Genomic DNA, 144,179 nt, shown 5'->3' with positions numbered 1-144,179 from the left:
AAGTGCAGCTAGTTTGCAGTCTTTCCAGCTTCCGTTTAAAGTGATTGTGTTAGCTGTGTTCTGGGCTAGCTCCTCTGAACAACCGTGTCCTGACGAGTGAGCACACTTTCTATGCCGGGCGAAATTGCGCCCCATTAGCTCATTGTTATGGATGTATCCAAATAAATGTCACTAGAAAACAGCTTAAACAAATGCAAATGCAGCTACTTTTCTGGTATTTGACGTGACTGTAAGTTAGCTAGCTAGGAAGCAAGGGATAAGAATGTTGCCAGCCAGTACGGCAATGCAACATTTAGAATGAACGACTGGGTCGCGTCCATAGATACAGAACAAAAAGACTGAACGACCGGGTCGAGTCTCTGACGACAGAACGAATGACCAGCCGGCTTGCGTAGCAACCCTAGATTTGTGTCGAGACTTTATCTTGTGGAAGGATGAAATAGTATGAATAAATTCATTAAAAAAAGTTTTTAAAGAAAAGATGTCAATCATTCTTTGAATATGTTGGCAACACCGTTGTATAAAAGTGATAATGCTCTCTAAGCCGGCGCTTGGAGGATATATTGGCACGGTGCCAATATATCATCCAATCACCGGTTTCTTTGGCATTATCACTTAAATAATATATGTCCACAATCTGGCCACTGATCTGATAGATATTCCTTATATGATAGAATCACAATTTACCATGGGCTTTTAAGAGAACGTGAACAGTACATTCTCACTCCAAAGAAACAGGAGTAAAATGTAATTGCTATGTTGACTGGGGTTCATTTCAATACTTCAGCATAACGTGTCCTACAGGTTTCCTCATGGTTCTGATTAAAGTTATGTTCTTAAATTGTTCAGAGAACGTTAATAAACAACATTCTTCAGTAGGAATTTCAGTACTTCAGCATAACATTTCCTACAGGATTCCTCATGGTTCTATTTAATGTCATGTTCTCAAATTGTTCGTAGAATGTCAAGAAAACTTTCCATAAAAACCACAAGAAAACTTTAATAACATTCAGAGAACGTTCCGTTCTCAGTATCAACAAAACTTTCTCTATCCTCTTATCTTGTTAAAGTGTGTTCTTAATTAGTGCTTGTTTCTTTAGAAATTAGGTCTGTTTGAATAGACTAGAATTAACCATTTTGCATGCGTAAAAAAACATGGCAAGCTGGCTCCAAGTTGGTGGTACAGTGGACTAATTCCATGGATAAAGAACAGACGATTATAGGTTTGAATCACTGATGCCCTTTCACAAGAAAAAATACATGTGTTTGCAATGCATGACTAATACCTAAGAAAATGAATTTCCATGTGTCCTATTTGTGCTTGGAGTTACATAAAAGGTAACTCAAAATAAGATAGCAGTGTTATTAAAAGTAATTTTTAAACATTCAGTGAAAGTTTTAAATAAATTATTCTAAAACTTCCAAATAACCTATCATTTTTTGTTCTCAGAGCGTTAATAAAACCTCTCGGGAAAACTTTCAAGGAATCAGAGTCAAATGTTCTCAGAATCTCCCTGCAACCTAAAAATAAACATTCCCTGAATGTTAAACATTGTTTTACCGGTCAGGAAATGTATGGCTTCATTCCTACCAACAATGTGAAACCATAAACATACCCACAACTTACAAGGAACAAAATGTGCTAGCTGGGACTGGACTCCTGTAGGTTATATTCCTGTCAACTGAGTTACATAATCCCATTCACATCTTTGTATGTTAAACCATCCTCTCAGCTGGCCAAGAGAGCTGAAACACAAAGCAAAGGTGTGATGAAGTGGCACAACCTTCAGCTACAGGCTGCTCTTAGCTGGGTTACATAAAACACAGATGTGCCCAGGAGTTTCAGGGTACAATACTTGTGTAAAAGATTAGAAAACATATAGGCTCTCCAGCTGTAAAGATTGTTTAAACATTCTGAAGAACAAAATAAGTTCTAAAGAAGTTTTGAGAGAGAAATATATCAGGACATAACAATCATTGCATCATTTCTACGTATCTAAAGGAGAGGCCATTGAAATGGGTTTGGCTTCAGTTTAATGAAGGTTTGAAGCTTGAGAGACGAAAGTGAGCCAACAGAGATTTCTCTTGACATAATTTAATTTGTTGAATAGGCAAGTACAAGTACATCTGAGTGAAAGCATGTAGTGTTCAACTGGAGGTTCTGGTGAATGGATAATTCCATATAATTAAAAAATAAAATAATGGGCAATGTGACCTGGAGGATTATGTTTAAACACTTATACATTGTCTCAAAATATCCATTGTTAGCACACTGTGACACATTTTCAACGTGATGTTTTTTTGTGTTATTCTAATGTTGCTGTGAGCAGGGTGGTCTTCATCGGAGGGCATAAGGAATGGAGGGTGCCATCTCATGTCAAGCCAGGCTGCTATTACTGTCACCTCTTTCTGTTAGCCTGTACTTTTTTTAACCGACTAGGCAAGTCAGGCTAAACCCAGACGGCGATGGGCCAATTGTGTGCCGCCCTATGGGACTCCCAATCACGTCCCGTTGTGATACAGCCTGGATTCAAACCAGGGTGTCTGTAGTGACACCTGCTGCTCCATGCAGGAGCCCCTGTATTGATTAGTGGGAGAAGATGGCTTCAATCCAGGATGTAGTGTGATAAGAAAATACATTCGATGTTAAGATAATTCTTGATGTACTGAGAAAATAACATGCAAAGCTTTTGACTTAAAAACTTAAAAATAAAAAAATATATCAGGGGTCTGCTTTTTTTCCCAGTGTGAATTTTCAGATGATTGAAAAAGGACTTAAAAAGATGTTTAGTGGTACTTGTATCCTTTACACATAGTGTAGGCCTACCTGACTGGATATGTGAGGATGATATCTTTCACGTTAGAGGTAGGTGTGAAAGTTGGGATTTCTGAATATTCCAGCTGACCAAACCCGATGAGGTCAGATGATTATCAAAGCTGCTGAATCAGAGAGTTGCTACATTGGCGTTTGAAAGGGAAGACACTGACAGTCCAAGGCCTCCGCTTCTGCAAGAAAAGTAGGGTGGACGCTATAGAAATGCAGCTGTAAGCACTGGAATTATTAACATTTAGGTGTGCTTACAAGACAGTATTAAATCAAAGTAAGCAAAAAATGAAAAAGGCTGCAGTACTGTAGATGAAAGAAGCCCACACCCTCACTTTTATTCTCTCATGTATTATTCATGTCATAACCCGCCCTCCCTGACCCAATCCCCCTTTTTGTACAGAGACACACAAAAAAAGGCTCCAGGCCATCACTGACCTCTACATGCATCTACATATGTGGTTCATAAGGGGGTTCAACTTTGAGTTTTCAATAATTTGAACTTTCATATGAGTTTATGGCATTTTAGTGGTCATGGTCTTTCAAAACATGTCAAAACCAATATCTTAGTCAATAACGATAATGTGGGAAAATATTAAATCTATAATGCCTTATTTGGTGTGATGTTGGGAAATCCCCTAATGTTTTCATGCTTCCTTTTGTTTTGGAAAAATGTGATATGTGGTTGTCTCCCCTAGATACTTTAAGATGGATGTATTAACTGTGAGTCACTGGTTAAGAGCGCCTGCTAAAATGAATCAAATGTTCATGTGATTTAAGTGATTTCAAAATCACTAGCAATGCTTATCATGTTTGATAATGTTTACATTCATATGATGCTTAATTATTTACAACCTCTTTTGAAGGCTGGCAAGCATAGCATCTTAATATTCAGTAAACCCACATTTTTGAAGGTCTTTTAGTTTGTCTATCAATAAAACAATATGGAAAGCTTAAATCTAACACACCAGTTGCATTCTATTGACTGCAGCTTCCCTCTGGCTCCTAGACCTGTCTTGTCCCTACAGGTAACGTTTACTCCCAACATGATATCATAGGAAACGTTCTCAATACATTGCAGTCAATGGGAAAGGATGAGTGTCACGGGGTTGATGTTTTCTCTACATTGCAGTCAATGGGAAAAGATTAGTGTCACGGGGGTGATGTTTTCTGTCTCTCTCTACCTCCTTCACCCCTCAATCTCTTATCTCTCCCTCGCCATTCTTGCACCCCTTCCACCCTCAAGTCAATAACAAAAAGAACAATATCCTCTTCAGAATTCATTCAAGAATTCATAACAAGTCTCTTAGTTTATAGAACTGCAAGACCATTGTGTCAAATGGAGGTAAAAAATGCTTTTGGGTCGATTTACTTCAAATGTTATATACTGGTTTCCCCGCTAACAAATAGGTCAAATTTGGGAATATAAAATCTTTTTAACCATTCGAAAAGTAATGTACGGCCTCCTGAGGTGCCCTTTAACGATGCTCTGAGTTTCAAGTCTTTACGTTAAGAATTGACCATTCTACAGATGATGGAAGACAGTGTTTTGGTGTTACTGCAGGGAGAGAACGAAGGACCGTGTTGAGGATGAATTAAGATTTTCTTTTGCCACAGGAAGCTGAACCTCAACACAGGGCATCCCTATAAGGGCATGATTGGTTGTGTGCAAGGAGGTTTAGCCAGATCGAACACAGTCAACGGGGGCGTCATGGTTATGTGAGGGCTGTAGGTAATGAAAGAAAGACCTTGTTCTCTGTGGGACCAAGTTTTCACTGTGAAGAGTGAATTTCACATGGTCAGATGTACAGTAGGCTTGTGTTCATCAGGAGCATCAATCCCATGCATGAATTTTGTTTCTAGCCTCAACCATCCGGTCGATGTCACTCAAAGCACATTAAAGGGATACTTCGCGATTTTGGCAAGGAGGTCCTTCATCTACTTCCCCTAACTTTAACCCTCACTTCATCTCCACCTCCTGGTTGAACCGTTCTGCTGATGTCACTCAAAAGCACTTTAACTCTAGGTCAGTCTTCAAGTGAGGCCTGCCTTTCTGCCATGTATTGGGGGCAGGGGCCAATTATGTAGTGGGGGCAATTGTTAATTGTATTAAGGTTAGGGTTATGTCTAGCTAAAGTGTGGAGGGCTAGGGTTGAGCAGGGATGTGGACATGAAGCTAGGGTTAGGTTTAGGGGTTGAGTTTAAAGGTTGTCTGCCTGCCTGCCTGTCTGCCTCTCTGTCTGTGAGTGGATGTCTGTTTGTCTGTCTGAGTCTTTCACCAATTCACCCATTGCAGTTTTATCACCAACAGTTTTGCCTTGAATGCGATGTATTGACTTGAGCGCCAATACCCTTAATGCATAGTTATGCTTCAACATCTCATCTGTGGAGGTGGGAAAGTGGAGAGAGAGGTGGAGGTGGGAGAGAGAGAAGAGGGAGAGAAATACGATTAGATTGAGGGGAGGAGGGAGAGAGAGAGAGAGCTAGAGAGAGAGAAAGGGCGAGAGGGAGAGAGAGAGTGAAGGAGAGAGGGGGGAAATATATAAATAGAAAGAGAGAGAGAGAGGATTGTGTCATGTTTGTGATGCATCCATATTGTGATGTTAACCTTTTTTTTGGTCATAACTTACTATGCCCATGTTGAGTCTTTAATGTGGATGTAAAGAGAAGCAGTGGATTTTGAAGAACAAAGTACGTACATGCACCACCTGACACTTGATCTGCTTTAGTTACTCTGATAGACCTATAGTATCACTGGTTTACAGTACAAACAGTTGTACCTTTATTTGGGGAAACACTAGCCTATTGTTGGTCCACCTATGACAGGCAATGTTAAACTCATTTGACATTTTGACATACTGTACTGACATGTAACTCATGCAGGAGATATTAACATACTAGATGAGAAACTGAGTAGACATTTTTGATTATTCCATTGAGAGCAGTAAGAGTCTCATTAACCAAGGAGAAAGTGGTTGAAAATAGATAAACACTCCTTAATGGGGTTCCATAAAATTATAAGAGCAGGATATGACAGTCAATGTGACCCAATGACCTTAATGAATTCGTTAAATCTGCTGATGAAAACACTTTTAGTAGATAGAGCGGTGAGTTTCAAGACTCTCAAAAGCTCTGTCTGAGAGGGAGAGAGAGAAGACGTGGAGAGAATTCTAACTCCCCCATGTCTAACCCCGCAGGAGATGTTTTAAAACTTTCAGGACATATTAGAGATTCATTATATAATGATGGTGAATGAAGATATTTGCTCATCAATTAGCTCTGCATTGACATTGTCCTGGGGCAAAACTAACTGTCCAGAAAAAAAGTTTAGAATTTGAATGCTGTGAAATTGTGCTCTCAAACTCAACATTGTTTGGGTAGGTACTGGTAAGAATTACAATGAAAAAAAGTAGTTAAAAACCACTATTTAACTGATATAAGCTATCACAACTTTGAGAACTTGTTAAATATAGTCAACAATGCATGTTACAATTAATCTAATATTCAGCATTTTTCATGGTTGTATGACAGTTTATTAACATGTCATTAACATGTTATTAATGTTATCATCAACATGAGCATTGTATTATCTGTTATACCTATCAATCTACCTACCCTATATTACAAAGATAACCTATTAGGAACATATGACATTGATGGTGATATTATATTGCTGCATTCATCATTTTTAATTGAGGATAATAGCCGACACACTCCTACAGTGTAAGATACCTAGATATGGAAGCCATAGAAGGAGACATTAGTGGGGACAGATTGTGGAAGGCAAGAACAGGTACAGTATCACAGCAAGGAGAGAACCAGGAGCCCCGTACATTTCCAGCTATGAAATATGCAAGCGCTGCACATGATTATGAAATAAGACCTGAAATGTAGCCCTTCAACTTTTGCTACACGCACAGTCAGCACTAGGGGATGCCTGGTAGATTAACATGGAGAACCCCTCTGCTTATTGCGTTAGAGCAGCTCCAACGGGCTATTTTAATAATGCATATTCACTCATGCATATATTCTCAGCACTGTGTCAAGTACAGGGGATTAAAAAAGTTGATCATTTCAAAACTGACATAGCAGGCTTTTTTTATTAGCATCCAATAAATGTTGATTCCTTTTTTGCCTTTCATAGAGCACCTAATGACAGTGTTGAAAAAACACATTTACCAGCCATCAGGGAGATGCTGTATTTCATGCCAATACTAATATTCTCAGATCTCAAAAAAGGATTCAGAAGTTAGTGTCTATTAAAATAAAAATGATAATGTATGAGTTGTAAAATGGTTTATATCAGTGAGGTTTTATTTCATGTCCACTGTTGGACTTTTTTAAAGAACTTGTTGTATTTCAGTTGCTGGGAACTGTAAAGGCAGAGTCTTTGCTCAATGGTGTCTCAATGCTTTTCTTCACCATGTTTGGAGGTCTGTTTGCCATGACTCCATCTCCCATGCAGCCCCAAACTTTCCAAATATCCCCCGGCTAAACACAGACAGCGAGTCTCTGGTGCTAGAGTCGATACAGAACCTACTTGAGGTATTGATGGGATGGATATCTGGAGGATAGGCTTGAGATCTTGCCAAACCCATGGCCTCTAATCCCTGGGTGAGAAACACATAAAGAGAGAAAGAAAAGAGAAGAATAGAGAATGTGAAGTACAGTACCATTGTTAAACCACCTAAATCATCTGCCATAAGTGGGCCGGAGCAGTCCGCGAACAGACTCTGAAATGTCTTCTTTCATTTTTAATACTCCCGGAGCTCCTGAACAGTCTAGGATTGTGTTGCTGTAATCCCACTGCTAGATGTTTCCTATGCTCAATATGTTAATATCTTCCACCACATGGATCATTTGTCAGCGACTTGGCAGATGGGGTTTGCATCCGTTTGCATCCAAGACAGATGTACCAACATGTTTGTTCCCCTTCTCTGTGTGCATTTCAATGGTTGACTCACCATGCTTTTCCTATGGAAACAATACCTGCCTTTGGTCAATGATAAAAAGTGAATAGGTAAATCCAATGAACATACAGGGGAAAGAGATCAACAGACCTGAGGGTTAGCAGCCTGTAACTAAGTAGAGTGTGTAGAGGCAGATGGTGAAATGTGCATTGTTATTACTCAATAGACCAAATATGGGAAAAGGCATGCGTTCCACATCATCTCTAGCTGAATCAATTCTACAATTATCTTTCAAGCCCCCTTCAAAAAACGACTCTGACCAAAATCAAATACCTACTTTTTATGGCTTTATTTGGTTTATTTATGCACTGAGAGTTTCTCAATTTACCCAGTGCTTGATCTCCACATTAAGTACGAAAAGCTCTTTGATGGTAGAGTTTGTATCTTAATAATCATCGTAACGCTGTACTGCCCTTAATGGTTAGTGCTAGCACATATGTTTCCGTAATCATAAACTGTTTGAAGTGCATCACATTAATCTGTTGAATTTAAATTCAGTCAAGGCAACACTTTGCTGTTGTTGACTACTGTATAACGAAGCATCATCAACAACACAATCATGGAACCAACCTAATTTCAAGGGGAAGGTGGAGTCAAGCATTGAGAAAAATTACACAAAACAACTCCATCCGGTTATCTAGCAGCACTATTGAAAGGGACCGAAAAAATCCACTTCATCGGATGCTGTCATGCCGACATATAACACTGTAAATATTTTCAAAGTTATGCAATACTGTACTACTTATACATTTGCCCTTCCTACTCTCAGGCAATACGACTCGTTGGTGCTGCCATCCATGCATCCAAACAAACAAACAAACGGACCAGAACCCATTTCAGCATGCAAGCTATGTTATTAACATCATTGTTTTCCATTCTTGTTTAGGAATGTATACTGTACATTTTTAGATGGTACTGAGACTCATGAATGTAATGAGGCATTACTTTCCACGCCATCCATTGAAGGTGGAGATGTTGTTGTTGTTGTTGTTGTTGCTGATGTGTACAGTAGGGGAACAATTTCAATTATATATGCTTGGGCTTGTAACTATACCACAGGCAATGGAGACAACTTCCTCAACACTCTTTGAAAGTTGGCTACCGCTTGAAGTGCATGACCATCAAAGTTCCGTTGCCCAATTCGTTTTATTCCAAGTCTCATCTGATTGATGACGTTGGAGATGAAGTATTGTTTACACCACAGCCGCCCGTCATTATACAGCGTATGCTGCTTACAGTAGAAACCTGCAGTGAGGAGAATACATTTGAATGCATTTCCATGAGATTAAAACATTTTAAGTGTATGTGCTGACCCGAGGACTTTCAGATGGGCCCTGCCCTATTTTTCCCTTAAATGTTTCCAGGATAAAAATGAATGCTGTTGTGAATGTTGCAGTCGGCTGGCGAGGGGGTCTCGGCAAACAGTCTTTCATGTGCTCAGCCTGACAGGCTTTTGAAGTAAGTGGTAGCCTGAGATTAGGCTGGGAGGGTATCAGGTCAGGTCAGGTTTTATAGAGAAACAATCGTTGATGAGGATAGGCATCCTCCAACTTTAAGACATCTTCAGAGACAATATCCTGTTTTAGATCTACTGTATACCTGAGTTAACAAATAAAATGGAAAAAAAGCTTCACTCCAGCATCAATTAACATGTTAGATGTTGCATAAATACAGTATATGCTGATGTAAAACACTGTTCACTCAGAGTGGCTTCTGGGCATCATTAGTATCCTGAACAGGTTTCCCCTTTAGTGTTTTAGTTTCTTTAATATGGGGGGAGTATTTATATTTCTGCTTCGAGTTGGGTTTGATGTTTTGATGTTTTGCCAAAAGGTAGGAGGAGAGCTAGAGCTTAGACACCTCAAAAGATTCACTCCAGGGACAAAGACACTCTAGTGGGTCAAACTAAACATGTCTCTACTTCTCTTCATGTGCATCCAGGCAAAGACCACATTAAAGTGTCACTACACATCTTCATCAATATTTCCAGTCGAAAGATTTTAAAATTCCATAGCACCCACAAAGTGGCTAACGGTAGATACCTAGAACATTCTGATAAGGATTGCAGGATTGAAGTATCATTAGTAACATAATAAATACAGAAATTCTGACATACTTGTACAGACTTTAAGTATTGCCCTTAACTTTCGAACACAGTTTACTCATAAATTACCAGTGAGCAAGTCCCACAACCACAGACAGAATATCTCTCCAGATTAATTTAAATCTCAGCACTGAAGAGATTAAATACATTGCAAGTACATTAGAATATAGAACAGTATAGAACCCCTGACATTAGATTTGTAGAGTATTGGGCTGATTGAGAAATTGATTGAATTATGCCTGCACTCTGCCACAAACATATACAGTGCATTCGGAAAGTATTCAGACCCCTTTACTTTTTCCACATTTTGTTACGCTACAGCCTTATTCTAAAATTGAGTAATAATAAAAAAAAAAAGTGGTCTTAAAACCTGTTTTCGCTTTGTCATTATGGGGTATTGTGTGTAGATTGATGAGGAAAACATTTGTTTTAATCAATTTTAATAATAACCAGTGTCGACCCGTCATTCAGGGCAGGTGGGGCAGAGCTAAGGATTGGGAGGAGGGGTTGCCATGGTTATTGTTAAGCCGCCAGGGAGGTTTCACAGGAGGGCACAAGTTTCAGTCCAAATGACCTAGTGTTCGGACATAGTGTGCGTGGGCTTCTAGCAGTGCTCCAAGATGACTGGAAGTCTCCTAAGCCACCTCAGTCCTTGTTATTCTATGTGTGTGATTTCGCGCGATGCCTGTACGCCGCTGGTGATCTTCACAGGGGAGGATGAAAGGAATATTTCATCGGTGACCTGAGCCTCGTCACTTTAGTCCAGGTGACCAGGTTCTTGCTCTGCTGCCAATTGTTAATTCTCCTTTTCAAGCCATGTTTCAAAGTCCATTTATGGCAAAACTATCTAGTTGCCACTTCAAGTAACAGACACATCTCGACATCAACTGTTCAGAGGAGACTGCATGAATCTGTCCTTTGTTCTGAAGCATGGAGGAAGAGGTGTGATGGTGTAGGAGTGCTTTGCTGGTGACACTGTCAGTGATTTATTTAGAATTCAAGGCACACTTAACAAGCATGGCTACCACAGTATTCTGCAGCGATACGCCATCCCATATGGTTTGCCCTTAGTAAGACTATCATTTGTTTTTCAACAGGACAATGACCCAACACACTTCCAGGCTGGGTAAGGGCTATTTTAACAAGAAAGAGAGCAACGGAGTACTGCATCAGATGACCTGGCCTCCACAAACACCTGACCTCAACCCAATTGAGATGGTTTGGATGAGTTGGACTGCAGAGTGAAGGAAAAGCAGCCAACAAGTGCCCAGCATATGTGGAAACTCCTTCAAGACTGTTGGAAAAGCATTCCTGGTGAAGCTGGTTGAGAGAATGCCAAGAGTGTACACAGTTGTCATCAAGGCAAAGGGTGGTTACTACAGGTTAAACAGTGTGTTTTTATGTTTTGCTGGTCGCATTATGTTATGCTGTGTGTCGCATGTTTTGTCAATGCCTGTTCTGTCTCTGTGGTTTTCGGCAGCCCAAAGCGCAGCTAATGCCTGTTTGATTCAGTCATAATGTCATCAAAAAGCATTGCTCCTCCTTCACTAGAAGTAGAATGGTTCGACTACAGAATATATAATTTTGGGCACATTGGTGCTGCTATTTTGATACAATGATTTTTGGTATCTCTGAAGGCTTAGGTCCTATAGTCACGGTTCACCACTGCTGTGATCATAACCCATCCATCTTTCAAGGGGAAAATCCAAATTTCAAATCTTCCTTTTCGTTGCCTTAGCATCTTAATTAGCGACAGGAGCATGCGACTGAGAGCAGGCGGCTGGGCTGAGTCTCTGGAAGGAAGGCTCCTCTCCAGCTTAGGGACACACATATGGTCCTGTCATGTTCCTCCCTAATGAGGATTAATGGCAGCCATGACAGTCTCTTCTTCCAGAGCTAGAGACAACCACACTTAAAGCCCACTTAACTTTGAACTCCATCTGAACTAGATGCCAAGGTTTCTTTTTCGCAATGTGAAAGTTCCGAGGCCTCCTTTTAGACCCATGCTTTTGCTGTTCACTTTCAGGTACTGTATGTCACAAAGTTGTCTTATCTCTGGTGTATTTTTCAGTTTTCACATGTGACTCCGCAGGAATTGAGCAAAGGGTTTGTGTTTGACGTCAGTAAAGCAGCTGGTGTGTTAGAGTTTCTAGTGAGTAAGGTCCTGTCATTTCAATATGGATGAGTGTGCGTTGCTGAGATGATCGTCTACACTACGTCTATGTTCTCTGAATGATGTATCAGAAGGCCAAAGTTGGGTCTTAACACAAGTACTGAAAGAAACCAAATGAAAAGGCGACTCATTAGTCCTCCTACCAATGTATTTATAAGTATTTATAAAACGTTTTACTGTTTCTGAAAATGTCATTTGTTTTCTACCATCTCATGGTGAACACCTAGGATATTCAATATAGCTGTCACATATCTTAACGACAAGGCCATAATGTATTACACTCAGCACAATGAAACTAGTGCAGTCATTCTAACACTGTAGCCTCTCCCCATTCAAAGCTGACTGCAATGCCCTTTTCAACTTCCGCTAAAATGCTCAATGAAGGGAAATACGTACTCACAGCTTTTCAGGCTATTGCAAGGTCCCGTTATTCTGCAGACACATGCAACTGCTTTGTGTTCTACAGTTCACACAAGGGACAGACAGGTGAGTGAGTCTCAGTGGAAAAGCACAGTAGTGAAAAGGAGTAAAAGTCTAAAAGTATTTGAGTAAATTAGTAAATGAGTAAAAGTCTAAAAGTATTTGGTTTTAAATATACATGAGGATCGAAAGTTAATGTAATTTCTAAAATATACATATAAAAAATACAAGAATATATCATTTCATGCTTTATCTTGGCCAGGTCGCAGTTGTAAATGAGATCTTGTTCTCAACTGGCCTACCTGGTTAAATAAAGGTGAAATTAAAATTACAGTAAATTAAAATGAATGTCAAATGTCTTATATTAAGAAAACCATATAGCACCATTTTCTTGTTTTTTTTTTAAATTTACCGATAGCCAGGGGCACACTCCAACACCCGGCCATCATTTACACCACTGGGAAAGTGTTGATTACCTACTCACACTATGTGGGAAAACACTGTAAATGTAATGGTCAACATACTGTATAGTGGCTTACATTGCTGGAATGAAATGTTTCTGGCCAGCATACTGGCAGAAATGGTGCCGGGAGAAATGGCAGCAGTTTTACGGGCGCCAAACCAATTGTGCTATTATGTGGGGGGGGGGGGGGGGGGGGGGGGGGGGGGGCTGGTGCACGAAATGTAAGGAAGTCTCTAGATTTTGCTCGCCTGAAGTAGAGTATCTCACGATAAGCTGTTGACCACACTATTTGCCAAGAAAGTTTTCATCTATATTTTTTCATGGCTGTTTGTTTACCACCACAGATGGATGTTGGCACTACGACCACACTCAGTCGGCTGTGTAAGGAAATTAGCAAATGGGAAACCGCTCACCCAGAAGCGGCGATGCAATTGGCCGGGGTCTTTAATGTAGGGAAACAAATCAGTTTTACCTAATTTCTATCAGCATGTTAAATGTGCAACCCCAGGAAAAGAAATTCTAGATCACCTGTACTCCACACACAGAGACGCATACAAAGCTCTCCCTCACTCTCCATTCGGAAAATCGGATCACAATGCTGTCCTTCTGATTCCTGCTTACAAGCTAAAATGAAAGCAAGAAGCACCAGTGACTCGGTCTTTAAAAAAGTGGTCAGATGAAGCAGATGCTAAGCTACAGGACTGTTTTGCTTCATCAATAAGTGAATCGATGACATCACCCCCACAGTGACCGCAGTCTACATACCCAAAGCAGAAGCCATGGATTACAGGCAACATTCACACTGAGCTTGTAATGGGGTGCGTAACTGGTGGCAGTGAAGTCAGACGCAGGAGAGCAGAACTAGGTAATAGCCGGAGCAGTTTAATTTCAAAACCAACGGCATTAAGAAAATACCAACATGGGTACAAAACCCGACGCACACCAGTAACCATGTGCACAAGCACTTACAACAAACAAATCCACACAAAGACATGGAGGGAACAGAGGGTTAAATACACAACACTTAATGAGGGAAATGAGAACCAGGTGTGTAGGAAAACAAGAGAAAACAAATGGAAAATGAAAAGTAGATCGACGATGGCTAGAAGACCGATGACGCCGACCGCCAAACGCCGCCCGAACAAGGAGAGGAACCGAATTCGGTGGAAGTCGTGACAGAGCTAAAGGGTAGAGCCGCCACCTTCAAGGTGCAGGACTCTAACCCGGAAGCTTATAAGAAATCCTGCTATGCCCTCCGACAAACCATCAAACAGGCAAATAGCCAATACAATACAGGACTAAGATTGAATCATATTACACCGGCTCCAATGCCCGTCTTATGTGGCAGGGCCTGCAAACTATTACAGACTACAAAGGGAAACACAGCTGCGAGCTGCACAATGACATGAGCCTACCAGATGAGCTAAATCACTTCTATGCTCGCTTTGAGGCAAGCAACACTGAGGCATGCATGAAGTGATTTGAAAGGCTGGTAATGGCTCACATCCCAGAAACCCTAGACCCACTGCAATTTGCGTACTGCCCAAACAGATCCACAGATGAAGCAAACTCTATTGCACTCCACACTGCCCTTTCCCACCTGGACAAAAGGAACACCTACATGATAATTCTATTCATTGACTACAGCTCAGCGTTCAACACCAGGATCCTGGGACTAAACACCTCCCTTTGCAACTGGATCCTGGACTTCCTGATGGCCGCCCACAGGTGGTGAGGGTAGGTAGCAAAACTGTCACGCCCTGATCTGTTTCACCTGTCCTTGTGATTGTCTCCACCCTCTCTAGGTGTAGCTTGTTTTCCCCAATGTATTTATCCCGTCTTACCAGTGTGTTTTTCCCATGCTCCTGCCTTCTCTATTTTCTTTTTGCTTGTCCTCCCTGTTTTGACCCTTGCCTGTTTCTGGACTCTGTACCCGCCTGCCTGACCATTCTGCCTGCCTGCCTTTACCTCGAACCTGCCTTGACCTTTTGCCTTTCCACAACCATTCTCTTGACTACCCCTTTTTGGATCAATAAACATCTAAGACTCCAACCATCTGCCTCGTGTGTCTGCATCTGGGTCTCGCCTTGTGCCCTAATAGTACGAACTGGCCATGACAGACCCTGCAGACTTGGATCAACTCCGCCACGCTGTCTCCCTGCAGGGAGCCATTATTGGGAGGCATAAGGAGCTTCCACAGGACCTGTTGGAAGGGCTTCGTTCCCTGACGGAATGCCACGACCAAGGGTTTAAGGCTACCATGGAGCTAATTAAGGAGTTAACTCATAGGCTGTCTGCCATCCCTGAGAAACCCCAATCTCCCAGTACTTTTCTTCCTTTTAGTGGTGAGTTGGTACAGCCTACACTGGTTCCCCGAGAACCCCACTTACCTCCTCTGGAGAGATATTCTGGGAATCCTGGTACCTGTTGGGATATTCTTTCTCAGTGCTCTCTTATTTTTGAGCTACAGCCATCTTCATTCCCTTCGGACCGATTGGAGATAGCGTATATTATTATGCTGATGTCGGGAAGGCAGAGGTGAGGAAGGTATTTAATTATCCGGTATCCGAAAGAGAGGTGGCCAGTAAACTTCTTGAATTACGTCAAAACTCCCTTAGGGTGGCGGACTACGCAATTGCTTTTGGCCGCCGAGAGTGCGTTGGCCGCCGAGAGTGCATTGGCCACCGAGAGTAAGTTGGCCGCCGAGAGTGCGTTGGCCGCCGAGAGTGCCTGGAACTCTGAGTCTCTTTTCGATACCTTTCTTCATGGACTATCTGAGGTGGTTAGAGATGAGATAACTGCTCAGGAATTACCGGTGGACCTCGACTCCCTCATCGCTCTCATGACATTATATAGCTAACTGCCCTATTAGGAAACCCCAGTCTCTGGTCGATACTAGTGCTCTGTTTAGCAGACTGGGAATTCCTGAATTCCCATCAACCTCACACCTTTGTTTGTGTTTTTGCTGTGGGGAGACCAGTCTAAGTCTCTCTGAGTGCTCATTGACTGGGCCTGATGAAAGTTTTATGGATGCTACCATGGTTTCTGCATTGGGTATTCACACTCAACCTCTCTCTGTCCCCATGGATGCAAGGGCACTGGATGGCCATTCTATTGGAAGAGTCACCCATAGCACTGTGCCCGTTCATATACGGTATCAGGAAACCATAGTGAGACTATAAAGCTCCACCTCATCGATTCACCCCTTGTTCCTGTGGTTTTCTTGGCTCCAGAAACAAAATCGTGTTATTGACTGGACCACGGGCTCCATCCAGGGTTGGAGTCCGTTTTGTCATTATCATTGCCTTAAAACGGCACAGCCGTCCTTGATACGTTCCCCTCAGGGCGGGAGCTAAGCCACGAATGTCTCTGCCGTCCCCACTGAGTACCATGACCTCCTGGAGGTTTTCAGTAAGGCACGGGCTACTTCTCTTCCTCCGCACCGTCCTCATGATTGTGCCATTGATCTCCTCCCAGGCACCACACCACCTTGTGGTCATTTATATTCTCTATCCTGCCCGGAGACCAAGGCCGTGGAAGAGTATGTTGAGGAATCTCTGGCAACTGGAGACATCCGTCCATCTGCATCTCCTGCTGGCGTGGGGTGTTTATTCATGGAAAAGAAGGACAAGACCGTGCATCTGTGCATTGACTACCGGGGTATAACTATCAAGAATCGTTATCCATTACCACTCCTCTCCTCGGCCTTCGAACCTCTCCAGGGAGCCACCATTTTTTCCAAACTGGCCCTTCGGAATGCCTACCACCTGGTTCGGATACGCAAAGGAGATCAGTAGAAGACAGCCTTTAATACAGCCAGTGGACATTATGAGTACCAGGTCATGCCATTTGGACTCACCAATGCCCCCGCTGTTTTTCAGGCTCTGGTAAACAATGTGCTCCGGGACATGCTAAATCCTTTACCTGGACGACATCTTGTTTTTTTCCTGGTCTGCCCAATAACAGCGTCTCCTGGAGAACCAATTGTTTGTGAAGGCTGAAAAATGTGTGTTTCACCGCTCAACAGTCTCCTTTCTGGTATATGTCATTGCTGATGGAAATGTCCAAATGGATCAGGATAAAGTGAAAGCGGTGGTGGAGTGGCATTAGCCTACGTCCAGGGTGCAGTTGCAACGTTTCCGGGGGTTCGCTACAGCACTCTGGCGGCCCCCCTCTCAGCAATCACCTCTCCCAAAGTACTTTTCACATGGTCTCCAGCGGTTGACAAAGCCTTCGTGGACCTGAAACATCAGTTCACCATAGAACCCATCCTCGTCCATCTGGATTCATCCCATCAATTTGTGGTATAGGTTGATGCTTCTGGTGTTGTAGTGGGGGCCATCCTGTCCCAGCAATCTGCACAGGACCAGACGCTCCATCCTTGTGCCTTTCTGTCTCATTGTCTCAGTCCGGCAGAGAGGAACTATGACGTTGGCAACAGAGAACTCCTGGCTGTGAAGTTGGCGCTGGAGGAGTGGAGGTATTGGCTGGAAGGAGCAGAACATCCCTTTGTGGTCTGGAGTGACCATAAAAATTTAGAATATCTCCGTACAGCCAAGTGCCTTAACTCCAGGCAGGCCTGGTGGGATTTATTGTTCACCAGATTCAACTTCACCATTTTCTACCGTCCAGTGTCCAAAAATGTGAACCCGGAAGCCCTCTCCCGCATATACAGTTCCTCTGCCACACCCTCAGTCTCCGAAACCATTCTCCCTACCTCATGCCTTGCTGCTTCAGTGGATTGGGGTATTGAAACACTGGTTCGCAAGGTGCAACGTTCCCAGCATGATCCTGAAGGGGTTATTAACCAGTGATTTGTTCCAAACTCAGTCCGGTCCCAGGCCAAGGAATGGGCTCATTCCTCAAAGCTGACCTGTCATCCAGATTCCCGTCGCACCCTATCCTTCATCCGATAACGTTTCTGGTGGCCCACAATGGTTCCTGACGTCTCTGCCTTTGTCACCGCGTGCACAGTGTGTGCTCAGAACAAGACTCCGTGGAAAGCTCCTTCTGGCCTCCTTCAGCCACTACCTGTCCCTCATCGTTCCTGGTCCCATATCTATCTTTGTCACTGGGCTCCCTCCGTCTGATGGCTACACCGTCATTCTGACAGTAGTGGACCGATTCTCCAAGGCTGCCCATTTCATCCCTTTCCCCAAACTACCCTCTGCCAAGGCGACAGCCCAGTTTATGGTACAGTACTTCTTCTGGATCCATGGACTCCCGGTGGACATGGTCTCCGACTGGGGTCCTCAGTTTTCGACTGGCCGTTGGGGATGAAATCCGGAGGACAGGCTGTCTGACGACCCAATAATGGTGTAGAACGCGTTCCAGAACTGAGGGGCTCTGTGTTTGGGCACCACAGCACTTCTTTCCTCTGATTTTGTCTGGAACAGTATGGTATGGTGTGAGACTGAGTGTTTGGATACCAGGACTCAACACACACTTGTAACAACTGCAGACAGACAGTCACCATTGTCCTCAATACCTCAAACCTCATCTCCTTGACAAAAACATGACACTGGAGCTGAGATAGGTTCCCTATCATACTGTCTTCCTCATTTATAAAATGTCTGAGAAACATGAATGCAGAAGTGTATAGAGTCTGTAAAAGTGAGTTTGTAGGGTCACACTACTCTTTCCCTCTCTCCAAGAGAGCTTGAATAAGTTATGTAAATGTCAGACAATATGCTGCAGTTAGCATCCTCCACGAGGCCTCAGTGCTTTGTTTTCAGACAGAGTGTGTAACTGTTGCCCAGAGTGAGCCACAAACAGGCTCAGGTCTGCTTGACTGGATACAAGGGCACTTAGCAACATGATACTAATTGGGGGCGGCGTTGGGCTATAAAATATACAAACGCATTTAACACAGGAAGCATCACAGACCTAATAGGGCAAAGCAGTAACTCCTCACTTACCCATTTAAACTCGCTGCTGAAGAGTAGATTCTAGGGCTATGATTCCAGATGACAGTTTCTTTACATTCAGTTGCAGTAAATCAGTGGTTCTCAGTCCTCTCCTCCACCCTTTCATCCGATATGCTGAAAGATAGAAATAGAAGCAGAGGAAGATATACCATTTGGTAACTATTACAGCCACTATATGTCATCCGTTTTTTCTAAATGTATAAAAAGAAAGACAGGCAAGGTAATACATCACTTTAATTAGCCTTGTCTTTTTTCCTTCCTCCAAAAAAAACAGTTATTGTCCCAAGGGTGTGAGGGTCCTCTTATGTGTAATTTTTGGGGGTCTCATTCGCCATTTTTACCAATGTCAATCAATCCTGAGCAGGTTGTACTTAAATACCCCTTTTCATTTTATTTTGATGCTCAGGCAGATGGTGTGCCATGCTCCAGAACAATGCTGACTTTATTGAAAATTGCTTTATAAAAAGCTGTGTGGAACTCACTAGCTTAATATCCCCGTGGCAAACATGTGAAAGGGAAACAGCTTTGATGTTTAGGGAGAAAAGAGACAGGTGCTTATTATGAAGTCAGCATTTAATAGCATACCCGCTTAAAGCTAAAATCCTTAATTGAAACAATATCAAAGTGTATAGGCCGTCTTTGTTTTGGTAAAAAGCTGAGGGATGGGCCTGGAGAAATGTAACCACTCTCAACAGATTGAGAGGCAATCAAATCACCACATGGCTCCACCTAGTGTCCTAAAGGTCTCTACTCTATGAGTCGTGCTGTCTTGCCATCAGCATCGACTCAATTTGACGTTCTGCCTGCTATACAGAGCGTGTTGTTTTGAGAGCGGGCAGTAGCAGCAGGGAAGAGGTCTTTATTCTATTTCCCGCTGCTGTACTGTACCATATTCATTGATTATTTGTAAGTACAACAGGCTTTGGTCCAGATTTTCAAGAGTACTCATTAAATTGTTGCTAGTGGATGTACTAAATTATCCTCTAATTACACAAGTCACTTTTGTTTACATTGTGAACATAGTCCATAGTACATACTGTAGCTTCTTGACTTCATAAATCACCTTTGGTGCACAGTCGAGACCAAATGCAACCAAAATCAAATGTATTTCTCATTGGTTTAATTTGCAAGATAGAATGAACGTACTCATTAGCCATCGAAAATTGAACCTCTTGAGCTTGAACATGACGCAACGCAGGCGCAACATCACTATTGCTGCTCGCATTGATTTCAAAGGAAACATTCCCTCAATGGCTGATGGCAATGCTGGATGCCCGATGGCTGTAGCGTAGCAGGGCCTTAACTATACTGAAACAGTTCACCCGTAAGTAACTTTTCCTTTCCTTATGTCTTTGTTTTAATGTTCAATTGATTCATGCAACTGGTCTCAGCTCAGACTGTGTAGAGAAGTTTCATTATGTATGATGAAACAAACGCCAGTTCCCTGGTGTGTTCCAGAGTGGTCCTCGGATTCAGGAAGAGAGAGGCGATATTACACTATTTCAATTAGGGACCCAAATCCTCAGTGGCCCACTTATTCCAGACCTCTAGGAGCAGAAATAATGACAAAGAAATTAAACTTTTGTCTAAGACTATAAACTGAGAATATGTAAACAAGATGTTGTTATTGCGTGACGAACATAGCCGTTCCCCATGGCAGCGAGCGGCAGTCCTTGAATATTTATTAGTTCTCTGACACTCACAGGCAGACATGGCTGCAAAAGGCCCAGATATTTTATTTATCAGGAATGATCATCTTGGTAACTAAGATGAATACTAGTTAACTACTACTATAAGCTACTTATAAACAACTCTTGATAGTTTTGGCATGGGTGAAAGAAGGTAACTGTCATATGGACATCCTCAGCTGGGCTACCTCACTCCATATTCCATACCATGTGTGTCCATCCATATGTCCCATGTACTGTGGGCCAATGAGAGTGAAAGTTAGACCCGAACTCCAAGGTCAGACCAAGGCCAGCTCAGCCCAGGGAATCACTGTGGACCTCATCTGGTCCATGCTCTGGATGTAAGGAGGAACCCAGCTGAACCAGCAGGGTGCCAACATCACAATAACAGTTGCATAAGCTCCATACTACAGGAATGCCCTATACCAACTCCTGTTAATAAGAAGGAAGTGTTATGGGGAAAGAGACTATGTGTGCGTACTGTGCATGGACAAAGACCGCCAAGCAGATCAGTACATCTGGTCCCACTGGCACAGTCTTAGTGTCTTAGCGGCTGTTTAAGTTTACAGCATACTGTAAAAGAGAAACTGTTCGCAAATGATTCACGAATGGATCACTTATCTGCGTCCTCTCATTCTGGAGGTTGTATGTATGATGACTCAAGTGTTCCCGAAAGAGGTGTGAATCCTATTAAGTTTTTAGGGAACCATTCCTTACGCTAATGCTTGTGTAATACTGCAGGCTTCAGCCCGCTATATGACAGCCTGTAATTAGGCTGACACAGGCCACCAGTAACGCCCCGCTACAGGGATTCACTGTGACAGTACACTGAGGAATGTAGGCATAAATATTTAACTTATTTAGCCGAATTCTAATGAGGAGTAATGGTCCCTTTTGACAGGTAAAACGTGTGCTTCATCTTTAGAACTACTAAAAAGTTAAGTAAACGTTGGAAGAACATGTATCTCTACGATGACTTTCATTACAGTCTGTCATCTACTTTGATAAACTGTTTAGTGCAATATTACAGCATTTTCGTAGGATCAACAGTTCCAAATTAAAAGGTAGACCTACTTAGTTTCTTCAAAACAAGTTAAAATGATGGCTATCAGATCACAAGCTTTGTTACGGGTGTGTACCGGCGGCAAAGTCAGGTGCAGGAGAGCAGAGTGTAGTTAACAGGCCCACTTTTTATTCCGGTCCAAACGAAAGCACATAAGTCCATAAACGTGCCCAAAACAAGGAACATAACATAACATAAAACAATTTCACACAAAGACATGGAGGGGAACAGAGGACTAAATACATTCAGTGTGATTAGGGAATGAAAACCAGGTGTGTATGGAACAAGACAAAACAAATGGAAATAGGAAAAATGGAGCGGCGATGGCTAGAAAGCCGGTGACGTCGATCGTCAAACGCCGCCCGAACAAGGAGAGGAGCCGACTTCGGCGGAAGTCATGACAAGCTTGTGTCTTTTTCTGAGTAGATTGTTAAATATTAGAGAACTTCATAAGAAGGAGGAAAAAGTAAGTAGGTAAAGTAAGTCAAACTTTTCTTTCACCTGCTCTGAAGATGAAAGCACCTGTCTTTTTGTTCGATGCAAGGAAGAGACTGACAGACAGTATTTTTTTGTTGTATTGATAACTACAGGCAAGATATAAAAGATTAATGAGAGGTCCCTGTCGAGAATGAAATCAGTCAAGTCAAGTTATAGCAAGGAGTAGATACTCTTGCTCTTTCTCCTCTCTCTCTTTCTCTCTATCATTATTACATGTTTATGTGCAGTGTGAGGCACCGACAGAGATGGCCGCCTTGCTTCGCGTTCCTAGGAAACTATGCAGTATTTTGTTTTTTTTGTTATTTCTTACATTGGTACCCCAGGTAATCTTAGGTTTCAATACATACAGTCGGGAGGAACTACTAAATATAAGAGCAACGTCAACTCACCATCATTACGACCAGGAATACGACTTTCCAGAAACGGATCCTGTGTTTTGCCCACCACCCAGGACAATGGATCGGATCCCAGCCGGCGAACCTAAACAACATCGCCTTAAAAGGGGCAGACGAAGCGGTCTTCTGGTCAGGCTCCGGAGACGGGCACTTCGCGCACCACTCCCTAGCATACTATTTGTCAAAGTCCAGTATCTTGACAACAAGGTTAATGAAATCCGAGCAAGGGTAGCATTCCAGAGAGACATCAGATACAGTAACGTTCTTTGCTTCACGGAAACATGGCTCACACGAGACATGCTATAGGAGTCGGTACAGCCAGCTGCTTTCTACACGCATCGCGCTGACAGAAACAAGCATCTTTCTGGTAAGAAAGAGCATATCGATTGTGCAACCAGGGCTGGTAAAACCCTGGATCATTGTTATTCTAACTTCCGCAACGCATATAAAGCCCTCCCCCGCCCTCCTTTCGGAAAAGCTGACCACGACTCCATTTTGTTGCTCCCAGCCTATAGACAGAGACTAAAACAGGAAGCTCCCGCGCTCAGGTCTGTTCAACGCTGGTCCGACCAATCTGATTCCACGCTTCAAGACTGCTTCGATCATGTGGATTGGGATATGTTCAGCATTGCGTCCAACAACAACATTGACAAATACGCTGATTCGGTGAGCGAGTTCATTAGAAAGTGCATCGGCGATGTCGTACCCACTGCAACTATTAAAACATTCCCAAACCAGAAACCGTGGATTGATGGCAGCATTCAAGCGAAACTGAAAGTGCCGAACCACTGCTTTTAACAAGGGCAAGGTGACTGGAAACATGACCGAATACAAACAGTGTAGCTATTCCCTCCGCAAGACAATCAAACAAGCTAAGAGTCAGTATAGAGACAAAGTAGAGTCGCAATTCAACGGCTAAGACACAAGTGGTATGTGGCAGGGTCTACAGTCAATCACGGATTACAAAAAGAAAACCAGCGCCGTCGGGGACCAGGATGTCTTGCTCCCAGATAGACCAAATAACTTATTTGCTCGCTTTGAGGACAATACAGTAACACTAACATGGCCCGCTACCAAAACCTGCGGACTCTCCTTCAGTGCAGCCGACGTAACTAAAACATTTAAACGTATTAACCCTCGCAACGCTGCAGGCCCAGACGGCATCCCCAGCCGTGTCCTCAGAGCATGCGCAGACCAGCTGGCTGGTGTGTTTACGGACATATTCAATAAATCCTTATCCCAGTCTGCTGTCCCCAGATGCTTCAAGAGGGCCACCATTGTTCCTGTTCCCAAGAAAGCTAAGGTAACTGAGCTAAACGACTACCGCCCCGTAGCACTCACCTCCGTCATCATGAAGTGCTTTGAGAGACTAGTCAAGGACCATATCACCTCCACCCTACCTGACACCCTAAACCCACTCCAATTTGCTTACCGCCCCAATAGGTCCACAGACGATGCAATCGCAACCACACTGCACACTGCCTTAACCCATCTGTACAAGAGGAATACAGCTCAGCATTTAACTACAGCTCAGCATTTAACACCATAGTACCCTCCAAACTCGTCATTAAGCTTGAGACCCTGGGTCTCGACCCCGCCCTGTGCAACTGGGTACTGGACTTCCTTACGGGCCCCCAGGTGGTGAGGGTAGATAACAACATCTCCACCCCACTGGTCCTCAACACTGGGGCCCCACAAGGTTGCATTCTGAGCCCTCTCCTGTACTCCCTGTTCACCCACGACTGCGTGGCCATGCACGCTTCCAACTCAATCATCAAGTTTTCAGATGACACAACAGTGGTAGGCTTGATTACCAACAACGACGAGACGGTCTACAGGGAAGAGGTGAGGGCCCTCGGAGTGTGGTGTCAGGAAAATAACCTCACACTCAACGTCAACAAAACAAAGGAGATGATCGTGGACTTCAGGAAACAGCAAAGGGAGCACCCCCCTATCCACATCGACGGGACAGTAGTGGAGAGGGTAGTATGTTTTAAGTTCCTCATCACCAAAAGCACTCACAAACTTTTACAGATGCACAATCGAGAGCATCCTGTCGGGCTGTATCACCGCCTGGTACGGCAACTGCTCTGCCCACAACCGTAAGTCTCTCCAGAGGGTAGTGAGGTCTGCACAACGCATCACCGGGGGCAAACTACCTGCCCTCCAGGACACCTACACCAACCGATATCACAGGAAGGCCATTAAGATCATCAAGGACAACAACCACCCGAGCCACTGCCTGTTCACCCCGCTATCATCCAGAAGGCGAGGTCAGTACAGGTGCATCCAAGCAGGGACCGAGAGACTGAAAAACAGCTTCTATCTCAAGGCCATCAGACTGTTAAACAGCCACCACTAACATTGAGTGGCTGCTGCCAACATACTGACTCAACTCCAGCCACTTTAATAATGTAAAAATTGATGTAAAAATGTATCACTAGCCCCTTCAAACAATGCCACTTAATATAGTGTTTACATACCCTACATTACTCATCTCATATGTATATCATGTACTCTATACCATCTACTGCATCTTGCCATCTTTATGTAATACATGCATCACTAGCCACTTTAAACAATGCCACTTTTATGTTTACATACCTTACATTACTCATCTCATATGTATATGCTGTACTCGATACCATCTACTGCCTCTTGCCAATGCCGTTCTGTACCATCACTCATTCATATATTTTTTTGTCCATATTCTTCATCCCTTTACACTTGTGTGTATAAGGTAGTTGTTTTGAAAGTGTTAGGTTAGATTACTCGTTGGTTATTACTGCATTGTTGGAACTAGAAGCACAAGCCTTTCGCTACACTCGCATTAACATCTGCTAACCATGTGTATGTGACAAATACAATTTGATTTGATTTGATTTGATCGAGACAGAAAACTAGACATGGTCAATGGCAGACAAAGTTAGTTAAATAAATAATACCTAATTATGGCGAAAATTAGATTATGCAATCTAACATGCAATCAATTCTCAATTCTTCATAAAATGTGTGTTGGCCCATGAAGCGGTAGACATCGAAAGGTCAACCACAATAACCTGAGTAGCATTCCACTCAAGGCTGTCGTGACCTTAAGAGAGCGCCATTCTGGGAAAGGGGGGCCATTATGACATAACTTAATTGAAATGTAGCCTTTTGACCATTGTGATAACATGTTTTAATTGTTACTTCATGAAAAGGAAAAGGTCAGTGGATGATGACCTGCGGTTCATTCATAATTATCTGTGATTTATGTGGAATACTACCGCCTTTGTTTATGGTGATCCTGTTGTGGACCGAGAATCTCTGTTTCAGCACCATCTACAAAGCACAGCGCAGTGAGATATTATACTCCCTGGACTGACTCCTTTCCCTGCTCCCCTGAGTCTCGGAGTGCTCTCGACTTCTGGAGCCACCGCAATCTGTATCTCCCATTCCGAACTAGATTCTACGCAAGCCCTGGAAAAGAGGAAGTCGTGGCGGGGTAAGAGCTAGGCTAAGGAGGCGTCCACACAGACCACCTCTAACCTCAATAATCTTCTTAAATATGTAATCACTGTGGAATGAGACGGATGAACTTTAAGCAAAAGGACTGTATTCAGGGAAGCCTGTGTTATCGCTCTCTGTGAAACCTGGCTGGATGAGCAGTTCTCCAACCAGGCCATACACCTTGATGGCTTCAATGTGTTTCAAGCAGACAGAACTAAGGAGTCAGGAAAAGAGAGAATAGGTGGTGTATGTATGTACATTAATACCCGGTGGTGTAATAACATTACATTGCATGAGCCCAACATTGAGCTGCTCACTCTGTGCACCCATTCTATCTCCTACGCGAGTTTCCAGCTATCGTGTTCATGTGTAAAAGTCCCACCTAGGAGCAATGACAATACAGCTGCAGAGACCGTAGCCAATATAACCCACTCCACGATTCCCCTGCTCCAATCTTCAGGAGGTGTATGGGATCAATATCATTCCAGATGTATTGTGAACACACAGCATGCATTTTGGTAACGTGTATCATGATCTGTACAAATAAGTACCAATCCACAAATGTAAATCACATTCCACAAATGTGACCCTATTCAGGAAACTAGGCGTATGTCGCAAGTCATGATTTAATAGTAGAGCCGTTTGAACATAAAAAATATTTTCTTATCAAAATGTATGCCTAATATCAAACTTGTATGCCATCTGTAAATACAAATAACATTTTTAAATTACGAGCCTAGTTGGTTTAGCACAGAAAAAGTGAGCAACCTTCCCGCTGGCCATGATTGGCTGAGATAATGAATGGGCTGGACATGCCAAGAGACGAGTTTGGAATGGTCTGCCATATAGCACGCGTCTGTCTATTGGAGCTGGTCAGTATGTCTAGGTAATCGTGTCGCGGCTTTAAAACAAATGAACGCGGCTTGAACGCGAACGCGGCTTTAAAACAAATGTATTGCGTAGTAAAACTGCAGAAACCTAATGTCAAGTTAAAGTGTATTGGTAACTAGCTAACGTTAGCTGGTTGGCTCGCTAGCTAACATTATGTGTATGCACTCCACTTTCCGGTGGACCGAGTTTTGAAATCAGTGGAATTCGTGTACAATAGCTAAGTAGATGGAGAAAACACCAGTCAGGATTACATCTTCATAAAGGCAACCATGCATGGCATCAGACAGGAGACGCGTCCAACCATGATGTATACGGATGGGTAAGATAGTCTAGCTAGCTACATTTTCAGATATTACACACTTCTAATTTGACATAAATCTGTTTCATTTTAAGAGTAATGTTAGCTATTTAACGTTAGCTACCTGGGTCGCTAGCTAACGTTATATGATATAATTCTTTGTATCTCAGACACATTTGCTTGACTAGTTACAGCCATAGAACATGGTTGGTTAGCTACCTGCAGATTAATGCAGGGTAGTAACGTCATGAGTTGTGATTATGGTCCATTGTTTAGCTAGCTAGCTACATGTCTAACAAAAGACTCCACTATTCATTTCAATAGAAGGTCACTGCAACTGTTGATAGACGAACTCGCTGGTAAATTTGCTCTGGCTATATACTACGATTTCAGACCACAGGTAAGATAGCTAGTTACATTTTCAGATATTACTTATTTCTCATTTTGACAATGTATTTTCATTTCAAGTTAAAGTGTACTGTTATCTAGCTAGCTAACGTTAACTGTCTGACTTTGTTAACTAATGTTACATAATGCATTGGGATTAATTGTTTACCTAGCTAGCTATCTAGCTACATTTATTAACAACAGACTCTCATTTTAGTGTAACAGAACGCAGAATAACTGATACATTTTTGAACACTCAACATCCGTTGGGTATGTCCGGTGTCAGTAAACGTTGGCAACAAAGCATAATTCAATTGTTGCCAGCAGCACAGTTAGTCTCCAACACTCTGGATAACATGAAAACAGCCTAACCATCTCTGCTAGGGTGAGTAAAATGGTCAGAGTGGGGTGTTCTCTCATTATGTGTCTGGAAGTAGCTAGCCAATGTTAGCCAGTTAGCTTGGGTGCTTGACTGCCTTTGAGAGGTCAGAGCTTTCAGATCAACCCTACTTATTGGCCAGAGCATTCAGTGTGCGCTCTGAACGTGAAACGCTCTAAATTTACAAACGGACAATCTTACAGCACAGTTGCAGTCACCAACGCTATGGATAACATAACAGCCTAACCTGTTCTGCTAGGGCGGGTAATGTTCAATGATCTGTTCTCTCTCTTAGATGTCTGGAAGTAGTTGGCAAGTTAGTACAGAATGCTCGGATCAACCCTTAAAGAGATGGGTAGGGCTAAGGCTTAAGAGGGTGTGAACAATGCTAAATGGGTGTAGACAAAGAATGGCTCTCCAATAGTAGTACCAAAACATTGAAAGACGGTTTTCTCAAAAGTGAGTTTACAAGTTGATCAACTTGCAAGGCAGAATTACTTCCCCATTGTTTCCTCAAATGCAGTGCATGATATACCATTTTGTAGCTCTGAGTGTCAACTTTTATCCAGTGTAAAAATACAGAAATTTAAAGTTTGCTGAAACCAGGTTGTGAGTCACAAATGTAAATCACTTTCCACATATGTAAATCACTATCCACAAACAAAACCTTTTGATTTGTATCTGTAAATCGATATATTGTGTTAGAATTTTTTTTATAACTGCAGATATGCAGGTCATTTCCATGGGCCTTAAGTAAAATGACTGCCATAAAGATTCTCACATAAGGAGAGATATGCGCAAACATGACAGATATGGCAAACCTGCAACTCCATATTTGGAACGTTTAGGTCACCTGACTTTTGGCAGGGATTTTGACAAAAAAAATACAAAAAGTTCTCATACGCAGAAAGTGATTTGTATTCATAGAAAAAAAGGTTTGTACCCGTAGAAAGTGATTTCTTTAAATCGCTGGCGGCCTCTCGTTCGGCCATGTTGATGCCTGCCTTTCAAGGCTGCAGTATAGAGTATTCTAATATAGAGTAATCTTGGGCTACGGTTTTGATTGGACATACTATGGTTAAACGTATGGCATGTATGCCATTAGTATGGCCTCTTGGACCTAGACTTGGGGCTCTGGTACCACTTGCCGTGTGGTAGCAGAGAGAACAGTCTATGACTACGGAGTCTTTGACAATTTTTAGGGCCTTCCTCTGACACCACCTGGTATAGAGTTCCTGGATGGCTGGAAGCTTGGCCCCAGTGATGTACTGGGCCGCACGCACAACCCTCTATAGTGCATTGCGGTCAGAGGCAGAGCAGTTGCAATACCAGGCAGTGATGCAACCAGTGAAAATGCTCTTGCTCCACTACAGCCCCATTGATGAGAGTGGGGGCATGCTCGGTCCTCCTTTTCCTGTAGTCCACAATCACCTCCTGAGGTCAGGGTCACATACAATTTTTATTGTTTTCTGGCCACTAAACCCTATAGGGGTCACTTACTTGGAACAGACACCGTCACAAGATTGATCTCATTCTTTTTGTGTTGTTCATTATTGTAGTAAAAAATATTAGCGGATCACCCTGACAATCTTAACTAATCATATAGTCCTAAATATGGGGCCAGTTTACTGGACCAAGAATAAGCCTCCTGCTGGACTAAAAAGCACGCTCAATTGAGAATCTAGGCATAATCAGGGTCCTGGAAACTGGCCCATGATGTTTATAATGGGATTCAAATGGTATATAAAGGCCCTCATCGTAAACAATGTGTCTCCATGTAATCCTTGCCATGTACAAATCAAAGGCTGTTTCTGTGGAGGAATAAAACGACAGCGAGGGGAGGCCTGCTCTATTGCCGCTGACACCCAGGGTAATTGCATTACCCCACAGCTGAAATGTCACGCATCCTTTTATCCCAGGTGGGTCATCCCATCAGCTAATAAATGTTATTCCCCAGTCTCCCCCTCTCTCTCAGCTCCAAACACTATTAGGTTATACAACAGCAAAAATAAAACTCTTAACTACTGTGTAAGATAATAAAATGTGAGGGGATCAACTGTAGGCTAAACATGGAAGGCTGTTTATATGTTCATTAGCTCTTGTAATAAAACCATATTTTATGTTATGTAAGGACTGACAAGACCATTAACTTCAACCTTTAGGAGCACATCTATATCATTATATCACTGTTGCAAAACTGTGGCGGGATCTCCTACAATTTTACGCCGGTCTCCTTCATTTTCATCCTGTTACAAACCACTCGCCCCTTTATATTCCCCAGTATTTTCAGATTTTTTTCCCCCAGGTAATTTTCCCAGTACTTTCCCCAGATGTTTTATTTTTTCATAAGAAAGCAATAGCCATTATCCCAACATATGGCAGTTTTTTTACTCTGGGGTTGAGAATGATAGCGGCATATCCAGATTCCCAAAAGGTAAACAGATACATTTCCTAGGAGGGGGGAATTGCATTGAATCAATTTAGTAATTAGATTACTGACTTGATTTATCGCCCGCAAGGGCGAGGTGCTGCTAGTAACTTTATATGTCCATGATGTACATATATTTCAGTAGGGCATTTGTAATAAAGATACTGTACAGTATTATAACAATATGGCAACTAATGCCAGTTTTAAAACACCTCATGTGGCCTATAGTATAGGCAAGTTGTTTATTATATGTGTGTATTCTATTTCATTAGTAGCTCCTTGTCAAGCTGGAAAGCTTAATTTAACAATCCTCAGGGATCTAAAACCTGCTAAACACAAGGGCACAAAGGAATCTTATCCGAGAACATTCAAGACACCGGCGTCTCTTTCCTGAGGGACAACTTTCTCCAATGCATGGCTATTTGGCTTTAATTTGCACCAGCAATTACAGAAGCCCTTATCTCATTTATATGGTAATAATGCCACTGATATCAGCTCAACTGGTGCAGATCGCAAGCTAATCAGGGTTGGCCTTTTGTCGCAAGGGCTTGCTCATTCTCTTGCCTGAACTCCCCTGACTATGAGGCAGTCAACCTCTGTTTAGTTTAACAGATGAGGGGATATCACTGTCTGTCAATGGCTTGAGATACAATGAAGAGCTGAGGTAAAGTTAAAAACAAGAATTAACACAACAAAGGTTAGCTAGCTGACAAACCAATTAGCACAGGTAATATACATTTTAGTAATTTAGAAGACGCTTTTATCCAGAGCGACTTACAGTTAGTGCCTCCATCTTAAGGTAGCTTGGTAAGAAGACCACATATCACAGTTATGGTACGTACAACTTTTCTACAATAAAGCAGCTATCAACAAAGTCAGTGTTAGTAAAATTGAAGACAAGTGCAAATGTTAGTGCAAGAAAGGCAAGAGTTAATTTAAAACTATTTTTTTTATTATATACAATGTTCCATGACCTCAGTCAGATTGGGTTATGTGACCTTACAGAATTCAACAGACAACAACTAAATTGCTCTGAGAAACAAGCAATTGAAAACACATGGTAAAGGTAAGTATGAACAGTCCTCAAGACATCAAAGCAAACTGATACTCTGGGTAACAATTACATACCTTACTGTGATTGTTTTCAATCAAAATGGTCAAAAATAAACCAAAATAGCTACATAGCAAGAGCAATTTCTCAAGCAAGAATTTTGCTAGTAATGTCTGGGAGTGGTCTGCGTGGGGAGGGGAAAACTGAAAACTAGCTGTTATTGGTTTGGAACTCTTATTATTCACCGGAAGAAAAAAATAAATATATATATACAGTTGAAGTCTAAAATGTACATACACCTTAGCCAAATACATTTAAACTTTCTGACATTTAATCCTAGTAAAAAAGTATCTGTCTTAGGTCAGTTAAGATCACCACTTTATTTTAAGAATGTGAAATGTCAGAATAATAGTAGAGAGAATGATTTATTCAGCTTTTATTTCTTTCATCACATTCCCAGTGAGTCAGAAGTTTACATACACTCAATTAGTATTTGGTAGCAGAGCCTTTAAATTGTTTAACTTGGGTCAAACAATTCAGGGAGCCTTCCACAAGCTTCCCACAATAAATTGGGTGAATTTTGGCCCATTCCTCCTGACAGAGCTGGTGTAACTGAGTCAGGTTTGTAGACCTCCTTGCTCGCACACACTTTTTCAGTTCCGCCCACACATTTTTTATAGGATTTAGGTCAGGGCTTTGTGATGACCACTCCAATACCTTGACTTTGTTGTCCTTGAGCCATTTTGCCACAACTTTGGAAGTATGCTTGGGTTCATTATCCGTTTGGAAGACCAATTTGCGACTGATGTCTTGAGATGTTGCTTCAATATATCCACATACGTTTCCTCCCTCATGATGCCATCTATTTTGTGAAGTGCACCAGTCCCTCCTGCAGCAAAGCACCCCCACAACATGATGCTGCCACCCCGTGCTTCATGGTTGGGATGGTGTTCTTCGGCTTGCAAGCCTCCCCCTTTTTCCTCCAAACATAATAATGGTCATTATGGCCAAACAGTTCTATTTTTGATTCATCAGACCAGAGGACAATTCTCCAAAAAGTACGATCTTTGTCCACATGTGCAGTTGAAAACCCTAGTCTGTCTTTTCTTCTGGCAGTTTTGGAGCAGTGGCTTCTTCCTTGCTGAGCGGCCTTTCAGGTTATGTCGACATAGGACTAGTTTTACTGTGGATATGGATACTTTTGTACCTGTTTCCTCCAGCATCTTCACATGGTCCTTTGCTGTTGTTCTGGGATTGATTTGCACATTTTGCACCTAAGTACGTTCATCTCTAGGAGAAAGAACGCGTCCCCTTCCTGAGCAGTATGACAGCTGCGTGGTCCCATGGTGTTTATAGTTGCGTACTATTGTTTGTACACATGAACGTGGTACCTTCAGGCATTTGGAAATTGCTCCCAAGGATGAACCAGACTTGTGGAGGTCTACAATTTTTTCCTGAGGTCTTGGCTGATTTATTTGGAATTTCCCGTGATGTCAAGCAAAGAGGCACTGAGTTTGAAGGTAGGCCTTGAAATACATTCACAGCTACACCTCCAATTGACTCAAATTATGTCAATTAGCTTATCAAAAGCTTCTAAAGCCATTATATCATTTTCTGGAATTTTCTAAGCTGTTTACAAGCACAGTCAACTTAGTGTATGTAAACTTCTGACCCACTGGAATTGTGATACAGGGAATTATAAGTGAAATAATCTGTCTGTAAACATTGTTGGAAAAATTATTTGTGTCATGCACAAAGTAGATGTCCTAACTGACTTGCCAAAACTATAGTTTGTTAACAAGAAATTTGTGGAGTGTTTGAAAAACTAGTTTTAATGACTCCAACCTAAGTGTATGTAAATATCTGACTTCAACTGTATATAAAACCACAGGAAAAATCTGGTTTTTGACTGCACTGGTCCAAATATCTTTGTTGCATAATGTGTTCTTTTTATCACTCAAATCAATTTATAGAGAGACTTGCAAAGGTATACATCGCAAAGCTGAGACGTGATCTGAATTTTGACCCAAACTGCAAAGACCTCTTTGGGCTAGATGTGCCCTGAAATGACCCACCTCGACAACATCCGGTGAAATTGCAGAGCGCCAAATTCAAATGACAGAAATCGTAATATTAAACATTCACTAAATACAAGTGTCATACATGATTTAAAAGCCAAAACAAGCAAATGCAGTTACACACACCACACACACACACACACACACACAACCTGGACTAACCCTCCAAGATCCCCCCCACAGTTCCCCAATAGCTGTCCCTCAACCATCCGAGACCCCTCCCACAGTCCCCCCCCCCCCCGGAAGAAAAAAATAAAAGATCTAATTAATTCCATTCCCCACCACCAAGAACCCCCCAGTACACCAACAACCAAGAGAATGAACTAAAGAGAAAAAATGAAAATACAGAAGAAAACAGCAAACAACAATGCAATTAAAAAAAAAAATTATAATACATTTAAAACAAAGGACATCAACTGAAATCATAACAGCAATGCCTACTTTATATGTTTTTGTGTGCATGTCTGGCACTATTACATTAATGTGTGAGTTCTTGTATTTCTTGTATTTTAATGAGAGTGTGTGTATATGCATGTGTACAAACACCTTCACGGCTTCAGCCTCAGGCAAACCGGCATTAGTTGTAAAAACACTGCCACTTAGTGTCATTCAAATGTACTTTTATTATGTTTTATTTAGACTTTTTTCCCTTTATCTTTTGACCATCATTCTCTCACTCACACAGCAACTCCACTCTCACTTGTCTCCAATTCCACATGCCAACCCTCAGCTTCCCTCAGCCCATCCCATCTATCTCTGCTGGCCACCCACTTCGTTTTTCACATATATTTAACACATATATTTCAACTATGCTATTATGTTTAACATACAATTTCAATCTATCTAATCGAATAGAATCTACGTGTTGAAGACAAAGACTTTTACTAAGGGTATTCGTATATTAGTAATTGACTGACCCGGTCTCTCCAGATCTCCTAACAGTACTATTTCTAGGGTCAATTTTAGATCAATACTATGCATTTTCAGCTATTCCTGAACCTGACACCAGAAACAGGCTACCGGTTCGTTCCAGTCATTGGCAGCAGAGAACTGGAAAGAGAGGCGGCCAAAGAAAGAATTGGTTTTGGGGGTGACTAGAGCGATATACCTGCTGGAGCGTGTGCTACAGGTGGGAGATGCTATGGTGACCAGCGAGCTGAGATAAGGGGGGACTTTACCTAGCAGGGTCTTGTAGATGACATGGAGCCAGTGGGTTTGGCGACGAGTATGAAGCGAGGGCCAGCCAACGAGAGCGTACAGGTCGCAATGGTGGGTAGTATATGGGGCTTTGGTGACAAAACGGATTGCACTGTGATAGACTGCATCCAATTTGTTGAGTAGGGTATTGGAGGCTATTTTGTAAATTACATCGCCAAAGTCGAGGACTGGTAGGATGGTCAGTTTTACAAGGGTATGTTTGGCAGCATGAGTGAAGGATGCTTTGTTGCGAAATAGGAAGCCAATTCTAGATTTAACTTTGGATTGGAGATGTTTGATATGGGTCTGGAAGGAGAGTTTGCAGTCTAACCAGACACCTAAGTATTTGTAGTTGTCCACGTATTCTAAGTCAGAGCCGTCCAGAGTAGTGATGTTGGACAGGCGGGTAGGTGCAGGTAGCGATCGGTTGAAGAGCATGCATTTAGTTTTACTTGTATTTAAGAGCAATTGGAGGCCACGGAAGGAGAGTTGTATGGCATTGAAGCTTGCCTGGAGGGTTGTTAACACAGTGTCCAAAGAAGGGCCGGAAGTATACAGAATGGTGTCGTCTGCGTAGAGGTGGATCAGAGACTCACCAGCAGCAAGAGCGACCTCATTGATGTATACAGAGAAGAGAGTCGGTCCAAGAATTGAACCCTGTGGCACCCCCATAGAGACTGCCAGAGGTCCGGACAACAGACCCTCCGATTTGACACACTGAACTCTATCAGAGAAGTAGTTGGTGAACCAGGCGAGGCAATCATTTGAGAAACCAAGGCTGTTGAGTCTGCCGATGAGGATGTGGTGATTGACAGAGTCGAAAGCCTTGGCCAGATCAATGAATACGGCTGCACAGTAATGTTTCTTATCGATGGCGGTTAAGATATCGTTTAGGACCTTGAGCGTGGCTGAGGTGCACCCATGAACAGCTCTGAAACCAGATTGCATAGCAGAGAAGGTATGGTGAGATTCGAAATGGTCGGTAATCTGTTTGTTGACTTGGCTTTCGAAGACCTTAGAAAGGCATGGTAGGATAGATATAAGTCTGTAGCAGTTTGGGTCAAGAGTGTCCCCCCCTTTGAAGAGGGGGATGACCGCAGCTGCTTTCCAATCTTTGGGAATCTCAGACGACACGAAAGAGAGGTTGAACAGGCTAGTAATAGGGGTGGCAACAATTTCGGCAGATAATTTTAGAAAGAAAGGGTCCAGATTGTCTAGCCCGGCTGATTTGTAGGGGTCCAGATTTTGCAGCTCTTTCAGAACATCAGCTGAATGGATTTGGGAGAAGGAGAAATGGGGAAGGCTTGGTCGAGTTGCTGTTGGGGGTGCAGTGCTGTTGACAGGGGTAGGAGTAGCCAGGTGGAAAGCATGGCCAGCAGTAGAAAAATGCTTATTGAAATTTTCAATTATGGTGGATTTATCAGTGGTGACAGTGTTTCCTATCTTCAGTGCAGTGGGCAGCTGGGAGGAGGTGTTCTTATTCTCCATGGACTTTACAGTGTCCCAGAACTTTTTTGAGTTAGTGTTGCAAGAAGCAAATTTCTGCTTGAAAAAGCTAGCCTTGGCTTTTCTAACTGCCTGTGTATAATGGTTTCTAGCTTCCCTGAACAGCTGCATATCACGGGGGCTGTTCGATGCTAATGCAGAACGCCATAGGATGTTTTTGTGTTGGTTAAGGGCAGTCAGGTCTGGGGAGAACCAAGGGCTATATCTGTTCCTGGTTCTAAATTTCTTGAATGGGGCATGTTTATTTAAGATGGTTAGGAAGGCATTTTTAAAAAATATCCAGGCATCCTCTACTGACGGGATGAGGTCAATATCCTTCCAGGATACCCCGGCCAGGTCGATTAGAAAGGCCTGCTCGCTGAAGTGTTTCAGGGAGCGTTTTACAGTGATGAGAGGAGGTCGTTTGACCGCTGACCCATTACGGATGCAGGCAATGAGGCAGTGATCGCTGAGATCTTGGTTGAAGACAGCAGAGGTGTATTTAGAGGGGAAGTTGGTTAGGATGATATCTATGAGGGTGCCAATGTTTAAGGCTTTGGGGAGGTACCTGGTAGGTTCATTGATAATTTGTGTGAGATTGAGGGCATCAAGTTTAGATTGTAGGATGGCTGGGGTGTTAAGCATGTTCCAGTTTAGGTCGCCTAGCAGCACGAGCTCTGAAGATAGATGGGGGGCAATCAGTTCACATATGGTGTCCAGAGCACAGCTGGGGGCAGAGGGTGGTCTATATTAGGCGGCAACGGTGAGAGATTTGTTTTTAGAGAGGTGGATTTTTAAAAGTAGAAGTTCAAATTGTTTGGGTACAGACCTGGATAGTAGGACAGAACTCTGCAGGCTATCTTTGCAGTAGATTGCAACACCGCCCCCTTTGGCAGTTCTATCTTGTCTGAAAATGTTGTAGTTTGGAATTAAAATGTCTGAATTTTTGGTGGTCTTCCTAAGCCAGGATTCAGACACAGCTAGAACATCCGGGTTGGCAGAGTGTGCTAAAGCAGTGAATAGAACAAACTTAGGGAGGAGGCTTCTAATGTTAACATGCATGAAACCAAGGCTATTACGGTTACAGAAGTCGTCAAAAGAGAGCGCCTGGGGAATAGGAGTGGAGCTAGGCATTGCAGGGCCTGGATTCACCTCTACATCGCCAGAGGAACATAGGAGGAGTAGAATAAGGGTGCGACTAAAAGCAATAAGAATTGGTCGTCTAGAACGTCTGGAACAGAGAGTAAAAGGAGGTTTCTGGGGGCGATAAAATAGCATCAAGGTATAATGTACAGACAAAGGTAAGGTAGGATGTGAATACAGTGGAGGTAAACCTAGGTATTGAGTGATGAAGAGAGAGATATTGTCTCTAGAAACATCATTGAAACCAGGAGATGTCATTGCATGTGTGGGTGGTGGAACTAATAGGTTGGATAAGGTATAGTGAGCAGGACTAGAGGCTCTACAGTGAAATAAGCCAATAAACACTAACCAGAACAGCAATGGACAAGACATATTGACATTAAGGAGAGGCATGCTTAGTCGAGTGATCAAAAGGGTCCAGTGAGTGGAGAAGTTGGTTGAGGGTCACGGCGATTTAGACAGCTAGCCAAGCCAACCGGTAGCAAGCTAGCATAGGAGGGAGTCTGTTGTTAGCCACCTCTTGCGTTCGGTCAGTAGATTAGTGGGGTTCCGTGAGGTAGAGGGGATTAATCCAAATCACACAACAACAACAAAAATAAGAACAATAGATATAGTTATAGAGGCCCGAGAAGAAAACATAATAATAATAAAAATAAATAAATTGTCCGATTGTCTATTCAGATAGCAGCCGGTAAGACAGCTAACGGTTAGCGGGCCGCAGATGGGCGTTCAGGTAAGGTCGCGACAGAGGAGCCAGCCGGATCTCCTTCAGGTAGATAACGTCGGCAGTCCAGTTGTGAAGGCACGGTGGGGCTCCGCGTAGGCAGTAAAACGGGTCCGGATAGGTGACTGCAGCCCAGGAGTGAGTGATGGAACTCAGGAGTGATTGACGGAGCTGGCTAGCACCGGAACAATCGATGTTTGCTCCGGAATCGACGAAAGCCGACTGTCACACGGATAGCAGCTAGCTAGCTGTGAGATCCGGGTATGAATGTCCAGAGAGCAGTTGAAATCCAGGGACATGGAGAGAAAAATTGGTCCGGTATGTTCCGTTCCGAGCCGCGCTGCGCCGTACAAAACTGGCGATAGATTTTCGAGCTAAAGGATAGCTGATGACCACAAACCGTGGTTAGCTGAATACTAACGATTTGCCAGTAAAGAAGCTAACTAGCTTCTGATTAGCTTCTGGATTAGCTTCTGGGCTAGCTCCTGGCTAGCTTCTGGCTAGTTTCTGGCTAGCTTCTTGGAGTTTCTGGCTAGCTTCTTGGAGGATTACAGATCTGAGGTAAATAATAATTTTTTATAAATATAAATTGGTGAGGCTGGTTGCAGGAGAGTGTTTAGAAGATGAGTTGATGGAAAATAAAAATAAAATGTATGTGAAAAAAGTTGTAAATATATATATATACAGGACACGACAAGACGAGGACAAAAGACGTCTGAACTGCTATGCGATCTTGGAGAAGAAAGATAATAAGAAGTACTACACATGAACAACTGAATACAAAAAACAATAAACGTGGAACGAACGAAACCCAAAACAGTACTGTGTGGTGAACAACACAGACACGGAAACAAACACCCACAAACAAACAGTGAAACCCAGGCTACCTAAGTATGATTCTCAATCAGAGACAACTAATGACACCTGCCTCTGATTGAGAACCATACTAGGCCGAAACATACAAATCCCCAAATCATAGAAAAACAAACATAGACTGCCCACCCCAACTCACGCCCTGACCATACAAAATAAATACAAAACAAAGGAAATAAAGGTCAGAACGTGACAATTACAAATTGACAGATATAATATCTACAAGACCTCATTACTTGGTTAGTTTCGTTTCTCTCTTTCAATGCATTTCACTGATAGTAATGAAAGAGTAATGAAAATACTTCTGGTGCTGGCAAAAAAATAAACAATCTTTGTCTACAGATGTAATTTCAGCTGAAAATAAATTACTAGATCAACCAGATCAAAACCATCTTGGTCACAATTGTATTTCTTAGCTACGTATCTTAGCTATCTTGTTGAATTTGGAGACTATATTTCACATTACTTTCAACATACTTTCATAGAAACCCTGTTCGCCACACACACACAACTTTTTATTGTGTGAATGTATTCTACAGCAGCAAACTTTTTTCACCCACTTATACCTAACTGTAATGTTTTTTTACTCCTTTTGTCTTGATAAACTCAGGTATTCCAATTATGAAATTATTTTTAGGATGTTTGCGTCAGAAGTTCTCTGGTGGTTGTGGCATCTAACCTAATAAAATAATACATTTGAATACATTATTATTATTATTATTAGGCTATACTGTATGTGTCATCCTATGAAATTAAGATTTTTTTTTTTTTTTGTCATAGTCTGATCCGAACATGCAACAAAGTGTGGTAGCCCAGACAATCAGTAGCCTACAACCGAACATGATGGACAATGTTGATGGGCAGGTGGAATCATGTCCAATGAGATTGCAAGGTTAACATGAGAGGCGGAATCAAGTTGGCCCAGTATTGTCCAATGAGGTAACGGGGTGGTCCCAAGCACATGAACACTGCATGCACACCAGAGTTTTTTTTATTCTCTTTGTGCACACTGGCTCGTGGACAACAACACGATACACATATGTGACGTTGTACTGAATTGTGACCATTTTTGGTTCTTGAGTGCTACTTTCAAAACTACTAGTGTAAAAGTATACAAAATGTATTTAGCATCTCTTTAATGTCAGAGTTGTTACCTGCAAGTTGGGTGTCATGAATAGGTCAAAAGAGGCTGATAGACACAAAAATATGATAATAATGAGGCAAGAGGAAAGCTCTGTGCTCTGGCCTCGACTTGTCAAGTCTGACAACTTTTGGGTTGCATAGCAGGGTCAAAGAACTGGTGGTTGTCCATCTGTCTGTCTGTGAGTGAGTGAGTGAGTGAGTGAGTGAGTGAGTGAGTGAGTGAGTGAGTGGACACAGCCAGTTAACTATGGAGTCCATTCTCCAGCTAATTCCTAAATGGACATTGACCTTTCACAGGAACCATATCATTCTATGTCATCATCATTACGCAAAATAAGAGGGCTCATATTATTCTCTCTGATGATTTATGTATGCTGTAATGGCAACCAACCATTTATGATCAGTTTTCACCCATGTTTTGAATTAGTAAGTTATCTGACAAAATGTAGCGCTCTACTATAGTACAATTACACAAAACATGAATATGTTTTTAGTTCCACAATTTTTTTTTTACAATTTCCGTTTGTCTGGCATGTTGAGAAAACCCTTTCTGTATCTTTTCTGTGAGTCGCCTGTCATCAACACACAGGTATGAGTACATTAATGAGAGGGACCGTATTGATTTCCAATGAAACACAGGTATGAATGACCTTCCATTGCTTTGTTGCGTTTCCTTAACATTGACTACTTTTTCTTCTCAAGGTTGCCGGTGTAACCGGAAATAAATGGTTAGCTAGTTAGCGGTGTGCACTACAACATTTCATCTATGATGTCACACGCTCTGAGACCTTGAAGTAGTAGTCTAGGAGGATCACGGCCAGCTCAGTAGTAAGAGGAAGAGCTCATGGCTGAGATGAACTGGTGTTCTGTTTAACAAGGTGGAACGCTTCTCCTCTCCTCTCGCCATGGAGGCTGTATAAACAAACACACCTTCCAAAGGGGAAGACACTGAGCCTGGTTTGATATCTGGAGATCTGCCACAATGACAGTAAGTAGTAAGTCTGTTTGTGCTTTTGAAACAGTCAATTAGCCAAGCAGGGCAAGATTAAGTTTATTACAGCACCGTAAGAATAATAAACATTAAAACTACCATTAAACAAGTGCCAAACCTGAAGTTGATTAATGTGATAATGTGATGGATGCATGATCTTACTGTTTTTCAAAGGATATTAATTACGTTTTAACCTCTGCTATCGCAGCCAGAGGTCTGAACAAGGCTAGAGTGTTGCAGCAGTAGCCCCGCCTCTCTGGCTGTGAACTGGGCCCATGTAGAGGAGAGATGCTGCTGGCAGCCTGAATAATTCAAACGCTCCACTGAGCTCCGGCTGACAAGTATAACAACAGGGGTGCAGAACCTGCTGTAAGACGGTAAGAGAAGAGTGAAAATCACTCCACAGTAGCAGAGAGGATGATATCATGGATGGATAGAAAGGGTATTTTTTGTTTCTGAAATTCAGTAATAGCATGAAAAAAGAGAGCTATGAGCAGTGTGTAAATGGTAACAGTCAGGATTGTTCATTTTGGGTTTAACTACTAGCTCAGTGTCCACAATGTTGTTGATCATACACTACTTGATCATACACTACTTTGTTTGTAATACAAACACAATCTACAGTTTTACCCATTGTTTACTGTTTTACCCATTGTTTACTGTTTTACCCATTGTTTACTGTTTTACCCATTGTTTACTGTTTTACCCATTGTTTACTGTTTTACCCATTGTTTACTGTTTTACCCATTGTTTACTGTTTTACCCATTATTTACTGTTTTGCCTATTGTTTACTGTTTTACCCATTGTTTACTGTTTTACCCATTGTTTACTGTTTTACCCATTGTTTACTGTTTTACCCATTGTTTACTGTTTTACCCATTGTTTACTGTTTTACCCATTATTTACTGTTTTGCCTATTGTTTACTGTTTTACCCATTGTTTACTGTTTTACCCATTGTTTACTGTTTTACCCATTGTTTACTGTTTTACCCTTTTTGTTTACTGTTTTACCCATTGTTTACTGTTTTACCCATTGTTTACTGTTTTACCCGACCCGCTTTCTGTGTACAGTGTCTTCAGAAAGTATTTACTTTCCCCACATTTTATTGTGTTACAAGGTGGTATTCAAATTGATTTACTTGTCATTTGGCCAACGATCTACACAAAATACTCTGTAATGTCAAAGTGAAAGAAATGTTCTATCATTTTTCAAATGAAAACGTGAAAGATTAAGCACTAATATATCTTGATTACATAAGCATTCAACCCCGAGTCAATACATGTTAGAATCCCCTTTGGCAGTGATTTCAGCTGTGAGTCTGTCTGGGTAAGTCTCTGAGAGCTTTGCACACCTGGATTGTAAAATATTTGCATATTATTATTATTTTTTTATATTCAAGCTCTGTCAAATTGGTTGTTGACAATAGCTAGACAGTCATTTTCAAGTCTTGCAATTTTCAAGCCAATTTAATAAAAAATGTAACTAGGCCACTCAGAAACAATCAATGTTGTCTTGGTAAGCACCTCCAGTGTATATTTGGCCTTGTGTTTTAGGTTATCGTTATTGTGAATTTGTTTCACAGTGACTGTTGGAAAGAAGACTGAACCAGATTTTCCTCTAGGATTTTGCCTGTGCTTAGCTCTATTCCATTTCTTTTCATCAAAAAAATGCTTGCCGATGACAAGCAGACCCACAAAATGATGCAGCTTGTAAATATGATGGTACTCAGTGATGTGTTGTGTTGGATTTGCCCCAAACGTAACACTTTGTATTCAGGACATAAAGTTAATAGGTCAAATCAAATTGTATTGGTCACATACACATATTTTGAAGATGTTATTGCGGTTGTAGCAAAATGCTTGTGTTCCTAGCTCCTACAGTGCAGTAATATCTAACAATTTATTGAGGGTTTCTTTCTGTCGTGGACTTTCTGCCTTGTCTGCCAGATCCAGCCAAATTAGGGTATGTGTGCAGACGTGCAAATTAATTTCACAAACACTGTGCTAACACATTTTCAAGTTGCTTACCTTGTGTAGTTTGTCAGAAAAGTCACAGTTACATACGGTTCTCTTTCTTCACACCCGTCCTCCAAGGATAAAGCTCAAGTTTATGTGTCATTATGTAATACATACATTGGAAATCTTACTTATAGCTCAACCCATCACAGGGATATTAATGGTTAGTCACAACATTAGGCCCTTGGTGTAAAGTATCTAAGTGAGTTGTATGATTACAGTGAACTGCTTAGGGGCTTTGGGGCTCATTTTGTCTGACGGATGCCCTCAGGATTAGCGTTATGTGCTGCTAATTTTAAATGGCTGCATTTAAACTGTCAGTAAGCACTTCATTATTACAAACAGCAAGTGTGAGTGTGAGGTAATGAAATAAGCATCACACTTGACACACCTCTGTCCACATGGCCCATTATCTAGCCATGCATATGGTGGAAAACAATTGATTCGTCCCTGATGACTTTGGTTCAGGGGTGAATCGGAATCGGTCAATAGTTCCCCTGTTGGCTGCTGGGAAAGCGTAGTACACTTCCTTGTAAAGGGATCAACAAGGTTCAAATGTACAGTACCATTTAGGGCTTTTTCTGAAACAGAGAAATGCACGCACGCACGCACGCACGCACGCACGCACGCACGCACGCACGCACACACACACACACACACACACACACACACACACACACACACACACACACACACACACACACACACACACACACACACACAACTGGGTGCCGCTGCCAAGCTCTGATTAGGATGCTGGAACAGTGACAGAAACGTTGACCAGGAAAAGCCTTATGGAAGTGACACATTTAAACTGAGTTCTAGGAGTAGACTGTAACTGCATGTTAATAAAGGAAAACATTTAGTCAATATCACTGCTGTAATTACAGTGGAGTTGATTTAGTCTCTGGAGCATCAGCAGTATAACCACACCACAGAACAAAACAGCATGTTGATTGCTAACTAATTACCTGAACACAGAGACGATGCAATTACCTATAAGAGTCATTAGAGGATATTGAAGAATGTGGTTTGAAGAAATTTAACATATTGCTTTTCATACCGTGTAGCAAGAACAGGTGAGACTCGAGTGTAACAAACTTGCATAAACCACAAACTTGCCAGATATAAAAGACTTGGGAACTAGCATGCATACACCCACAGTCACTTCTCTTGTTTCTCAGAGCAGAGAAACAGCTAGTGATCCAATACCCTGTCCTTTCGTCAGTTACATAAATGCCACATTCTGTTGGAGTTTTCAAACTGTATTTTTAGACTGGCAGGAACAGATAAGGATGCTTGCCAATTACTGCTCCATTACATAACAGGGGGCAATGTATGGCATAATCCCCTATGCTTCAATGAGGTAAAGTATCCCTTTAGTGTTCTCCTCTCTCTTCCACAATCTCAGAAACATCACACAGAGAGAGAGAGAGGGTTGCCTTACTAGCACACAAATGTTACATTTTGATTAGGATTACTTAGGGTTCTCCACAAGGTCCTTGGTAAACTGCTGTGTATACTACTACAGTACTGTGCTCATAGCGTTATCTTAGTCAAATGTTTTTATGACCTCTCTGCCTTTTGCCAACTGACTGAAAAGAAAAGCAATGCTGTTGGGTTCCTGGTACTCTATCAGACAAGATTCCTCACACAAAGTGAAAGAGCAAAACGTTTCTAAACCCACTTCATTTAATGGTCCATAATAGAGGTTGACCGATTATGATTTTTTTTAACCGATACCGATTATTGGAGGCAAAAACAAAGTGTTGGAAAAGAAAGTAAAAGTGCAATATGTGCCATGTAAAAAAGCTAACGTTTAAGTTCCTTGCTCAGAACATGAGAGCATATGAAAGCTGGTGGTTCCTTTTAACATGAGTCTTCAATATTCCAAGGTAAGAAGTTTTAGGTTGTAGTTATTATAGCAATTACAGGACTATTTCTCTCTATACGATTTGTATTTCATATACCTTTGACTATTGGATGATCTTATAGGCACTTTAGTATTGCCAGTGTAACAGTATAGCTTCCATCTCTCTCCTCGCCGCTACCTGGGCTCAAACCAGGAACACATCGACAACATTCACCCTCAAGCAGCGTTACCCATCGCGCCACAAAAACAACGCGGCCCTTGCAGAGCAAGGGGAACAACTTCTCCAAGTCTCAGAGCGAGTGACGTTTGAAACGCTATTAGCGCGCACCTCACTAACTAGCTAGCCATTTCACATCGGTTACACCAGCCTAATCTCGGGAGTTGATAGGCTTGAAGTCATAAACAGCGCAATGCTTGAAGCATTGCGAAGAGCTGCTGGCAAAACGCACTAAAGTGCTGTTTGAATGAATGCTTACGAGCCTGCTGGTGCCTACCATCGCTCAGTCAGACTGCTCTATCAAATCATAGACTTAATTATAACAGGTCATTAATATGGTCGAATCCAGAAACTATCAGCTCGAAAACAAGACATTTATTATTTCAGTGAAATACGGAACCGTTCCGCATTTTATCTAACGGATGGCATCCCTAAGTCTAAATATTGCTGTTACATTGCACAACCTTCATGTTATGTCATAATTAGTTCGCAATGAGCCAGGCGGCCCAAACTGTTGCATATACCCTGACTCTATGTGCGATGAACGCAAGAGAAGTGACACAATTTCACCTAGTTAATATTGTCTGCTAACTTGGATTTCTTTTAGCTAAATATGCAGGTTTAAAAATATATACTTCTGTGTATTCTGTGCATTGATGTTTATGGTTAGGTACACGTTGGAGCAACGACAGTCCTTTTTCGCAAATGCGCACCACATCGATTATATGCAAGGCAGGACACGCTAGATAAACTAGTAATATCATCAACCATGTGTAGTTATAACTAGTGATTATGATTGATTGATTGATTGATTGTTTTTAATAAGATAAGTTAATGCTAGCTAGCAACTTACCTTGGCTTCTTACTGCATTCGCGTAACAGGCAGGCTCCTCGTGAGGCAGGTGGTTAGAGCGTTGGACTAGTTAACCGAAAGGTTGCAAGATTGAATCCCTGAGCTGACAAGGTAAAAATCTGTCGTTCTGCCCCTGAACGAGGCAGTTAACCCACCATTCCTAGGCCGTCATTGAAAATAAGAATGTGTTCTTAACTGACTTACCTAGTTAAATAAAGGTGTAAAAAAAAAAGAAATCGGTTTCCAAAAATACCGAATTCCGATTGTTATGAAAACTTGAAATCGGCCCTATTTAATCGACCATTCAGATTAATTGGTCGACCTCTAGTCCATAATACTGTATGTACACTGCTCAAAAAAATAAAGGGAACAATAAAATAACACATCCTAGATCTGAATGAATGAAATATTCTTATTAAATATTTTTTTCTTTACAGAGTTGAATGTGCTGACAACAAAATCACACAAAAATTATCAATGGAAATCAAATTTATCAACCCATGGAGGTCTGGATTTGGAGTCACACTCAAAATTAAAGTGGAAAACCACACTACAGGCTGATCCAACTTTGATGCAATGTCCTTAAAACAAGTAAAAATGAGGCTCAGTAGTGTGTGTGGCCTCCACGTGCCTGTTTGACCTCCCTACAACGCCTGGGCATGCTCCTGATGAGGTGGCGGATGGTCTCCTGAGGGATCTCCTCCCAGACCTGGACTAAAGCATCCGCCAACTCCTGGACAGTCTGTGGTACAACGTGGCGTTGGTGGATGGAGCGAGACATGATGTCCCAGATGTGCTCAATTGGATTCAGGTCTGGGGAACGGGCGGGCCAGTCCATAGCATCAATGCCTTCCTCTTGCAGGAACTGCTGACACACTCCAGCCACATGAGGTCTAGCATTGTCTTGCATTAGGAGGAACCCAGGGCCAACCGCACCAGCATATGGTCTCACAAGGGGTCTGAGGATCTCATCTTGCTACCTAATGGCAGTCAGGCTACCTCTGGCGAGCACATGGAGGGCTGTGCAGACCCCCAAAGAAATGCCACCCCACACCATGACTGACCCACCGCCAAACCGGTCATGCTAGAGGATGTTGCAGGCAGCAGAACGTTCTCCACTGCGTCTCCAGACTCTGTCACATCTGTCACATGTGCTCAGTGTGAACCTGCTTTCATCTGTGAAGAGCACAGGGCACCAGTGGCGAATTTGCCAATCTTGGTGTTCTCTGGCAAATGCCAAACGTCCTGCACGGTGTTGGGCTGTAAGCACAACCCCCACCTGTGGATGTCGGGCCCTCATACCACCCTCATGGAGTCTGTTTCTGACCGTTTGAGCAGACACATGCACATTTGTGGCCTGCTGGAGGTCATTTTGCAGGGCTCTGGCAGTGCTCCTCCTGCTCCTCCTTGCACAAAGGCAGAGGTAGCGGTCCTGCTGCTGGGTTGTTGCCCTCCTACGGCCTCCTCCACGTCTCCTGATGTACTTGCCTGTCTCCTGGTAGCGCCTCCATGCTCTGGACACTACGCTGACAGACACAGCAAACCATCTTGCCACAACTCGCATTGATGTGCCATCCTGGATGAGCTGCACTACCTGAGCCACTTGTGTGGGTTGTAGACTCCGTCTCATGCTACCACTAGAGTGAAAGCACCGCCAGCATTCAAAAGTGACCAAAACATCAGCCAGGAAGCATAGGAACTGAGAAGTGGTCTGTGGTTACCACCTGCAGAACCACTCCTTTATTGGGGGTGTCTTGCTAATTGCCTATAATTTCCACCTGTTGTCTATTCCATTTGCACAACATCATGTGAAATTTATTGTCAATCAGTGTTGCTTCCTAAGTGGACAGTTTGATTTCACAGAAGTGTGATTGACTTGGAGTTACATTGTGTTATTTAAGTGTTCCCTTTATTTTTTTGAGCAGTGTATTTACAGCCTCAAAAGTTTGTTTTTGTCAAATATTTGTGATTCTGCATTACTAATTGGGACAGAAAAGGCAGTTTACACCTTCTGTTACCAGCTTTTGAAAAGAAAGTTAGCTGCACACAATACGGCCAAGATCGACTCATATAAAGTGGACAACAATATCAAACTCTTCTTTCATCCTTGTTCTTTGAGAGGCTATATTCTATCTACATGCTAGCCCCACCTGGTGGTTGTGAATATCAAAGGCATATCTGTCTAACTGGGTGAGTTGTGTGAAATAAATATAGATCTTGAAGTAATGCTTTGTTTTTTGGACACTATTTGCATGTTGAGGGGTTTAAGCAGCACAGCAATTTCACAAAATGTAGAGTCTTAAAAAGGTCTGTATGTCTGCAATAAACATCATCCCAGGTCAAGATCAAGATGAAAAACATGGACAACAATGTCAAACTATTCTTTGCAGACAGGCTATGGTCTGTCTGCATGCTAGCTCCATCTGGTGGTTGTGAATATCAAAGGGCTTTTCAGCAGCACAGCCGTTTCACAAAAAGTGGAGTCTGCAATAAACATTAACCCAACATCATATACACTTTTTGTGTTCAGTTTCCCTCACAAGGACAGCAAAGCCAACATCCTCTTGGGACCCCTGTAGAGCACTTAATGTCCCAATGACATGAGTACCAACATTAGAATGACATCAATCGGGCCTCCCGAGTGGTGCAGCTGTCTAAGGCACTGCATCACAGTGCTTAAGGCGTCACTACAGACCCGGGTTCGATCCCAGGCTGTGTCACAGCCAGCCGTGACCGGGAGACCCATGAGGCGGTGCACAATTGGCCCAGCGTTGTCCGGGTTAGGGGAGGGTTTGCCGCCCGTGATGTCCTTGTTCCATCGCGCTCTAGCGACTCCTTGTGGCGGGCCGGGTGCCTGCCAGTTGTACTGTGTTACCTCTGACACATGGTGCGGCTGGCTTAAGGGATAAGCGAGCAGTGGAAGAGGATGCATGGCTCTTGACCTTCGCCTCTCCCGAGTCTGTACGGGAGTTGCAGCGATGGGATAAGACTGTTATTACCAATTGTGGTTAAAAATGTGTTCAATTACCCTCTAATTCATATAGCTGTAATGTAGGAAACTGTGCCACTCGGGAGGCCCGATTGATGTCATTCTAATGTTGGTACTCATGTCATTGGGACATTAAGGGCTCTACAGGGGTCCCAAGAGGATGTTGGCTTTGCTGTCCTTGTGAGGGAAACTGAACACAAGGCCAGTGATGAATAGGCTGACAGTGCACTCTTCAACAGTGAACGGGTTACCATAGCAACCTTACATCATATGTCAAGGGGATACAATATGTTTGCGTTGCTCATCCATCCATTGGAGGACATTCTCTTTCACTGGAACTAAAACATTTTTTCCCAACAAACTGTAACGTACGTACTGTCCAAGCCAGGGCCGTCTGTAAAATGAAGTCTATAGAATGTCACAAAGTTTGGCAGTGATGGTGAGACAGTGTCCTACTTTTGTGTGCGCCATGAAGGGATTACAGATACAGTGCCTTCAGAGAGTATTCATACCCCTTGACTTATTCCACATTTTGTTATGTTACATTATGAATACAAAATTGATTAAATAGATGCTTTTCCTCACCCATCTACACACAATACCCCATAATGACAAAGTGAAAACATGTTTTAGAAATTATTGCAAATTTATTTAGGTGTGAATACTTTCTGAAGGCACTGCATGTCTGTTATCTAGGGTAGATCAACAGAACACGGAACACACAGCAAAATTACAAACAAGAATACTGGAATTGATTATCAATGAACAACAGATCACATAGCTAGCAAATCTGATCACAGTAAACAGATCGCTAACAGGCTGTTACCCAGTATCAACAGCATGGCAGGTCTGCAGGCTGTTGCAGTTTCTTGTTTATGCTTCCTGTGTAATGAACTGTGAAGGGATGGCATTCACACATAAACATACCAAGGGAGAGACATATGGAGACTACAGTTCAGGCAGGATGGGATAGAGATGTCATGTGTAACATTGAATGGGTTTGTGTACCTGAGGAGCTTATGGTGAGCGAACAGGCCCTGTCACAGTTTTGATGGAATGCCTATCAGTGGGCAGCCTTGTTAAAAATGGCCTCAGCAGTTTTGGTTCCATGTGTAAAACAGAAAGCATAAATAATTTCCATAGAAGGGGCCTCCCGAGTGGCGCAGCAGTCTAAGGCACTAAGGCGTCACTACAGACTCGAGTTCGATCCCAGGCTGTGTTACAGCCGGCCGTGACCGGGAGACCCATGAGGCGGGGCACAACTGGCCCAACGTTGTCCGGGTTAGGGGAGCGTTTGGCCGGACAGAATTTCCTTGTTACATTGCACTTTAGCGACTCCTTGTGGCGGGCCAAGCATATGTAAGCTGACTTCAGTCACCAGCTGGACAGTGTTTCCTCTGACACTTTGGTGCGGCCTGCTTCCAGGTTAAGCGAGCAATGTGTCAAGAAGCAGTGTGGCTTGGCAGGGTCGTGGTTCGGAGGAAGCATGGCTCTCAACCTTCGCCTTTCCCGAGTCCGTAGAGGAGTTGCAGCGATGGGACAAGACTGTAACAAACAATTGGATATCACAAAATTGGGGAGAAAAAGGGGTACAACAAAATTATAATAGAAAACTAAAGGTAGAAGAAAACGAGTAGTTATTCAGAGTTGATTTAAAAAACTGCTTGTCTGCTCCAACCCCTAAGACCCCTATAGCTAGTGTCTTCATGTTAGGGTTTATTTCTAGTATGGCCATAGTGGAGTAGAGTAGGGAAAACCACATTCTGTAGCTGGTCTGTTTGTTCTGTGGACTCCACAGCTGCAGCAGTGCCTCTCTCTCTCTCTTGTCTGGAAGCTGTTGAGCTGAGAATCAGATGTTATCAACCCTTCTGGGACACATAAATGTAACAGTGAATAGCAGAGAGGGGTCTGCTCAAGAACACAAACACGGATAGAACAGAACATTTAAGGATATAGGAGGAATGTAAAAAATCCCAATATGTAAAACATTTCCACTCAACATTCAATGGGCTTTTCATTCATATGAATCCTCTCTGAAAATGTTGGGCCAGGTGAAGGTCTGAAAAGGATACTGTTTTGTCTCTCTTGTGATAATGCATCAATGTACTTTAACTTTCTCATGTAAAAAAAAGTGGGGAAAAGGCCAACACATTTTCTTTGTTTTTAGCAGATGAGAAGCCAGCAAAAAAGCCTCTAGGCCAGGTGTCTTTGACTTGGTAACTCTCCAGCAAGCTGCGGACCAAACAAAGGCTTATTGGGGAATCTCCGGGAAGCCTGTGTTGTTGGAATGGAATGCCACTCTATTGTATAGGTCAGCACTGGACATTGAATCACTCACCATAGGATCTCTGAGTCTGTTATTCACACTACTGCTCTGTGACAGGGTCTCACATCCTTCTTGTCCTGTCCTCACTTGCCTCAATAGAATCTATTAGTGGAACACAGACATGACAATGGCCCGGCCATTGTTGCTGTCTTGACATGGCCAAGATATATCAAACTAATTGCTTCATTCTTTTTTGTCACTAATCATCCTCATGTTCGTGCTCAGAGTCAGGAAAAGAGTCAGGCCAACTGGTGGGTACAGTAGCATGATCTGTTTGCACAGTAAAATAAGTGGTGTATATTTCACTCGGAAAGTTTTAAATGTACACTATTTTCAGTGAACATATACATCCCACTGAACTGGTATTAAAATAACACTTTTAAAAGTGTTAAAGATTTAACTCTGTGGCAGTGTTTACCATTCAATTCTTACAGTGTTCAAGTTAACTTGATTGTGGTGTTTGCATAGCTCTACTGTAGAGTAATAGGCAACACCTACAGGGTAAAACATAACACTTGATTTAGAGTTAATTGAACAGTGGCTGATGCTGCTACACTTTCTCAGTGTACGGAATGAACACCTGTAGTGTTACAGTAAATCGTTTTGGGGTTTTGTTCTAACACTGTATGGTGTAAAGCCTAATTTGCATTTTCCCAGGGAGCCTTTTCTTGTTGAGTGAATTGTATGGAGGGTTACCACCAATGACTGTTTGTTAGTGACGGAGACATGGTTATTGAATTCTTTCATTTTAAAAGCCGATGGCTTTCACAAAGTGAGTACCCAGGTGAATGCTATCATAAAAAATGTACTCCATGAAAATACAATACTTATATCATTAGGCCTTACTTTGATGGCTTAGTTTTAAAACTCATGGTTTAAAGGCCACATCAGCCTGCAAGTAACAATATGCTGAAATTACATAACAATAACAAGGCTATTTACGGGGCACCGGTACCAAGTCAATATGCGGAGGTACAGCTTAGTCGAGGTACAGCTTGACTTTGGTGACTGGAGTCTTTGACAATTTTTTGGGACTTCCTCTGACACCGCCTGGTATAGATCTCCTGGATGGCAGGAAGATTGGCAACAGTGATGCACTGGGCCGTATGCACTACCCTCTGTAGTGCCTTGTGGTCAGAGGCCAAGCAGCTGCCATACCAGGCGATGATGTAACCAGTCAGGATGCTCTCAATGGTGCAGCTGTATTACTTTTGAGGATCTGAGGACTGCCAAATCTTTTCAGCCTCCTGTCTTGGTGTTTTTGTCCAGTACAAGGTGAGTAATCACTGTCCTGATATCCAGATGCTCTTTTTGATCATAAGAGACTGTGGCAGAACAAAATAAGTTATAAATAACGTGAAAAAACATACACAATAGCACAATTGGTTAGGAGCCTATAAAATGACAGCCATCTCCTCCAGCTCCATCTAAAATTCTGTTCCATGTCATTTTCTGTAGACATAAATCAGATCAAGTCCAAATGCTGTGATGTAGTAGGGAGTTGTAGTCTCCAACAAGTCACTATTCTAAATAGTTTAGCCCAGAAAATGTAGTAATTAACTACAATGGCCATAATCCATTGCACAACTACTTATCCGGTCAGTGTGGTGCAGACCATAAAGAATTATAGAGGCCTCTAGTGGGCAAAAGGCTAGTTTAGCATGGGCAGCACCATTAAGAGCTTCCACCATGCTATGGGTGGGGATTCCTATGGGTTGTAGTCTCAATGGCCCTGCACATGATTATACAGACACTATAATGGCACAGATATAAAGAGTCCTAATTCTATCTCTATGGTGCAGACACGGATACGGCGTGAAGAGACAGTAGAACAGATGATCGAGAGGGATAGAGATCAGCTGCTTCGTGAAGTATCTCTACCTGAAAATGCATATATACTTCTCCTTAATGCAACCGCTGTGTCAGATTTCAAAAAAGCTTTACGGAAAAAGCACACCATGCAAGAATCTGAGTACAGCGCTAAGCCACAAAAACAAGCCATACAGATACCCGCCATGTTGTGGAGTCAGTAAAAGTCAGAAATAGCGTTATAAATATTCACTTACCTTTGATGATCTTCATCAGAATGCACTCCCAGGAATCCCAGTTCTACAATAAATGTTTGTTTTGTTCGATAATAATATAATGTCCAAATGTGGGTTGAATGCTGTAACAACACAGAATAAAACAATGAATACAAGTCCCATGATGGTAGTAACTGCCCATTACTGCTTATCACTTATTAACCATAATTTATTCACATTACTTTACTTTAGTAAAATATGTCAGTTGCTGTGTATATATCTTACATTTGTTTTAGGCCTATTTGATGACTTTATTATTTCATTCCAAGTCATGATCTCATCTCTATAGAGCTGCTGCCTATGCTGTCTGACAAAATCACTATTTTAGTAGTTCTTCAAAGTAAATAAGGCATACTTTTATGACTGCCGAATACCAACTATCAATAACTTATTTTCAGGTAGAGATACCTCACAAAGCAGCTGATCTCTATCCCTCTAGATTGGCTTTCTTCTGTCTCTTCTCTCCAGCTATGATTGCACCATTAGAGATATATAGAGGACTCATCTTAATATCTGTGCCATTATTGCATCTGTGACAGCATGGGCAGCGCCATTGAGGCTACAACCCATAGGAATCCGCACCCAGTTGACTACTTTAAAATGGCAGAAGCATGGAGGAAGCCCTTAATGGGGCTACCAATGCTTATATGGCCTTTTGGCCACCAGAGGCCTCTATCATTTCTATTGTCTGCACCACACAGACCAGACAAGTAGGCACGCAGCGGATTATGGTCATTGTAACTTAATTAATTACCAGGCTCTGGGCGCTAAACTATGTTGAATATTGGCCTGTTGGAAACTACAACTCTCTACTACCTTGCACAGTTCCAGCTTGAGCTGATTTATCTCTAGAGAAACTGTGCATTGCGCTCACTAAAAAAAATGTATGAAACGGGATTCAAATCATTTCACTTAGTTGCTTAATACTAGGCCTCTTATGCGATTCAATGGTCATCACACTGGATTAATGATCTACTAGTCGCACACATCTCAAAGAAAGTATACCAGACATTTTTACTGTGATTTTTTTGGACATAGGGGTCAATCAAAGCCTAAAATGTTGTGAGTGCGTGAGTGTGTGTGTCTACTGTATTTGTGTGTCATGACTGTAAAGACATTTTTTCTTTCACAATTTAACATTTGGTAAACAGCACCCTGGTAGGCTTCTGCAGCCTCACTCTACCCATAATATCAAAGTTATTTTTGTTAAGGCCGAAAATGAATGAAACGAATATTGAATGAATGTGTTTCAAACTGTTTGCTTGGAATGATTTGTACAGTACCTACTGAATCTCTCTATCTGACTGCGCATGAGAGCGCATCCGAATCAGTTAGAAAAGACGTGATACCGTAAAGTGTTGTGTACTCGCACGTACAAATTCAGGAGGAGGCTGAAGCATGGATGGCTTGACTGCGTTTTGCAAGCTACGGGTGAACGTCTAGATTGGATCAAATTATTCCACACCTTTTCTTTGTGTTTGTATGATTCCATTGCGCCACAGACAGAAGGACCGCTTTCCCCCCAGTGCGTAAGTGAACCACATTTTTTGGTGATCTATTGAGTGGAGGCAAGTTAATTTTTGACCTAACTTCTGAGTTCCTGGATTACTTGGTGGGGGGCCAAGGGAACTGGCAATGGGAGCGTGCCTTTGCTGTGCCTCGTACATTTTTATAGCCTGGTGCCAAGGGACAACAACAACATGGGAAGCGGTAGTAGTCGTGGAAAGAAAGTTGCACCTGGGAGTGTCAACGAGATAAACGCATTCAAAGGAGAGGACAACACAGTCCATGTTTCGAAAGAGGAAAGTCACTTGTTCAAACCATTGAATATACCCAAATTGACGAACTTCAATCAGTCACGAAACATAACGCAACAACTAGACTGCCACAGTGAAGGACACGACTCGGAATTTTCAGCAGAGGATGATGACATTGATGTGGAACTGGACCGGGTTCTAGAGGAATATGACAATCGGGAATTGCGTTCCAAAAGGAAAACGTTTGAAAAGACGCTTTTAATCGGGTCAGACGCGTATGGATTCTGTAATTCCAAACGGGTCCACAATGAAAGCGATTTCAATTCAACCCCTCACTTGCAGAGTTCTGAGTTGTCGGAAGGGACGGGGGCACATTGTCCATATAACGGTTCTGTAGGAGTCAGCAACAAGGACAAGCATGTCTTTCACCACATTTCCAAAGATACACAGATTCAGTTCCCAAGCGCCACTCAGGAAAATGTAAGAATATTATTTTAGCTCATTCTGAACGGTGGTGATCCACGAGCATAATGACAGCATTTGATTTATTATTTCCTGTTATATAAAATGTTAAAATTACTTAACCAATGGCATTGGTAACTGATTACATTTTTGTATTGTAAAGTTTTCTGCAAACCATATACAGTGCTTTCAGAAAGAATTCACACCCCTTGAGAAATGTTGTTGTGTTACTAAGTGGGATTAAAATGGATTGAATTGTCATTTTTTGTGTGAATGATCTACAGAAAATTCACTGCAATGTCAAAGTGGAAGAATTTTTTAAATATATTTTTTTATTAATAGAAAATATAATCGAATATATTTTGATTAGATAAATGTTCAACCCCCTGAGTCAATACATGTTACAATCATGTCTGGCAGCAATTACAGCTGTGAGTCCTGGTAAAATCTCAAAGAACTTTGCACACCTAGATTGAACAACATTGACAAATCTTTCTAAAAAATATTTGTCAAGCTCTGTCAAGTTGGTTGTTGATCATTGCTAGACAGACATTTTTTCTAATTACTTCGCCACTATGGCCTATTTATTGCCTTACCTCCTTACTTCATTTGCACACACTGTATACAGATGTTCTATTGTGTTATTGAATGTACGTTTGTTTATCCCATGTGTAACTCTGTGTTGTTGTTTTTGTTGCACTGCTTTGCTTTGTATTGGCCAGGTCGCAGTTGTAAATGAGAACTTGTTCTCAACTGGCCTACCTGGTTAAATAAAGGTGAAATAAACAAAAAATATAGATATATTCAATTCAAGTATTGCCATAAATTTCCAAGACGATTTAATTAAGTCAAAACTGTAACTAGGCCATTCAGGAACATTCAATGACGTCTTGGTAAACAACTCCAGTGTATATTTGGCCTTGTGTTTTAGGTTATTCTCTTGCTGAACAGTGAATTTATCTCCCAGTGTCTGTTGGAAAGCAGACTGAACCAGGTCTTCCTCTGACTTTGCCTGTGCTTAGCTCTATTCTGTTTCTTTTTATCCTAGAAACTCCGTAGTTCTTGCCGATGACAAGCATACTCATAACATGATGCAGGCACCACAATGCTTGAAAATATGAAGAGTGGTACTCAGTGATGTGTTGGATTGGATTTGCCCCAAATATAACACTTTGTATTCAGGACAAAAAGTATATTTCTTTGCCATTTTTTTTTGCAGTATGACTTTAGTGCCTTATTGCAAACAGGATGCAATGTTTGTATTTGTATTGTAATTGTATTATGTACAGGCTTCCTTCTTTTCATTCTGTAATTTATGTTAGTATTGTGGATGAACTACAATGTTGTTGATCCATCCTCAGTTATCTCCTATCACAGCCATTAAACTCTGACATTGGCCTCATGGTGAAATCCCTGAGCGGTTTCCTTTCTGTTTAGGAAAGGTGCCTGTATCTTTGCGGTGACTGGGTGTATGGATACACCATCCAAAGTGTAACATTAATAACTGCATCATGCTGAAAGGGATATTCAAAGTCTGCTTTTTTTTTACCCATCTACTAAAAAGGTGCCCTTTGCGAACCATAGGAAAGAAAGCCTCCTTGGTCTTTGTGGTTGAATCTGTGCTTGAAATTCACCAGTCGACTTAGGGACATTACATATAATTGTATGTGTGTGGTACAGAGATGAGGTAGTCATTTAAAAATCATGTTAAACACTATTATTGCACACAGAGTGAGTCAATACAACTTATTATGTGACTTGTTAAATCTGAAATCTGTAACTTTTTGGGCGACCCGACCAAATTCACATAGAAAGTGTGTTATGGATCTGTCATTCTCATTGAAAATAAGTTTATGAAACGGTAGATCTGTTCTGTGTATGCTATTTCTATTCTTCCCATTCTTACGTTTAGTTTTTGCATCTTTTACTTGCAGTTTTGTACACTAGCTGAAAATACAATATTTTTGATTATTGAAAATATATTTCACAGCAGTTTAGATGGCACAATGATGCTCTACACTACACATTGCTTGTTTTGTCACATAGACTGAAATTAGGCTAACTATTAGAATTTTAGCAACCAGGATATGGCAGAAAAATTTCTGCATGTTGCACCTTTAAGCACATTTTTACTCCTGAACTCATCTAGCCTTGCCGTAACAAAAGGGTTGAATACTTATAGACTCAAGACATTTCAGCTATTCATTTTTTATTAATTTGTAAACTTGTCTAAAACATAATTCCACTTCGACATTGTGGGGTATTGTTTGTAGATCATTTAAACAAAATCTGAATGTTGTCCATTTTAATTTGAGTCTGTAACACAACAATGTGGAAAAAGTCAAGGGGTGTGAATACTTTCTGAAGGGACTGTATGGTGTTCTCTGACAACTCTCTTGTCAAAACTCTCAACAGGACTTCTTGACAAAGGGAACTTGGGTGGAATCAGTGCCTCGCTCAGAATCAGACTCGTAAGTAACTGCTGATCGGGCAAGATCAAATTCACCTTGAGCATAACAAAATACCAAGCCTTTGGGCAGATCAGATTAGTTACATGTCAGCAAACCACTTGCAAACAACTGCTTTATTGTGGCTAATTTATGTAGATACTTTTCAACATGAGAATATGCTATAAAAAAGATGATTAAATATTGAATTACACTTTGAAATTATTGTGGAATAGGCCTAGGCTATATTGCCTCTATGGTGCACATTACACACTGTCTGTATCCATTACGCATCACAATTTGGTCCAAAGTTTCATCTATAAAACTATTGCTTTAATCTAGGCCCATTTGTGAAACTGTCTCTGCGAGTCAATTTCTTGTTATAACAATTTCTGACATATCTCTCTGTTCCTTCCCAGAGTCCCTGATGATAGCCATGGCCCCTCTCTTTCCACGCCCGTCATCCTGTATGATGGATCTGAAGTGGACCTGATGGAGACCATAGAGAGAGAGTTTAGTTGACCCCACAGGAGAGACTGGTGGCAACCTGCTCACATTTCCTGCATTCACTTTTGGAGAAGCACATTGCTCATTTTAAAGATGTACTAATTCTAATAGTTCGCCTAATTTCAGTTTATGTGTCAAAACAAGCAAGTTTAGTGTAAGGAATCATTGTACCATCTAAATCGCTGTGAAATATATTTCCTTTCCTTTTCTCCATGGTTATGTATCTCAATGGCTAATAGACAGAACCATCCATTTCCATGTGGAATTCAACATCAAATCGGACCACAAAAATGCTGAAGGAACAATTCTTTCCACGGTCTTATAAATATTTGTCATTGAGCAATGTACTTGTGGTTTTGTATTCTTACTGTTGCATAACGTTAGAGTAAAAGAGCTGAAGGACGTTGCACTCATTTCCGCAAGGCTTATGGGCATGCTATACTAGTAGAAGGAAAGTCATATTTGTGCTAGGTTTGTGTATTTATGTTTCATTTCCTGACCACAGTTCCTGCAGTCTTTCCACCCTTCCTCAGAAGGAATATACAGCAGCAGTGGTGAATTTAAAATTCAAATATTGACTGGCCAAACTCAATCAACAAAGCTCATATGCATCAAAACCAGTACACTACACTGGCAACACATTGAATGCACTTATAACCAATCCCAGAAATGAGTTTTGAGCCACATACACAAACTTTATAACTTTTGGGTTACGATCAGTGTATGGCTACTTCCCATATCTTTAGCTCTTTGCACAGAAGGCCGCTGTAGTCGAGTATACTGTTATGGAGTAAACTAGCTAGTCATCGCTCTGCAATATAACAACACTTTGCATGTCTGCCTGCCTGTTACAAAATAACCCGGTTAACAATATGCAACGTTTAGAACGCTATTTATTCGCTCCATCTATTGCACAGTTAGTTCGGATATGATATATTGTTGTGACAGGAAATAACAGATTTGCATGCAAATCTCTTGGATATTGGTGGCGCTCCGCCCCACCTGCCTCACGTGATGCATCGGCAGCAGGATTTTAGAGGAGCTCGATGTGGCCCCTTTTTTGGCAACTCACTTTCCACTGAAAGAGAGAAATCCAGTCACAGATCTTCAGTTCTACTACCCCACTGTGGTGAGATACAGCAATTGCATCTGCACACATATCCATTTACACACAATATATTGAATTGGAACAGTGATATATGTGTTGAATTTCGCTATGTCCCAACCACAATGTGATATTTCAATAGTGGCTTCATTTCAGAATGTGACATTCACTCCCTCAATGGTTGAAGTTGGCAATGTAATATTTCGTAGTAAATGATGGCCAACAGGATGTACTAAATACTGTTTATTACATCTGACCTCTTGTATTTCAATCTGCTTATATGTTCTAATCATGAAAATGAACATTTTACAACACAGATTTACATAGTCCATAAATCCCAAGTAGGATGAACTTCCGAGTGGTGCAGCTGTCTAAGGCACTGCATCTCAGTGCTAGAAGCATCACTACAGTCCCTGGTTTGATTCCAGTCTGTATCACAACCAGCTGTGATTGGGAGTCCCATAGGGCGGTGCACAATTGGCCCAGCATCGTTAGGGTTTGGCTGGGGTAGGCCGTCATTGTAAATAAGAATTTGTTCTTAACTGACTTGCCTAGTTAAACAAAACATTTAAATGATTTATTATACCTCACATGGAAAGATTTGAATAAATAAATAAACTAGCTATGGCTATTATATTGTTTTGATGTCAATTTAATTTAATTTATTAATATACATGCATGATTTATTAAGAATGCACCAGTATAGTCATTATGGTATTACGTTTGTAATTCTAGAGAGAGAGTCTTAGTTGACCCAGTTGAATGAATCTCAAAGAAACAAAAACTCCTAGATTTATAAGTGTGTAATTGCCATGTCACGCTGTAATGTGTTAGTACATACAAACATAAAGGGTGCATTCCTCTGCCTAGGTGTTGCTGATGCCTGCCAAATCTTAGAATGCCTGGATAGGTATTTAACGTATTAGCTAACCACATCGTATGTTATAACAATCTGTTAGTTGATGACACAGTCGTTGACGTGGCACTCAACCATTGGTTGATGCATGCAACATCTGAGCAGGGGAACAGCCTACTCTGGCACATGTTAAGGGACCCAGTTCTATTCTGTCTCGGGGTTCGTTATGGAATGCATAGCATGGCATTGAGTTGGAACAGCGTTTGCAAAACCAATGAAATTACTTGGTAGGAGGATAGGATACTGAGATACCTGTCTCATATAAGAGTATATTAGATAGGGAAGTGTTACTTTCTATTTGGACTGGTTACAACCCTTACCCTCATCATCAGATATATTATAAGTCTAGAAATAAGGCACAGATAGTTGAGTATACAGTGCATTTGGAAAGTACCCCTTGACTATTTCCACATTTGTTACGTTAGCCTTATTACAACATTTATTTAACACACAATACCACATAAAGACAAAGCGAAAGAGGTTTTTAGACATTTTTGCAAATGTAAAAAAACACACAAAAAATACCTTATTTACATAAATATATAGACCATTTAACATGAGACTCAAAATTGAGCTCAGGTGCATCCTGTTTCCATTGATCATCCTTGTTTCTGCAAATTAATTGTAGTCCACCTGTGGTAAATTCAATTGACTGGACATCATTTGGAAAGGCACACACCTGTCTATATAAGGTCCCACAGTTGACAGTGCATGTCAGGAAAAGAAACCAAGCCATGAGGTCAAAGGAATTGTCCATAGAGCTCCAAGACAGGATTGTGTCGAGGCAGATCTGGAGAAGGGTACCAAAACATTGCTGCAGCATTGAATGTCCCCAAGAACACAGTGGCGTCCATCATTCTTAAATGGAAGAAGTTTGGAACCACCAAGACTCTCCCTAGAGCTGGCCGCCCAGCCAAACTGAACAATCGGGGAGAAGGGCCTTGGTCAGGGAGGTGACCAAGAACCCGATGGTCACTGACAGAGTTCCACAGTTCCTCTGTGAAGAAGGGAGAACCTTCCAGAAGGACAACAATCTCTGCAGCACATCACCAATGAGGCCATTAAGGTAGAGTGGCCAGACGGAAGCCACTCCTGAGTAAAAGGCACATGACAGCCCACTTGGAGTTTGCCAAAAAGCACCTAAAGGACTCTGACTATGAGAAACAAGATTCTCTGGTCTGATGAAACCAAGATCGAACTCTTTGGCCTGAATGCCAAGCATCACATCTGGAGGAAACCCGGCACCATCACTATGGTGAAGCATGGTGCTGGCAACATCTTCCCTTGTGGATGTTTTTCAGATGCAGGGACTGGGAGACTAGTCAGGATCGAGGGAAAGATGAACGGAGAAAAGTGTGATCCTTGATTTTTTTTTTAACTGCTCCAGAATGCTCAGGTCCTCAGACTGGGGCGAAGGTTCACCTTCCAACAGGACAGCGACCCTAAGCACACAGCCAAGACAGTGGCTCCGGGACAAGTCTCTGAATGTCCTCGAGTGGCCCAGCCAGAGCCCGGACTTGAACCTCTGGAGAGACCTGAAAATAGCTGTGCAGCGATGCTCCCAATCTAACCTGACAGAGCTTGAGAGGATCTGCAGAAAAGAATCGGAGGAACTTCCCAAATACAGGTGTGCCAAGCATGTAGCTTCATACCCAAGAAGACTCAAGGCTGTAATCCATGCCAAAGGTGCTTCAACAATGTACTGAGTGAAGGGTCTGAATACTTATGTAACTGTAATATCTCCCTTTTTTATTTTTAATACATTTACAAACATTTCTACAAACCTGATTTTGCTTTTTCATTATGGGGTAATGTGTGTAGATTGAGGAGGGGGGAAAAAACAATTTAATCAATTTTAGAATAAAGCTGTAATGTATTAAATGTTGAAAAAGTCAAAAAGTCAAGGGGTCTGAATACTTTCCGAATGCACTGCATATACATTGAAATAGCATTGAGTACATAAAACACATTTGCGGTGCTTTTTAAAAGTCTGAAGGGATATTCTACAATGATCATTCCTCCATCTCTCCTCTTCTTTCTGGTATTGGAGGTAAATATTCCTCCTCTTCCTCTGGCGGAGGCACAGGGGGTGGGGTGGGGCACTTACTAAGCTTCCTGCTCACCCTGGCATACATTGGATTCCAGCCCCTGTCACTCAAACCATCCTCTACCTCCTCCACAAATGAGAGAGGGCTTGTCAGGTCAAGCCCCTCCCCCGGGACTGTGCCTGTAGTTTTTATTGGCTCATTGTCAGGCAGTGTGGTTGCGCTCAATTGCTGGACCAGTTCAGCTATGATCTCATAGTCTGGGCTTGCCAGGTCCAATGGCATTGTGACCATGGTTGTGTCATCGTCAGGCTGTGTGGTTGATTTGTGGACCAGTTCAGCTATGGTTTGATAGCCTGGGGTTGTCAGGTCCACTTCCACAGAGGGATCATCAGGTGTGAGCTCCCCAAAGATCTCATAGGTGTGCTCGGGTCGGACCCCCAGGGAAGGCCCCTGGTCCTCACCCTCCATCTGACCATCTTCTTCAAGCTGAGCGATAAAGTTAGAGCTGAATTCTGCAGGGGCCTCCAGGAGGTCAAGGTCGTTCACAATGGGGATATTGAGGGGGTCAGTGTCATTCACAATGTGGATGTCGACAGGTTCAAGGCTGTTCACAATGGGGGCATCCACAGCTGCAAGGGTGTCTATGATGAGGGGATCCACGATGGGGGCATCCTGCACCAGGGTGTGAAGAACATTCATGATGGGTGTGTCCATGGTGTCCCCTGAATAGACAGGTGGGGGTACGGATATCGGGGCTGGTATAGAGTGGAGCTCGGGTGTGAAGTTCAGGACGTCCCTCAGGTCACCTACAAGGAGAGAAAATAAGAAAATAATATAGGAGAGTCACTTAACCTGAAGCTTAGCCAAAGAGAGATTGAGCCCCATTAGTTTCTGCCTGTGGCTATGGAACCCTGACCTGTTCACCGGATGTGTTATCTTGTCCGGACCTGCTGTTTTCGACTCTCTCGCTACCGCACCTGCTGTCTCTAACTCTGAATGATCAACTATGAAAAGCCAACTGACATTTACTCCTAAGGTGCTGACCTGTTGCACACTCTACAAGCCCTGTGATTATTATTATTCGACCCTGCTGGTCATCTATGAACGTTTGAACATCTTGGCCATGTACTGTTATAATCTCCACCCGGCACAGCCAGAAGAGGACTGGCCACCCCTCAGAGCCTAGTTCCTCTCTGGGTGTCTTCCCAGGTTCCTGCCTTTTTTGCTAGCCACCATGCTTCAACGCCTGCATTGCTTGCTGTTTGGGGGTTTAGGATGGATTCCTGCATAGCACTTTGTGACATCTGCTGATGTAAAAAGGTCTTTATAAATATATTTGATTTGATTGATTGGTTGATAGTTTGAGAAGTGCACATGGGTGATTTGAGGTAGCCTACCGATGTCGACGGTGGTGGGAAGGGAAGGAGATGTTGTCATCATGGCCACAGGGGTTCCGTTGGCCATCTGCAAGGCACCTAGAGAATCACCTGCAGGACATCAAAACACACCTGTAATACTCACCCACTACTCACCAAACGTGTGTGAAAGACACATGGGAGAAATGCGTGGGGAGATACAGAGAGAGTGATGAAGGCAGTACCTTGCTGATCTGGCGCCACCCTGCGGCTCCTCCCGGGTTTGAACCTGATGCCATCCTGCTCAGCAGGAAGCTGCTCTGGGACACGGTCTTCAGGTATGTGACTGAAATCTAACCAGGGAGGAGATGAAAACAGAACACACACTGTAAGACAACCCTTCTAGCAGATCTAGAGGAAGGCACAGAGGTGTAACAGTTTGGTTTCCCACCTCTCTCGTTTTTTCTGATGTCATTGATCATGGGGTTCTCCCTGGCGGCCATGGCGTCCTCCAACTTTACCTGTCAATCAAAAACACTCAGGTAATGACATCACAGTGTACTGGGTTCATCATTTCGCTGTCATTGGTCTCAAGACAAAGTACTCTCAAAAGGATTCCATCCACCGCATCCCTCCCTCCCTTCTCTCTTCAACCCTTTGATCCATTCTACACCTTCCTTGCTTCCTCCCTTGCTCCGTATCTCACTACCTCCTCTCTTAGTGACTTCTGTGTAACCCCGGTCAGGACATAGCTGCCGTCATTGTTGTTGCTTGTCTTGTCTCTCACCACTCTCATCAGCTGTGACTGGGTTCTCCCCACCTCCCCACCACCGTCCTGAAGCTCAAAGGATTGCCTGTGGAACACAACACAAACTAGAGAATCCGAACAAGTACAACAGATATCTACTGATGCTTACAGAATTTCAAAGAATTTGGTACACTCCCCAATATTCAACAATGCATGAAAAAGCATTTACTTTTAGAGTTAAGTGCACAAACAATATCTGGTTCACCATTAGCTAAAGCATATCAGCAACAGTATCTATAAACTGTATATATAGTGATTATTTGCTGGTAACAGACCTGTATTTATAGGTGTGTTCATGATATACTAGCACTCACACTTTGGTGCTATCAAATCACTGTTTGAAGGTGTTGGATTCTGGCATGAAATATACTTATTCATGTTACCAAACTAGAACCTATTGACTCCTTTACACATGTAAGAAATGTACATGTCAAAACAAATCACAGTTTATTGGTCACATACACGTGATTAGCAGATGTTACGGTGGGTAAAGCGAAATATTTGCTCTTCTTGCTCTGACAGTGCTGTAATATCTAACAAATTACACAATTATATACCCAATACAGACAAATTAATGAATTGAGACTATATACATATATAGACGAGCGATGTCAGAGCATAATGGACTAAGATACAGTAGAATAGTATAGAATACAGTATATACATGTGAGATGAGCAATGCAAGATATGTAAACATTAAGTGACTAAGATACCATAGAAGTATAGAATACAGTATATACATATGAGATGACTAATGCCAGATATGTAAATATTATTAAAGTGACTAGTGTTCCATTCCTTAAAGTGGCCAGTGATTTCTAGTCTATGCCTATAGGCAGCAGCCTCTAATGAGTTAGTGATGGCTGTTTATCAGTCTGATGGCCTTGATATAGAAGCTGTTTTTCAGTCTCTCGGTCCCAGCTTTGATGCACCTGTACTGACCTCGCCTTCTGGATGATATCGGGGCGGTGGCTCGGGTGGTTGATGTCCTTGATTATGTTTTTGGACTTCCTGTGACATCGGGTGGTGTACGTGTCCTGGAGGGCAGGTAGTTTGTCATCTGGAGAGCCTTGCGGTTGCGGGTAGTGCAGTTGCCGTACCAGATGGTGATACAGCACGACAGGATGCTTTCAATTGTGCATCTGTAAAAGTTTGTGAGGGTTTTAGGTGACAAGCCAAATTTCTTTAGCCTCCTGAGGTTGAAGAGGCTCTGTTGCACCTTCACCACACTGTCTGCTTGGGTGGTCCATTTCAGTTTGTCAGTGATGTGTACGCCAAGGAACTTGAAGCTTTCCACCTTCTCCACTGCAGTCCTGTCGATGTAGATAAGAGAGTACCCTCTGCTGTTTCCTGAAGTCCAAGATCATCTCTTTTGTTATGTTGACGTTGAGTGAGAGGTTGTTTTCCAGGCACCACAGAGCCCTCACCTCCTCCCTGTAGACTGTCTTGTCATCGTTAGTAATCAAGCCCACTACTGCTGTGTCGTCTGCAAACTTGATGACTGAGTTGGAGGCGTCCTTGGCCACACAGTCATGGGTGAACAGGGAGTACAGGAGGGGGCTGAGTACGCACCCCTGTGGGGCCCCAGTGTTGAGGATTAGCAGAGTGGAGGTAATGTTTCCTGCCTTCATCACCTGGGGGGCGGTGCGTCAGGAAGTCCAGGACCCAGTTGCACAGGGCGGTGTTCAGACCCAGGGCCTCAAGCTTAATGATGAGCTTGGAGGGCACTATGGTGTTGAATGCTGAGCTAGTCAATAAACAGCATTTTTACATAGATATTCCTCTTGTCCTGATGGGATAGGGCAGTGTGCAGAGTGATGGCGATTGCATCGTCTGTGGATCAATTGGGGTGGTAAGCAAATTAAAGTGGGTCTAGGGTGGCAGGTACGGGAGAGGTGATATGATCCTTGTCTAGTCTCTGAAAGCACTTCATGATGACAGAGGTGAGTGCTACGGGCGATAGTCATTAAGTTCAGTTACCGTTGCCTTCTTGGATACAGGAACAATGGTAACCATCTTGAAGCATGTGGGGACAGCAGACTGGGATAGGGAAAGATTGAATATGCCCGTAAACACACCAGCCAGCTGGTCTGCGCATGATCTGAGGACGTGGCTAGGAATGCCGTTGTGAGGGTTAAAACGTTTAAAAGTTTTACTCACGTCGGCCACAGAGAAGGAGAGCCCACAGTCCTTGGTAGCGGGCCGCGTCGGTTGCTCTGTGTTATCCTCGAAGCGTGCAAAGAATTTGTTTAGCCTGGCCGGAAGCAAGACGTTGGTCCCTGGTTAGGGTAGGTTTTAATAGTCACAGTGGGTACTACATCTCCTATACACTTCCTTATAAACTCAGTCACTGTGTCCGTGTATGTGTCTAGATTATTTTCGCAAGCTACCCGGAACATATCCCAGTCCACGTGATCAAAACAATCCTGAAGTGTGGATTCCGATTGGTCAGACCAGCGTTGAATAGTTCTTAGCACGGGTACTTCCTGTTTGAGTTCCTGCCTATAGGAAGGGAGGAGCAAGATGGAGTCGTGGTTCAGATTTGCCGAAAGGAGGGCTGGGGAGGAATTCCGGAAGTTTGAATAGCTATGGTCGAGAGTCTTAGCAGGGCAAGTAGTACAGTCGATATGTTGATAGAACTTCGGCAGTCTAGTCCTCAAAGTTGCTTTGTTAAAATTCCCAGCTACAATAAATGCAGCCTCAGGATATGTGGTTTCCAGTTTTCATAAAGTCCAGTGAAGCTCTTTGATGGCTGTTAAGGTATCGGCTTCAGGAGGGATGTAAACGTCCGTGGTAATGACGGAGGATAATTATCTTGGGAGATAATATGGTCGGCATTTGATTGTGAGGTATTCAAGGATGGGTGAACAAAGTTACTTGAGATCCTGTATGTTCCTTTAATTACACCATGAGTCGTTAATCATGAAACACACCCCTCCGCCCATCTGCTTCCCAGAGAAATATTTATTCCTGTCTGCGTAATGTACGGAGAATCCTGTCGGCTTTACCGTCTCCGACAGAGTATCCCGAGAGAGCCATGTTTCCACTAAACAACGTATGTTACAGGCCCCAATGTCCCTCTGGAAAGAAATCCTTGCATTAGCGAGTAATATACTTGGAAGCGGTGGGTGGTGTGCGTGCCTCCTAAATCGAACCAGCAGGCTCACTTAAGTGCCTCTCCTCCACAGGCAATGTTTTTGGATCGGCCTCTGGAATAAGTTCAATTGCTCTGGGGAGAGTGAACAAAGTATCTGCTCCAGGGAAGTCGTATTCCTGGTCGTAATGCTGCTAGTTCTAGTGAGTTACCGCCGCTCAAATATCCAATAGTCTGGGATTGAATCCCAGAACAACAGCAAAAGTATCTATATCAACAGTAAAACAAGTCCTATGTCGACATAACCTGAAAGGCCGCTCAGCAAGGAAGAAGCCACTGCTCCAAAACTGCCAGAAGAAAAGACAGACTACGGTTTTCAACTGCACATGGTGACAAAGATCGTACCTTTTGTCCTCTGGTCTGATGAATCAAAAATAGAACTGTTTGGCCATAATGACCATTATTATGTTTGGAGGAAAAAGGGGGAGGCTTGCAAGCCGAAGAACACCATCCCAACCATGAAGCACAGGGGTGGCAGCATCATGTTGTGGGGGTGCTTTGCTGCAGGAAGGACTGGTGCACTTCACAAAATAGATGGCATCATGAGGTAGGAAAAGTATGTGGATATATTGAAGCAACATCTCAAGACATCAGTCAGGAAGTCGCAAATTGGTCTTCAAACGGATAATGAACCCAAGCATACTTCCAAAGTTGTGGCAAAATGGCTCAAGGACAACAAAGTCAAGGTATTGGAGTGGTCATCACAAAGCCCTGACCTAAATCCTATAGAAAATGTGTGGTCAGAGGAGGTCTACAAACCTGACTCAGTTACACCAGATCTGTCAGGAGGAATGGGCCAAAATTCACCCAACTTATTGTGGGAAGCTTGTGGAAGGCTACCCAAAACATTTGACCCAAGTTAAACAATTTAAAGGCAATGCTACCAAATACTAATTGAGTGTATGTAAACTTCTGACCCACTGGGAATGTGATGAAAGAAATAATAGCTGAAATAAATCATTCTCTCTACTATTATTCTGAAATATCACATTCTTAAAATAAAGTGGTGATCCCAACTGACCTAAAACTGAGAACTTTTACTAGGATTAAATGTCAGGAATTGTGAAAAACTGAGTTTAAATTTATTTGGCTAAGGTGTGCGCAAACTTCCAACTTCAACTGTATATATTCTCATATGTGTGTTCTGCTGTAGCCTACATTGATTTATTTTACTTGAACTCGGACTCGGGAGAGACGAAGGTCAAGAGCTATGCGTCCTTCCAAACACTACCCTGCCAAGCCGCACTGCTCGCTTAACCCGGAAGCCAGCCACACCAATATGTAGGAGGAAACACCATCTAGCTGCCACAAGGAGTCGCTAGAGCATAATGGGACTTGGAAATCCAGGCCGTCTAAACCCTCCCCTAACCCGGACGACGCTGGGCCAATTGTGCGCCGGCCTCATGGGTCTCCCGGTCACAGCAGGCTGTGACACAGCCTGGGATTGAACCCAGGGCTGTAGTGACACCTTATGCCGCTGCGCCACTCAGGAAGCCTTTAAGGTCAACAGTTGAAGAGAGAAGACACTGCTGAGATGGGGGCCATAGGGGCCCACCTCAAATACCATCTGATCAAAGTCCTATCTCATACACAATTCCACGCCAAAGAGGGTCCTAGACTTAGGCAGGGCCATGACAATACCAGTAAGAGGAACCGACCGAGTTTCTGCCAAACAACAGAAAAGGTGTGTTTATCTTGGACATACAACGAGGGGACTCCTAGTCGTAAGTATTGTATATGCTTGTGTGACTTGTGTCTGCAGATGAAGCACCCAGTGGGTGAATAAACTTGTTTGAAGCATTTTCTAGTCATCCGTTTGAGTTTTTACTCTGTTTGTTCAGAACCTTACAAAAGTATGTATATTCTCTCTTGCTCGGAAAAGAAAGATTGAGAGTGAAGAGTGTCTGAGTGATTCACCGGTGGGGTCGGCCTGTACATTATGTACGGTATTTGAAGTGTGTCGTTTCGTAATGTAGAGAGAGGAGAAGAGAGAGTCATATGCCTCATACCACAGGAATTCCCGAAGCCACCAAACCTGAACGTTCTGTCTGTCTGGAATGTCTGTGTGTGTGTGTGTGTGTGTGTGTGTGTGTGTGTGTGTGTGTGCGCGTGCGCGTGTGTGTGCATGCGTGCGTTTGAGATAGACAGACATATTTTGGTTTATGATTATCTACAAGACAAAAGACAATACGACATTCAAAGACAATGTCTCAGGTGTAGAGTATCATGACATTGATCAAGCATACATGGATAATGATCCATAAGTACACTCAAATCAAAATCAAACTTTATTTGTCACATGCGCCGAATACAGCAAGTGTAGACTTTATGTGAATTGCTGACTTATAAGCCCTTAACCGACAGTGCAGTTCAAGAAGAAGAAAATATTTACCAAGTAGACTAAAATAAAAAGTAATAATAAAAAGTAACACAATAAGAGTAACAATAACGAGGCTATATACATGGGGCACCGGTACCGAGTCAGTGTGCAGGGGGTACAGACTAGTTAAGGTAATCTGTACATGCAGGTAGGAGCGAAGTGAGTAACAATGCATAGGTACAAACAAACAGCGAGTAGCAGCAGTGTACACAAGGGAGGGGGGTCAATGTAAATTGTCCGCTGACGATTTTATGAATTGTTCAGCAGTCTTATGGCTTGGGGGTAGAAGCTGTTGAGAAGCCTTTTGCTCCTAGACTTGGCGCTCCGCTACCGCTTGCCTTTACCATGTACCAGAAACAACGGTCAATAACTTTGGGGACTGGGGCCTCTGACAATTTTATGGGCTTTCCTCTGACACCGCCTATCATATAGCTCCTGGATGGCAGGAAGCTTGGCCCCAGTGATGTACTGGGCCGTTCGCACTACCCTCTGTAGCGCCTTATGGTCAGATGCAGAGCAGTTGCCATACCAGGCGGTGATGCAACCGGTCAGGATGCTGTCGATGGTGCAGCTGTAGAACCTTTTGAGGATCTGGGGACCCATTCCTAATCTTTTCAGTCTCCTGAGGGGAAAAGGTTTTGTCGTGACCTTTTCACGACTGTCTTGGTGTGTTTGAACCATAATAGTTTGTTGGTGATGTGGACACCAAGGAACTTGAAACTCTTGACCCGCTCCACTACAGCCTCGTCGATGTTAATGGGAGCCTGTTCAGCCCGTCTTTTCCCGTAGTCCACGATCAGCTCCTTAGTCTTGCTCACATTGAGGGAGAGGTTGTTGTCCTGGCACCACACTACCAGTTCTCTGACCTCCTCCCTAGAGGCCGTCTCATCGTTGTCGGTGATCAGGCCTACCACTGTTGTGTTGTCAGCAAACTTAATGATGGGGTTGGAGTCGTGTTTGGCCACGCAGTCGAGGGTGAACAGGAAATACAGGAGGGGCTAAGTACACACCCCTGAGGGGCCCCGTGTTAAGGATGGCAGACATGTTGTTGCCTACTCTTACCACCTGGGGGCGGCCCGTCAGGAAGTCCAGTTGCAGAGGGAGGTATTTAGTCCCAGAGTCCTTAGCTTAGTGATGAGCTTCGTTGGCATCATGGTGTTGAACACTGAGCTGTAGTCAATGAACAGCATTCTCACATAGGTGTTCCTTTTGTCCAGGTGAGAAAGGGCAGTGTGGAGTGCGATAGAGATTGCATCATCTGTGGATCTGTTGGGGGCGGTATGCGAATTGGAGTGGGTCTAGGGTGTCCGGGAGGATGCTGTTGATGTGAGCCCTGATCAGCCATGATCAGCCTTTCAAAGCACTTCATGGCTACCGATGTGAGTGCCACGGGGCGGTAATAATTTAGGCAGGTTACCTTTGCTTCCTTGGGCACAGGGACTATGGGGGTCTGCTTGAAACATGTAGGTATTACAGACTCAGTCAGGGAGAGGTTGAAAATGGCAGTGAAGACACTTGACAATTGGTCCACGCATGCTTTAAGTACACGTCCTGGTAATCCGTCTGGCCCAGCGGCTTTGTGATTTTTGATCTGTTTAAAGGTTTTGTTCACATTGGCTACCGAGAGCGTCACACAGTCATCCAGAACAGCTAGTGCTCTCATGCATGCTTCAGTGTTGCTTGCCTAGAAGCCAGCAAAAAAGGCAATTAGCTCATCTGGTAGGCTCGCGTCACTGGGCAGCTCGTGTCTGGGTTTCCCTTTGTAGTCTGTAATAGTTTTCAAGCCCTGCCACATCCGACGAGCGTCAGAGCCGGTGTAGTAGGATTCAATCTTAATCCTGTATTGACGCTTTGCTTGTTTGATGGTTCGTCTGAGGGCATAGTGGGATTTCTTCTAAGCGTCTGGATTAGTCTCACGCTCTTTGAAAGTGGCAGCTCTAGCTTTTAGGCTCTATGTGGATGTTGCCTGTAATCCATGGCCACTGTGAGTATTCCTACATATACTGTACAACAGGTACATTACTTTTCTAGTCATGGTTTAGATGTAAAACCACTCTCTCCTTAGCCCCAGTTGATGGGACAAAGTCTTCTAGAATCTCAGAAAGAGTTGGAATTTTAACCTGAGGCCGTGGTGTACTGTATGGAGGGATGAACTAGTTGTAGCCTGGAGCACTGAGCTCCATGCACGATTCATTCATACATTTACCTACACCTCATTCCTGTAAGCATGCCATATAGGTTCTTGTACAGTTCTCATACATATGTAGCTTCTTAATTTGAGCCAGTTTGCTACAGCAGGAAAAAAATCCTGCTGCTATAGGAATTGGGAATTATTAAGTGGATTATAATTTATTTACATGTTTGTAGGAGTCTATATATATTTCGTAAGGGGAAAACAAGTCTGAAATTTCAAAGTGAATCTTTTCAAAGCTCAAATACACTACACATTTCATGCATTGCAGTAAAGTTATCCTGCTACAGGGTGATCAAATTAAGATCCTACATCTGTAGGCGTCAAATACTTTCTATAATGGAACAAAATAAGAATGTTAAAAAATGAATCTATAACTGACCTTCCACAGATAGTGCAGAAGGCGAGGAGGATGATGGAGAGGAGGAGGAAGAGCAGAGAGAAAACAACGACCTCTATAGAGAATGATTTCGACACTGCCCATGACCCCATGAACTCTCCCACTGGCGCCATGGCAACTGCTGCTGTAAGGGGAAACAGTGAGTGAGAGAGGTGGAGAGAAAGAGAGAGAGTTTGTGGGTGCATACATGCTTTCAGAGTGTGCTTGGGTGAAATAAAAGCGTTGGCTCATCTACTGAAAGGAGTGTTTAGTTTATGTATAGTTGTGATTGATGGTGTCAATTTGTACTTTTATGGTTACATGATCAAAGAGAAGTTGACAAAACAAAGCATAGCACACATTTGTGCACTGAGAGGATTCATCTACTTACTCATTGAAAGATTATTCAAGAGAGTTCATGTATGCACATATTATTACAGTATAGGTTTGAACTCTTTGTATAATCCCAGCCCTGCCTGCACCCATGTCTACTTAAGGAAGTGAAGGCTGCTTGCTTATCCACTTGAGGGTGAGGGGATCTGGTTATGCCCTTACAGTAGATGGTAAGTTAGTAAAAACGTTGCTCCTATCTTATGCAAAACAGTGAGGGATTTCTATTGCTGGCAGTGTTGATCACCGATATTTATAAAAAAAATGTGCCTATAAGAATAATGCACACATGCAGACAGACAGACAGACAGACAGACAGACAGACAGACAGACAGACAGACAGGCAGGCAGGCAGGCAGGCAGACAGACAGACAGACAGACAGACAGACAGACAGACAGACAGACAGACAGACAGACAGACAGACAGACAGACAGACAGACAGACAGACAGACAGACAGACAGACAGACAGACAGACAGACAGACAGACAGTCAGGCAGACAGAATTATAGCACAAATAAGATAACTCTGACACTGAAGATAGCTGGGATGCAATTTAACAAATAAAGCTGTAATTGTGAATGCAGAGAGCAGAGACAACAATGCAACTCTGTCATATATGATTAACTCCTGACCGCACCAAATACATCACTTACTGATGACAGGAAAAGTAATTTTCTCTGAGAGGCTACTCTTACATAATTACTGTTAATTAATTCATCACTTATTGCACTTAAATACCGAATTATCAACAAGTGTGCAAAACATTCTAAGAAAAGTAAAACATTGAAATAGAAACAGTGAAACAAAAGAAAACTGACATACACTTTGTGTACAAAACATTAGGAACACCTGCTCTTTCCATGACGTAGACAGACTGACCAGGTGAATCCAGAGGAAAGCTATGATCCCTTATTGATGTCACTTTTTAAATCCACTTCAATCAGTGTAGATGAAGGGGAGGTGACAGGTTAAAGAAGGATTTTTAAGCCTTGAGGCCATTGAGACATGGATTGTGTATGTCTGCCATTCAGAGGGTGAATAGGCACGACTACAGACTTAAGTGCTTTTGAGCGGCGTATGGTAGTAGGTGCAGTCACACCGGTTTGAGTGTGTCAAGAATCGTAACGATCCTGGGTTTTTTACACTCAACAGTTTCCCATGTGTATCAAGAATGGCCCACCACCCAAAGGACATCATGATATGACATGTTCATTCAGTATATGGCTTCTACAGATAGCTTGTTACATATTGAATAGGAAACAGCATTTCATGTAAAAAAGGACTTACCTTGTGATTCACAGGGATTATGTCTTGACTGTTATAATCCAATCAAATTCATAACCCAGAGCCATCTGTCAAATAGCAGAAGGAAAAATACACAGGCTTTTAATTTACATGTAATACACCTGATAACTGATATCATTAACAGTGTTTATATTCTATTCTACCATTCCAAGAATGACCTCATGTCAGTTCCATTCTGTGTTCTCTGAAACACTTTCACCTGTTTGGAGAGGTCTCACTGCAACTGCCAATCAATGACCCGTTGATTTGAGCCAATCAAAATGGGCTGGTGTTGATTGAAAAGCATTTAGATACAAACCTGTGCTCATAAAAATGCATGTGCTAATTCTACTGCTCACTCTGTACTTGATGCGGCCTACACGTTGTTCAAACAATTCAAATTATATTTTGAAATGTAACTTTTTCTTTCAGGTAACCCATGAGCAAATACTGTAGTCCTAATGTACAAACACACATTCACACACACACACACATTGTATGCTTGCTCAAAGGAACAGGTTGTTTTGACCACACCTGAAAACTCACTCTAAGAACAGTGTCAATGAACAGGTTTCTCCTGCCGCCTAAGACGTAGACTGTAGCCTATGGCAAATTGGGTTGTTAATAAAAGTGGAAATGGAAGTTTCTACATTCTGCAGTTTATTCATTGACAGCCTTGAACACACAGGACAGAGGGCAAGTACTGAACAGTGCTCCTATGGTTGTGTTATATGGTCATTAATGACTTTCACTGTACAGGTGTGGCAGGCTTTAATACTGAAATACACACTGTCTTTCTCCTTTGAAAGGCTCTTGTTGTGTTGTTTTTTGTGTGTATTGTAGTCTGGGAATTGGGATCAAGCCATTTTTGTTGTTCTTGTACAATACTGTGACAAGGGATTAGTATACAATGATATCAAACTGGCAGCTATTTTAGCAGTGCACACCAGCCCCCAACTGATGGTTAACCCTTGATCAGTGATGCATAGTGTGTTGTGACCCCAGCTGTGTGTGTCACTGAGATGAAAGCGAGAAAGGAGAAGAGAAAGACCACTTAATAAATTGAAGGAGAGAAAGGAGAAGATAAACACTTAGCAGATGGTAGATATTGTGTATGACAGTGTGAGGAGTTTAAAAATGAAAACAAGCATATACAGTATTCGGGCAAAGGCCCACAAGCACACACACACACAGGTGGAAATAAACAAGTACTCACAAAGTAAATAATTTTGCAGGGTCGGACAGCTGACCTTGTCACAGACGGTCAACAGACAGCAACACCTTCTCACCCAAATGTACCATGTCAATATCGCACACCACAGCCACCACCTCTCTCCCTCTGTCGCTGTCTCTGTCTCTCTCTCTGTCTGTCTCTGTCACTGTCTCTGTCTGTCTCTGTCTCTCTCTCTGTCTGTCTCTCTCTGTCTGTCTCTGTCTCTCTCTGTTATCTTGTCACTGATCTCGGTTAGCATTAAGCAGCAAGTAACTTTGGAACTTTACTTCCTCATTCTCTCTCTCCCCACCTCTTTCTTTCTCTCTCTTCCTCGCTTAATGTGACACACATCACAGCAAAACGGAAACATTCTCAGAATAATAGCTAAGATTCCCAGTCACGGTTTTATCTATCATTAGGATGATGACATCCTAAACCATTCAAAGAATGTTTTTGATAACAAAATGTTGTTGTTTTTTCTTCAGAAAATGTTTTCAATTAAATATCTTCGGAATGTTCTCCTTACATTCACTTACATTCACTAAAATGTTTTGCACAACATTTGGAGCGACTGCCTCAGAACAGTCCTCATACTTTCTCAGTAGGTTTTCAGGTAATGTAATAGCACAATGTACTAGTAATGTTTTTAGGTCACACTGCCGCAACAAAATGTCAGAACATTGGAAATTTTTCTGAGAAAACATTCCGGGAACGTTCTGCTAATGTTGATCGAAGTGTTATTAAAAAGACTGATAACAACAAGCAAGGAATATTCCCACAATGCTCTCATAAAGTTATAGTGTGACGTTATGACATTCTCTTAACATTATTCAGCAATCATGTCTGGATTCAATTATGTTTTTTTTAATGAGAAAACATTATCGGAACGCTGCGCTAACATTAATGGAGATGTCATCCGAGACATCTACCCAGGTATAGGATCTTAATTTGACCACACAGCAAATCAAAATTGGTTCTGTGAATGTTCCCAAAACATTCATTATGTAGCAACGAATGTTCTAATAACACAAAAACTATCCAGTTGTGCTGATGATCATACAATGTTCATATAAACATTCAGCTGATGTTGCAAGAACGTTCCCAGAACACATTTTGTCTGTTCTTTAAAGGTTCCCAGAATATCGGAGATATGTTTCCAAAACATAAAAACTGACCAGGTGTGTTGATGACTATACAATGTTGGCATTAGGGTTGAAAAAATATTCCTCTGATGTTGCAAAAATATTAACAGAGCATATTTTTTTTATGTTATTAGGCAGGGTAGCCCCTAAACCCCTGAGCTGACAAGGTACAAATCTGTCGTTCTGCCCCTGAATAGGCAGTTAAACCACTGTTCCTAGGCCTTCATTGAAAATAAGAATTTACTGACTTGCCTAGTTAAATAAGGGTAAAAATTACAATCAATTAGGAAAGTTCACAAAACATCATTAGGTTTGTAAGAACAGTGTGGGTACATTCCAAGAGATAAGTTCCTAAAACACAAAATCTGTCCAGTTGTGATGACATTCTTACAATGTTTGAATCAGGGTGCACAAAACATTACCTCAATGTTCCTAGAATGTTGTTCCCAGAATGATACAATTACATTTTGAACAGTCCATGGTGGTTTCTTTTTCTGTGTGTTACCTTACTGTTGAGGAAGTTAGTTGTACAACAATCCATGTAGAAACACACATGGCACTTATTTGGAATCACATGACATGACAATGTACAAACATACAGTAGTTTCACTGTATTTTGTTGTTAGCCGCAAGCAGAGATCAAACCTGGGAGCTTTTGAGTGTTATCCTTGGAATGAAACCACTGGGACTTTTACTCTGACTTCTAGAATGTGGTTATCCAAAAGAGAGGATAACTAAATCTAAAAAAATAAGTGTATTTTATTATTTCTTACTCTACCAAGTTTGTAGGTAAAATACAAGTCAGTACATCCCAAGTTTACAGTATATAAAGAAGATTGGTAGAGTACAAAATAATAGAGATAACGTATTTTTCTAGATTTAGTTATTCTCTCTTTTGCAAAGACAAAGACCACATCCTGGAGGCAGAGTAAAGGTGTAAACAGCTTTGTGTTGCGTCCCGTCCCCGTGGCATGGTGGACTAACTCAAGGGATATCAGTCCAAAGTTCAAAGGCTCTATCCCCGCTTGCGACTATCAACAAAGTAGGTTAAAATTGAGGCCCCACGAGTGGTGCAGAGGTCTAAGGCGCTGCATTGCAGTTGCTAGCTGTGCCGCTAGAGATCCTGGTTCGAGCCCAGGCTCTGTTGCAGCCGGCTGCAACCGGGAGACCCATGGGGCGGTGCACAATTGGCCCGGCGTTGTCCGGGTTTGGCTGGCAGGGATGTCCTTGTCCCATTGTGCTGTAGTGACTCCTGTGTTGTGGTGGACCGGGCACATGCACGCTGACATGGTTACCAGGTGTACGGTGTTTCCTCTGACACATTGGTGTGGCTGGCTTCAGGGTTAAGCGGGCAGTGTGACTTGGTTGGGTCGTGTTTCAGAGGACGCCTGGCTCTAGGCCTTCGCCTCTCCCGAGTCTGTACGGTAGTTGCAGCGATGAGACGACTGTAAATTCCAAATGGGGAGAAAAAGGGGTCAATTTAAAAAGTAGGTTCAAACTATGTTTGTAAATAATTGCCATATGTGTTTCTATGTGGATTGTTGTACAACTAACTTCCTTAACAGTAAGATAACACTAACACATAGGAACATCGGAATAACATGCTAGGAATATTGAGGTATTGTTTTGTGCACCCTGATACAAACACTATAAGAATGTCATCACAACTGGACAGATTTTGTGTTTTGGGAACATATCTCTTGTAATGTACCCACAGTGTTCCCACAACCTAATTAAATATTCTGGGATCCTTTAAAGAACTCAGAATGGCTCTTCTGTCAACATTCTTACAACATCAATGGAGTGTGTTGTTCACCCTGATGCAAACATTATCTGAATGTCAGCATAACTGGACAGTTTTAGTGTTTTGGGAACTTATTTTGGGAACTCCACAATGTTCCCACAACCTAAAGAAATGTCTAGGAACTTTAAAAGAACATAAAAAAAATGTTCTGGGAACATTGTTGTAACGTCAGGTGAATGTTTTTGCCCCTAAAAGAAACATTGTGTAATCATCTGCACAACTGGACTGTTTTTGTGTTTTGTTCACATAGTTTTTGTGATAACCCCACAATGTTCCCACCAGACTGTTCCCACAACCTATTGAAACATTCTGGGAAACTTTAAAGAACAGGCTAAATGTGATCTGGGAACATTCTTGCAACATCAGGCAAATGTTTAATACAAACATTCAATAATCTCTTGACAAATCATCCGCACGACTGGACAGTTTTTGTGTTATGAGAACATTTTCCGCAACCTAACAAATGTTCTTGGAACTTTCTGGGAACAGAACCAACTTTGGTTTGCTGGGTTGTCATATTCTGACATGCTTAATCTCGCTCTCCCACCCTGATAAGTGTCAACATGTCTGCCTAGCTTTCAGAATCACAACTATCACAGCTCAAGTTATTAGGTTAAGTGTATGTTTTATTTATAAAGACCTGCACAGATATTGTAATTTTAGGTAACACTTTACATTCAACCCTTACATTAGTGTGTCCTTATTACTGGGTAATTATTACTCTGAATACAGTGCAACAAGCTCTTTAAGTATTATTGCACTGTACTTACAGCAGTGAAAAGTAAGTACTAGTTTAAAAGCAGTAAAAGTCTAGTGTCATTATGTGAGTGGTTCAGTGTCATTATGTGAGCCAAAAAGATAATCAAGGACCTCAGCCACTCAAGCCACGGCCTGTTCACCCTACTACCATCCAGAAGGCGAGGTCAGTACAGGTGCATCAAAGCTGGACCGAGAGACTGAAAAACAGCTTCTATCTCAAGGCCATCAGACTGTTAAATAGTTACCACTAGCCGGCTTCCGCCCAAAACCCTGTCCTGAACTTTAGTCGCTGTCACTAGCCGTTTACAACCCGGTTACTCAACCCTGCACCTTAGAGGCTGCTGCCTATGTACATAAACATCTAACACGGGCCACTTTAATAATGGAATGCTGGTCACTTTAATAATGGAACACGGGTCACTTTAATAATGGAACGCTGGTCACTTTAATAATGGAACACTGGTCACTTTAATAATGGACCACTGGTCACTTTAATAATGGAACACTAGTCACTTTAATAATGGAACACTAGTCACTTTAATAATGGAACACTAGTCACTTTAATAATGGAACACTAGTCACTTTAATAATGGAACACTAGTCACTTTAATAATGGAACACTAGTCACTTTAATAATGGAACACTAGTCACTTTAATAATGGAACACTAGTCACTTTAATAATGGAACACTGGTCACTTTAATAATGGAACGCTGGTCACTTTAATAATGGAACACTGGTCACTTTAATAATGGACCACTGGTCACTTTAATAATGGAACACTAGTCACTTTAATAATGGAACACGGGCCACTTTAAAAATGGAACACGGGTCACTTTAATAATGGAACGCTGGTCACTTTAATAATGGAACACTGGTCACTTTAATAATGGACCACTGGTCACTTCAATAATGGAACACTAGTCACTTTAATAATGGAACACGGGCCACTTTAATAATGGAACGCTGGTCACTTTAATAATGGAACATGGGTCACTTTAATAATGGAACACTGGTCACTTTAACAATGGAACACTGGTCACTTTAATAATGGAACACTGGTCACTTTAATAATGGAACGCTGGTCACTTTAATAATGGAACGCTGGTCACTTTAATAATGGAACACTGGTCACTTTAATAATGGAACACTGGTCACTTTAATAATGGAACACTGGTCACTTTAATAATGGAACACTGGTCACTTTAATAATGGAACACTGGTCACTTTAATAATGGAACACTGGTCACTTTAATAATGGAACACTGGTCACTTTAATAATGGAACACGGGCCACTTTAATAATGGAACGCTGGTCACTTTAATAATGGAACACGGGTCACTTTAATAATGGACCACTGGTCACTTTAATAATGGAACACTAGTCACTTTAATAATGGAACACTGGTCACTTTAATAATGGAACATGGGTCACTTTAATAATGGACCACTGGTCACTTTAATAATGGAACACTGGTCACTTTAGTAATGGAACACTGGTCACTTTAATAATGGAACACGGGTCACTTTAATAATGGAACGCTGGTCACTTTAATAATGTTTACATAATGTTTTACCCACTTCATATGTATATACTGTATTCTAGTCAAGGCCATCCTATTAAACTATTGCTGTACATATACTATTCTGTCCTACATATTCTACAGATATACAATACACAACAATAGACATAAATCTATTTTTAAAAAAGTAAATGAATGGAATTAAGAAATATAGAAAAATTAGGATGAGCAATCTCGAATCTATTTTTAAAAAAGTAGATTTGAGATTAGGAGCATATATATATATATATACTGTTAGATTTGTGTCTATTGTTGTGTATTGTTAGATACTACTGCACTGAGCTAGGAACACAAGCATTTCACTACACACACATTATATGCTAAATATGTGTACGCGACTAATACAATTTGATTTGATCTGATTTATTTGGTGAATACAGGGCTGGGTTTGAGTCGGATTGAGAATGTTGTAGAGGAGTTTTAGCATGACATCACCCAAGGGTGCTGATTGAGACATACTGTAGCAACAGGGTCTAACCTAAAAATAGCCTTATCTTCACCGACACACAGTCACTCATGCACCCATGCATGAATGCCCTTATTGTTCGCAGTGGCCATGGCTCACTAAACCTGTATATGTGTCTGTATTAGTGTGAGTAGGATCACATTGTTGAAAGATGCATGTGTCAGAAAGTTTAGTTTATTGTTTGAAAAATTATGTTTGAAACAGAGTGAACCTAAACAGTGTGAACCTAAACAACGTGAACCTAAACAGAGTGAACCTAAACAGTGTGAACCTAAACAACGTGAACCTAAACAACGTGAACCTAAACAGAGTGAACCTAAACAGTGTGAACCTAAACAACGTGAAACTAAACAACGTGAACCTAAACAGTGTGAACCTAAACAACGTGAACCTAAACAGAGTGAACCTAAACAGTGGGAACCTAAACAGTGTGCCTAAACAGTGTGAACCTAAACAACGTGAACCTAAACAGAGTGAACCTAAACAGTGGGAACCTAAACAGTGTGCCTAAACAACGTGAACCTAAACAGAGTGAACCTAAACAGTGTGAACCTAAACAACGTGAACCTAAACAACGTGAACCTAAACAACGTGAACCTAAACAATGTGTGCCTAAACAGTGTGAACCTAAACAACGTGAACCTAAACAACGTGAACCTAAACAGTGTGAACCTAAACAACGTGAACCTAAACAACGTGAACCTAAACAACGTGAACCTAAACAACGTGAACCTAAACAATGTGTGCCTAAATAGAGTGAACCTAAATAGAGTGAACCTAAACAGTGTGAAGCTAAACAGTGTGAACCTAAACAGTGTGAACCTAAACAACGTGAACCTAAACAACGTGAACCTAAACAACGTGAACCTAAACAATGTGTGAACCCATGCATGAATGCCCTTTGTGTTCGCAGTGGCCATGGCTCACTAAACCTGTATATGTGTCTGTATTAGTGTGAGTAGGATCACATTGTTGAAAGATGCATGTGTCAGAAAGTTTAGTTTATTGTTTGAAAAATTATGTTTGAAACAGAGTGAACCTAAACAGTGTGAACCTAAACAACGTGAACCTAAACAGAGTGAACCTAAACAGTGTGAACCTAAACAACGTGAACCTAAACAACGTGAACCTAAACAGAGTGAACCTAAACAGTGTGAACCTAAACAACGTGAACCTAAACAACGTGAACCTAAACAGAGTGAACCTAAACAGTGTGAACCTAAACAACGTGAACCTAAACAACGTGAACCTAAACAGAGTGAACCTAAACAGTGTGAACCTAAACAACGTGAACCTAAACAACGTGAACCTAAACAGTGTGAACCTAAACAACGTGAACCTAAACAGAGTGAACCTAAACAGTGGAAACCTAAACAGTGTGAACCTAAACAGAGTGAACCTAAACAGTGTGAACCTAAACAACGTGAACCTAAACAACGTGAACCTAAACAATGTGAACCTAAACAACGTGAACCTAAACAACGTGAACCTAAACAGTGTGAACCTAAACAACGTGAACCTAAACAGTGTGAACCTAAACAACGTGAACCTAAACAGTGTGAACCTAAACAACGTGAACCTAAACAGTGTGAACCTAAACAACGTGAACCTAAACAACGTGAACCTAAACAGTGTGAACCTAAACAACGTGAACCTAAACAACATGAACCTAAACAACGTGAACCTAAACAATGTGTGCCTAAATAGAGTGAACCTAAATAGAGTGAACCTAAACAGTGTGAAGCTAAACAGTGTGAACCTAAACAGTGTGAACCTAAACAACGTGAACCTAAACAACGTGAACCTAAACAACGTGAACCTAAACAATGTGTGCCTAAATAGAGTGAACCTAAACAGTGTGAAGCTAAACAACGTGAACCTAAACAACGTGAACCTAAACAACGTGAACCTAAACAACGTGTGCCTAAACAGCGTGAACCTAAACAGAGTGAACCTAAACAGTGTGAACCTAAACAGCGTGAACCGAAACAACGTGAACCTAAACAACGTGAACCTAAACAATGTGAACCTAAACAACGTGAACCTAAACAACGTGTGCCTAAACAGTGTGAACCGAAACAACGTGAACCTAAACAGTGTGAACCTAAACAGCGTGAAATTGTGAAATGCTTCTCAATAGGAACATAATCACAGCATGAATGTGCTTGGAGTAAAAGTGTTCATCTTTGCTTCACAAATCACAACTCTCCCTGCAGTAGATCGTAATGACAGTAGACACTGCCTCCCTATGGCCAAAGATGCACACTACAAATGAGACAACAACGTACATAAGCCTATGATCACCAGTGAATTATGTTCAAAACAAATAAGTGACCATAAAAGCTAGATATCAAGTCATCGTATGAAGGCCTTATAATGTATAAGAATTCATCTTACAATCCCCAAATCTCTCTCTCCTTCCCCTTTTACCCTCTCTTCCCCTTCGTTCTACCTTACACCAGATCTCTCTTTCTCCCACTCTCTATCCTCTCTCTACCTCCTCCCCCCAACTGTCCTCCTTCCTCAGCCTCCTCTCCACCAATCTCCTCATGACCACAGCTGTCAGCACGCTACAGAACACCAGGGCAGGAAATGACACGGCTGCCACCAGTAGGCGGCACTCCCCGTACTCCCTCGTCAGGGACGCCCGCCGGGACAGGAAGTCCTCAAACACTGCTTCCTGTTGGGTCAGCGTGCAGAGGGAGAGGAGGAAGTGGAAGAGCTGGTGCCCGTGGCCGATGATGTCACAGTGCCCAGGAAAGAAACGCTCAGGCATGGGACAGGAGAAGAAGAACGCTGCCAGGAGGAACAGCAACACCTGTGTGTGACATCAGAGTGTCAGATTGTGCAGAAACCTCTCCCCAACCTCAATCTTCTCTATCTCTTTCTCCATCATTCCCCCTCTCTCTCTCCCTCTCGCTCACCTGTATTGCGTGTAGGGTCATAGCAGGGTCGTCTCCCCAGGTCCTGCTGACCAGTCTATGTGCCACAGGACTGCTGACTAGCAGGTACGCCAGACCGGTTGGCACGACCTGGCACAGCTTACGATGGAGTGGGTACGGGTGGCAGTAACTGAGTTTGGCAAAGCAGCAGCAGGCACAGGACAACCAAGCCAGGAGAGCTGCTGCAGGGAGGAACACCTAACAGAGGAGAGGTTTGTTCATAACTTTGTTCCTTTGTCCACTCATTCATTCACTCATTCACTCATTGACTCCCTCATTCACTCATTCCCCACCTCTCCTACTCGACTGCGTCTCCATGCGGGATCAGAGCTGTAGAAGTATAGAGCCAGGGCACAGCCATACTGGTACACAGCCACTCCCACATAGTCCAGGAAGAATAGGGCATAGTGGGCCAGCTCGGAGTGGGACTGGAGCAGGTGGGCTGTAGCGCTGCAGCACAAGTAGGTCAGAAGAGACAGGACGTAGTAGACCAGTGGTAGACAGGCCAGGTCCAGGTAAAGACCCAGCCCGTCTGGTCCATTCAGGGTCAGGCCCACGAGACCCTTAGGAAGGGTGATGAGGTTTAAATAAAAGGTTTAAATCTGCAGTAATTGTGTTGCATTATTTTGGACACAAATACGCACATACAAATGCACACATACAAAATTCATCTAAATCTAACCCTAACACACACTGAATTACACAAAAAAAAGTATTGAAGTACCCCTCCACACATCACAGCAAACACAGAGAACCTCAGGGCAACGCAGACTCCGGCCAGCAAGTGGCTCCACACGTTGATTGTCTCATTGTGTATCTGGAAGAGGCTGAGGAAGTAGAAGCTCCAGGAATGGCCCACGGGCCGGTAGCCAGACAGGATGTAGGGTTCACGGAAGAGAAGGGGGACCTCAGTGTCTCTGACGGTGTGGGGAAGAGAAGACAGAGAGGAGAGGAAGGAGGAGAGGGAACTCATGGGTTTTAGGGAGAGGGAGACAGATATACTGGGCATGGTGGAATTGGGGGCAGGGGGAATGAGGGGGTAAGGAGAATGGGGCACCTGTGAGGAGGTTTGAGGTGAGGTGAGGGGGTCTGTCTGTAGAGGGAAGGACAGCAGGTTGGTAACTGTGTTGTCATACTGAGTTTGGTCGAATTTGATGAGATGCATGCTTTGCCCAAAAAATAGGATAACACAATAAGAGGTGTACATGATTGTACATTTACAGACATAACTGTCATTGGACAAACATGTTACTAGACTTCTCATGCCTCTGGTGTATCCTCTGCCATATAATGCTCCTCTTTCAAATCAACATCAACATCAACATGCTGCTGACTAATCTGGTTACATATGCTCACAGTGACCAAACCAGGAACTCAACCTTGTGAATAACAGTTAGCAGAAGACATACTTACGTAGATGTCTACTATAAACTAAACCAGAAAGCCCTGAAGAAACATGTTAAAAGTGGATGTAGGAGAAACAAACCTAATAAAAGAGAACTTTGAATTCCCCCTTTTAACACATATATAACAAGTATAGGCTGCTGTTCCACAGAGGTGAGAGAAGGACAAAGGAACTAACCTGAAACTCTCCCTTTCTGGACTTTCCCACCTCTGACTACTGACTGCAACTTTATGTGTATCAACATTTCACTCCCACCGATCCCAGACATCATTCCCTCATTATAGGGATCTATTTTGCTTGGCCATCTCTCTCTCTCTCTCTCTCTCACACACACACACACACACACACACACACACACACACACACACACACACACACACACACACACACACACACACACACACACACACACACACACACACACAAGGGTAACAGAAGGTATGTTCTACCTCATAGCTCTTAGTCAGCTTAATAAAACAATGAGTCTCCTTTTCTTAATGAATGTAAGAATTTGTTTCCAATTATGCTTATTTTCCTCCCAAACACAAACTGCAGACCACGAGGATAATCAGTCATGAGACATTCTTTAAATTGTAGTGAGATTTCCCTAGTAACTTCTACTGCTGATTTTTCAATTCTGATGAATGGACTGGACATTCTATTCTACTTCAAAAAATAATATATTTCAAAAGGTTTAAGACAATTGGGTTTTAAAAATGTTTTATTGCTCAAATAGGACATATGTCAATGGGGATCTTTTTCTTGAATTCTACTCAACTATTCACAGTCAATTCTTCTGCTTAGTGGGATTAACAAATGTTGGCCCTCCCTAGTTACTTTAAATTAAAATACATTACATTTGGATTGAATTAAATGAATAACCAAACAAAGTAAGGCCATAGATGTAGTGTACTGCAGGCTACATCAAGTAGTCCTTGCCCAGGCACAGGTGCACCCCACGGCCACAGACAGGAAGGAGGCGCTGTAGCACTTCCTGGTGGCTGAAGTGTAGAGTACCACGACCTGCTGGTAGATAGGTACAGAGTTCTGCCTGTAGCGCATGTACTGGCTTCTGTTGGTGGGGTAGACACAGTACATAGAGCTGCACTCGGCCTCCCACATGGTCTGAGGAATACGGTTCTCCACTGTAGTGCTTCTAGAGATTAAACAGAGAGAGAAGAAAATAAATCAACAACAAATATTTAAACCTACGGATAGTATTCACAGGCTTTACATAGAGCTTGTATTAAGATTGTAAGACAGTCACATAACTCAGATCAAGGTAACATTTTTTTGAAAAGGATTTCTTTAGGTACAGTATCAAATACTGTAGTGTGTGTGTTAATGTAAATTTGCAGTAGGTAGCCTAGCGGTTACGAGTATTGATCCAGTAACTGAAAAGTCGCTGGTTCAAATCCCTGAGCCGACTAGTTGAAAAATCTGTCAATTGTCCTTGAGCAAGACACTTAACCCTAATTGCTCCTGTAAGTCACTCTGGATAAGAGTGTCTGCTATATTATGTAAATGTAACTCACTTCCAGGTCCAGGGTGACAGAGAGCGTGTGTGAATGTTCCCATTTCCCTCTGATTCCTCTGTGGGAATCTTGTAGAAGTCTGAAGGGATGATCAGTGTTTCGTTACACCTCTCCTTTGTCACCTTCATTCCTTTCGCCATGGTTAGGCCCAGCAGCATAGACACACAGCACACAACCTGAGGATGGGAAGAGATGGAAATACAAGTAAATATGTTAGAAGTTATCGAACAAATGAACAGTGCTGAAACTTAAGCACAAACAGGCTAAACAAAAACCACTGGACAGAAACGGTTCAATTTTTTTTATTTAGATCAATTAAATGAATCAAATTGTCCAAATCGGATGTGACTCTGCACTGTACTAATAAATACATAAGAGATGATGCAACCAAAGAGTTTTTCGTTTATGAGATAAATTAATTAGCACATCACAAGTACATGGCAAAACAAGTATGGCAAATAAGTACATGTTTGGTCATCCTTATTAGGCAGCTAGTAGCCTAGTGGTTAGTGTTGGGCCAATAACCCGAAAGGTTGCCATTTTGAATCATTGAGCCGAGTAGGTGAAACATCTTTGGATGTGCCTTTGAATGAACCTTAAATGCTCTCGATAAGAGTTTCTGACAAATGTAATCCATTGTTACATACAATTTTCAGTATAACAAAAAAACAGTAGTAGCTCTATCACACGCTGACTGTTATACTCACCAGGTACTTCGACAAGTTGCTTTTGAGCTCCATCTCTGATCTCTGTCTGTCTGTCTATCCGTCACGTTTTTATGTCGAACTTCTTTCTCCGGGTGTGAAGTATTTATCTGAATGCCTTGAGTGTAAAATCTGCACGTAATATGGAAAACGGATCAAAAATGAGATAATATCTCTGACCTGACCTGTTTGTAGACCATTTGAAACAAAGGGGGATTCTGCAGATCTGAAATAGTTTGCCTTATCACTAAATCTACTTCCAGGCGCCTTCGGTGTGGAAACACCACGCAAAAAGGTGTTAAAGTTCACCCAAATTACAAAATTACATATGGGTTTCCTTACCCTGTAAGTGTCAATAGACAGAGTATGACAGGAGTTCATACTTAGGTTTAGTTTCCCTGCACTGTTTCGATATGGTAATTTGTTTTGCATTTGTGGCACAAATCACGTTCAAGACCTAGTACAAATATCAGCATTAGTCACTTATACATTTGAAGTCAGAAGTTTACATACACTTAGGTTGGAGTCATTAAAACTCATTTTTCAACCACTCCACAAATGTATTGTTAACAAACTATAGTTTTGGCAAGTAATTTAGGACATCTACTTTGGGCATGACACAAGTAATTATTCCATCAATTGTTTCCAGACAGATTATTTCACTTATAATTCACAGTCTCACAATTCCAGTGGGTCAGAAGTCTACACTAAGTTAACTGTAAATTTAAACAGCTTGGAAAATTCCAGAAAATGATGTCATGGCTTTAGAAGCGTCTGATAGGCTAATTGACATCATTTGAGTAAATTGGAGGACACATAAACTACTGCAGCATAAATACTGGAGGCTGAGACAGGAGGGGTCAGGAGACACTGAGGCCCCATCCGATGATACCCCCGGACAGGGCCAAAAAGGAAGGATATAACCCCACGCACTTTGCCAATGCACAGCCCCCACACCACTAGAGGGTTATCTTCAACCACCAACTTACCATCCTGAGACAAGGCCGAGTATAGCCCACAAAGATCTCCGTCACGGCACAACCCAAGTGTAGGGCGCAAACCCAGACAGGAAGATCACATCAGTGACTCAACCCACTTAAGTGACGCACCCCTCCTAGGGACGGCATGAAAGAGCACCAGTAAGCCGTTGACTCAGCCCCTGTAATAAAAGAAAGAGGGGAACCGGCCAGGCAGAGACAGCAAGGGTGGTTTGTTGCTCCAGAGCCTTTCCGTTCACCTTCACACTCCTGGGCCAGACTACACTCAATCATATGACCCACTGAAGAGATGAGTCTTCAGTAAAGACTTAAAGGTTGAGACCGAGTTTGCGTCTCTCACATGGGTAGGCAGACCATTCCATAAAAATGGAGGTCTATAGGAGAAAGCCCTGCCTCCAGCTGTTTGCTTAGAAATTCTAGGGACAATTAGGAGGCCTGCGTCTTGTGACTGTAGCGTATGTGTAGGTATGTATGGCAGGACCAAATCAGAGAGATAGGTAGGAGCAAGCCCATGTAATGCTTTGTAGGTTAGCAGTAAAACCTTGAAATCAGCCCTAGACTTGACAGAAGCCAGTGCAGGGAGGCTAGCACTGGAGTAATATGATCAAATTCTTTGGTTCTAGTCAGGATTCTAGCAGCCGTATTTAGCACTAACTGAAAAGTGTATTTAGTGCTTTATCCAGGTAGCCGGAAAGTAGAACATTGCAGTAGTCTAACCTAGCAGTAACAAAAGCATGGATTAATTTTTCTGCATCATTTTTGGACAGAAAGTTTCTGATTTTTGCAATGTTACGTAGATGGAAAAAAGCTGTCCTTGAAACAGTCTTGATGTGTTCGTCAAAAGAGAGATCAGGGTCCAGAGTAACGGCGAGGTCATTCACAGTTTTATTTGAGACGACTGTACAACCATTAAGATTAATTGTCAGATTCAACAGAAGTTCTCTTTGTTTCTTGGGACCTAGAACAAGCATCTCTGTTTGTCTTAGTTTAAAAGTAGAAACTTTGCAGCCATCCACTTCCTTATGTCTGAAACACAGGCTTCTAGCGAGGGCAATTTTGGGGCTTCACCATGTTTCATTGAAATGTACAGCTGTGTGTCATCCGCATAGCACTGACAGTAAACATTATGTTTTTGAATGACATCCCCAAGAGGTAAAATACACTGCTCAAAAAAATAAAGGGAACAATAAAATAACACATCCTAGATCTGAATGAATGAAATATTCTTATTAAATACTTTTTTCTTTACATAGTTGAATGTGCTGACAACAAAATCACACAAAAATTATCAATGGAAATCAAATTGATCAACCCATGGAGGTCTGGATTTGGAGTCACACTCAAAATTAAAGTGGAAAACCACACTACAGGCTGATCCAACTTTGATGTAATGTCCTTAAAACAAGTCAAAATGAGGCTCAGTAGTGTGTGTGGCCTCCACGTGCCTGTATGACCTCCCTACAACACCTGGGCATGCTCCTGATGAGGTGGCGGATGGTCTCCTGAGGGATCTCCTCCCAGACCTGGACTAAAGCATACGCCAACTCCTGGACAGTCTGCGGTGCAACGTAGCGTTGGTGGATGGAGCGAGACATGATGTCCCAGATGTGCTCAATTGGATTCAGGTCTGGGGAATGGGCGGGCCGGTCCATAGCATCAATGCCTTCCTCTTGCAGGAACTGCGGAAACACTCCAGCCACATGAGGTCTAGCATTGTCTTGCATTAGGAGGAACCCAGGGCCAACCGCACCAGCATATGGTCTCACAAGGGGTCTGAGGATCTCATCTCGGTACCTAATGGCAGTCAGGCTACCTCTGGCGAGCACATGGAGAGCTGTGCGGCCCCCCAAAGAAATGCCACCCCACACCATGACTGACCCACCGCCAAACCGGTCATGCTGGAGGATGTTGCAGGCAGCAGAACGTTCTCCACGGCGTCTCCAGACTCTGTCACGTCTGTCACATGTGCTCAGTGTGAACCTGCTTTCATCTGTGAAGAGCACAGGGCGCCAGTGGCGAATTTGCTACTCTTGGTCTTCTCTGGCAAATGCCAAACGTCCTGCACGGTGTTGGGCTGTAAACACAACCCCCACCTGTGGATGTCGGGCCCTCATACCACCCTCATGGAGTCTGTTTCTGACTGTTTGAACAGACACATGCACATTTGTGGCCTGCTGGAGGTCATTTTGCAGGGCTCTGGCAGTGCTCCTCCTGCTCCTCCTTGCACAAAGGCGGAGGTAGCGGTCCTGCTTCTGGGTTGTTGCCCTCCTACGGCCTCCTCCACGTCTCCTGATGTACTGGCCTGTCTCCTGGTAGCGCCTCCATGCTCTGGACACTACGCTGACAGACACAGCAAACCTTCTTGCCACAGCTCACATTGATGTTCCATCCTGGATGAGCTGCACTACCTGAGCCACTTGTGTGGGTTGTGGACTCCGTCTCATGCTACCACTAGAGTGAAAGCACCGCCAGCATTCAAAAGTGACCAAAACATCAGCCAGGAAGCATAGGAACTGAGAAGTGGTCTGTGGTCACCACCTGCAGAACCACTCCTTTATTGGGGGTGTCTTGCTAATTGCCTATAATTTCCACCTGTTGTCTATTCCATTTGCACAACAGCATGTGGAATTTATTGTCAATCAGTGGACAGTTTGATTTCACAGAAGTGTGATTGACTTGGAGTTACATTGTGTTGTTTAACCCTTTATTTTTTGAGCAGTGTATATAGTGAAAACAATAGTGGTTCAAAAACGAAACCTTGAGGAACACCGAAATGTATGGTTGATTTGTCAGAGGACAAACCATTCACAGAGACAAACTGATATCTTTCCGACAGATAAGATCTAAACCAGGCCAGAACTTGTCCGTGTAGACCAATTTGGGTTTCCAATCTCTCCAAAAGAATGTGGTGATCGATGGTATCAAAAGCAGCACTAAGGTCTAGGAGCACGAGGACAGATGCAGAGCCTCGGTCTGATGCCATTAAAAGGTTATTTACCACCTTCAGAAGTGCAGTCTCAGTGCTATGATGGGGTCTAAAACCAGACTGAAGCATTTCGTATACATTGTTTGTCTTCAGGAAGGCAGTGAGTTGCTGCGCAACAGCCTTTTCTAAAAATGTTGAGGGGATTGGAAGATTCGATATAGGCTGATGTTTTGTTATATTTTCTGGGTCAAGGTTTAGCTTTTTCAAGAGAGGCTTTATTACTGCCACTAGTGAGTTTAGTGAGTTTAGTGAGTTTGGTACACATAGAGAGCCGTTTATTATGTTCAACATAGGAGGGCCAAGCACAGGAAGCAGCTCTTTCAGTAGTTTAGTTGGAATAGGGTCCAGTATGCAGCTTGAAGGTTTAGAGGCCATGATTATTTTCATCAAAACACTTGTGTGTCTCTCTTGATCCTAGGCCCTGACAGAGTTGTACAGACTCAGGACAACTGAGCTTTGAAGGAATACCTAGATTTAAAGAGGAGTCTGATAGCTTTCTAATAATCATGATCTTTTCCTCAAAGAAGTTCATGAATTTATTACTGCTGAAGTGAAAGCCATCCTCACTTGGGGAATGCTGCTTTTTAGTTAGCTTTGCGACAGTATCAAAAATTCATTTCGGATTGTTCTTATTTTCCTCAATTAAGTTGGAAAATTAGGACTATCGAGCAGCAGTAAGGGCTCTTCGATACTGCACGGTACTGTCTTTCCAAGCTAGTAGGAAGACTTCCAGTTTGGTGTGGTGCCATTTCCGTTCCAATTTTCTGGAAGCTTGCATCAGAGCTTAGGTATTTTCTGTATACCAGAGAGCTAGTTTCTTATGATAAATGTTTTTAGTTTTTAGGGGTGCAACTGCATCTAGGGTATTGCGCAAGGTTAAATTGAGTTCCTCAGTTAGGTGGTTAACTGATTTTTGTCCTCTGGCGTCCTTGGGTAGGCAGAGGGAGTCTGGAAGGGCATCAAGGAATCTTTGTGTTGTCTGTGAATTTATAGCATGACTTTTGATGCTCCTTGGTTGGGGTCTGAGTAGATTATGTGTTGCAATTGCAAACGTAATAAAATGGTGGTCCGATAGTCCAGGATTATGAGGAAAAACATTAAGATCCACAACATTTATTCCATGGGACTAAACTAGGTCCAGAGTATGACTGTGACAGTGAGTGGGTCCAGAGACATGTTGGACAAAATCCACTGAGTCGATGATGGCTCTGAAAGCCTTTTGGAGTGTGTCTGTGGACTTTTCCATGTGAATATTAAATTCACCAAAATTAGAATATTATCTGCTATGACTACTAGGTCCGATAGGAATTCAGGGAACTCAATGAGGAACGCTGTATATGGCTCAGGAGGCCTGTAAACAGTAGCTATAAAAAGTGATTGAGTAGGTGGCATAGATTTCATGACTAGAAGCTCAAAAGATGAAAACATCATTTTTTTTTTGTGTAAATTTAAATTTACTATCGTAAATGTTAGCAAGACCTCCGCCTTTTCGGGATGCACGGGGGATATGGTCACTAGTGTAACCAGGAGGTGAGGCCTCATTTAACACAGTAAATTCATCAGGCTTAAGCCATGTTTCAGTCAGGCCAATCACATCAAGATTATGAACAGTGATTAGTTCATTGACTATAACCACCTTTGAAGTGAAGGATCTAACATTACCTATATTGAGATGTGAGGTATCCCGATCTCTTTCAATAATGGCAGGAATGGAGGAGGTCTTTATCCTAGTGAGATTGCTAAGGCGAACACCGCCATGTTTAGTTTTGCCCAACCCAGGTTGAGGCACAGACACTGTCTCAATGGGGATAGCTGAGCAGATGACACTGACTGTGCTAGTGGCAGACTCCACTAAGCTGGCAGGCTGGCTAACAGCCTGCTGCCTGGCCTGCACCCTATTTCATGTTGTGAAGCTAGAGGAGTTAGAGCCCTGTCTATGTTGATAGATAAGATGAGAGCACCCCTCCAGCTAGGATGGAGTTCGTCACTCCTCAGCAGGCCAGGCTTGGTCCTGTTTGTGGGTGAGTCCCAGAAAGAGGGCCAATTATCTACAAATTCTATCTTTTGGGAGGGGCAGAAAACAGTTTTCAACCAGAGATTGAGTTGTGAGACTGCTGTAGAGCTCATCACTCCCCCTAACTGGGAGGGGGCCAGAGACAATTACTCGATGCCGACACATCTTTCTAGCTGATTTACACGTTGAAGCTATGTTGCACTTGGTGACCTCTGACTGTTTCATCCTAACATCGTTGGTGCTGACGTGGATAACAATATCTCTATACTCTCCACACTCGCCAGTTTTAGCTTTGCCAGCACCATCTTCAGATTAGCCTTAACGCCGGTAGCCCTGCCCCCTGGTAAACAGTGTATGATCGCTGGATGATTAGTTTTAAGTCTAATACTGCTGGTAATGGAGTCGCCAATGACTAGGGTTTTCAATTTGTCAGAGCTAATGGTGGGAAGCTTCGGCGTCTCTCCTCCCGTTACGGGGTCTGAGACAAGAGAAGGCTCGGCCTCAGACTCCGACTTGTTGCTTAATGGGGAAAACCGGTTGAAAGTTTCTGTTGGCTGAATGAGCGACACCGGTTGAACATTCCTACAGCATTTCCCTCCAGAAACCATGACAAAGTTGTCCGGCTGTGGGGACCGTGCGAGGGGATTTATACTAACGTTACTATCTGTACTTACTGGTGGCACAGACGCTGTTTCATCCTTTCCTACACTGAAATTACCCTTGCACAGCGATTGCATCTGAAGCTGGGCTTGCAACACAGTTATCTTCGCCGTAAGGCGATCGTTCTCCTGTATATTACAGTACAGCTGTAATATACAGCGACTGCAATTAGAAGGCATCATGTTAATGTTACTACTTAGCTTCGGCTGTTGGAGGTCCTGACGAACCATGTCCAGATAAAGCGTCCGGAGTGAAAAAGTTGAATGGGAAAAACCCAAAATATAAATGGGAATTAAAAAGTAAAAACCGTTAAGTTGTCAGGTAGCAAAGTAAGGTTGGCAACAAAACGCACAAAACGCACAGCAACACGTAAACAAGTCTGCAAGTAGTGACCGGAAATGGCGACAGTAGTCAATGAGCTACTGTCTTGTGATGCAAGAATGCAGTATGTATGTGATGCAGTACCAGTCAAAAGTTTGATGATATGATACTAACTTCAATCTATTAGCCCTATAATGAATTATATTCAGAAATTTCATCTGAAGGTTTCTTTGAATCAGTACACCACACACACGATTTCTAGCCTGTGACAGCCACCAAGCTAGAACTGACGCACCCCTACCAAAATGTAAAAACCTACCTAGCTAGCATTAGCATGAAGCAATAGATTTGTGCTACATGTTCCCGTAAGAGACCATCAGCAATTTATACTAGCTTCAATCTATTATCCCTATAACGAATATAATCCCTATAATTGTATTCTGACATTATATGGGTTATTTGAATCAGTAACGTTACGATCTGTAGCCAGCTGACAGTCAGTAGACGTGCATCCCATACTGAATTGTCAAAAGCCACACACCCTTGTTTCAAGTTGAGCGCACACACAGCATTGCTACCTCATTGTCACGCCCTGACCTTAGAGAGCAGTTTTATGTCTCTATTTGGCTAGGTCAGGGTGTGATGTGGGGTGGGCATTCTATTTTTTGTTTTCTAGGTTTCTATATTTCTATGTTTTGGCCGGGCATGGTTCTCAATCAGGGACAGCTGTCTATCATTGTCTCTGATTGGGAATCATACTTAGGTAGCCCTTTTTCCCTCCTTTCAGTGTGGGTAGTTAACTTTGTTTGTGGCACTTAGCACTGTAAGCGTCACGGTTGTTGCGTTCTTTTGTTGCCGACATTTTAAAAGAAAAGAAAATGCACGCTCACAACGCTGCACTTTGGTCCACTTCTTTTGACGGCCGTGACACTCATTAATAATATATCTAGTCACATGTCCATGGTTTCTGGTTTTCTTTTATCTTCCGGTATTGAGTGACTGTCCTGGTCAGGAAAGTTCAAATCCAAAATTGTATCCATCACCTTTGTTGGTGGTGTATGTTTTTAGCACAACAAGCTTTGGCATGCCAAACGTGTGCTCAATGTGTCTGCTTCGGTGCCATCATTACTTGAATGAGGGAAGAAACTGTTTTGCGAAAATGACTTCCACCAACACCTATGGCCTAGATGATTATAGTATCTATGGGGATCAAAGTTGCTATGTGAGGGTGCGTTAGGACTGCTTTTCACATGTATTACTATAACAAGACATGGGATACTTGTTAAACATAGTATGTAATGTGACTGACCAGAACCTACATCTCCATATAAATGCAACTGGTATCTTAGTGGAAGACACACAAAGGATGCAGTTTGAACTCTGTTACACTGTCAGTAACTCCACTGCTCTTTTATTAATGAATGAGCATAAATGAGAAGTATAATATACTAACAAATGAAAATGGCAGATGCCGCTTTTTGCTTTGGTATTAACCTGCAAATTGTAACATATCATGCCAAGAAAAAAGGCAGTAACTGCCGTTTAAGGGTCAAAGGTAATTTTAGAGGTCAGGGACAATTAAAAAACTGAAGCCATTTTTCTCAGTTCAACGCTATGAACAGTTACTGCCTTTTTGCTTGGTAGGGCAGTATAGCACAACCCATTACACCCCTTTGCTGATCGTGCATGCATTTACTCTCTTATCTCAGCGATCAACCGCATCGGCTGAACAGATAACAGAAGCAGTTGTGAGATACTCCTACCTCCTCCTACCCAGTTGTAGTCTAGTCATTCCGTACACTCTAGACTACACAACTACACAACAGTTCTATTATCTATCTCTCCATCGAGATGAAACTCTGTTCTAGATAGATGCCTCCAATGATAGGGCATCCTCATGTGCTCTCGACTACCCAACCACTGCACAGATGAGTGAAAGGCTGACTGCATCCAGACACGGTCCCATTTTAAAACAGGTTACATCTACCACCTTAACAAGCCCTCTCAACCTGGGAAACGTGCACATGCACACAGTCAGATGCTGTCCCAGGGAGGGAGGGAGGGAGGGGGAGAGAGAGGGAGAGGGAGGGGGAGGGCAGGGGGAGAGGGAGGGGGAGAGAGGGGGAGAGGCGAGAGGGAGAATGGGAGAGAGGGAGAGATTAGTGGAGGCTATACACAGGTTTTCTCCCACTCACTTATTTTTCAGTGGGCTTTGCGTATTCTCACTTCTTAATCCCCATGATGCTATCAATTAAATAAGGAGGATGAAACAGATCATAATGCTTAGCTTAAAATATATTTTTATAAAGCATTATTTCACATTTTAGTCCCAGAAATGTGCACACGGCGGAAGGCCTATTAGAGAATGTTCTAAAATGCAATTAGCAGGTGTTAGGTTCCAATTCTCAGAGTAAAAAACTCTACGGACACTATGAAAGCTTAAACCAAGTTTATTCTTCCCAGAGGATCAATACAGCTGCATTAGACAAAACATATTTCTACCAACACAAGTATATATAATCCAATTTAGATGCACTCCTCCTTCTCTCCAACCTTGACATCTGTTATGGTTCAACAGGATAATGAAAAGTGATGGGGTAATAAACCGTTCCTCCTCCCTTAAGGTGACCTGACCTCAACCCCCTTGATGCCTAATCCAAAGCTCTCCACCCGTATCACCCATAGCACTCCCTTCACACCCTCCCCTCTACCCAGCACATTCCAAAGCCATCTGGCTCCTACAGATAACCATTTAACTTCTGATGTCAAAACCAGTCTCTATCACTCCTCAGATACTATAGTATAACTTCTGATGTCAAAACCAGTCTCTATCACTCCTCAGATACTATAGTATAACTTCTGATGTCAAAACCAGTCTCTATCACTCCTCAGATACTATAGTATAACTTCTGATGTCAAAACCAGTCTCTATCACTCCTCAGATATTATAGTATAACTCCTGATGTCAAAACCAGTCTCTATCACTCCTCAGATACTATAGTATAACTTCTGATGTCAAAACCAGTCTCTATCACTCCTCAGATACTATAGTATAACTTCTGATGTCAAAACCAGTCTCTATCACTCCTCAGATACTATAGTATTACTTCTGATGTCAAAACCAGTCTATATCACTCCTCAGATACTATAGTATAACTTCTGATGTCAAAACCAGTCTCTATCACTCCTCAGATACTATAGTATAACTTCTGATGTCAAAACCAGTCTCTATCACTCCTCAGATACTATAGTATAACTTCTGATGTCAAAACCAGTCTCTATCACTCCTCAGATACTATAGTATAACTTCTGATGTCAAAACCAGTCTCTATCACTCCTCAGGTACTATAGTATAACTTCTGATGTAAAAACCAGTCTCTATCACTCCTCAGATACTATAGTATTACTCCTGATGTATCATGTCTCTAGTATAACAATGTTCCAAGTTTAACCCAGAATCTAACACAGGAAAACACAGTTCTAAAATGTGTTCCACACATGCAAGCGGACAGAGATGGGAATATCGGATAGAAATGTAGAAAGAGGAGAGATAAAGATGCAACAACTGTCATGGGTTGCTCATATGATTAGGATAATGCCTTTCGCAGCAAGACATTTAAATACATTTGAAAGAATAGAACAGGAGAATGCATATGAGGATGTCTTCATAAAATAATTGGCTCCATGTTTCTATGGTGGGATTTTGGCTATAGACTACTTTGAGCAAGATAACACATGCTTCATAATATGAAGTAAAATGTCCAGGTTTCAAACAATTTAAGGACATACAAAATATAGAAATGCTAATGATAGGACTAACCTTCAGGTAAAACCTTCCCAATTAAATGTTAACTGGCTACAAAGTAACCTATTCCTACATGGCAAAATTATTTAGTCTACCTGGCATTTGCATCAATCCAAGTTGTCATTTGTTTTTCAAACTTAATCTCATGTGCTACAGAAACGCTAACCAAACAGTGCTACTGTAGGTGCCTGCACACCTGAATTAAAGGGTAACTACACAACAAACAAAAAACTTTTCTTCGCTTTTTCCCAGCCGTCAAAACTGGTCTCCTGATGTGGTTTAAACATTGAATTTAGAACATCTCATTGTGTTGTGTTTCTATATAAAGAAGTGTAACTGAGAGTAAAAACCTTCTGACACAGTTGATAACTTCATTTATCTGTTTCAATAGCATTACCCTACTTGCACAGTACAGCATGGGTCGGCCTGACTGTGAAAAACCAATATGGGATTCATCATTTTAGATAACTTAGAGTGTATGTGTCAGCATGGTGTATTGGAGGCGAAGACAAGTGCAGGAGGGCAGATACAATGAACAGGCGCACTTTTATTATAGTTCCAAAAACGAGAGCACTACATGAAACAAACATGCTCAGAAAACGGAACATAAAAGTAGAGCGCGTAAACTAACACTACCTAACATGAAAACAATTACACACAACACATGATGGGAAACAGAGGGTTAAATACAAGTAGCTTAATTGGGGAAATGAAAACCAGGTGTGTATGGAAACAAGACAAGACAAATGGACACACGAAAAATGGAGCGGCGATGGCTAGAAAGCCGGTGACGTCGATCGCCGCACGCCGCCCGAACAAGGAGAGGGGCTGACTTCGGCAGAAGTCGTGACAGTATGGCACTGTTTCTCATATAATTTTTCACCCAGGGCGCCTTTCCTTTGCCCGGGCAGCCCATTTAGGACATTTTGGGAAAAATTTGAGTATACCCACTTCTCCAGGCCCACTACACCACTGACTACAACCTTTTAAAACAGACAAAGCAGCATATTACTGTTCATTATCCTTGAATTTTTGAAGCTGACGAGTATTGTACTGTACAGTACATTACTTTCCTTTTATGGACCTACCAACTTCCTGTGTCTTTCCTGCTGGCCCCGCCTCTTACTGTTACATCACAATCTGTGTGATGTGGTTCCTAGCTTCCTCTGATGTGGTCTGGTCAGACTGTGTAGAGGTTTCATTCTTAGTCTGCTGCTGTGACTCAAAAGATACTTACTTGTGGGAAGTGTATCAGCACTTCTGTGACCCCATTTTATCTAGTGTGTATGTAGACAAATGCAATGCTTCTGATATAACTGCTACCCATGATACAATAAAATACAACATAGTAATATGATATACACTACCGTTCAAAAGTTTGGGGTCACTTAGAAACGTCCGTGTTTTTGAAAGAAAAGCAAATGTTTTGTTCATTAAAATAACATCAAATTGATCAGATATACAGTGTAGACATTGTTAATGTTGTAAATGACTATTGTAGCTGAAAACGGCAGATTTTTTATGGAATATCTACATAGGGATATGGAGGCCCATTATCAGCAACCATCACTCCTGTGTTCCAATGGCACGTTGTGTTAGCTAATCTAAGTTTATCATTTTAAAAGGCTAATTGATCATCAGAAAACCCTTTTGCAATTATGTTAGCACAGCTGAAAACTGTTATTCTGATTAAATAAGCAATGAAATGAGCCTTCTTTAGACTAGTTGAGTATCTGGAGCATCAACATAACAGTGGGGTTGATTACAGGCTCAAAATGGCCATAAACAAAGACTTTCTTCTGAAACTCGTCAGTCTATTCTTGTTCTGAGAAATCAAGGCTATTCCACGCGATAAATTTCCAAGAATCTGGAGATCTTGTACAACGCTGTGTACTACTACTCCCTTAGTACCTGCAAAACACCAGGCTCAACGTCAGTGAAGAGGCGACTTCATTAAATAGTACCTGCAAAACACCAGTCTCAATGTCAACAGTGGAGAGGCGACTCTGGGATGCTGGCCTTCTAGGCAGAGTTGCAAAGAAAAAGCCCAATCTCAGACTGGCCAATAAAAATAAAAGATTATGATGTGCAAAAGAACACAGACACTGGACAGAGGAACTCTGCCTAGAAGGCCATCATCCCAGGGTCGCCTCTCCACTGTTGACATTGAGACTGGTGTTTTGCAGGTACTATTTAATGAAGTTGCCAGTTGAGGACTTGTGAGGCATCTGTTTCTCAAACTAGACACTAATCTACTTGTCTTCTTGCTTCTATTCTGGTTAGAGCCAGTTTGCGCTGGTCTGTGAAGGGAGTAGTACACAGCGTTGTACGAGATCTTCAGTTTCTTGGCAATTTCTCACATGGAATAGCCTTCATTTCTCAGAACAAGAATATACTGACAAGTTTCAGAAGAAAGTGCTTTGTGTCTGGCCATTTTGAGCCTGTAATTGAACACACTGTTATGGGGCACAGCACAGGCGAAACCAAGAGCAGACTCAGACAGGGAAACAGGGATGAAGTGCAGATCCGGGGAAGCGCGAATGAGTTGTAGGAAACCAGATGTGGAGGCTGAGGTTGGAATGAGCTGGGTTGGGACAGGGTAAACAGGGAGTCCAAGGGAATCCAAGGGAGTGATGGTGAGCTGAATCCAGAACAGGGTAGGAGGGTGGTGAGATGTGGAATAGGAGACAGGAACAGGAGTCAGAGCGGCAAAACAGAACAGGATCGTCAAAACTGAGTCAGAGCGGCAAACCTGTACAGGAGTCAGAGCGTCAAAACTGCAGTGAGAGGATAAACAGCTTCAGGCAAGGAAACACAGCAGGATACAGGATCTTAAATATCAAATAGCTAGACGCATGACTGACTGAACGGAGATTACAATCTGGCAGAGTGGAAGTGGCAGGACTGAGTTCTTGATTATGGAACGGGTTGCAGCTGGTGGGGATCTGCTCTGACTCCAGCACACCTGTCTCCAACCACACAATCACACACACAGAGAGGGAGAGGGAGAGGGAGAGTGTACTGGGGGAATGGCTGCAGCTCAAGGAGACAACGGATGTCCACTAGGGCTGGAGCAGATGTGACACCCACAAACGCAGATACTCAACTAGTCAAAAAAAGTCCAGTTTTATTGCTTATTTAATCAGAATAATAGTTTTCAGCTGTGCTAACATAATTGCAAAAGGGTTTTCTAATGATCAATTAGCCTTTTAAAATGATAAACTTGGATTAGCTAACACAACGTGCCATTGGAACACAGCAGTGATTGTTGCTGATAATGGGCCTCTGTACGCCTATGTAGATATTCCATTTAAAATCTGCCATTTCCAGCTACAATAGTCATTTACAACATTAACAATGTCTACACTGTATTTCTGATCAATTTGATGTTATTTTAATGAACAAAAAATTTGTTTTTCTTTCAAAAACAAGGACATTTCTAAGTGACCCCAAACCTTTGACCCCAAACCTTGGTAGTGTATATAAAGTGACTAACCAAAAGTCAGGAAAGTGCAAATATATTTGTGCCCTGTTCTAAGCTCTTGATTGACCAGTGTCCGCACAGATACACACGTGTAGCCTTTTCCTGCCGTGTAGCCTTTTCCTGCCGTGTAGCCTTTTCCTGCCGTGTAGCCTTTTCCTGCCGTATAGCCTTTTCCTGCCGTGTAGCCTTTTCCTGCCGTGTAGCCTTTTCCTGCCGTGTAGCCTTTTCCTGCCGTGTAGCCTTTTCCTGCAGTCAAATGACCTAGTAGCCTCATGGGTGGAATATTATTCATATTTTTTTTTTAAACTGTGTTTATATGTCAAACGGTTTAGTTAAATTTCAGTCTTCTGTGATGTATATAAAGTGTAAAATTAGGATGCAAACTCAAAATTATGGTATAGGTGTCTTCTTTTTTTAAGCCCATAACCATGTGTGTGAAGTGTATACTTTCGTTTCAAAGTTTGTTTATTTATGACTACCAATAAACACTCTGTGTGATCCTGATTTAGCCCAGTGCAGTAAAAGGTTAATCGATAAAATGTTTTTGGGTCTCCCCGCGTGGTTCCTGGATATTACTCAGCCCACGCTGGTTGGCTGTTAGCGGAAGAGGAGGAAGCAACTTCAGAGATTCCTGGATGTTTAGAAACCCCCATGTAGGTTAACCCTGGCCCTGACATCCACATTTCGACTGACAGTGGTGTCCTAGATTGTGATGACAGAACAAATGGGGGAAACTAAGTCCTAGAAGACCTGAGCCACATCAAAGCCAGTCAAGCCTTAATGAAGTACCTGAACTCTGAGCTTTTTATGTATCACGAACTGGATATCAAATTGTTTTGCAAACTAAGAGAATATGACGCTTTGTTTCAGGAAGGGCTGTAAATGATCCACCGAAAGATTTTTCTTGTCTCTTAAAATGAATCAAACCAATGTGCCTGGCCTGAACTCAGTTCTTTGCTGTGACCCTAGTGGAACTAGTCATGTCCAGGCCCGCTATTTGGGACGTACTGTGTTAGGGTTCAACCTTGTACGGTGAAATTAATCATTCCAGACACATCTACCGATGTAGGATCTAAATTTGAGCCAATTCTTCTACAGCAGGATAATAATCCTGCAGCAACAGGAAATGTGAATTATAATGTGGATTAAAATACATTGACATATTTTGTAGGGGTTTTCATGAGGGAAAATCAAGTCTGACATTTTAAAATGGGAATTACAAACTTTAGAAGCCATTTTAAACCTTTATGACACTGTTATGAATCATTATGTGACACTTATGTGACACTTTACTTGGACTAAGTATTATGACCATCATATAATCATATAAGCCAGATAGGTCTATCATGTACATGCCCTTATGTCAATCATCAGTCAAAAAGGAGTGTGTCTTGTCCTGATCCTGATTCCTGCTCCTGCAGTCATCCCAGTCATCAGCCACAGAGCATTGGGGTATGTGCAATTACAATGATAATTGAATATGGTCAATTCATATTTTTTTGTATATGACATAAACATATTGTTGACACGTAGGCTATGGTGTAAAGCAATGTTTTGCCCTGTGTGGTAGGTTTTGTGGGTTTTGACACTCTTATGTAGGTGTGTGTCATAGCCAATCATAATGTAATACAATATACAGTATTTCACAATAGGTCTAAAGATCTGTGTCATGACAGTATTGTGAACATATTAAAACAGGTTATGGCAGGTTATGTCAGCTGTTATGACATATTATGACATGGTTACGACAGTGCCATAACGTTTTATGACGCTGGGTGTCAAGTAAAGTGTTACCAAGATTTCCGTAGATGACAGCAGTAACTACGTGCACTACTTTTCGCAATGTGTGGTTAGCTAGTAAGCATTAAGCAGAGGATGAAAGGCAATCGCAGCATCACAGGAAGTGAAATGTCTGAGTAGACACACAGCCACTACAGTATAAAACCTACAGCATCACCTCAGACAACCTGAACAGAATCAGAACACGGCAGCAGAGAAAGACGAGCAGAACACTGTGAGACAACCAGACCAAGACTACAACACAGCAGCGAACTTTCACTGAGGACGACAAGACTAACAAACAAATCATGGGTTCTACTTCAAACGTACACTTTTTGATGGTAAGTGATTACTTGAGTGTCTTCAAGATATCAGCGGAGTTTGCCACTGGTGTCTGTATCTGCTGAGCAAGAAGTTGAAATTGTTTTAAATAGTTTTTTTCAGTTCTGTCGTTTTGATTATCCATTTTACCTCATTGGGTTCATAGTAGAGTACAGATTATGTTTCATGTTTTGCTGTTGAATTTGCCTGGCTCATAGTGTAAATCAGCAAACATATTTAGCAACAAATTTAGCAAAACTGTCCTATATATATGCCTTCATTCAGAGGTGATACCAGGCCACCAACAGTCCCTCTGTTCCTCAGGTGCTGTGTTTAATGGGGTTGTTGGTGATGATGATGGGTGCAGAGGCTGCCCCCCACGTCCATCCAGGGTTGACAGGGAGACGCTCACAGAACAACCTTCAGGGACACAAGAAGCCTGTAGAGCCTTCAGCTCCAAACACAATAACTGTCCCCCTGCACCTGGACCCGAGCGACTTGATTCCAGCCCGTCCCGTCAGATCCATTGGGAACCACTCCATCTCCCCATGGACTACCAAGTGAGGACCTGCAACGAGCTTACATAGACACCATAGAAATACCACAATACACACAGACAAACGTTTTTTTATTTTTTTATATATATATATATTTATATGCCTTTCAAAATAATAATAATACATTTTATTTGAGCCTTTCAAAATACCTAAGAACACTTACGGAGTAAGGAATAAAATAAAATATGAAAATGCTATATGCTTATATGAAATATGCCTTTCATACCATAAGGAAGCTTGCTTGAAAAAAACGTCTGAATTCTCAGCTGTGCTCTGTTGAATACATTGTGATCTCTAATATCGTCCTCTCCCCTTCTCTTTCTATCTCCTCTCTCTCTGTCTCTCCAGCACCACCTATGATGAGTCCCGCTTTCCCAATACCATCTCGGAGGTCAAGTGCTCTCTGGAGGGCTGTCTGAACGTCGCGGGTAAGGAGGACAGGAGCCTGGAGTCCAAACCCATTTACCACCAGATCCTGGTCCTGAGGAAGGTGATGGGGAGCAAGGACAGATACTACTACCGGCTGGAGGCAAAGATCATCGCGGTGGGCTGCACCTGTGTCAGGCCTAGCATTGAGCACCAACAGTAATGATATCAGTGCGGTGAGGTCAAGCCTGGTGGTGCAGCTGGTAGGGCCGTGAGTGTTGGCAATACCAAGGTTGTAGGTTCGATCCCCACATTCATTGAAAGTATTTGGGTGTTAGTTTTATGGAGCTTTGGCTCTATGTCATTGAAAGATCGATTTGAAAAGTCAAATATGGATATATTTTCTATTGAGCTTTAAATCACAAAATTAATTATGTATTTATTCAGTATATGGTTCTATTTATTTTGGAGTTATTTAATGTATTGGATGATATTTTGGTATTTATTGAATAAAGAAATTCACATGTTCAATTCAAAACAGAACTCCTTTAATTATCTTTTGGCATCTAAAATAGAGCATCATTTCTGTACATCAACATGCAGCCACATCATTCCCTGACCTCCATTCGCTTCAGTAGATTTACAATGATTTTGGCTCCAACAGACTCAAGTTTACAAACCAAACTCATAAGGACATTTAAGTTAAAACCTTGCCTGCAAGTGTGAACTCAAAGCAAAATGTGTGATATCAAAGTATTTTTACTGAAGCATACACACTCATGCTCACGCTCATCCTTACGGAGACGCTCACACTCACACTCAGACCCCCCCGTTGGCACTGTTGGCATGTCAGCAAAGCACAGAGAGAATCCTGAGCAGAACACTGAAGAAGGTAGCAATGACGTCATCCTTTGTCATATGTTTCAGCTCGATCTTTTAATATCTTTTTTTGTTGTACTGATCAGTTCCTAAAGCAGGGCACACTGACCAATCCGCTTCGGTCGTTGACTTAACCACCTCTCTCATGTGTCATCATTAGAATCTCATAGTCTCAGTCTTTTCTCCAAACGACTGAACCCAGAGGGCTACAGTCTGAACAGGCTGGCGAACGCCCTTCAAAATGGCTTCCAAAATAAGTTCAGCTCGTGTTGTGATCAGGCCGTCATGAAACCTACAACACAGAGTTCAGAGATAGGACAGTTAGAAAAGACACGAGCGCACACACGTGACTAGTGCACATGTAAGTAAGCATACAAACAACAAGGGTCTCTTATACAGATGTTGTACTTTTTTAAATTGATATTGAGTGATACATCACATACATCTGTAACTGGTACATATTAGTACAAACAGCCTATTCCCCTAATAATCAAATCTACTATATCTGAAAAAACACCAAAGAAACTAGCCATGCACAATCAACACTACACTACTCACCACAGTGAAACACAACAGCCATTGACTACAGAATAAATACAGAGATAATTAACGCAAATAGGAGCTTTCCTATTTGAGATAGATATAAATTGCGAAGTCGGTAGCATCAGTATCCCATTCAATGACTATTTATGTACTGTACACAAGCTAACATGCCAAAACATGGTGAAAAGTGTAACAAACATGATGTGTAGAATGCTTTAAATTGAAGTATATGTGTCAGTGATTTTATTGACCGGAACTTTAAAAAAGTAAGCTATGTTTAGATTTCTTGCAAATAAGAATGTGTTCAAGGTCTATTATAAATACCCAGCCTACAGAAGGTGTAATTAGCTACTAAATGATGCATAGTGCTCTTATACTCCGCTACACTCAAGAGCAATACAAAACTACATCTTGATTTTCTGTCTCTCCAGGAAACCGCCTTGTGTGCACTTCTCCTACTTCAACTTCATCATTGTGGATTCTCGTCTGTCAAACAAATCCCACGTCCATTTTAAGAACCTGTCATGCTAGTCTCTTTATCTTGTCTCTTCTCTTCTCTCCTATTCTCACGCAACAAAACAGAGGCACCACGGGCTCTCTTTCTTTGTCTCCATCTCTCTCTCTCTACCCGCTCTCCTCCTTGTGCTCTCTGTTTTTCCTCACCTCCACAGCGTGCTTGTCCTGAAAGAGAGAAACACAGACACCACTCTTTAGACTTCCCGTCTGTTTTATATCGACAAACTAATGGTCAGAGGTAATGATATTCTATGGATGGACTAGTCAGTAGAGTGTATCTCAAATGTGTCTTGATTGTTTCTCAAACCAGCTACATTACATAGAGGTAATACACAGCACTTTGAACTTTAACATCACAAAAAATTAAATATCTTAACCAAATAGAACTATTCTGACAGAATATTGATGATATTGTCCATGACAGAAGAAAAACAAACAGAAAACAAAGGAGATAGAGTTAGGGTTGGGGATTATTCCATTTCAATGTTCATCAATGCACTTCCTGTATTGAGTGAATTGAAATGGAATGGACCCCAATCCTGCCTTGGGTATCAGTTGAGTGTAACTCTACCTTCTCCTGCAGGCGTTCCAGCATGGCGGCCAGGTGTGCCTCCCGTTTCTCCTTGTTGTGCTCCATGCGCAGCTCCATGCGCTCCTTGGCCAGCCGAATGAAGTTGTTGTGTTCCTCCAGGGCCTTCTGGGCCACCTCACGCTCGTGTTCCCGCTTCTCAGCCAGGTGCTTCAGCAACTCAGCCTCCTGGCACTAGGGTGTGATAGAGAAGGGTAGAGGGAGGGGTGAGTGGATGATCAAAGACCAGAGTCCCTATCTCTTCAATGATGCAAAGCAGTCTTGCTCAACTCTGCACACCTGACTCTAAGAATTCCATGTCCCCACCAAACTGGAAAAATGTAATTCTGAATTTGGTTAACATTCCCATATCCGCCTTTCCCTCTTGACCCCTGACCTCTGACCCCTCACCTTTCTCCTCTCCTCAGCGGCGTCCAGCTTTCTCTGGATCTCTTCCAGGGAGGGCTCCCTGCGTGGAGGTGTGGTAGCGAGAGGGTTCGGACCCCCGTCAAACGAGGGGGGCTTCAGGATGACCTCGAAGGCCTGGCCGGATCTCCTCTTGTTCAGCTCAATCACCTCCATGTCCCTGATGATGCACAGATTCAGGTCCACCACATCTGCAGAGGGTAGAGATTAAGAAAAGTGTGACATTGTATAAAGGAAGGACCCAAAGGAAATAGAATACCAATGAGGGGGCGGGGCGCCATTTGTGTAGCTGCATCAAAAAACAATAATTATAGTAAGCTGATTGCTGGCTCATTGAATGAAATGGCTTCTATGGTGTGTTGTGGGACTTGCAGGTGGATTGTGGTAAAATTGTGTAAAGCTATTTGCCTTTCTTGGTGGGCTTTTCTTTGGCTTCAGGTAGGATGCAGGAACAGAAGATGGACACTAGAGGGAGCTCCCGTATCTTGTCTCTGTAGGCTGCAGGGGAGAGAAGACCATTAGCATGAATCTCCCTCTCCCTCTCCCTCTCCCTCTCCCTCTCCCTCTCCCTCTCCCTCTCCCTCTCCCTCTCCCTCTCCCTCTCCCTCTCCCTCTCACACACATGCAAACACACATACATTACCTGCGAGAGTCATTCTGCCTCTTGTTTATCTTCTAAAGACACTGTGGTGAATCAGATAGTCCTAGAAGGGGAGACAATAAAAGTTGATTAACATCAGATCCTGCAATCTGCAAACACATGTTAAATCACTGTACAGCAACAGAATTCCACTACCATTACAATAAAACGGACCATTGTGAACTACTGTAAAGCCTTTATTCAAACCCACTCATAGAGCGCATTTGAGCCCTTACGCTTGTCACAAAAAGAGAGAGGGAGGGGTGAGGAAGAGATAGAGAGGAGGATGGGGATTGGGTGAGAACACCATCTGCATTCTGCTGCAGAAGTGACCTAACCACTAAGCTCTCTCTCTCTCTCCTCGTGATAATAAGGTGGACAGATCACACATGATCAGAGCATGATGGTACACTTTTGTTATATAATTAAACAACATACAGGCCTTATTGTCTACAGCAAAAAGGAGAAAGTGATGGATGGAGAGAAAAAGAGATACTTGATAATAACATCCTAATAATCTTTCCATTTGTGTTATCTCCTGCTCTTCAAGCTATCGCTGTGACTCAATTGTGGTCTATTCCTTTCACCACAAAGACAACAAAAGAATCCACCCACAGAGAATCTAAATATTCTCTCTCGCACTTTCTTTGCTTTTCTCTCCTCTCTCTTTCTCTCCATCCACTCCTTTCTCACTGGCCCCTAATCTTACACACTTGCACAAAGCTACCTCGCAACAGTAGCTAGGCCACTAGGCCACATGATACATTCCCCTTACATACTCAAAACCTTCAGTCATGACTAACTGCAGGACTACTGTTCCACATTGAACATTGCTGTTGTTGAACCTGCCTACTGTGAGGCTTGACTGTAGAAAGAGTCTGCAATATACTCAATCCTTCACCTACTTGAATTCAACATGCTTTTATGACTTAGCTTCCTTTTTCTATGAAGTGTCTTGTTGCCTGTTATATTGTTTCCTCGATATTTCTGAGTGAGTATTCATGCCGTGTTGAAAGAACAGGAAGGCACCACACAGGGAGAGAGTAGGAGGAGTAGGAGGGAACCAAAGGCCCATACACTACCCTGCACACACACACGCACGCACCATGAATGCACGCACAAACACACTTCTTCCCACAGTGTAGATGAATACACACATCGTACAGATTTCATTATCACCAGTCAATCACAATAAAAAAGGAATCCCATAGTTATCGCTGATATCTCAATCCTAATCTTAGACTCACAATCTCCTCATTGCATAACCAAAGTCATCTCATAGTCATCTTGTACTGATCATCAACATCTTCTTTCTCACTTTAAGCTATTTCTTCAACAAGTAAAGCATTTTTTAATAAATGCATAATAAGTAACGCACACTGTATGAATTGCATAAACTGCATGTCTGTGAACCACACATGTTCCACTACATTTCAACCCATCTCTGGATAATCTGTGCAGCCAGACACTGTGCACATGCACACACTCGAACAACTGAGGTGAGGTAAACTCCCTGTGCAACTCGGGTGATGTCATAGTCAATGCTGCACAGAGAATGTCCATCATCTGTGGCAGAGAGGCATCCCATGCATACACTCTGTTTTCTGTGGCTAAAGCCTTTTCAGATATAAAACGGAACAATCTTTAGAGAATGCACAACATACACACTTAAATTAGAAAAATATACAAGAAAACAGCTTTGAAATGAATATAATAGGACTATATACAGGATGCAACATCTCATATTTTTGTTTGTTGTTTCAGTAGTTTTGATGGACTCACCCTGTGCTGAGCAATGTTGGTGGTACTCTCCTTTTATTTCTTTATCTCTCTTTCTTTCTTTCTTTCTTTCCCTCTCTCTCTGTCGTTCTGCTGCTGTTTGGGCTGCTCTCTCAGCAGCATCAGCACCACAACCAGCTATTACTGCATGACATCACCTCCCAGCCATCCCATTGGCCCAGAGGAATCAAGGCCCCTGATTGGCTGGAGAGATGGTGGAGGGAAGGGGATGGGGGTAATGTGGAGGAGGAAAGAGCTGGGGGTGAGGTTGTGTTCTTTAGCGTTTACTGAGTGGAGGCCAGCTGCAAGGATGGATACATCCTAAATGGCGAGAGGAACAAGATAATAGCAAATAGGTGGATAATAGTACAGTCACCAGGCACAAAGGATATGTAAGGACAGATGTTTGTCACAGCAGTTCAATGCATGTAAAGATGGGAGACATGAAAAGACAGAGAAATTAGGGGGGGGTTGCTGGAAATTAGGTTTAATACTGCAACATTTTTTCTCAGCCTCATGGCGAAATGTGTAGAAAATCAGGAAATTTGCTTTAAAACGCCAATATTTTCTCTTAGCTACATGGCAAAATGTGAACAAAAGCATGTGATGAGCTATAAAACAGCTAAAGAAAATGTCTCTGTCTCTGTCCCATAACAAAAAGTGTAATATTGCAGGAAATTAGCATTTATCTCTCTGCACCATGGCAAAATGTGTTGAAGTGTAGTAAGTTCGCTTATTTCCCCAGAACAAACAAAAACCTCGGAGGTCGGACCCTCAAAAGCACTAGTTCCAGCCCTGATCCATGAGTTCATAATTTCTTGATAATTGAGTGAATGAAAACACTGGTCATGTCTACTCATGTTGTATGACACTGAGCTGAAGTACTGAAAACAGAAACCATGAATGGAGCCCAAAATGTAAGTCGCTCTTTCTGATGAAACAAACGTGTGGTTGAATTTATTCAGCTACTGTGACTGTTGTCTTTTTGTTGTCTTGGCCGTATTACATATCACGGTGGCGTGTGAACTAACGGGTTATAGAGCAAACAACTCAATTATCTCAACACAGGTTGTAATATGGCTTTTTTCCTGGCTTGACTTCCCCAGTGATTTTACCCACGCACCGCTACTGGTCAGAGATAACTTTTACAGTGCTTTGAGAGTCTGATGGCGGTCACTGACTGAAACGTTTCAGTGATTTTGCATGAGCATTGCATAGTGCTTTTCCTTAACTAGGCATACATAGCACTCTGAACAAAAAGTTAGTTGCAAAATCAGATGGGAATAATGTTGAATTAAGTGGCTGCTTGTGACTGGTTTGAGTCAGTCAGATTTTAGCAGTAAATGTCAGATCTATTACTGTCAGAACCGAGGGCTCTGTCTCATCATTTTCAGTTCCAGAGCTCTGGATGACTAAACAACACTCACCTCGCAAACAGCCCTGTGTGGATCAGCCACTACCCACCCACCCACCCAACACACACACACACACACACACACACACACACACACACACACACACACACACACACACACACACACACACACACACACACACACACACACACACACACACACACACACACACACACACACACACACACAAAAAAAAAACACACAAATACACACACACACACACACACACACACACACAAATACACACACACACACACACACACACACACTCACTCACTCACTCATGTGTGCACACAAACCGTGTCTGGATCAACTGCCTGCATGCTTCCTGTGTAAGCAGCCTGTTGACAGCTCTTTAAAACGGTCCACCTGTTCTTCTGGTTCTCCTACAAGTGTCTCAGTTTTAACGTTATTTCAATAACAGGACCTGAAATTAAGTTGAGATATAAAGGGTCTTTTTAAATAGCGATCAATAAATAATTCCGTAATATAATGGAAACAATTACTTAACATGCAGAGTGTGCAGGTTTTATTCCACCCAGCACCATTACTATTAATCAGATGTGTTAGTAAGTGCTGGGATGGAGCAAAAACCTGCAGACCCTGCAGCACCGTGGGCCCAGGACTGTCAACCTCGTACTGACAATCTTTAGGCTTGTGTGAGACTCCACAGAGCTAGATCCCCTTAATAAACTACATGTCCCATGATGCCATGCATGGAAGTGGTACCTGGAACAGAACACTGAGTGCTCGAAGAACATCAGGAACACAGACTGCCAGCACGGCCATGGCATCAATCAGTGTTCGCAGAATAAACAGGAAGAGACTAGTGGCTGAAGAAAAAAGGGATAAAGGCAAATGTGATACTATAGGATGAAAGGAACCTGAGCCATCCACCAATTTACATGAAATACATTCTCTAGACATAAAAAGCTGCATTTCTGCGTGAAGACTCACAAGCATTAATAGCGGGAAACATTCATATTAATGATCGTGCCCTCAAGGCGAGAAGTCAGGTGCATTCGAATGATGTCGTAATACATTAGCGTTGCAAGGCAGGAGGATAAGGGCAGGGACTGTGGAGTGCAGCAGCTCAGGGAGGCAAATAAAACAAACACATTAACAATAGAGTGGAGTAGAGAGAGGTGGTTTTATTAGCACAGGGTGCATTGTTATTAGACACAGAGGGGGGAGGGATCGCACCAGCCCAAATGATGTCATGCAGCTGCATGCCAGCAGGAGAGTTGTGTGCAGAGAGAGAGAAAGTGAGAGGAGGTGAAGGGGGGTGCGAGTGGGTGCTGATGAGAGAAATGTGTGGGCTATGAGTAGAGGAGAAAGGTACAGTACAGGATGCAGATAGAGAGAAGAAAAGGAAAGAGAGAAGGAAGGAAGGAAAAAGAGGGGGTGGAAGAGAGTGGTAGAGGTTATCAGTGGAGGAACCGAGCCACAGCATTGGAGGCATTAAAGAGATTGAGGGAGAGAAGAGGGAGGACGTTGCTTGTATAACACCTTTCCATTGTCTATCACTGCATTGGACTGTGTAGTCTTACCCCTGCAAAAGCCGAAGAGCAACCCCATATACCTTGAGTCAGTGTAAAACAATGACATAAACGTTCCTAGGAGAGGATGCAGTGGGGGATGGGAGGACGAGCAGAGGAGAGTAGACGACGATGTGTTTGCAAGGAAAGCCTCATCACCAGTATCCCTTCAGTGATGTCATTTCCAGCCAATCACGGGAGCTCCCTTTCCTCTCTCTGCAGATGCAGTACATGCATCAGTCTCATCGTCCGCATAGATCACTTAACTAGACACAACAAACAATAAGAGGACAATGTCACGAGGAAGGCAAGGCGTTACGTCACTAAAATGTAATCATTAATAACAGACGATGCAGCAACAGTCATGTTTGCACAAGGTGGGGTGGGGACGTGCATGGTTTTACAGTATATCTATAGGTGTTGTGAGGGGGAGGGGGGACGCGCATGGTTTTACAGTATATCTATAGGTGTTGTGAGGGGGAGGGGGGACGCGCATGGTTTTACAGTATATCTATAGGTGTTGTGAGGGGGAGGGGGGGCGCACATGGTTTTACAGTATATCTATAGGTGTTGTGAGGGGGAGGGGGGACGCGCATGGTTTTACAGTATATCTATAGGTGTTGTGAGGGGGAGGGGGGACGCACATGGTTTTACAGTATATCTATAGGTGTTGTGAGGGGGAGGGGGGACGCGCATGGTTTTACAGTATATCTATAGGTGTTGTGAGGGGGAGGGGGGACGCGCATGGTTTTACAGTATATCTATAGGTGTTGTGAGGGGGAGGGGGGACGCGCATGGTTTTACAGTATATCTATAGGTGTTGTGAGGGGGAGGGGGGACGCACATGGTTTTACAGTATATCTATAGGTGTTGTGAGGGGGAGGGGGGACGCGCATGGTTTTACAGTATATCTATAGGTGTTGTGAGGGGGAGGGGGGACGCCCATGGTTTTACAGTATATCTATAGGTGTTGTGAGGGGGAGGGGGGACGCGCATGGTTTTACAGTATATCTATAGGTGTTGTGAGGGGGAGGGGGGACGCACATGGTTTTACAGTATATCTATAGGTGTTGTGAGGGGGAGGGGGGACGCGCATGGTTTTACAGTATATCTATAGGTGTTGTGAGGGGGAGGGGGGACGCACATGGTTTTACAGTATATCTATAGGTGTTGTGAGGGGGAGGGGGGACGTGCATGGTTTTACAGTATATCTATAGGTGTTGTGAGGGGGAGGGGGGACGTGCATGGTTTTACAGTATATCTATAGGTGTTGTGAGGGGGAGGGGGGACGCGCATGGTTTTACAGTATATCTATAGGTGTTGTGAGGGGGAGGGGGGACGTGCATGGTTTTACAGTATATCTATAGGTGTTGTGAGGGGGAGGGGGGACGCGCATGGTTTTACAGTATATCTATAGGTGTTGTGAGGGGGAGGGGGGACGTGCATGGTTTTACAGTATATCTATAGGTGTTGTGAGGGGGAGGGGGGACGCGCATGGTTTTACAGTATATCTATAGGTGTTGTGAGGGGGAGGGGGGACGCACATGGTTTTACAGTATATCTATAGGTGTTGTGAGGGGGAGGGGGGACGCACATGGTTTTACAGTATATCTATAGGTGTTGTGAGGGGGAGGGGGGACGCACATGGTTTTACAGTATATCTATAGGTGTTGTGAGGGGGAGGGGGGACGTGCATGGTTTTACAGTATATCTATAGGTGTTGTGAGGGGGAGGGGGGACGCACATGGTTTTACAGTATATCTATAGGTGTTGTGAGGGGGAGGGGGGACGCGCATGGTTTTACAGTATATCTATAGGTGTTGTGAGGGGGAGGGGGGACGCGCATGGTTTTACAGTATATCTATAGGTGTTGTGAGGGGGAGGGGGGACGCGCATGGTTTTACAGTATATCTATAGGTGTTGTGAGGGGGAGGGGGGACGTGCATGGTTTTACAGTATATCTATAGGTGTTGTGAGGGGGAGGGGGGACGTGCATGGTTTTACAGTATATCTATAGGTGTTGTGAGGGGGAGGGGGGACGCGCATGGTTTTACAGTATATCTATAGGTGTTGTGCGGGGGAGGGGGGACGCACATGGTTTTACAGTATATCTATAGGTGTTGTGAGGGGGAGGGGGGACGCGCATGGTTTTACAGTATATCTATAGGTGTTGTGAGGGGGAGGGGGGACGCGCATGGTTTTACAGTATATCTATAGGTGTTGTGAGGGGGAGGGGGGACGCTCATGGTTTTACAGTATATCTATAGGTGTTGTGAGGGGGAGGGGGGACGCACATGGTTTTACAGTATATCTATAGGTGTTGTGAGGGGGAGGGGGGACGCGCATGGTTTTACAGTATATCTATAGGTGTTGTGAGGGGGAGGGGGGACGCACATGGTTTTACAGTATATCTATAGGTGTTGTGAGGGGGAGGGGGGACGCGCATGGTTTTACAGTATATCTATAGGTGTTGTGAGGGGGAGGGGGGACGCACATGGTTTTACAGTATATCTATAGGTGTTGTGAGGGGGAGGGGGGACGCACATGGTTTTACAGTATATCTATAGGTGTTGTGAGGGGGAGGGGGGACGCGCATGGTTTTACAGTATATCTATAGGTGTTGTGAGGGGGAGGGGGGACGCACATGGTTTTACAGTATATCTATAGGTGTTGTGAGGGGGAGGGGGGACGTGCATGGTTTTACAGTATATCTATAGGTGTTGTGAGGGGGAGGGGGGACGCGCATGGTTTTACAGTATATCTATAGGTGTTGTGAGGGTAGGGGGGACGCACATGGTTTTACAGTATATCTATAGGTGTTGTGAGGGGGAGGGGGGACGTGCATGGTTTTACAGTATATCTATAGGTGTTGTGAGGGGGAGGGGGGACGTGCATGGTTTTACAGTATATCTATAGGTGTTGTGAGGGGGAGGGGGGACGTGCATGGTTTTACAGTGTATCTATAGGTGTTGTGAGGGGGAGGGGGGACGCACATGGTTTTACAGTATATCTATAGGTGTTGTGAGGGGGAGGGGGGACGCGCATGGTTTTACAGTATATCTATAGGTGTTGTGAGGGGGAGGGGGGACGCGCATGGTTTTACAGTATATCTATAGGTGTTGTGAGGGGGAGGGGGGACGTGCATGGTTTTACAGTATATCTATAGGTGTTGTGAGGGGGAGGGGGGACGCGCATGGTTTTACAGTATATCTATAGGTGTTGTGAGGGGGAGGGGGGACGTGCATGGTTTTACAGTATATCTATAGGTGTTGTGAGGGGGAGGGGGGACGTGCATGGTTTTACAGTATATCTATAGGTGTTGTGAGGGGGAGGGGGGACGTGCATGGTTTTACAGTATATCTATAGGTGTTGTGAGGGGGAGGGGGGACGCACATGGTTTTACAGTATATCTATAGGTGTTGTGAGGGGGAGGGGGGACGCACATGGTTTTACAGTATATCTATAGGTGTTGTGAGGGGGAGGGGGGACGCACATGGTTTTACAGTATATCTATAGGTGTTGTGAGGGGGAGGGGGGACGCGCATGGTTTTACAGTATATCTATAGGTGTTGTGAGGGGGAGGGGGGACGCACATGGTTTTACAGTATATCTATAGGTGTTGTGAGGGGGAGGGGGGACGCGCATGGTTTTACAGTATATCTATAGGTGTTGTGAGGGGGAGGGGGGACGCACATGGTTTTACAGTATATCTATAGGTGTTGTGAGGGGGAGGGGGGACGTGCATGGTTTTACAGTATATCTATAGGTGTTGTGAGGGGGAGGGGGGACGTGCATGGTTTTACAGTATATCTATAGGTGTTGTGAGGGGGAGGGGGGACGCCCATGGTTTTACAGTATATCTATAGGTGTTGTGAGGGGGAGGGGGGACGCGCATGGTTTTACAGTATATCTATAGGTGTTGTGAGGGGGAGGGGGGACGTGCATGGTTTTACAGTATATCTATAGGTGTTGTGAGGGGGAGGGGGGACGCGCATGGTTTTACAGTATATCTATAGGTGTTGTGAGGGGGAGGGGGGACGTGCATGGTTTTACAGTATATCTATAGGTGTTGTGAGGGGGAGGGGGGACGTGCATGTTTTTACAGTATATCTATAGGTGTTGTGAGGGGGAGGGGGGACGTGCATGGTTTTACAGTATATCTATAGGTGTTGTGAGGGGGAGGGGGGACGTGCATGGTTTTACAGTATATCTATAGGTGTTGTGAGGGGGAGGGGGGACGCGCATGGTTTTACAGTATATCTATAGGTGTTGTGAGGGGGAGGGGGGACGCACATGGTTTTACAGTATATCTATAGGTGTTGTGCGGGGGAGGGGGGACGCACATGGTTTTACAGTATATCTATAGGTGTTGTGAGGGGGAGGGGGGACGCACATGGTTTTACAGTATATCTATAGGTGTTGTGCAGGGGAGGGGGGACGCACATGGTTTTACAGTATATCTATAGGTGTTGTGAGGGGGAGGGGGGACGCGCATGGTTTTACAGTATATCTATAGGTGTTGTGAGGGGGAGGGGGGACGTGCATGGTTTTACAGTATATCTATAGGTGTTGTGAGGGGGAGGGGGGACGTGCATGGTTTTACAGTATATCTATAGGTGTTGTGAGGGGGAGGGGGGACGTGCATGGTTTTACAGTATATCTATAGGTGTTGTGAGGGGGAGGGGGGACGCGCATGGTTTTACAGTATATCTATAGGTGTTGTGAGGGGGAGGGGGGACGCACATGGTTTTACAGTATATCTATAGGTGTTGTGCGGGGGAGGGGGGACGCACATGGTTTTACAGTATATCTATAGGTGTTGTGAGGGGGAGGGGGGACGCACATGGTTTTACAGTATATCTATAGGTGTTGTGCAGGGGAGGGGGGACGCACATGGTTTTACAGTATATCTATAGGTGTTGTGAGGGGGAGGGGGGACGCACATGGTTTTACAGTATATCTATAGGTGTTGTGCGGGGGAGGGGGGGCGCACATGGTTTTACAGTATATCTATAGGTGTTGTGAGGGGGAGGGGGGACGCACATGGTTTTAGAGTATATCTATAGGTGTTGTGAGGGGGAGGGGGGATACAGGTTTGCAGTGCTACAATCTGTTTGTAAGGGGTTGGCACATAGTGACAATGGTTTACGGTAAAGCTATTAATTGACCTTAGTATGGTGGGACATAGACTCTTGTGACAGACTTAATCATAAAAATGTTCAATTGTGTGTGTGTGCAGGTAGCGGCTTGCAGGTCTGCAGCAAAATCTCTAGGTGCTGTTTGGGGAGTTGGGGTGGGGGGCTTGCAGGTCTGCAGCAAAATCTCTAGGTGCTGTTTGGGGAGTTGGGGTGGGGGGCTTGCAGGTCTGCAGCAAAATTTCTAGGTGCTGTTTGGGGAGTTGGGGTGGGGGGCTTGCAGGTCTGCAGCAAAATCTCTAGGTGCTGTTTGGGGAGTTGGGGTGGGGGGCTTGTAGGGCTGCAGCAAATCTCTAGGTGCAGTTTGGGGAGCTGGGGTGGGGGGCTTGCAGACCTGCAGCAAATCTCTAGGTGCAGTTTGGGGAGTTGGGGTGGGGGGCTTGCAGACCTGCAGCAAATCTCTAGGTGCAGTTTGGGGAGTTGGGGTGGTGGGCTTGTAGGTCTGCATTGAGCCTGTGCAGTGGGATGAGCTCACTGCGTTAGTCCTGTGCTGTTGACCACTCACCCATACCAAACAGCACCATCCATTATTCCTTAGACTCGGTCGTCATTCCTCTCTCTTGCTCATTATACAGCCTCTGTAGTGATATTAGAATTCAGGGTTTCAATCAATCAATCAAATTACCATTTGAAAGACCTTAGGGCAGGAAGGAGTTGAAGAGAATGGAACACAATGAGACCAAGCAGAATGTATGCCAATGTTTATGTCATTGCCAGTAATTCCTAGCATTTATTTTATGTCCATCAGATACAGTAAGAATGACATCATGCTGTATTCCAAAGGGGCAACACACATCCTGAATCCACTTTACCCTCCTCACATCAAGCCCAGAGGATGACGCCATAAGGACAAGACTCAGTGTTGTAATGGGGGCATGAGTCATCCTGCTAAGTGAGACTGCTGGACCAAAGTTACCCTAACAATAAATCAGATGAAATCAGTTTCTTATTTAATCTTTTCTAATATGCCTGCACGCCCATATGATGTCATCTTGAAGAATGCATGTCGTCATTGGACACCACAGATCCTCTTCAATGAAAACGTTTTATTAAGGTTAGGTCTTTGTTATGATCAAACAGGAACCCCAAAGGGTGTATCACAGCTAATGATAAGCAGCAGGTAGCCTAGCGGCTAAGAGCATTGGGCCAGTAACCGAAAGGTCGCTGGTTTGAATCCTCAAGCCGACTAGGTGAAAAATCTGTCGATGAGCCTTGGAGCAAGACACTTAACCCTAATTGCTCCAGTAAGTCGCTCTGGATAAGAGCGTTTACTAAAACGTCAGATGTGATATTGCATGAAAAAGATAAGTCAGCCATGATTTGCACAGACAAAAGATCATGACATTTGACTTTATTCACTACCTCCCAAAGAGTTCACTTGCATGCAAATGTGATTTCTCAATTGTAGTTACAACATTCTTCCCCTACTTGTGTTCAACTTTGACACATTATTCTGCTTTTTACTGTAGACATGTAACGACTAGTAGGCGTTTTGACACTTTCCCACTGAGCTGTGAATTCCTCTCAAGAGATACTATTTGTTCCCTGTGTGTGTGGCGACATTTCTAGCCCACGGGCTGAGAGGAGGGGCGCGGAGGGTGTGTGAATGTTCTTTCAAATGCCATCGCGGAAGTGAGTCACCATCACTGGAAGAACACAGCGACACAGGAGGCGTCTGGCTGCTGCTATTGTTTGTGTTGCCGCGACAACACTTTCATCTCATCAGAGAGACGGTTTGTGTTTATGTGAATCTGTGTGGTAAGACCCACTCATCTTGAACAAATGGAGGGAAACGTTGGCCATTAAGACTGAGGTCTGTGATAAAATACTCCCCTGTATCTGTTGGGCTTTCTGTGCTGCTGCAAACACGACTCAGCAGGCATGACTCATGGATTTGCATTACACATATAGCAGGAATATACAATAAGCAGCCACAGCAGCAGCTATCAGAGCAGATGAAATCTGCATCTACCTTACAGATCTGTAAACATTGAATGGTTAGGGCTGAATGAAGGGTAAGTTATTTGGGACAAGAGGACAGCGATGCAAAGCATCGAAGGGAAAGTTCACCCATTTTTACGTGGCCTTATTTTCACTCTTTCTGTGCTTGTAGTTGACCCCCCCCCCCCCCCCCCCCCAAAAAAAAAACTGTTTTAGGGATATTTTGTTTTGAGAAGAGAAAATTGGTTGACACATTTTGCTGAGTCATCACTTGCCATGTACTACAATGCATTAAGAAAATGTGTGTAAAGCATGTTATAAAACAACTCATAATACATCAGAATCTCATTCTGCATGTCTCAGCACATCCGTGTTTGAATGATGTCGTTTAAAACAACTAAAATATGCAAATAAGGATTTATGGGACAGTGGAACATACAAAAAAAAAAATTGGAAATGTAGCACAGAAACAAAATCCACAATGACATTATGATGTAATAACATACGGTTTGGAGTGTTTCAGCATTTTATATAACATGCCTAGACACATTTTCAGAATGCATTGTAGTCTATGGCAAGTGATGACTCTGTAAAGAGAGAAAATATGGAGAGAAAAAAAAAACATTTGGGATATCACCTTGAAGCACAGAAAGAGTTCAAATAAGGCCACGTAAAAATGAGTGAATTTCCTCTAACAAATGTGTTTTAATCTGTAAACTCATATGCAGTCATTCTGTAGGCTAATGATGCCATACCCATTTGCAGCAAGGTAAAAGAAAGACTGAAAATACAGTCTTCACAGAATACCATTCTGCCGTATTTGTGAATGCCAGTTTGATTCTTAGGCCAGATGGTGAGAAGGCGTAGAATCCAGAATATTCCGGCTATCCACCCCCTCACCCCATAGTTTCATTCACACAAGGCAGTGTGCATCTCACGAAGCCACACATGACTAGGCTGAACACATTCATAACCAATTTATTTAGCTTTTAAAATTGAGACAAACACTACAGGACTTTAACAAACATGAGCACATTTGCACTAAAACAGAAAACAAAACTGTTACAAAAATATACACTTCAAGGATTATGTGACTGTTAAAGAGCATTGCCCAGATAGGAATGACTTACAGGTGTGTGTTCTTCCACTGAAGAAAAAGCTTCATAGAATGAACATACAATATGCAATAAAACAACTTAGGATAAAAATAATAGGATACAAGTACATTATTCCATCAGCCATTACCTCAACAACCCTCCCTTATAAACAAAATGAGTCTCGAGCTTCTGACAAAGAAATAGGAAACAAGTGGTTCACTTTTCCCAACCCGTATGCAAAAATATTGTCCTTAACTTGATAAGTTGCAGTTAGTAAGATCAAACAAAAAACCTACATAACACTTGCATTCACAGGGAAGAATATTCATTTAAGTCCGAGTTGAACTGCAACACTGCTTCAGTCCAATGAAGTTCAGCACTTGTGAAGAGGGGACCAGTAGGTATGCAGGTGGGGATAGAGGTCCCAGTAGCCAACACACCTAGGTGTATCTTAGTAATCTAAAGTGGCATCCTTACAGGGTCCTCCAGACATCATTGAGACTTCCTATTTCGTACCTGCACCACTTCTTTCCTCTCCTTCAGGAAGTTCCCGAAGGCTGTGCCCTCCTTGCTCTCCTCAGTCACTGAAAGGGGGGGATGATATGTTAAGTCAACAAGGGAACTTACACTGCTCCAAAAAATAAAGGGAACACTAAAATAACACATCCTAGATCTGAATGAATGAAATATTCTTATTAAATACTTTTTTCTTTACATAGTTGAATGTGCTGACAACAAAAATTATCAATGGAAATCAAATTTATCAACCCATGGAGGTCTGGTTTCGGAAAATCTCAAAATTAGTGGAAAACCACACTACAGGCTGATCCAACTTTGATGTAATGTCCTTAAAACAAGTCAAAATGAGGCTCAGTAGTGTGTGTGGCCTCCACGTGCCTGTATGACCTCCCTACAACGCCTGGGCATGCTTCTGATGAGGTGCCAGATGGTCTCCTGAGGGATCTCCTCCCAGACCTGGACTAAAGCATCCGCCAACTCCTGGACAGTCTGTGGTACAACGTGGCGTTGGTGGATGGAGCGAGACATGATGTCCCAGATGTGCTCAATTGGATTCAGGTCTGGGGTACGGGCGGGCCAGCCCATAGCATCAATGCCTTCCTCTTGCAGGAACTGCTGACACACGAGGTCTAGCATTGTCTTGCATTAGGAGGAACCCAGGGCCAACCGCACCAGCATATGGTCTCACAAGGAGTGTGAGGATCTCATCTAATGGCAGTCAGGCTACCTCTGGAGGTCACCCCACACCATGACTGACCCACCGCCAAACCGGTCATGCTGGAGGATGTTGCAGGCAGCAGAACGTTCTCCACGGCGTCTCCAGACTGTCACGTCTGTCACATGTGCTCATTGTGAACCTGCTTTCATCTGTGAAGAGCACAGGGCGCCAGTGGCGAATTTGCCAATCTTGGTGTTCTCTGCAAATGCCAAACGTCCTGCACGGTGTTGGGCTGTAAGCACAACCCCCTCCTGTGGACGTCGGGCCCTCATACCACCCTCATGGAGTCCGTTTCTGACCGTTTGAGCAGACACATGCACATTTGTGGCCTGCTGGAGGTCATTTTGCAGGGCTCTGGCAGTGCTCCTCCTGCTCCTCCTTGCACAAAGGCAGAGGTAGCGGTCCTGCTGCTAGGTTGTTGCCCTCCTACGGCCTCCTCCACGTCTCCTGATGTACTGGCCTGTCTCCTGGTAGCGCCTCCATGCTCTGGACACTACGCTGACAGACACAGCAAACCTTCTTGCCACAGCTCGCATTGATGTTCCATCCTGGATGAGCTGCACTACCTGAGCCACTTGTGTGGGTTGTAGACTCCGTCTCATGCTACCACTAGAGTGAAAGCACCGCCAGCATTCAAAAGTGACCAAAACACCAACCAGGAAGCATAGGAACTGAGAAGTGGTCAGTGGTTACCACCTGCAGAACCACTCCTTTATTGGGGGTGTCTTGCTAATTGCCTATAATTTCCACCTGTTGTCTATTCCATTTGCACAACAGCATGTGAAATTTATTGTCAATCAGTGTTGCTTCCTAAGTGGACAGTTTGATTTCACAGAAGTGTGATTGACTTGGAGTTACATTGTGTTGTTTAAGTGTTCCCTTTATTTTTTTGAGCAGTGCCAGTGTTTTGTGTTTGATCATATTTTTGTAACAAATCTTCACTTTCCACGCAAGAATCATTCACAAATCATGATTAGGCTTGTTTTTAGGAATGCAAGGATGTTATTAGTTAAATCAATGATAGGACCTTGAGGCCACTCAAAAAGTTTCTCCCCTTACCGCTGTGATCTATGTCATCCGTGTCGCTGTCCTCCCCCTCCTCTTCCTCATCCTCATCAGGGTTACCACGGTTGAAGATGAGATCACTTCGGCCCGCCACATCAGCTTCCTCTGGAGGATAGGAAGCAACATTTTATTATTTATTTCACAGAACACCGGTCGCATGTACCTTATCCAAGCATATTATACACAACATGGGATCTCTTACACTCACACAATCAAGCACGTAATGCATTGGGGGGACACTCTCTCGCTCACAGGCACACATACACACCTGTCCGTGAGGTCGTCTCCATGGCAACAGCTCCCATGTCCTTCCGTAAATGCTCCATCTGCTCCTGCTGCTTCCTGCTCTGAGCATCAGCCTGGAGGGCATACCAGGACCGTCAGAGAATGATAGATGCTACGTGTGTGCACGGGACATTTGGTATTTAAACACTCACCAGTTCTTTATGAAGTCTTTCATATTCAGGACGATAATCCCTGAATAACACAAAACAATGAATTGTCATACAAATATTACAGACAGTGGTGTGTTTGCAGAGCAGCCCCCTCACTCACGTCTCGTACTCCTTTGCGGCCTCTGCCACCTGAACAAAGAACTCGTCCAATCCGCTGCCTGTGACTGCAGACACACCCACAACCTGCACATGAAACACAGACGTGACCAAGCATAGGGAAAACTCGATAAACCCTCTCAAAAATGCATAGAAACACTTCCCCTTAGACTGATGTAAAAGTCCAACACAAAACGAATGGAATAGTGTCTCAAATACGCACACGCAGATCACACACAAATAATACTAGTTCTCAGAAGTGTGCACTGAAGTAGCATACAGTATTGAAAGACAGACACGTACCCGTAAGTTGGAGTAGAACTCGTCCAGCACAAGGCTCATGGAGCGCGTCAGGTTGCTGACGTAGGACGTCTCCTGGTTCAGAGCGTCCTGGAACACCTCAAAGTCCTGCATCCACTCCACCGCAAAGCTGTGGTCGATTATGTCTGTCTGAAACCAAACAACAGACACGTACCAAAATCTGTGGTTTGTTATCTCTGTATTATTACCCCCCCCCCAAAAAAAAAAAAAACATATTTCCTTTGAGCATGTCAACCCTTACAGACCTATAGTTTTTTTCCCCTCATTCAGTAACTCACCGTTACCAAGTTAGTGGTTTGATGAAAGTGTTCCAATCATCTCCTACCTTGTTCATGATGACAATGAAGGGCAGCTTTGTCTTGTACAGGATGCTGGGAGGTAGGGGGGACACAGTCACAAAGTGAACAAGCAAAAGCACCACACTAGTTCTTTAATTGCCTATATGTAAAATATTCAATTTGTTCAAACCAATTTGTGGTTTTATTTGACCATCAGAAAGTAGCTAGTGCTCCCTTCAGTGTCAGACCTGCAGGCGTAGAGCATGTTGGACATGAAGGTGACTGGATTGACACTGCGAGACGTGTCCATCACGTAGACCACCACACAGGGGAAAGAAGAGGCCTGGAAACACATTCACACCAAACAGATCACAATTATGTTGCAGCTAGTCATATCTTTAGGCCTAAATGTTATAACACATTACTACTACACACCAGAGTTTCAGTGATGATGGTTCCAGACGCTGACCAGGTGAACACTTCTATCTGTCCAGGAGTGTCAATCAACACATATCTGTAGACATAGGTCAAAGGTTAGGGCAGGTACAATGCTGTACTAACTATGCTTATTCTATGCTTACCAGGAGTACATCTACTAACTTTCAAAAATACTTACTGGTGATTGTACTGTTTCTTCTCAATGAATTTCATGACCTGAGAAGGCAAACGGGAGATTTTGATTCATAATATCCAAATTGTGCAAGCAATAATAGTGACATCTATTGGACAGTCGAGGTGTCAAATACACGTCCTGTTATAACAGAAAGAGAGCTGGGCCTACCTGATCAAACCTCGTAGCAAAGAGATTCAACGAGGTGACGATTCCTCCATTAGGACCTAGGCCATATTGCTTCATCACTTCTTTGTAATTCACTGTGTCGCGGATATCTACAAGGGGACAGACAATACGCAGCTTTCAGTTACTTATTAGCCATGGTTGGTAGCTAGCTAGCTAATACAATAATAGTGTCGTGGGATATCAACATATTTACAATTCTATCAATAGAATACCAAGGGGAAAAAAACATACCTTTCTGAACATTCAACACATTAATGATTGGCAAGAAGTATTACAGGATCAACATGATGCCAGACACATGCATGGTTAAGCATGGTGGTGTGAATGATTTCTTACCGATGTTGGCTGGGAAAGGAACTTCGTGCACCGCAGGGTCTAGGTTGATAACATATGGAGGAGACTTCTTGGTGTGAAGATGAGCATTGAGTCGCTGTGAAGAAACAACAACGTCAGCTCTAGCTAGGTAACATGAGCATAGGTAGCTAAGTTAGAACCCAGATGTCCGTGACTTAGCTAAAATATACAGTTTCCAAACTGCTTGACTAAATAGCAAAGAAGAAAAATACTAAATTCCAGAATACAATTGTGCTTAGTTTGGTTGAGCTAGCATAGCTATGTCTCATACACCGTACTGGTAACGTTATCTAGCTAACTTACCTAGCCACTGTAGTGCTAGCAGTTAGTTTAGCCAACATTAGCTCGTTTTAGCTTACCTGCACAAAAGTTGTTTTTCCAGACCCTGCCATGCCAAGCACTATGAGACAAACGGGTTTCTTCTGCGAAGCATTTCCCGAAGTAGTCTCTTGTGCTGAGTCGCGATTGTCGTCGCCTCCTCCATCGTCGCATTCACCCCTTTCTCCTTCTTGACAAGTGCTCCCAGACGCAGTAGCCATGCTGGTTGTTGGTAGAGACTGTTGCTGTGAAGTAGTCGAGTCTGTCGCAAAGGGCCAGCTTGTCTTTCTTATTTCCACCACTAAGTGATGCTCTTATCCGATCTTTTTGTTTCCGTTTTCTCCTTCAGCGTAAAAAAAGGAAAATGCTATTCAATGGCGTAAAATACTTTAAAGTACTGCTTAAGGAGTTTTTTGGGGTAACTTTTACTTCACTTCATTCCTAAAGAAAATAATGTTCTTCTTTCTCCATACATTTCCCCTGACACCCAAAAGTATTCGTTACATTTCGAATGCTTAGCAGGACATGAAAATGGTCTAATTCACACACTTATCAAGACAACATCCCTGGCGGACTCTCTAAACACATGCTTCGTTTGTAAATAAATGTGTTGGAGTGTGCCCCTGGCTAGCCATACAATTTTTTTTTAAACAAGAAAATGGTGCCATCTGGTTTGCTTAATATAAGGAATGTGAAATTATTTATTTTTACTTTTGATACTTAAGTATATTTTAGTAATTCCATTTACTTTTGATACTTAAGTATATTAAAAACCAAATACTTTTAGACTTTAAAAAAAAACATTTATACTTTTACTTTTCTCAAGTAGGATGTTACTGGGTGACTTTCACTTTAATAATTTCTATTAAGGTATCTTTACTTTTACTCAAGTACAACGACAATTGGGTAGTTTTTCCACCACTGTTACTATGGGACATCTGGGGATATAATTTGAACAGTGAAACAATGTTGCAAATGTCAGAGACAAACAACAAAGTTTATTCAAATCTCTGCAGTTGAAATGTTAGTCTAAAAGAAATGTGAGATAATGTCTAGATGCTTTTTATAGTGGAGATCAAGTTTATAAAGTTGTCACGCCCTGACCCCCCCCCCTCCTCCCCCTCCAGGTGTCACTTATTTTCCCCAGTGTATTTATCCCTGGGAATTGATGGAAATTGAAGTAAAAAATGTATCACTAGCCACTTTAAACAATGCCACTTAATATAATGTTTACATACCCTACATTACTCATATGTATATGTATCTACTGTACTCGATACCATCTACTGCATCTTGCCTATGCCGTTCTGTACCATCACTCATTCATATATCTGTATGTACATATTTTTTATCCCTTTACACTTGTGTGTATAAGGTAGTAGTTGTGGAATTGTTAGGTTAGATTACTCTTTGGTTATTACTGCATTGTCGGAACTAGAAGCACAAGCATTTCGCTACACTCACATTAACATCTACTAACCATGTGTATGTGACAAACAAAATTTGATTTGTGTTTCCTGTCTCTCTGTGCCAGTTCGTCTTGTATGTTTAGTCAAGTCAACCAGCGTGGTTTTCCCATACTCCTTTTGCTATTCTTTTTTCTAGTCTTCTGGTTTGGACCCTTTCCTGTTTCTGGACTCTGTACCTGCCTGCCTGGCCATTCTGCCTGCCTTGACCATGAGCCTTTCTGCCACTCTGTACCTCCTGGACTCTGATCTGATTTTGACCTTTTTGCCTATCCACGACCATTCTCTTGCCTACCCCATTGGATTATTAAACATGGTAAGACTCCAACCATCTGCCTCCTGTGTCAGCATCTGGGTCTCGCCTTGTGCATTGATAAAAGTGCCTGGATGGGCTGATGAGACAGTGAATTGCGCAATCAGATGGAACAGAGTAAATAGGCATTTTAAAATCATAGATTTAGCCAGTGGTAACTTGTTGGATAGACACCGGCTGGAATGCGTTTTTTTAACCAATCAACATTCAGGATTAGACCCACCCATTGTATAATGGCTGACAACATTGTTATCCCTTGCTTGCTAGCTAGCTAGCCAACTACGGCTAATTTACAGTCACATCGAAAAGTACAGCCAGAATAACAGGAAAGTAGCTGCATTTGTTTAGGCGGTCTTCTAGTGACATTTATTTGGATACATCCATAACAATGAGCTAATGAGGTGTGATTTCGCCTGGCATAGAAAATGTTCTCACTCATCAGGACACTATTGTTCAGAGGAGCTAAACAATCACTTCAATCTGGAGCTGGAAAGACTGCAAGCTAGATGCACTTTGTTACATTTGACCTTTTTTCAATGTACATTTCTTTTTATTTATCCATAAAAATTATGCCAGTTGATTCAATATTTAGACTGGCTGAGAAAAGCTGCCTGTCCATCTGTCTCGTCCAGACTCCCGACACGTTCATTACTATTGGACAGCTGGAGATTGAATTTGAATATTGAAACAATGTTGCAAATGTTGGAGAGACAGACAGTAAGGTTTATACAAATCTCCGCTGTCAAAAATGAAATGTTAGTCTAAAATAAATGTGAGATAATGTCTAGATGCTTTTTATAGTGGAGATCAAGTTTATAAATTGCATGGCCGGGCTGATGACAGTGGATTTCGCAGTCAGATGGAACAGAGTAAATAGGCATTTAACGTCATAGAGTTAGCAGGTGGTAGCTTGTGGAATAGATACCGGCTGGAATGTGCTTTTAACCAATCAGCATTAAGGATTAGACCCACCCACATACAGTGGGGCAAAAAAGTATTTAGTCAGCCACCAATTGTGCAAGTTCTCCCACTTAAAAAGATGAGAGAGGCCTGTAATTTTCATCATAGGTACACTTCAACTATGACAGACAAAATGAGAAAAAAAATCCAGAAAATCACATTGTAGGATTTTTAATTTATTTATTTGCAAATGATGGGGGACAATAAGTATTTGGTCAATAACAAAAGTTTATCTCAATACTTTTCACACACTGTTGCTGGTATTTTGGCCCATTCCTCCATGCAGATCTCCTCTAGAGCAGTGATGTTTTGGGGCTGTTGCTGGGCAACACGGACTTTCAACTCCCTCCAAAGATTTTCTATGGGGTTGAGATCTGGAGACTGGCTAGGCCACTCCAGGACCTTGAAATGCTTCTTACGAAGCCACTCCTTCGTTGCCCGGGTGGTGTGTTTGGGATCATTGTCATGCTGAAAGACCCAGCCATGTTTAATCTTCAATGCCCTTGCTGATGGGAGGAGGTTTTCACTCAAAATCTCACAATACATGGCCCCATTCATTCTTTCCTTTACACGGATCAGTCGTCCTGGTCCCTTTGCAGAAAACCAGCCCCAAAGCATGATGTTTCCACCCCCATGCTTCACAGTAGGTATGGTGTTCTTTGGATGCAACTCAGCATTCTTTGTCCTCCAAACATGACGAGTTGAGTTTTTACCAAAAAGTTATATTTTGGTTTCATCTGACCATATGACATTCTCCCAATCTTCTTCTGGATCATCCAAAAGCTCTCTAGCAAACTTCAGACGGGCCTGGACATGTACTGGCTTAAGCAGGGGGACACATCTGGCACTGCAGGATTTGAGTCCCTGGCGGCGTAGTGTGTTACTGATGGTAGGCTTTGTTACTTGGGGCCCAGCTCTCTGCAGGTCATTCACTAGGTCCCCCGTGTGGTTCTGGGATTTTTGCTCACCGTTCTTGTGATAATTTTGACCCCACGGGGTGAGATCTTGCGTGGAGATTAGTGGTCTTGTATGTCTTCCATTTCCTAATAATTGCTCCCACAGTTGATTTCTTCAAACCAAGCTGCTTACCTAATGCAGATTCAGTCTTCCCAGCCTGGTGCAGGTCTACAATTTTGTTTCTGGTGTACTTTGACAGCTCTTTGGTCTTGGTCATAGTGGAGTTTGGAGTATGACTGTTTGAGGTTGTGGACAGGTGTATTTTATACTGATAACAAGTTCAAACAGGTGCCATTAATACAGGTAATGAGTGGAGGACAGAGGAGCCTCTTAAAGAAGAAGTTACAGGTCTGTGAGAGCCAGAAATCTTGCTTGTTTGTAGGTGACCAAATACTTATTTTCCACCATAATTTGCAAATAAATTCATTAAAAATCCTATAATGTGATTTTCTGGATTTTTTTTCTCATTTTGTCTGTCATAGTTGAAGTGTACCTATGATGAAAATTACAGGCCTCTCTCATCTTTTTAAGTGGGAGAACTTGCACAATTGGTGGCTGACTAAATACTTTTTTGCCCCACTGTATAATACTGTACATGTTAGAATCACAGTTGGCAGCAATTATAGCTGTGAATCTTTGTGGGTAAGTCGCTAAGAGATTTGCACACCTGAATTTTACAATATTTTCCCTATTCTTAAAAATATTATTCAAGCTCTGTCAAGTTGGTTGTTGATCATTGTTAGACGTTAGATTTTCAAGCCAATTTAAGTCAAAACTGTAATTAGGCCACTCAGGAACATTCAATCTCATCTTGGTAAGCAACAGTGTATATTTGGCCTTGTGTTTAAGTTAATTGTCCTGCTGAAAGGTGAGTTTGTCTCCGAGTGTTTGTTGGAAAGTGGACTGAACCAAGTTTTCCTCTAGGATTTTGCCTGTGCTTAGCTCTATTACGTTTTTTTTTTTCATCCTAAAAAAACCTCCCCAGTCCTTGCCAATGACAAGCATAGGCCTACATGATGCAGCCACAACCATGCTTGAACATTTGAAGAGTGGTACTTAGTGATGTGTTGTTTTGGATTTGCCCAAATATAACGCTTTGTATTCAGGTCAAAATGTTGTCTTTTGAAGTATTACTGTAATGCTTCATTGCAAACAGGATGCATGTTTTTGAATATTTTTATTCTGTACAAACTTCCTTCTCTTCACTCTGTCATTTATGTTAGTATTACGGACTAGCTACAATGTTGTTGATCCATCCTCAGTTATCTCCTATCACAGTCATTAAAATCACCATTGGCCTAGTAGGTGAAATCCCTGAGCGGTTTCCTTCCTCTCAGGAAACTGATTTAGGAAGGGTGCCTGTATATTTGTAGTGACTGGGTGTGTTGATACACCATCGAAAGTGTAATAAATAACTGCACCATGCTCAAAGGGCTATTCAATGTCTGCTTTTTTTTTTTTACACATCTACCAATAGATGCCCTTCTTTGCAAACCATTGGAAAATCTCCCGCAAGACACCGGTCTCAACGTCAACAGTGGAGAGGCGACTCCGGGTTGCTGGCCTTCTAGAAAGAGTTGCAAAGAAAAAGCCATATCTCAGACTGGCCAATAAAAATAAAATATTAAGCTGTGCAAAATAACACAGACACTGGACAGAGGAACTGTGGCGCCGAGAGAGATGGCCGCCTCGCTTCGCGTTCCTAGGAAACTATGCAGTATTTTGTTTTTGTGTGTTATTTCTTACAATGTTACCCCAGGAAATCTTAAGTTTTATTACATACAGTCGGGAGGAACTATTGGATATAAGAGCAACGTCAACTCACCAACATTACGACCAGGAAAACGACTTTCCCGAAGCGGATCCTCTGTTTCGTCCACCACCCAGGACAATGAATCGGATCCCAGCCGGCGACCCAAAACAACAGCGCCGCAGAAGGGGCAGACGGAGCGGTCTTCTGGTCAGGCTCCGTAGATGGGCACATCGCGCACCGCTCCCAAGCACACTACTCGCCAATGTCCAGTCTTTTGACAACAAGGTAGACAAAATCCGAGCAACGATTGCCTTCCAGAGAGACATAAGAGATTGTAACGTTCTTTGTTTCACGGAAACATGGCTCACTCGGGATATGTCATCAGAGTCGGTACAGCCACCTGGTTTCTTCACACATCACGCAGACAGAAACAAACATCTCTCTGGTAAGAAGAAGGGCGGGGGCGTATGCCTTATGATTAACGAGACGTGGTGGGATCATAACGACTGTTCACCTGACCTAGAATTGCTTACAATCAAATGCCGACCGCATTATTTACCAAGAGAATTATCTTCGATCATAATCACAGTCATGTATATGTGGGCCGTGGAGGCGCACTGGAGGTCTTGAGCGTAGAGACTGCACAACCAGTCCTGGCTGGATGGTTATTTTCACCCTGCAGATGCGGGGCGCAGGCACAGGATGCACTGGGCAGTGCAGACGCACCGGAGACACAGTGCGCAGAGCCGGCGCAGGAATTCCGGGGCCGTAGAGACGTACTGGCGGCCAGATGCGCTGAGCCGGCATCCTGCAACCTGGCTGGATGCCCACTCTAGCTCGGAGATTTGGGGAGCTGGAAGGTATCGCACCGGGCTGTGCACGCGCACTGGAGACAGCGTGCACTCCACCGCATAACAAGGTGCCTGACCAGTACGACGCTCGCCACGGTAAGCACGGGGAGTTGGCTCAGGGCCTCTCAGGCTTCCTTGTAGCCGTGTTCCCTCATAACGCTGCCGTTCTGCCTTCGCTGCTGCCTTCGCCTTCCTCTCTGCTTCTACCTGCTCCCAGGGCAGGCGATCCCTCCCGGCCAGGATCTCTACCCACGTCCAGGATCCCTTGCCATTCAAAATGTCCTCCCACGTCAATTCCACCTTACCACGCTGCTTGGTCCGTTTGTGGTGGAAAGTTCTGTCACGGCTGTTGAAGGAAGTGGACCAAGGTGCGGCGTGGTGAGCGTACATTTTCTTTTATTATAAAAAATGACGCCAACAAAACAACAAATGAGAAAACAAACCGTGAAGCTACAGGCTGTGTCATTAACAAAGTCAACTTCCCACAAAGACAGGTGGGAAAAAGGGCTACCTAAGTATGATTCTCAATCAGAGACAACGATAGACACATGTCCCTGATTGAGAACCCTACCCGGCCAAAACATAGAACTACACTGTCAAGACCCGGGTACGAACTTGGGTCTCCGGTGTGAGAAACAGTCACTTAGCAAACTGAGCCACTAATATTCGTCAGAACCCAGAAGATGAGGCAGACACAGCAGTACTTGGGACGGTGATTTAATAAAGTAAAAAGGAAAGTTCTTCAGGCAAAAATATAAATCCACAACGTCAAAAGTAATTCCAAGAGAAAAAGGTAATCCTCCAAGTTAAAAGGTAAATCCACAAGGTGGTAGGTACAGCAGAAAAAAGCCTCAAAAGATAATCAAAAATAAATAAACAGAGTACCACAAGAGAGTCCAACTGGCGCAACAAATGTTCACAGCATCGCTGGGGCTGGGTGCTAACATTCAAACACAGAGCAAAGAACTGAGGAAAACTAAGGGTTTAAATACATTCAAGGGAAATGAGGCACAGGTGCAAATAATAACTGAAAACAAGGGAAAACAAAAGGGTCAAAAAGCACAATGGGGGCATCTAGTGGCCAAAACCGGAACAATCCTGGCCAAATCCTGACATACACAACATAGAACATAGAATACCCACCCCAACTCACGCCCTGACCAAACCAAAATAGAGACATAAAAAGGATCTCTAAGGTCAGGGCGTGGCAATAGCGTCGGACAATAACATTGATGAATGCGCTGATTTGGTGAGCGAGTTTATTAGCAAGTGCATCGGTGATGTTGTACCCACAGCGTCTATTAAAACCGTCCCCAACCAGAAACCGTGGATTGATGGCAGCATTCGGGCAAAACTGAAAGTGCGAACCACTGCTTTTAATCAGGGCAAGGTGACAGGAAACATGACCGAATACAAACAGTGTAGCCATTCCCTGCGCAAGGCAATCAAACAAGCTAAGCGTCAGTATAGAGACCAAGTAGAGTCGCAATTCAACGGCTCAGACACGAGAGGTATGTGGCAGGGTCTACAGTCAATCACGGACAACAAAAGGACCACAATGTCTTGCTCCCAGAAAAACTAAACAACTTCTTTGCTCGCTTTGAGGACAATACAGTGCCACTGACACGGCCCGCTACCAAAACCTGCGGGCTCTCCTTCACTGCAGCTAACGTGAGTAAAACATTTAAACGTGTTAACCCTCGCAAGGTTGCATTCCCAGCCGCGTCCTTAGAGCATGCGCAGACCTGCTGGCTGGTGTGTTTATGGGCATATTCAATCAATACTTATCCCAGTCTGCTGTTCCCACATGCTTCAAGAGGGCCACCATTGTTCCTGTTCCCAAGAAAGCAAAGGTAACTGAGCAAAATGACTATCGCCCCGTAGCACTCACTTCCGCCATCATGAAGTGCTTTGAGAGACTAGTCAAGGACCATATCACCTCCACCCTACCTGACACCCTAGACCCACTCCAATTTGCTTACCGCCCCAATAGGTCCACAGACGACGCAATCGCAATCACACTGCACACTGCCCTAACCCATCTGGACAAGAGGAATATCTACTGTATGTAAGAATGCTGTTCATCGACTACAGTTCAGCATTTAACACCATAGTACCCTCCAAACTCGTCATCAAGCTCGAGACCCTGGGTCTGTGCAACCTGTGAAATTGTGTCCTGGACTTCCTGACGTGCCGCACCCAGGTGGTGAGGGTAGGAAACAACATCTCCACCCCGCTGATCCTCAACACAGGGGCCCCACAAAGGTGCATTCTCAGCCCTCTCCTGTGCTTCCTGTTCACCCATGACTGCATGTCCATGCACACGTCCAACGCAATCATCAAGTTTGCAGACGACACTACAGTGGTAGGCTTGATTACCAACAACGACGAGACGGCCTACAGGGAGGAGGTGAGGGCCCTCAGAGTGTGGTGTTAGGAAAATAACCTCACACTCAATGGACTTCAGGAAACAGCAGAGGGAGCAGCCCCCTATCCACATCGACGGGACAGTAGTAGAGAAGGTGGAACATTTTAAGTTCCTCGGCGTACACCACACAGACAGCGTGGTGAAGAAGGCGCAGCAGCGCCTCTTCAACCTCAGGAGGCTGAAGAAACTTGTCTTGTCCCCAAAAACACTCACAAACTTTTACCGATGCACAATCAAAAGCATCCTGTCGGGCTGTATCACCACCTGGTACAGCAACTGCTCCGCCCACAACCGTAAGGCTCTCCAGAGAGTAGTGAGGTCTGCACAACACATCACCGGGGGCAAACTACCTGCCCTCCAGGACACCTACATCAAGGACAACAACCACCTGAGCCACTGCCTGTTCACCCCGCTATCATCCAGAAGGCGAGGTCAGTATATGTCCATCAAAGCGGTGACCGAGAGACTGAAAAACAGCTTCTATCTCAAGGCCATCAGACTGTTAAACAGCCATCACTAACTTTGAGTGGCTGCTGCCAACATACTGACTCATCTCTAGCCACTTTAATAATGAAAAATGGATGTAATAAATGAATCACTAACCACTTTAAACAATGCCACTTTATATGTTTACATACCCTACATTACTCATCTCATATGTATATACAGTACTCTATACCATCTACTGCATCTTGCCTATGCCGTTCGGCAATCGCTCATTCATTCATCTTTATGTACATATTCTTATTCATTCCTTTACACTTGTGTTTATTTTAGTTGTGAAATTGTTAGATTACTTGTTAGGTATTACTGCATTGTCGGAACTAGAAGCACAAGCATTTCGCTACACTCGCATTAACATCTGCTAACCATGTGCATGTGACAAATCACATTTGATTTGATTTGAATAGACTGATGCGTTTCAGAAGTAAGTCTTTGTTTCTGGCCATTTTAAGCCTGTAATCAAACCCACAAATGCTGATGCTCTAGATCCTCAACTAGTCTAAAGGCCAGTTTTATTGCTTCTTTAAACAGAACAACAGTTCAGCTGTGCTGACATGATTGCAAAAGGGTTTTCTAATGATCAATTAGCCTTTTAAAACGAGAAACTTGGATTAGCTAACACAACGTGCCATTGGAACACAGGAGGTTGCTGATGGTTGCTGATAATGGGCCTATGTAGATATTCCATAAAAATAAATAAATCACCCATTTCCAGCTACAATAGTCATTTACAACATTAACAATTTCTACACTGTATTTCTGATAAATTTGATGTGATTTTAATGGACCAAAAAAAATTGCGTTTCTTTTGTAATCTATAATCTTTATTTTGAGTATATTTTTTAAAACTCTATATAACCTTTACTCTTTCAACAGAAAACACTTTGTCATTAATCTCAGAATTCAGCTGCATCCAGGGTCCATCTCCATCCAGTATCTCCTCCCAAGTCTAATAGTCCTGATTGAGCTGCTCCTCCTGCCGCTGCCTGTCACCACACTGCTTGGTCCTGTTTTGGTGGGTGATTCTGTCACGGCTGATTTCCTCCTCTTTGTCTGAAGAGGATGTGTAGCAGGGATCAGACCAAAATGCAGCGAGGTAAGTGTCCATAGTAGATTTTAATGAATAAACTGAAACAGTACAAAACAATAAACAAAACGTGGAGAAAAAAAAAAAACACGAAACAAAACAGTGTTGTGAAATAGACACTGAAACAATCACCCACCAAGTACCCACAGAAAATGGCTGCCTAAATATGGTTCCCAATCAGAGACAACGATAGACATCTGCCTCTAATTGAGAACCAATCTAGGCAACCATAGACATACAATATACCTAGAAGGGTAACAGCCCATAAACATTCAAAAACCCCTAGGCAAGATCAAAACACATGCATCACCCATGTCACACCCTGACCTAACCAAAATAACAAGGAAAACAAAGAATACTAAGGTCAGGGTGTGACACTTAGGTTGGAGTCATTAAAACTTGTTTTTCAACCACTCCACAAATTTCTTGTTAACAAACTATAGTTTGGGCAAGTCGGTTAGAAAATCTACTTTGTGCATGACACAGGTCATTATTATTTATTTATTATTTCACTTATAATTCACTGTGTCACAATTCCAGTGGGTCAGAAGTTTACATACATTAAGTTGACTGCTTAAACAGCTTCGAAAATTCCAGAAAATTATGTCATGGCTTTAGAAGCTTCTGATAGGCTAATTTGACATTATTTGAGTCAATTGGAGGTGTGCCTGTGGATGTATTTCAATGCCTACCTTCAAACTCAGTGCCTCTTTGCTTGACATCATGGGAAAATCAAAAGAAATCAGCCAAGACCTCAGAAATAAAATTGTATACCTCCACAAGTCTGGTTCATCCTCAGGAGCAATTTCCAAATGTCTAAAGGTACCACTTTCTTCTGTACAAACAATAGTACGCAAGTATAAACACCATGGGACCACGCAGCCATCACACCGCTCAGGAAGGAGACGTGTTCTGTCTCTGGAGATTAACGTACTTTGGTGCGAAAAGTGCAAATCAATCCCAGAACAACAGCAAAGGACCTTGTGAAGATGCTGGAGGAAACAGGTACAAAAGTATCTATGTCCACAGTAAAACGAGTCCTATATCGACATAACCTGAAAGGCCGCTCAGCAAGGAAGAAGCCACTCCTCCAAAACGACAAAGCCAGACTATGGTTTGCATCTGCACATAGGGACAAAGATAGTACTTTTTGGAGAAATGTCCTCTGGTCTGATGAAACAAAAATATAAATGTTTGGCCATAATGACCATCGTTATGTTTGGAGGAAAAAGGGGGAGGCTTGCAGGCCGAAGAACACCATCCCAACCGTGAAGTACGGGGGTGGCAGCATCATGTTGTGGGGGTGCTTTGCTGCAGGAGGGACTGGTGCACTTCACAAAATAGATGGCATCATGAGGAGGACAATTATGTGAATATATTGAAGCAACATCTCGAGATGTTGTCAGGAAGTCAGGAAGTTAAAGCTTGGTCGCAAATGGGTCTTCCAAATGTACAGTGACCCCAAGCATACTTCCAAAGCAAATTGGCTTAAAGACAACAAAGTCAAGGTATTGGAGAAGCCATCACAAGGACCTGACCTCAATCCTATAGAACATTTGTGGGCAGAACTGAAAAAGCGTGTGCGAGCAAGGAGGTCTACAAACCTGACTCAGTTACACCAGCTCTGTCAGGAGGAATGGGACAAAATTCACCCACCTTCTTGTGGGAAGCTTGTGGAAGGCTACCCAAAACATTTGACCCAAGTTAAACAATTTAAAGGCAATGTTACCAAATACTAATTGAGTGTATGTAAACTTCTGACCCACTGATGAAAGCAATAAAAGCTGAAATAAATAATTCTCTCTACTACTTTTCTGACATTTCACATTCTTAAAATAATGTGGTGATCCTAACCGACCTAAGACAGGGAATTCTTACAAGGATTAAATGTCAGGAATTGTGAAAAACTGAGTTTAAATGTATTTGGCTAAGGTGTATGTAAACTTCAGACTTCAACTGTACACGGGGTGCAAAAAAACTGAATGCAGATTTACCTAATTCTGTAGTGATCAATGGGACCTAGATTTAACCAATCCTGTGTTTGGGTCTGGTGACTTGTATGTCTGTAATTTAACAATAAAGTAAGGCATGGCGGGAGTTTGCACAAGAGGTTTTTATAAACATAAAGAGAGCAGTGCATTTATCTACAAGACTTTAGTGGAAACATAACTGGTGCCTTTTCATTAGACTTGTTGTGAAATAGTGCTTTCCAGCTGCACCAATCAAAGCAGGGAGTTTGTAGCAAAGCACGCCCTAACAATACAGTTTGTCAAAACCATTTAACTTGGGACCAATCATATCATGCAATTATATCATTAATACAATTGTCATATGTAATATATATTTTAATACAGACTAGCTAAAAAAATAAGTGAAATTGTATCAATTATCTGATGGATAATTATGTGGTTATCTGGTTTTCACAGCCTATTTTAATTTTCTCCATGATCAGGCGCCCAAGTGGATGTCGAAAAGCTGTTTGGCTCAGCTCAGTCGCAACTTGCCGAAGAGGAAGAACTTAATAAACAATGCTATACTGGTGGATGGTAACATTGAAATAAAACCCAGCCCTGAAAATAAATGTCTCGTCATCTCATAGTGGAAACGCATACCGAGGTAAAGACAGTTTCAAGTTGGATATTCCACGGATATTCTCGCTTTCAAACCTCAATAGCTTTCAAACCAATTGAGCCACAGACTCCAAATAAGTGTCATGATGGTGGAAAAATTGCGCACAACATTGCACAGGTCATATTTTCACGATTTGGATATTAATTCACTTTCCAAAGCTAATAGACATGTGGAAATGTGAGCAGGATTTTGTATTCCTAGTTGAATTAATTAGTGCAAAGTACAAACTTTCTTTACATTCAAATTTCAATAGCTCTTTGATCATGTGACCTATTGACTTCAAACAAGGTTCAGAATGTCCACTGACTACCCTTCTATATTGCACACCATTTAATTTATCAATTTTCATCTCACACGTTTTTACATGAATTTTTCAAGATTTAAAATTTCAATAGTTCCTTGGTCATGTCAATTGCACACATAAGACCGGGCAGTGGATATACACCTATATTGCGTAACCTCTAGTCATGTATCTTCTATATTGATGTACATTAATATTAGTTTGACAATTAGGGGGTTCAGTCCAGTGTTGTGTTTACCATTTTCTTTCATATTTATCTATCATAATTGGTAGTTCTAAGTACTTATTTTCCCTGTTTTTTATTTTTTCCATAGTATTTAACAGCGGTACACAACAGGAGAGATACAGATAATATCTCCTTTCGTTGTTAATATCAACCATAAAGGAAAAGGGCAAAGTACGAGAGTCATGTTATTAATTGTCCAAAGCAAGGATGGAAAGTGAGCTAGTGAGGTAGGCTACAGTGGGTTTGCTGGTCAATACATACACTGAACATGTAACCACAGTAATGGTGGCCAGTAAATCAATGAATAAAAATGTAATATTGACAAATAAAAAATAAATTGTAGACCTTTAATCTGTTCCAACATGTCAACAGACACAACTTCAGATAAGTATGAAACATTTCTCAGTGTTAACTTTCTCTTTATCCCTGGTTGATGTACATTTCAGAGCCTCTTCAGTGTGGATGGGGTATAGCATACATTTTCAACAACAAAGACTGCACTTCCAGTTTGTGTTCTTTACTATGTTGAACTCTTTTGTCTTCATTCCTAGGCACAGCACATGGAACCAACGTTGGCATGCAAAACATTCAATCTAAAACAAAACAAAGCGTAACACGTTATAAATAATATCAAATATCAATGCAGTATGGAGAATTACGAATTAGCCATCCATTGTGTTATATCATAAATTGTCTTACATGCCGTCACCGTTGTCAAAAGATTATAAACATGTTAAATAAAGTTACTAACCCAGTCAGTCTTTGGGCCACATCCAGGTTCTTTATCTGTGGCACACATGAAGCAGTTGTTGGCTTTGTTGAACTCTGAAATCATAGGCATGTTCTAAACATATGGCAGTCCCACACAACTACATAAGAATAAAGAATTTACATTTACTTTGAATTAAATGTCATTACATACCAGACATTTTTAGTATATCCTCAGCCATTTCTTTTCGCGGTTGCTCCATGTGTTTATGAACGTCCCATATCAATTTGGGAGGGGATGTTGGAAGTTCTGTGCAACTTCCTTGGCCATCTACACCAAAAAAAAGGGTTTTGACCTAATCGTCACATAACAGCAAACCATTCATTATCGAAATATAACTATCAAACCTACATTACAAAGACCCCGCAGCTGAAGATGTCCTGCTGCATGGTGTGAGTTATTTCCCCTCCTTTCCACTTTATGTCCGCCCAGTCGTCTTTTCCATGGCAGGATCTTCTCATTTTGAATGATTCTCTTTTTTTATGTAAACATAATGGAATTCTGATTAGTTATAGGCAAATGAATACACAGGCCAAATTTGTATGCTGTTTTCCTTATCACTATAATCTAGTAGTAATTTAGTAGTAGAGGTAATTTCCTTTATGCCCCATTCAACACACAGCCAACCTTATCACAGAGTGAATAAATGTAGAGCGTTTGTAGACTTTAAGAAAAAAGTATTAAGCGACAGTTTCATTAGTACATGCTTAAAGAAAGTCATATCACAAAGATCACAGATGACAGTGCCCACCAAATCTATGACAATAGAGAATGAATTGTAAGCACCAAAGTGTGTTTGTCAAAATAATATCTGAAAATGTCAGTTGTTGAACATAATACTTCTATTTGCAATAGCAATTTACGATATATGCAGTGGAGGAATATTCCATGTACCAACACTACATGTAGGATGGATCGACGACATTCCCACATACAGTATATATATTTTTAAATTATTTTTTAATTGATCCTTTATTTAACCAGGTAAGCCAGTTGAGAACAAGTTTTCATTTACAACTGCGACCTGGCCAAGATAAAGCAAAGCAGTGTGACACAAACAACAACACAGAGTTACACAGTGAATAAACAAGCGTACAGTCAAACACAACAGAAAAGTCCATATACAGTGTATGCAAATGAAGTAAGATTAGGGAGCTAAGGCAATAAATAGGCTGTAGTGGCGAAATAATTACAATTTCGCAAATAAACACTGGAGTGATAGATGTGCAGAAGATGAATGTGCAAGTAGACACTGGGGTGTGAAGGAGCAAAAAAATAAAAATAGAAATAAAATTCAAAAACACTATGGGGATGAGGCAGTTGGATGGGCTATTTACAGCTGGGCTATGTACAGGTGCAATGATCTGTTAACTGCTCTGATAGCTGATGCTTAAAGATAGTGATGGAGATATGAGTCTTCAGCTTCAGTGATTTTTGCAATTCGTTCCAGTCATTGGCAGCAGAGAACTGGAAGGAAAGGCGGCCAAAGGAGGAATTGGCTTTGGGGGTGACCAGTGAAATAAACCTACTGGAGCGCGTGCTACAGGTGGGTGCTGCTATGGTGACCAGTGAGCTGAGATAAGGCGGGGCTTTACCTAGCAAGGACTTATAGATGACCTGGAGCCACTGGGTTTGGCGACAAATATGAAGAGAGGGCCAGCCAACGAGAGCAGTGGTGGGTAGTATATGGGGCTTTGGTGACTGCGATAGACTGCATCCAATTTGCTGAGTAGAGTGTTGGAGGCTATTTTGTAATTGACATCGCCAAAGTCAAGGATTGGTAGGATAGTCAGTTTTACGAGGGTATATTTGGCAGCATGAGTGAAGGATGCTTTGTATTGAAATAGGGAGACGATTCTAGATTTCATTTTGGATCAGAGATGCTTCATATGAGTCTGGAAGGAGAGTTTGCAGTCTAACCAGATACCTAGGTATTTGTAGATGTCCACATATTCTAAGTCAGAACCGTCCAGAGTAGTGATGCTAGGCGGGTGGGCGGGTGCGGGCAGCGATCGGTTGAAGAGCATGCATTTAGTTTTACTTGCATTTAAGAGCAGTTGGATGCCACGAAAGGAGTGTTGTATGGCTCGTCTGGAGGTTAGTTAACAGTGTCCAAAGAAGGCCCAGATGTATACAGAATGGTGTCGTCTGTGTAGAGGTGGATCAGAGAATCACCAGCCGCAAGAGCGACATCATTGATGTATACAGAGAAAAGAGTCAGCCCGAGATATTTTTTATTTTACCTTTATTTAACTAGGCAAGTCAGTTAAGAACAAATTCTTATTTTCAATGACGGCCTGTTCAGGGGCAGAACAACAGATTTGTACCTTGTCAGCTCGGGGAGTTGAACTTGCAACCTTTCGGTTACTAGTCCAACGCTCTAACCACTAGGCTACCCTGCCGCCCCAGGGGGAGAAGACCTTAGAAAGGCAGGGTAGGATATATATAGGTCTGTAACAGTTTGGGTCTAGAGTGTCACCCCCTTTGAAGAGGGGGATGACCGCGGCTGCTTTCCAATCTTTGGGGATCTCAGACGATTCGAAAGAGAGGTTCAACAGGCTAGTAATAGGGGTTGCAACAATTGCTGCGGATAATTTTAGAAAGAGAGGGTCCAGATTGTCTAGACCAGCTGATTTGTAGGGGTCCAGATTTTGCAGCTCTTTCAGAACATGAGCTATCTGGATTTGGGTGAAGGAGAAATGGGGGAGGCTTGGGCAAGTTGCTGTGGGGGGTGCAGAGCTGTTGACCGGGGTAGGGGTAGCCAAGTGGAAAGCAAGGCCAGCTGTAGATAAATGCTTACTGAAATTCTCGATAATAGTAGATTTATCAGTGGTGACAGTGTTTCTCAGTGGAGTGGACAGCTGGGAGGAGGTGCTCTTATTCTTAATGGACTTTACAGTGTCCCAGAACTTTTTGGAGTTTGTGCTACAGGATGCAAATTTCTGTTTGAAAAGCTAGCCTTTGCTTTCCTAACTGCCTGTGTATATTGGTTCCTAACTTCCCTG

General features: G+C 42.7%; 8 protein-coding genes across 10 annotated transcripts; 2 read left to right on the top strand and 6 right to left on the bottom strand.

Moving 5' to 3' along the window:
* The first annotated feature begins 54,822 nt into the window (after positions 1 to 54,822).
* LOC110497747 lies at positions 54,823 to 59,027 on the top strand. The gene is made up of 3 exons (XM_021574078.2): positions 54,823 to 55,678; positions 58,076 to 58,131; positions 58,527 to 59,027. Exons 1-3 carry the CDS (start codon positions 55,142 to 55,144, stop codon positions 58,627 to 58,629), a joined length of 696 nt encoding a protein of 231 aa, XP_021429753.2. The 5' UTR covers positions 54,823 to 55,141; the 3' UTR covers positions 58,630 to 59,027.
* Positions 59,028 to 62,398: 3,371 nt separating this feature from the next.
* LOC110497746 lies at positions 62,399 to 76,156 on the bottom strand. 2 transcript variants are annotated; one of them, XM_021574076.2, is made up of 8 exons: positions 75,843 to 76,156; positions 74,630 to 74,694; positions 72,954 to 73,095; positions 64,826 to 64,892; positions 64,490 to 64,559; positions 64,284 to 64,391; positions 64,081 to 64,170; positions 62,399 to 63,489 (listed from the first exon to the last, which is right to left on the bottom strand). In XM_021574076.2, exons 3-8 carry the CDS (start codon positions 73,082 to 73,084, stop codon positions 62,648 to 62,650), a joined length of 1,308 nt encoding a protein of 435 aa, XP_021429751.2. In that variant the 5' UTR covers positions 73,085 to 73,095; positions 74,630 to 74,694; positions 75,843 to 76,156; the 3' UTR covers positions 62,399 to 62,647. The 2 variants fall into 2 exon arrangements, with proteins under 2 accessions (XP_021429751.2, XP_021429752.2); XM_021574077.2 differs by having other exon boundaries at positions 72,954 to 73,092.
* Positions 76,157 to 76,490: 334 nt separating this feature from the next.
* LOC118941359 (prion-like-(Q/N-rich) domain-bearing protein 25) lies at positions 76,491 to 83,881 on the bottom strand. Its single transcript, XM_036953817.1, has 4 exons — positions 83,797 to 83,881; positions 82,631 to 83,755; positions 82,026 to 82,085; positions 76,491 to 76,495 (listed from the first exon to the last, which is right to left on the bottom strand). The coding sequence occupies exons 1-4, from the start codon at positions 83,879 to 83,881 to the stop codon at positions 76,491 to 76,493; spliced, it is 1,275 nt and encodes a 424-aa protein (XP_036809712.1).
* LOC110498570 (membrane progestin receptor beta-like) lies at positions 83,751 to 85,611 on the bottom strand. Its single transcript, XM_021575229.2, has 4 exons — positions 85,266 to 85,611; positions 84,827 to 85,065; positions 84,516 to 84,731; positions 83,751 to 84,409 (listed from the first exon to the last, which is right to left on the bottom strand). The coding sequence occupies exons 1-4, from the start codon at positions 85,540 to 85,542 to the stop codon at positions 84,074 to 84,076; spliced, it is 1,068 nt and encodes a 355-aa protein (XP_021430904.2). The 5' UTR covers positions 85,543 to 85,611; the 3' UTR covers positions 83,751 to 84,073.
* Positions 85,612 to 86,641: 1,030 nt separating this feature from the next.
* On the bottom strand, positions 86,642 to 88,226 carry il-17a (interleukin 17A). The gene is given in 3 exon segments (NM_001124619.2): positions 86,642 to 87,094; positions 87,474 to 87,649; positions 88,181 to 88,226. Coding segments are annotated over 3 exon segments (441 nt in total). The 5' UTR covers positions 88,214 to 88,226; the 3' UTR covers positions 86,642 to 86,862.
* A 16,159-nt stretch (positions 88,227 to 104,385) lies between these two features.
* Positions 104,386 to 105,967, top strand: il17a/f1 (interleukin 17a/f1). The gene is made up of 3 exons (XM_021574075.2): positions 104,386 to 104,565; positions 104,870 to 105,105; positions 105,451 to 105,967. Exons 1-3 carry the CDS (start codon positions 104,533 to 104,535, stop codon positions 105,689 to 105,691), a joined length of 510 nt encoding a protein of 169 aa, XP_021429750.1. The 5' UTR covers positions 104,386 to 104,532; the 3' UTR covers positions 105,692 to 105,967.
* Positions 105,968 to 105,999: 32 nt separating this feature from the next.
* On the bottom strand, positions 106,000 to 110,952 carry stmn4l (stathmin-like 4, like). 2 transcript variants are annotated; one of them, XM_021574073.2, is made up of 7 exons: positions 110,823 to 110,952; positions 109,044 to 109,104; positions 108,809 to 108,898; positions 108,386 to 108,591; positions 107,978 to 108,169; positions 107,554 to 107,571; positions 106,000 to 106,639 (listed from the first exon to the last, which is right to left on the bottom strand). In XM_021574073.2, the coding sequence occupies exons 2-7, from the start codon at positions 109,054 to 109,056 to the stop codon at positions 106,631 to 106,633; spliced, it is 528 nt and encodes a 175-aa protein (XP_021429748.2). In that variant the 5' UTR covers positions 109,057 to 109,104; positions 110,823 to 110,952; the 3' UTR covers positions 106,000 to 106,630. The 2 variants fall into 2 exon arrangements, with proteins under 2 accessions (XP_021429748.2, XP_021429745.2); XM_021574070.2 differs by lacking the exon at positions 106,000 to 106,639 and having other exon boundaries at positions 106,964 to 107,571.
* A 10,917-nt stretch (positions 110,953 to 121,869) lies between these two features.
* gpn1 (GPN-loop GTPase 1) lies at positions 121,870 to 127,270 on the bottom strand. Its single transcript, XM_021574069.2, has 13 exons — positions 126,970 to 127,270; positions 126,593 to 126,686; positions 126,239 to 126,345; positions 126,074 to 126,111; positions 125,893 to 125,971; positions 125,706 to 125,800; positions 125,505 to 125,550; positions 125,162 to 125,308; positions 124,863 to 124,945; positions 124,745 to 124,784; positions 124,576 to 124,666; positions 124,302 to 124,412; positions 121,870 to 122,589 (listed from the first exon to the last, which is right to left on the bottom strand). Exons 1-13 carry the CDS (start codon positions 127,147 to 127,149, stop codon positions 122,498 to 122,500), a joined length of 1,203 nt encoding a protein of 400 aa, XP_021429744.1. The 5' UTR covers positions 127,150 to 127,270; the 3' UTR covers positions 121,870 to 122,497.
* Between the last annotated feature and the right edge of the window lie 16,909 nt (positions 127,271 to 144,179).

This window comes from Oncorhynchus mykiss, chromosome 19 (assembly GCF_013265735.2).
Source record: "Oncorhynchus mykiss isolate Arlee chromosome 19, USDA_OmykA_1.1, whole genome shotgun sequence".
NCBI classification, from domain to species: Eukaryota; Metazoa; Chordata; class Actinopteri; order Salmoniformes; family Salmonidae; genus Oncorhynchus; species Oncorhynchus mykiss.
The sequence above is the reverse complement of the archived record's forward strand: the minus strand, read 5'-3'. Positions and strand labels throughout refer to the sequence as shown.

Bases quoted from the DNA above. Each gene is read 5' to 3' on its own strand.
- LOC110497747 (XM_021574078.2), top strand. From the start codon at position 55,142: ATGGGAAGCGGTAGTAGTCGTGGAAAGAAAGTTGCACCTGGGAGTGTC. The intron at 55,679-58,075 runs GTAAGAATATTA...AACTCTCAACAG, and splicing joins CAAGCGCCACTCAGGAAAAT to GACTTCTTGACAAAGGGAAC. The intron at 58,132-58,526 runs GTAAGTAACTGC...GTTCCTTCCCAG, and splicing joins CCTCGCTCAGAATCAGACTC to AGTCCCTGATGATAGCCATG.
- LOC110497746 (XM_021574076.2), bottom strand. From the start codon at position 73,084: ATGGCGCCAGTGGGAGAGTTCATGGGGTCATGGGCAGTGTCGAAATCA. The intron at 64,893-72,953 runs GTCAGTTATAGA...TGTGTTCCACAG, and splicing joins TTCTGCACTATCTGTGGAAG to GCAATCCTTTGAGCTTCAGG. The intron at 64,392-64,489 runs GTGGGAAACCAA...CTCCCTGGTTAG, and splicing joins CATCAGAAAAAACGAGAGAG to ATTTCAGTCACATACCTGAA.
- LOC110498570 (XM_021575229.2), bottom strand. From the start codon at position 85,542: ATGCCCAGTATATCTGTCTCCCTCTCCCTAAAACCCATGAGTTCCCTC. The intron at 85,066-85,265 runs GTGGAGGGGTAC...TGAATGGACCAG, and splicing joins CTCTGTGTTTGCTGTGATGT to ACGGGCTGGGTCTTTACCTG. The intron at 84,732-84,826 runs GTGGGGAATGAG...CTCCTCTGTTAG, and splicing joins GACGCAGTCGAGTAGGAGAG to GTGTTCCTCCCTGCAGCAGC.
- LOC118941359 (XM_036953817.1), bottom strand. From the start codon at position 83,881: ATGTACGTTGTTGTCTCATTTGTAGTGTGCATCTTTGGCCATAGGGAG. The intron at 83,756-83,796 runs GTTGTGATTTGT...TTTTACTCCAAG, and splicing joins TACGATCTACTGCAGGGAGA to CACATTCATGCTGTGATTAT. The intron at 82,086-82,630 runs GTTCACTCTGTT...CACACTGTTTAG, and splicing joins TTTAGGTTCACACTGTTTAG to GTTCCCACTGTTTAGGTTCA.
- il17a/f1 (XM_021574075.2), top strand. From the start codon at position 104,533: ATGGGTTCTACTTCAAACGTACACTTTTTGATG. The intron at 104,566-104,869 runs GTAAGTGATTAC...TCTGTTCCTCAG, and splicing joins CAAACGTACACTTTTTGATG to GTGCTGTGTTTAATGGGGTT. The intron at 105,106-105,450 runs GTGAGGACCTGC...CTGTCTCTCCAG, and splicing joins ATCTCCCCATGGACTACCAA to CACCACCTATGATGAGTCCC.
- stmn4l (XM_021574070.2), bottom strand. The intron at 108,592-108,808 runs GCAAATAGCTTT...TACCCTCTGCAG, and splicing joins AGAAAAGCCCACCAAGAAAG to ATGTGGTGGACCTGAATCTG. The intron at 108,170-108,385 runs GTGAGGGGTCAG...ATCACACCCTAG, and splicing joins CCGCTGAGGAGAGGAGAAAG to TGCCAGGAGGCTGAGTTGCT.
- gpn1 (XM_021574069.2), bottom strand. From the start codon at position 127,149: ATGGCTACTGCGTCTGGGAGCACTTGTCAAGAAGGAGAAAGGGGTGAA. The intron at 125,309-125,504 runs GTAGGAGATGAT...GTTTGGTTTCAG, and splicing joins TCATTGTCATCATGAACAAG to ACAGACATAATCGACCACAG. The intron at 124,667-124,744 runs GTGAGTGTTTAA...TATGCCCTCCAG, and splicing joins AAAGACTTCATAAAGAACTG to GCTGATGCTCAGAGCAGGAA.